This window comes from Triticum urartu, chromosome 6 (assembly GCF_003073215.2).
Source record: "Triticum urartu cultivar G1812 chromosome 6, Tu2.1, whole genome shotgun sequence".
NCBI classification, from domain to species: domain Eukaryota; kingdom Viridiplantae; phylum Streptophyta; class Magnoliopsida; order Poales; family Poaceae; genus Triticum; species Triticum urartu.
This window is the reverse complement of record NC_053027.1, coordinates 197,032,613-197,176,791: the sequence shown is the minus strand read 5'-3', so window position 1 is coordinate 197,176,791 and position 144,179 is coordinate 197,032,613.

Here is a 144,179-nt window from a genome sequence, read left to right as displayed (position 1 = left end):
GACCACCGGAAGGGTCCCGGGGGGTCCACCGGGTGGGGCCACCTATCCCGGAGGGCCCCATGGGCTGAAGTGGGAGGGGAACCAGCCCTTGGTGGGCTGGTGCGCCCCCCCCATGGGCCTCCCCCTGCGCCTAGTGTTGGAAACCCTAGGGGTGGGGGACGCCCCACCTGACTTGGGGGGCAAGTCCCCCCTTGGCCGCCGCCCCCCTTGGAGATGGGATCTCCTAGGGACGGCGCCCCACCTAGGAGCCCTATATATAGTGGGGGGGAAGGAGGGCAGCCGCACCAAAGTCCCTGGTGCCTTCCTCTCCCCTCGTAACACCTCTCCCTCTCGTTGGAGCTTGGCGAAGCCCTGCCGAGATCACCGCTGCTTCCACCACCACACTGTCGTGCTGCTGGATCTCCATCAACCTCTCCTTCCCCTTGCTGGATCAAGAAGGAGGAGACGTCTTCCCCAACTATACGTGTGTTGAACGCGGAGGTGCCGTCCATTCGGCGCTCGGTCATCGGTGATTTGGATCATGACGAGTACGACTCCATCAACCCAGTTCTCTTGAACGCTTCCGCTCGTGATCTACAAGGGTATGTAGATGCACTCCCCTCTCCCTCGTTGCTAGATGACTCCATAGATTGATCTTGGTGATGCGTAGAAAATTTTAAAATTCTGCTACGTTCCCCAATAGTGGCATCATGAGCTAGGTCTATGCGTAGTTTGTATGCACGAGTAGAACACAAGATGTTGTGGGCATCGATTTTATCAATTTACTTACCGTTACTAGTCTTATCTTGATTCGGTGGCATCGTGGGATGAAGCGGCCTGGACCGACCTTACACGTATGCTTACGTGAGACTGGTTCCACCGACTGACATGCACTAGTTGCATAAGGTGGCTAGCGGGTGTCTGTCTGTCCCACTTTAGTCAGATCGGATTCGATGAAACGGGTCCTTATGAAGGGTAAATAGATATTGGCATATCACGTTGTGGTTTTGGCGTAGGTAAGAAATGTTCTTGCTAGAAACCTATAGCAACCACGTAAAAAAAACTTGCAACAACAATTAGAGGACGTCTAACTTGTTTTTGCAGCATGTGCCATGTGATGTGATATGGCTAAAAGGATGTGATGAATGATATATGTGATGTATGAGATTGATCATGTTCTTTTAATAGGAATCACGACTTGCATGTCGATAAGTATGACAACTGGCGGGAGCCATAGGAGTTGTCTTAATTTATTTATGACCTGCGTGTCAACATAAACGTCATGTAATTACTTTGCTTTATCGCTAACCGTTAGCCATAGTAGTAGAAGTAATAGTTGACGAGACAACTTCATGAAGACACGATGATGGAGATCATGATGATGGAGATCATGGTGTCATGCCGTTGACGACGATGATCATGGCGCCCCGAAGATGGAGATCAAAAGGAGCAAAATGATATTGGCCATATCATGTCACTATTTGATTGCATGTGATGTTTATCATGTTTTACATCTTATTTGCTTAGAACGACGGTAGCATAAATAAGATGATCCCTCACAATAATTTCAAGAAAGTGTTCCCCCTAACTGTGCACCGTTGCTAAGGTCCGTTGTTCCGAAGCACCACATGATGATCGGGTGTGATAGGTTCTAACGTTCGCATACAATGGGTGTAAGCCAGATTTACACACACAATACACTTAGGTTGACTTGACGAGCCTAGCATGTACAGACATGGCCTCGGAACACGGAAGACCGAAAGGTCGAACATGAGTCGTATAGAAGATACGATCAACATGAAAATGTTCACTGATGATGACTAGTCCATCTCACGTGATGATCGAACATGGCCTAGTTGACTCGGATCATGTATCACTTAGATGACTAGAGGGATGTCAATCTGAGTGGGAGTTCATTAAATAATTTGAATAGATGAACTTAATTATCATGAACTTAGTCTAAAAACCTTTGCAAAATGTCTTGTAGATCAAATGGCCAACGCTCATGCCAACCTCAACTTCAACGCGTTCCTAGAGAAAACCAAGCTGAAAGATGATGGCAGCAACTATACGGACTGGGTCCGGAACCTGAGGATCATCCTCATAGCTGCCAAGAAAGCATATGTCCTAGAAGCACCTCTAGGTGAAGCACCCATCCCAGAGAACCAAGACGTTATGAACGCTTGGCAGTCGCGTGCTGATGATTACTCCCTCGTTCAGTGCGGCATGCTTTACAGCTTAGAACCGGGGCTCCAAAAGCGTTTTGAGCAACACGGAGCATATGAGATGTTCGAAGAGCTGAAAATGGTTTTCCAAGCTCATGCTCGGGTCGAGAGATATGAAGTCTCCGACAAGTTCTACAGTTGTAAGATGGAGGAAAATAGTTCTGTCAGTGAGCACATACTCAAAATGTCCGGGTTGCACAACCGCTTGTCCCAGCTGGACATTAACCTCCCGGACGAGGCGGTCATTGACAGAATCCTTCAGTCGCTCCCACCTAGCTACAAGAGCTTTGTGATGAACTACAATATGCAGGGGATGGTGAAAACTATTCCTGAAGTATTTTCAATGCTGAAATCAGCTGAGGTGGAAATCAAAAAGGAACATCAAGTGTTGATCGACAATAAAACCACTAGTTTCAAGAAAGGCAAGGGTAAGAAGAACTTCAAGAAGGACGGCAAGGGAGTTGTCGCGGCCGGTAAATCAGTTGCCGAGAAGAAGCCAAAGAATGGACCCAAACCTGAGACTGAGTGCTTTTATTGCAAGGGAAAGGGACACTGGAAGCAGAACTGCCCCCAAATACTTAGCGGACAAGAAGGCCGGCAACACTAAAGGTATATGTGATATACATGTAATTGATGTGTACCTTACCAGTACTCGTAGTAGCTCCTGGGTATTTGATACCGGTGCAGTTGCTCATATTTGTAACTCAACACAGGAGCTGCGGAATAAGAGGAGACTGGCGAAGGACGAGGTGACGATGCGCGTCGGGAATGGTTCCAAGGTCGATGTGATCGCCGTCGGCACGCTACCTCTACATTTACCTACGGAATTAGTTTTAAACCTCAATAATTGTTATTTAGTGCCAGCTTTGAGCATGAACATTGTATCTGGATCTCGTTTAATACGAGATGGCTACTCATTTAAATCCGAGAATAATGGTTGTTCTATTTATATGAGAGATATGTTTTATGGTCATGCCCCGCTGGTCAATGGTTTATTCTTAATGAATCTTGAACATGATGTTACACATATTCATAGTGTGAATACCAAAAGATGTAAGATTGATAATGATAGTCCCACATATCTGTGGCACTGCCGCCTTGGTCACATCGGTGTCAAACGCATGAAGAAGCTCTATACAGATGGACTTTTGGAGTCTCTTGATTTCGAATCATTTGACACGTGCAAACCATGCCTCATGGGCAAGATGACCAAGACTCCGTTCTACGGAACAATGGAGCGAGCAACCAACTTATTGGAAATCATACATACTGATGTGTGCGGTCCAATGAGTGTTGAGGCTCGCGGTGGCTATCGTTATGTTCTCACCCTCACTGATGACTTAAGTAGATATGGGTATGTCTACTTAATGAAACACAAGTCTGAGACCTTTGAAAAGTTCAAGGAATTTCAGAGTGAGGTTGAGAATCAACGTGACAGGAAAATCAAGTTCTTGCGATCAGATCATGGTGGAGAATATTTGAGTCACGAATATGGCACGCACTTAAGGAAATGTGGAATCATTTCACAACTCACGCCGCCTGGAACACCTCAGCGTAATGGTGTGTCCGAACGTCGTAATCGCACTCTATTGGATATGGTGCAATCTATGATGTCACTCACTGATTTACCGCTATCATTTTGGGGATACGCTCTAGAGACAGCTACATTCACTTTAAATAGGGCACCGTCTAAATCCGTTGAGACGATACCGTATGAATTATGGTTTGGGAAGAAACCTAAGCTGCCGTTTCTTAAAGTTTGGGGATGCGATGCTTATGTCAAGAAACTTCAACCTGAAAAGCTTGAACCCAAGTCGGAAAAATGCGTCTTCATAGGATACCCTAAGGAAACCATTGGTATACCTTCTAGCTCAGATCCGAAGGCAAGATCTTTGTTCCCAAGAATGGATCCTTTCTGGAGAAAGAGTTTCTCTCGAGAGAAGTAAGTGGGAGGAAAGTAGAACTCGATGAAGTACTGCCTCTTGAACCGGAAAGTAGCGCAGCTCAGGAAGATGTTCCTGTGGTGCCTGCTCCGACTAGACAGGAAGTTAATGATGATGATCAAGGTACTTCGGATCAAGTTGCTACTGAACTTCGAAGGTCCATAAGGACACGTTCCACACCAGAATGGTATGGCAACCCTGTCCTGGAAATCATGTTGTTAGACAACGGTGAACCTTCGAGCTATGAAGAAGCAATGGCGGGCCCAGATTCCAACAAATGGCTTGAAGCCATGCAATCCGAGATAGGATCCATGTATCAAAACAAAGTATGGACTTTGAAAAACTTTCCCAATGATCGGCGAGCGATAGAGAATAAATGGATCTTTAAGAAGAAGACGGACGCGGATGGTAATGTTACCATCTATAAGGCTCTACTTGTCGCTAAGGGTTATCGACAAGTTCAAGGGGTTGACTACGATGAGACCTTCTCACCCGTAGCGAAGATGAAGTCCGTCCGAATCATCTTAGCAATTGCCGCATACTATGATTATGAGATATGGCAAATGGACGTCAAAACGGTATTCCGTAACGGCTTTCTTAAGGAAGAATGGTATATGATGCAGCCGGAAGGTTTTGTCGATCCTAAGAATGCTAACAAGGTATGCAAGCTCCAGCGCTCCATCTATGGGTTGGTGCAAGCATCTCGGAGTTGGAACATTCGCTTTCATGAAATGATCAATGCGTTTGGGTTTATGCAGACTTATGGAGAAGCCTGCGTTTACAAGAAAGTGAGTGGGAGCTCTGTAGCATTTCTCATATTATATGTGGATGACATACTTTTGATGGGAAATGATATAGAACTTTTGGACAGTATTAAGGCCTATTGAATAAGTGTTTTTCAATGAAGGACCTTGGAGAAGCTGCTTACATATTAGGCATCCAGATCTATAGAGAAAGATCGAGACGCCTCATAGGTCTTTCACAAAGCACATACCTTGATAAGATATTGAAGAAGTTCAATACGGATCAGTCCAAGAAGGGGTTCTTGCCTGTGTTGCAAGGTGTGAAATTGAGCTTAGCTCAATGTCCGACCACGGCAGAAGATAGAGAAAAGATGAGTGTCGTCCCCTATGCCTCAGCCATAGGGTCTATCATGTATGCCATGCTGTGTACCAGACCTGATGTAAACCTTGCCGTGAGTTTGGTAGGACGGTACCAAAGTAATCCTAGCATGGAACACTGGACAGCGGTCAAGAACATCCTGAAGTACCTGAAAAGGACTAAGGATATGTTTCTCATATATGGAGGTGACGAGGAGCTCGTCGTAAAGGGTTACATTGACGCTAGCTTCGACACAGATCTGGATGACTCTAGGTCACAAACCGGATACGTGTATATTTTGAATGGTGGGGCAGTAAGCTGGTGCAGTTGCAAGCAATGCATTGTGGCGGGATCTACATGTGAAGCAGAGTACATGGCAGCCTCAGAGGCAGCGCATGAAGCAATCTGGATGAATGAGTTCATCACCGACCTAGGAGTCATACCCAATGCGTCGGGCCCGATCACTCTCTTCTGTGACAACACTGGAGCTATTGCCCTTGCCAAGGAGCCCAAGTTTCACAAGAAGACCAGGCACATCAAGCGTCGCTTCAACTCCATTCGTGAAAATGTTCAAGATGGAGACATAGATATTTGCAAAGTACATACGGATCTGAATGTCGCTGATCTGTTGACTAAATCTCTTCCGCGAGCAAAACATGATCAACACCAGAACTCTATGGGTGTTCGATTCATCACAATGTAACTAGATTATTGACTCTAGTGCTAGTGGGAAACTGTTGGGAATATGCCCTAGAGGCAATAATAAAATGATTATTATTATATTTCCTTATTCATGATAATTGTCTATTATTCATGCTATAATTGTGTTATCCGGAAATCATAATACATGTGTGAATACATAGACAACACCATGTCCCTAGTAAGCCTCTAGTTGACTAGCTCGTTGATCAATAGATGGTTACGGTTTCCTGACCATGGACATTGGATGTCGTTGATAACGGGATCACATCATTAGGAGAATGATATGATGGACAAGACCCAATCCTAAGCATAGCACAAGATCGTGTAGTTCGTTTGCTAGAGCTTTTCCAATGTCAAGTATCATTTCCTTAGACCATGAGATCGTGTAACTCCCGGATGCCGTAGGAGTGCTCTGGGTGTACCAAACGTCACAACGTAACTGGGTGACTATAAAGGTATACTACAGGTATCCCCGAAAGTATCTGTTGGGTTGACACGGATCGAGACTGGAATTTGTCATTCCGTATGACGGAGAGGTATCTCTAGGCCCACTCAGTAATGCATCATCATAATGAGCTCAATGTGACCAAGTGTTTGGTCAGGGGATCATGCATTACGGTACGAGTAAAGTGACTTGCCGGTAACGAGATTGAACGAGTTATTGGGATACCGACGATCGAATCTCGGCCAAGTAACGTACCGATTGACAAAGGGAATTAAATACGGGATTGATTGAATCCTCGACATCGTGGTTCATCCGATGAGATCATCGTGGAATATGTGGGAGCCAACATGGATATCCAGATCCCGGTGTTGGTTATTGAACGGAGAGTTGTCCCGGTCATGTCTGCGTGTCTCCCGAACCCGTAGGGTCTACACACTTAAGGTTCGATGACGCTAGGGTTGTAGAGATATTAGTATGCAGTAACCCGAAAGTTGTTCGGAGTCCCGGATGAGATCCTGGACGTCACGAGGAGTTCCGGAATGGTCCGGAGGTGAAGATTTATATATAGGAAGTCTAGTTTCGGCCATCGCGAAAGTTTCAAGGGTAATCGATATTGTACCGGGACCACCGGAAGGGTCCCGAGGGGTCCACCGGGTGGGGCCACCTATCCCGGAGGGCCCCATGGGCAGAAGTGGGAGGTGAACCAGCCCCTGCTGGGCTGGTACGCCCCCCATGGGCCTCCCCCTGCGCCTAGGGTTGGAAACCCTAGGGGTGGGGGACGCCCCACCTGACTTGGGGGGCAAGTCCCCCCTTGGCCGCCACCCCCCCTTGGAGATGGGATCTCCTAGGGCCGGCGCCCCCCTAGGGGCCCTATATATAGTGGGGGGAGGGAGGGAAGCTGCACCAAAGTCCCTGGCGCCTCCCTCTCCCCTCGTAGCACCTCTCCCTCTCGTTGGAGCTTGGCGAAGCCCTGCCGAGATCACCGCTGCTTCCACCACCACGCCGTCGTGCTGCTGGATCTCCATCAACCTCTCCTTCCCCTTGCTGGATCAAGAAGGAGGAGACGTCTTCCCCAACCGTACGTGAGTTGAACGCGGAGGTGCCGTCCATTCGGCACTCGGTCATCGGTGGTTTGGATCACGACGAGTACGACTCCATCAACCCCGTTCTCTTGAACGCTTCCACTCGCGATCTACAAGGGTATGTAGATGCTCTACCCTCTCCCTCATTTCTAGATGACTCCATAGATTGATCTTGGTGATGCGTAGAAAATTTTAAAATTCTACTACGTTCCCCAACAGGTATATCGAAGCCCATTTTAATTAACAATAATTTGTGATTTAGTAGTGAGCACAAAGTAACATATATCATGCAACAATGAAGGCTAACTCTCTTCCTATGAATCGGCATGTCATAAAAGAACAATTCATGCACACATAGTAAAGCCCAATGCATAGTATAAACAGTTTCTTGCAATTTTATCATATTGGAAACATGGAGAGGCAGAGATGTAGTTCCTCTGTCATAATAATTGCAAGTAGGAGCAGCAAGCACATGCTTATTATATCTATCAAAATCATCATGTGTAGTAGTAAAACACAACCCATCAATATAATCCTTAATAAGGGCAAACTTCTCCGATATGGTGTAGTCGGGAGAATTCAAAAAGATAATAGGATTATCATGCGTGGGTGCAATAGCAACAACTTCATGTTTAACATAAGGAACTATAGCAAGTTCATCTTCATAAGGATAATTCATATTGGCATCTTGGCCACAAGCATAGCAAGCATCATCAAAAAGGGATATTTCAAAAGAATCAACGAGATCATAACAATCGTCACAGCATTGATCCTTCGGTAAATTCAAAGGGAAATTAAACAATGTATGAGTTGAAGAGTTACTATCATTAGAAGGTGGGCACGGGTAGCTAATCTGCTCTTCCTCCTTTTGTTCTTTGCTCTGCCCATCATCTTTTCATTCAATGAGCCCATAGTTTCATCAATTCCTTCTTCCACAGACTCCTGGAAAATATTAGTCTCTTGTTGGACAGCGGAGGAGTCCTCAATATATGGTTTAACATAGGCATTAGAAGCATAATTATCATAACAATATTTAAGTATGGCAAAATTTTCAGACTTGTAAAGAGTAGCATCATACTTTCCAATCAAAGAAACAATTTCATAAGCACCCTTAAAAGCAACAAATTCTTCAATTTGTTGGACATAATAGTAATTATAAACACCCTTAGCATATGAAGATACGATTCCATTATCACTAAACTCACATTGGTAGGAAGGTGTTTCTTAGGGTCTTCAGAACAACAAGTAAAATCATATATTTCACATAAATTGCAAGCATAGCATTGCAAACGATGAATTTTATCCAGTAAAAGTTTCCCTTTTGGAGATAAGCGGTGTCGCACATAACAAGCATGCTCATCTAAATATTTTCCCTCAACTAAGCTAGTTGGGGTTTCAGCACGAGCACATAGGGATCAAAGATGATCCAAGTAAAAAGCTTCAGGAGTGTGATAAAATTTGATTTGTTCTTCAACCATTGGTGTAGTATTTACAACTAATTTTTTTTGGTATTTTGCGTTTCCTACCCATAACTAAAGATAGAAAATAAGAGCACAAAATAAAAACTACTTAGTGATAAAGCAAACAAGCACACATGAGAATATTCACCCCACGCTATAACTCCCCGGCAACGGCGCCAGAAAAAGGTCTTGATAACCCACAACTATAGGGGATCAGTTGTTGCCTCTTTCGATAAGTAAGAGTGTCGAACCCAACGAGGAGAAAAAGGTAGGACAAATATTCCGTCAAGTTCTATCGACCACCGATACAACTCTACGCATGCTTGACGTTCGCTTTACCTAGAACAAGTATGAAACTAGAAGTACTTTGTAGGTGTTGTGGGATAGGTTTGCAAGAATATAAAGAGCATGTTAATAAAAACTAGGGTCTGTTTTAGGTAAAGAAGCAATAAAGTTAGTATAGAGAGTGTGGAAAAGTGGTGGTAGGAGTTGCCAAATTGTCCCTAAGCAATTGACTACTTTACTAGACCGATAGCAAGTTTTATGTGGGAGAGGCCACTACTAGCAAGTGCATAAAATACCAAGTTAGGGATGACTTGGAATTTTATGCACTTATGATTGGAACTATTAGCAAGCATCCGCAACTAATAATGTTCATTAAGGTAAAACGCAACCATAGCATTAAGAAATATTGGCCCCCCTTCAATCCCGTATGCATCAATTTCTATGCTAGGTTGAAGCTTCTGTCACTCTTGGCCTCCAATACATAGTCCTATTGACATACAACTAACACTATGGTGTGATCTACGTGCGCTCTCATATGATGGGCACCAAAGGATAACAACATAACCACAAGCAAATTAAACCAATCATAGCAATTCACCAATTACCGATAGGACAACGAAAATCTACTCAGACATCATAGGATGACAACACATCATTGGATAATAATATGAAGCATAAAGCACCATGTTCAAGTAGAGGGTACAACGGGCTGCGGGGGAGTGGGCCACTGTAGATAGATGGGGGAAGGTGATGAATATGTTGGTGAAGATGACGGAGGTGTTGGTGTAGATCGCCGTCACACGATGATGGCCTCGGCAGCGTTCTGGCGCCACGGGGAGAGAGGGGGAGAGAGCCCCCTTCTTCTTCCTTGACCTTCTCCCTAGATGGGAGAAGGGTTTCCCCTCTAGTCCATGGCCCCTCCGAGATTGGATCTGTCTCTCTCTGTGTCTGCGTTACAGATTCTAGCCTTTCACCGTTTCTTATATTCCTGGAGATCCGTAAGTCTAATTAGGCTGAAATTTTAACATGATTTGTATTCGGATATTAGCTTTCTTGCGGCAAAAGAAGGGCACCAACTGCCTTACAGGGTGTCCACGAGGGTCAGGGGCGCACCCACCCCCCTAGGGCGCGCCTCCTGCCTCGTGCCCCCCTCGGGCATCGTCTCGCATTGATTCTTCTTCCCAACATTCACATATATTCCAAAAAAATCTCCGTAAGTTTTTATCCCATTTGGACTCCGTTTGATATGTATTTTCTGCGAAAAAAAACATGCAACAAACAGGAACTGGCACTGGGCACTGGATCAATATGTTAGTCCCAAAAATAGTATAAAAAGTTGCCAAAAGTATATGAAAGTTGTAGAATATTGGCATAGAACAATCAAAAATTATAGATACGATGAAGACGTATCATACATCACATCCCTAATTATATCTAATTCAACTATTTGATTTCTGGCCAATAGTTAAATCTGTCGGTGTTGTGAAACTGCTTGTATGTAGGGAATCTATGAGAAAATTAAAGGAATTTCTGCTTATTTTATAACTCCCCCAATCAATACTGAACTGACTGAATCTGATGTATCTAATCAAGTTTCCGATGCAAACATACAAGCTCATGTTGTTCTTGAGCCTGAAGTGTCTAATGAACAGACTGCTAATGAAGGATTTGATGCAAACATTTTACATGCTCCTGGTGATGAACATACAGTGTGTAATGAGGGGTCAAATGCAAGCATTTTGCAAGCTCTCATTGAAGGATTTAGTGTCTAATGATGATCTGCTATGTTGAGAGAGACATAGAGATTTGCAGGCATTCATGACAAGCAAATTATAGTACATTTTCATGGCTTCAGGAAACATCGAGGCCATCTACCAGAAAGTCCCCGTATTATGACAACGTAGCATAAATACTTTTCTAATATGTTGTTTGAAACTATTGGCATACTTTTGTGGGATATATATTGATATGCAGTTCGCGCACTGGTTATAGGTGCAATTACACTTTGATATTTTCAGCCAGAGAACGAATAATTCAAGCAGGTACATACCATGTTAGTAATCCTTGTACACCATGTTGTATTTTGTTTTTTTGGTGCTTGCATCATTTAGTGTTTTATAATCTGAACTACTTTGGATCATTAGCTGGTTTTCAAAGTGCATGTAGCTTCACATTTCTCAAGTTATGTTGATTTCCGGAGTGCAAGTGCCTTCATATTTTTTAAGTTAAATGTTCGCCCCTAGTAACTTGAATTCGTGGATCCGCCACTACACACAAATCATACATGCAGTATAGTACGAATTAAATGAAATGCAGGGACTTACGCTAGCTCGTTGTACAGGCTCACTCCAGCTCTGCTTGAGCTTGGGATGTTCCATGTACAAGTCCATGTTACCACTTGCTTAGATGTGCATGCCTTGTGCTCCTTGCATCCCCCTCTGCATTTTTGACACGGCGAATGGTTGATCAAATAAGAGGAATTGACCTTTCTCGTTGTACCGGAGGACAAATACTTACAAGGTTATACGGGTGTGCAGGATGTGTACCAGATCAGTAGCGCCGTCATGCTTTGCTAAAAAATGGTTTTGCTTGTTTCATATGATATCTCTAGAAGAAACAAGAGTTAAAGTTTGAGTTGCATAGGCGTGTAAGCTAAGAGAGTAGTGAAAGGATATCCAAACATCGTCGGAACAGTGCACAAGGGAGTGATGTGTGGATACCTAGTTCAGGCCGGCGTTTGGGCATGCTCGCCTAGCTAGAGTGCGGGTCACTTCAGAGCCGTTGAGGGTGATGTGCTGGCATTGGCTGGCCGCGCACGGATGCAGATCTAGAGTGGCAGCGGAGCGCTACGATGCGGTGGACGAGGCCGTTGGTGAAGCCCCAATGACCTCGGGGGGCGGAGGTGCGAGGATGTGCTCGGTGAAGTAGCCCCGATGAGGTGGCAGACGGCATCGGTGAAGCGCACCTGATGCGGTAGAAATCGGTGTCTGTGAGGCACATCGGTTGCGGCGGCCCACGTTGTTGGTGGACCACCTGGTGCGGTGGACGAGGGCGTAGATGAGGTAGCTCCAACGCAGAGGTGGGGAAAGAGACGAGACGAGGGGCAATTCGAGCTTTGCTTGGGTTGGCGGCGAATTAGGGATTTGAGCAATCTGGGCACGGAAGGGGACGGCGGAGAAGGGATATTTTGCAGGGCCGGAATTGGGGCCGCCAGATATTTCAATCCGAAACGTGGAAGCGCAAACTTATTTTGTCGTCGTTCTTTTTTTTGGGGGGGGTGGGTGGCTGGGTGGGTGCTAAGCGTCCGTACAGCACACGCGACCACCATGACACGACCCTGGTCTGCCTGGTGCCCCTACATTTGTGAATGCAAACGAATCTTCTTTCATTTCCAAACGAATTTGTATGTATTACCATGCCCGTGTTTTCCTTGCAAATAATCAGTCATTCGAAACGAGATACTATAAATTAATTAATGAGGAGTTATTTGAAAAAACATTGAAACGGTATCCACGCTAACGTGGATTAGAGTGTGTGTCACATAATTAGTTATTTGAATTAGAGTGTGTGTCACATAGCAGTCTCCAATTCTAATGTGGATTTCGCATTTCACGGTATCCACACTACTTTTTAATGCATATTCATATGTATATGATGGACACCATGGTAGTGAGAAAACTTTGGGTGGATTCAAACATATGACCTACAAAATAGCACAACAATCGAGTCAATGTCAACTTTTCCAAACCTAATATGGCACGAATTCGAAATAATTACCCATATGCATGGTCCTTAGTTCAAATCTTACAATGTACATGGAATTGAAACATCAATATTAAGTCTCGTACTATCTACATTCAAATGTTGTTTTCAGTGCCCCCCTCGGCACACACGCTACATACTTCCTGTATCAGTCAATCTTCATCTCCTAACCACCTTAGGAAGTTATCGGTTTCTGACACACGTTCATTCTTTCTCTCCATGTTTCGATCTCTAACTCTCTCAACTACACAACCCTCTTTTTTCCACTCTGTTACCAAATGTATTTACCTCACACACCCGCCATTGCACCCCATGCCGAGCTCTCCCTCTCTCTCTCTCTCTTTCCCTCCCACCCTCTCTCGCTAGATACATGCATTGCCTATCTAGCCCCCCAACCTCTCATGCGCACGCACGCATGTTGTCTATCTAGGTCACTACCTCGAGAATGTCTCACTCTTTCTTCCACATGGCGAGACACACTCTCTCAATCTCGCTCTCTTTATCTCAGTCTCGATTAACCTCGTTTTCTTTCACACACAAATGATATATCTCCCTGTTCAGGCCTCGATCGACACACTCTATACTCTCTCATGCAGATTGTCTATCTAGGTCAGTCCATCCAAGTCGCCCCCACTCTTTCGACCTCATGGCGGGCTACGCTTGCTCAATCTCTCTCGCTCCCTCCCTCTCTCCCTCTCTCTCTCTGCATGTCTCGATTAACCTCGCTCTTTCTTGGACACAAACGATATATCTCCATGTTTGAGCCCAAATCGACATATTCATATTGTATACTTTCACATGCACATTGTCTATCTAGGTCACTCTCTCCAACCCGTCTCACTCTTTCGGTCGCACAACGACCCACACTCACTACAAAAAATACACTTTAATGATGATACGTGTTTGTCATAGTAGGTCACGTTTTCTGTCATGCATGTACATCCATGACAAATTTATGACAGAATCAAGATTGTCATACCTGTGTTGTCGTAGAAGTGTTCCATGACATTACCAAAATTATCATCACGGAAGTGTCCACTTCCATGACGATAAATGGCGCATCATGAAAGTGCTTTCGTCAAGGGTGACCGACACGTGGCATCCACCGTAACGGGTCGCCGTTAAGCTATCGGGTCTGGTTTCGGATCTGATAACCCGTTAATAGCCCGGACAAATGGGGATTTTCCATGTGTAAAATTCTCATTGGCCGGAGGAAACACGTGTTGGCTCACTGTTGGGACAGATGTCATCCACTCATTGGACAGGAGGCACCTATGATAGGTCGACACGTGGCATGACCCAACAGTGGCCCATTCCGGGGAAAACAGCCGCCCCAGTAAAAATTAGCAGGCCGGCCCATATAAGGCCTACTTGTGTCAGGTCCATTTAAGCCCATGGCCCATACGAGATGTGCCAATTCGGCCGGTCAACGGCGTGTTAAAGATTTGACACCATTGCGACCCATCATCAGTTCGAGCCCGTTAACAACCCGCTATAAATTTGGGCTCAATATCGGCCCGATGTGATTTTGGACTATTAATGGCCCATTCAATGGATCGTCTAATTTTCAGGATGTACATCTTTCGGCATTTTAGCGACCCATTTAAGTGTTGGGCCAATTTACGGCCCTTTGTGTCTTTCAGCCTATTGACGGTCCATAAATGAGTTGGGCCATTTGTAGTCCGAACTTAGTTTGGGCCTTTTAGCGACCCATTTAAGTGTTGGGCCAATTCCTGGCCCAGTGTGTCTTTCAGCCTGTTGACGGCCCATAAATGAGTTGGGCGATTTGTAGTCGGACCTGAGTTTTGGCCTGTTAACGGCCCATGCTCTTCATGGTTCAATACCAGCGCGGTCTCTCTTTCGGCCTGCTAAAGGCCCACATCACAGTTAGCCATTTACTGTATGACCTGACTTTCGGCCTCTTAGCGACCCATGCTCTTCATGGTCAAGTACAAGCCCGCTGTCTCTTTCGGCCTGCTAAACGCCCACAGTATAGTTGGGCCATATGTAGCCTGACCTTAGTAACGACCTTTTATCGCCCCGTGAAATCAAATGGGCCCACCTGTCGCCTGCTTCGATGTTGGCCCATTAACGAACCAGGAGGTAAGAGGGTCGACCATTAACTTTCGGCCTGGTAACGGCCCATTAACTTAATGGGCCCACTAAATTTCGTACATGTCTTTAGGCCCAATTAGATAATTTGATCCAATTACGACAAGCAATTATGCACAGGACCAAAACCGATCAAGCAAAGGTACGACATACAGGAAAAAATGTTGCACATCCAGCATATATTACAGGAAATTACATCCACTGGATAATAAAAGATTGATGCCAGTGCAAATAAATGAACAGAACCTAACGATCAACAACGTCACAATCTGTAACTCAGCGCGGATGGCGCCCATAAGCATGTGGGCAAGTTCTTGCTGCTTTGCTACACTGTCACTGAAAACATTGATCAGTTGTTGTTGCGCACGAATGTGCACCTTTGATTCCTCCACCATTTCCATCATTGCTTCAGCCATTAATTGGTTCACAAACATAAATTTTTTCCATTGCATTCGAGAAAAAGGAAACTGAACAGATTCAGTTGGCGATTTTGGCAGGCTTGTATTATTGATAGTGGAGAGTGTCTCGACCACTACATCATAACATAAATTAGGAGGGGAACCAAACATATTAATCACGATTTATTGCCATATTACCTGGCCTAGATTTATTGGAAAGAAACAATGGGGTTGCCTTGCTGTTTTCAGAGTTTTTCTTCTTATCTTCGGCAGCCTGCACCAAATTAACACACTAGCATTGCTATCATTGGCCAGGTCAAATAGTAGGAAAGCAACATTGACACAACGAACACTTGGGCAACTAGCCTACACCAAATTAACACAATATGGCACAACTATCATCAACCAGGTAAGGTAATACAAAAGCAACATTGACAAAATGAATGACTGGGCAACCAGAGCAGCACTACAATTCAGTAATATGCATGATATGAGATAGTACACTCATGCAGCTTAGTATGCAAAACTACCACACAGTTTTCCTTACAAAAATCAACATTGGCGCCTTTAACATTTTGCTACAACTAATTTTAGATCAGATAAAGGTTGGATTCATGCAGATTAACAAAATACATGTTGATGTAAAAAATATAGTGATATACAACCGGTACTTACATCAGCATTGGAGCACAGAGAAGTCCCGCAAGATATTTTCCTCGAATACGATCCCAATGGAGGAAGTCTTCTATTGTTTAACCTTATTTTCTAAAAGAGAGATGTGTAAGAAACATGTAGAAAATATAATCAAAATTCTATAAAATTTCATGATGCAAGGATACACACACGCTTCTTAGAATGGAGTTGACATATTTTTGCTAGACTCGAGTGGACTAGTTCTTTGGCCACTGGAATCTGCTTATTATCAGTGGGAGTTGGGTTTCTCTATGCTGGAGCAGTATCTATGAAAACTGGAGTTGGTTTATTATCTCCTGGCGTTTGGATCTTTTGCAAAGACCTAGTTTGTAACCCTTCATATTCTAACATAGATGTCTTCCCCTTGCATGTCTTATTATAACGCCCTCGATGCGGCTATATCTCCCACGTGTCGAAGCACGACTTAGAGGCATAACCGCATTGAAAGCAATGTCGCAAGTGAGGTAATCTTCACACAACCCATGTAATACATAAGGGAAAGAGATACATAGTTGGCTTACAATCGCCACTTCACACAATTACATGAATAAAGCATTACATCATCCAGATACAATCAAGGTCCATCTACGGAACCAAAATAAAAGAAGACTACCCCAAATGCTACACAGATCCCCGATTGAGGGAGTCCTGGATTAGGGGGTGTTCGGGTAGCCGGACTATACCTTCAGCCGGACTCCTGGACTATGAAGATACAAGATTGAAGACTTCGTCCCGTGTCCGGATGGGACTTTCCTTGGCGTGGAAGGCAAGCTTGGCGATGCGGATATTCAAGATCTCCTACCATTGTAACCGACTTTATGTAACCCTAACCCTATCCGGTGTCTATATAAACCGGAGGGTTGTAGTCCGTAGGCAATCAACTCCATACACAACAATCATACCATAGGCTAGCTTCTAGGGTTTAGCCTCCTTGATCTCGTGGTAGATCTACTCTTGTACTACCCATATCATCAATATTAATCAAGCAGGATTAGGGTATTACCTCCATCAAGAGGGCCCGAACCTGGGTAAAACAAAGTGTTCCCTGCCTCCTGTTACCATCCGGCCTAGACGCACAGTTCGGGACCCCCTACCCGAGATCCGCCGGTTTTGACACCGACATTGGTGCTTTCATTGAGAGTTCCTCTGTGTCGTCGCCTTTAGGCCCGATGGCTCCTTTGATCATCAACAATGATACGGTCCAGGGTGAGATTTCTCTCCCTGGACAAATCTTCGTCTTCGGCGGCTTCGCTCTGCGGGCCAATTCGCTCGGCCACCTGGAGCAGATCGAAAGCTACGCCCCTGGCCATCAAGTCAGGTTTGGAAGCTTAAACTACACGACCGACATCCGCGGAGACTTGATCTTCGACGGGCTCGAGCCACGGCCAAGCGCGCCACACTATCTCGAGGGGCATGATCCGGCTCTGCCCCCGGACAGTGTCCTGGAGGCCGCACACGCATCGGTTCCGACCCCTAACTCGGAGCCTATTGCGCCAATCGAGGATGAACGGTTGGACGTCACCTCAGGGGCTGCGATCCCAAAAACTATCGAGCCGAACGCTAGCCCCGCACTCTGCACGACCCGTGACTCCGAGGATCCGGACTCCTCCCCGGACTCCGAACCCCCCGCGACCCTGCCAATTGAATCCGATTGGGCGCCGACAATGGAGTTCACCGCCGCAGACATCTTTCAGCACTCGCCCTATGGCGATATCCTGAACTCTCTCAAGTCTCTCTCCTTATCAGAAGAGCCCTGGCCGAACTACGGTCAGCGAGGATGGGATACGGACGATGGAGAAATTCAAAGCCCACCAACCACCCACTTGGTAGCCACTGTCGACAATTTAAACGACGTGCTCAACTTCGACTCTGGAGACATCGACAGCATGGATGACGATGCAGGAGATACCGACGAACCAACGCCCATATGGCATTGGACAGCCACCTCATCTCACGATGTATACATCATGGATATCCCTAAAGGAAGCGACAACGAGGAAAAATGGGATGGGACTGTTGGGGAACGTAGCAATAATTCAAAATTTTCCTACGTGTCACCAAGATCAATCTATGGAGTCATCTAGCAACGAGGGAGGAGTGGATCTACATACCCTTGTAGATCGCGCGCGGAAGCATTCAAGAGAACGGGGTTGATGGAGTCGTACTCGTCGTCATCCAAATCACCGATGATCCTAGCGCTGAACGGACGGCACCTCCGCGTTCAACACACGTACGGAGCAGCGACGTCTCCTCCTTCTTGACCCAGCAAGGGGGAAGGAGAGGTTGATGGAGATCCAACAACACGACGGCGTGGTGGTGGAAGTAGCGGGATTCCAACAGGGCTTCGCCAAGCGCTGTGGGAGGAGGGAGATGTGTCATGGGAGGGCGAGGGAGGCGCCAGGGCTTGGGTATGGTTGCCCTCTCTTCCCCCCACTATATATAGGGCCAAGGGAGAGGAGGAGGGTGCAGCCTTGCCCCTTCCTCCAAGGAAGGGTGCGGCCAAGGGGGGAGGAGTCCATCCTCCCCAAGGCACCTCGGAGGTGCCTTCCCCCTTTAGGACTCTCCCCTCCTCTTGTCCCTTTGGCGCATGGGCCTCTAGGGGCTGGTTCCCTTGGCCCATATAGGCCAAGGCACACCCCCTACAGCCCATGTGGCCCTCCGGGGCAGGTGGCCCCACCCGGTGGACCCCCGGGACCCTTCCGGTGGTCCCGGTACAATACCGGTGACCCCGAAACTTGTCCCGATAGCCGAAATAGCACTTCCTACATATAATTCTTTTACCTCCGGACCATTCCGGAACTCCTCGTGACGTCCGGGATCTCATCCGGGACTCCGAACAACTTTCGGGTTACCGCATACTAATATCTCTATAACCCTAGCGTCACCGAACCTTAAGTGTGTAGACCCTACGGGTTCGGGAACCATGCAGACATGACCGAGACGTTCTCCGGTCAATAACCAACAGCGGGATCTGGATACCCATGTTGGCTCCCACATGTTCCACGATGATCTCATCGGATGAACCACGATGTCAAGGACTTAATCAATCCCGTATACAATTCCCTTTGTCTATCGGTACAATACTTGCCCGAGATTCGATCGTCGGTATCCCGATACCTTGTTCAATCTCGTTACTGCCAAGTCTCTTTACTCGTTCCGTAACACATCATCCCGTGATCAACTCCTTGATCACATTGTGCACATTATGATGATGTCCTACCAAGTGGGCCCAGAGATACCTCTCCGTCACACGGAGTGACAAATCCCAGTCTCGATTCGTGCCAACCCAACAGACACTTTCGGAGATACCTGTAGTGTACCTTTATAGCCACCCAGTTACGTTGTGACGTTTGGCACACCCAAAGCACTCCTACAGTATCCGGGAGTTGCACAATCTCATGGTCTAAGGAAATGATACTTGACATTAAAAAGCTTTAGCATACGAACTACACGATCTAGTGCTATGCTTAGGATTGGGTCTTGTCCATCACATCATTCTCCTAATGATGTGATCCCGTTATCAACGACATCCAATGTCCATGGTCAGGAAACCGTAACCATCTATTGATCAACGAGCTAGTCAACTAGAGGCTTACTAGGGACATGGTGTTGTCTATGTATCCACACATGTATCTGAGTTTCCTATCAATACAATTCTAGCATGGATAATAAACGATTATCATGAACAAGGAAATATAATAATAACCAATTTATTATTGCCTCTAGGGCATATTTCCAACAGTCTCCCACTTGCACTAGAGTCAATAATCTAGTTCACATCGCCATGTGATCAATACTCACAGGTCACATCGCCATGTAACCAACATCCAAAGAGTTTACTAGAGTCAATCTAGTTCACATCACTATGTGATTAACACTCAATGAGTTCTGGGTTTGATCATGTTGCTTGTGAGAGAGGTTTTAGTCAATGGGTCTGCTACATTCAGATCCGTATGTACTTCGCAAATCTCTATGTCATCTTGTAGATGCAACTACTATGCTACATTTGGAGCTATTCCAAATAACTGTTCTACTATACGAATCCAGTTTACTACTCAGAATAATCTGGATTAGTGTCAAAGTTTGCATCGGCGTAACCCTTTACGACAAACTCTTTTACCACCTCCATAATCGAGAAAATTCCTTAGTCCACTAGTTACTAAGGATAACTTTGACCGTTGTCTTGTGATCCATTCTTGGATCACTCTTGTACCCCTTGACTGACTCATGGCAAGGCACACTTCAGGTGCGGTACACAGCATAGCATACTGTAGAGCTTATGACAAAAGCATAGGGGACGACCTTCGTCCTTCCTCTTTCTTCTGCCGTGGTCGAGCTTTAAGTCTTAACTTCATACCTTACAACTCAGGCAAGAACTCCTTTGACTGATCCATCTTGAACACCTTCAAGACCATGTCAAGGTATGTGCTCATTTGAAAGTACCATTAAGCGTTTTGATCTATCCTTATAGATCTTGATGCTCAATGTTCAAGTAGCTTAATCCAGGCTTTCCATTGAAAAACACTTTTCAAATAACTCTGCATGCTTTCTAGAAATTCTACATCATTTCCGATCAACAACATGTTAACAACACATACTCATCGGAAATTTTATAGTGCTCCCACTCACTTCTTTGGAAATACAAGTTTCTCATAAACTTTGTATACACCCAAAATCTTTGATCATCTCATCAAAGCATACATTCCAACTCCGAGATGCTTACTCCAGTCCTTAGAAGGATTGCTGGAGCTTTGCATACTTATTAGCATCTTTCAGGATTGAAAAAACCTTCCGGTTGTATCACATACAACCTTTCCTCAAGAAAATCATTGAGAAAACAATGTTTTGACATCCTATCTGCAAGATTTCATAAATAATGCAGTAATCGCTAATATAATTCCAACAGACTTTTAGCATCGCTACGTGTGAGAAAGTCTCATCGTAGTCAACTCCTTGAACTTGTCGGGAAACATCTTAACGACAAGTCGAGCTTTCTTAATGGTGATACATACCATCATTGTCCGTCTTCCTTCTAAAATCCATATGTACTCAACAGCCTCACGACCATCGAGCTGTTCTGTCAAAGTCTACACTTTGTTTCCATACATGGATCCTCTCTCGGATTTTATGGCCTCGAGCCATTTATCGGAATCCGGGCCCACCATCGCTTCTCCATAGCTCGTAGGTTCATTGTTGTCTAGCAACATGACTTCCAAGACAGGATTACGTACCACTCTGAAGTAGTACGCATCCTTGTCATCCCACGAGGTTTGGGAGTGACTTGATTCGAAGTCTCATGATCAATATCATAAGCTTCCACTTCAATTGGTGTAGGTGCCACAGGAACAACTCTTTGTGCCCTGCTATACACTAGTTGAAGTGACGGTTCAATAACCTCATCAAGTCTCCACCATCCTCCCACTCAATTCTTTCGAGAGAAACTTTTCCTCGAGAAAGGACCCGATTCTAGAAACAATCCCTTATTGCTTTCGAATCTGAGACAGGAGGTATACCCAACTGTTTTGGGTGTCCTATGAAGATGTATTTATCCGCTTTGGGTTCGAGCTTATCGACCTAAAACTTTTTCACATAAGCGTCGCAGCCCCAAACTTTTAAAAAATGACAGCTTAGGTTTCTCTAAACCATAGTTCATACGGTGCCATCTCATCGGAATTACGTGGTGCCCTATTTAAAGTGAATGTGGTTGTCTCTAATGCCTAACCCATAAACTATCGTGGTAATTCGATAAGAGACATCATGGTATGCGTCATATCCAATAGGGTGTAGTTATGATGTTTGGACACACCATCACGCTATGGTGTTCCAGGCTGTATTAGTTGTGAAACAATTTCCACAATGTCTTAATTCTGTGCCAAACTCGTAATTAAGATATTCATCTCTATGATCATATATAGATATTTTATCCTCTTGTCACGACGATCTTTCAACTTCACCCTGAAATTACTTGAACCTTTCAATAATTCAGACTCGTGATTTATCAAGTAAATATACTCAACATTTATTCAAATCATCTGTGAAGTAAGAACATAACGATATCCACTACATGCCTCAGCACTCATTGGACTGCACACATCAAAATGTATTACTTCCAACAAGTTGCTTTCTAGTTCCATTTTACTGAAACCGAGGATTTCAGTCATCTTGCCCATGTGGTATGATTTGCATGTCTCAAGTGATTCAAAATCAAGTGAGTCCAAATGCTCCATTTGCATGGAGTTTCTTCATGCATATACACCAATAGACATGGTTCGCATGCCTCAAACTTTTCAAAAACGAGTGAGCCCAAAGATCCCTCAACATGGAGCTTCTTCATGCGTTTTATACCGATATGACTTACGTGGCAGTGCCACAAGTAGGTGGTACTATCATTACTATCTTATATCTTTTGGCATGAACATGTGTATCACTATGATCGAGATTCAATGAACCATTCATTTTAGGTGCAAGACCATTGAAGGTATTATTCAAATAAACAGAGTAACCATTATTCTCCTTAAATGAATAACCGTATTGCGATAGACATAATCCAGTCATGTCTATGCTCAACACAAACACCAAATAACAATTATTTAGGTTTTAATACCAATCTCGATGGTAGAGGGAGCGTACGATATTTGATCAACCTTGGGAATACTTCCAACACATATCGTCATCTCACCTTTAGCTAGTCTCCGTTTATTCCGTAGCTTTTATTTCGATTTACTAACACTTAGCAACCGAACCGGTATCTAATACCCTGGTGCTACTAGGAGTACTAGTAAAGTACACATCAACACAATGTATATCCAATATACTTCTATCGACCTTGCCAGCCTTCTAATCTACCAAGTATCTAGGGTAATTCTGCTCCAGTGGCTGTTCCCCTTATTACAGAAGCACTTAGTCTCGGGTTTGGGTTCAACCTTGGGTTTCTTCACTAGAGCAGCAGCCGAATTGCCGTTTCATGAAGTATCCCTTCTTGCTCTTGCCCTTCTTGAAACTAGTGGTTTCACCAACCATCAACAATTGATGCTCCTTCTTGATTTCTACTTTGGTGTCAAACATCGCGAATATCTCAAGGATCATCATATATGTCCTTGATATATTATAGTTCATCACGAAGCTCTAGCAGCTTGGTGGTAATGACTTCGGAGAAACATCACTATCTTATCTGGAAGATCAACTCCCACTCGATTCAAATGATTGTTGTACTCAGACAATCTGAGCACAAGCTCAACAATTGAGCTTTTCTCCCTTAGTTTGCAGGCTAAGAAAATCGTCGGAGGTCTTATACCTCTTGACGTGGGCATGAGCCTGAAATCCCAATTTCAGTCCTCGAAACATCTCATATGTTTCGTGACATTTTAAAACCGTCTTTGGTGCCTCAATTCTAAACCGTTTAACTGAACTATCACGTAGTTATCAAAATGTGTATGTCAGATGTTCGCAACATCCATAGACAACGTTCGAGGTTCAGCACACTGAGCGGTGCATTAAGGACATAAGCCTTCTATGAAGCAATGAGGACAATCCTCAGTTTACAGACCTAGTCCGCATAATTGCTACTATCAACTTTCAACTAAATTTTCTCTAGGAACATAACTAAACAGTAGAACTGAAGCGCGAGCTACGACATAATTTGCGAAGACCTTTTGACTATGTTCAGGATAATTAAGTTCATCTTATGAACTCCCACTCAGATAGACATCCCTCTAGTCATCTAAGTGATTACATGATCCGAGTCAACTAGGCCGTGTCCGATCATCACGTGAGACAGACAAGTCAACATCGGTGAACATCTTCATGTTGATCGTATCTACCATACGACTCATGCTCGACCTTTCGGTCTTCTGTGTTCCGAGGCCATGTCTGTACATGCTAGGCTCGTCAAGTCAACCTAAGTGTTTCGCGTGTGTAAATCTGTCTTACACCCGTTATATGTGAACGTTAGAATCTAACACCCGATCATCACGTGGTGCTTCGAAACACGAACTGTCGCAACGGTGCACAGTTAGGGGGAACACTTTCTTGAAATTTTAACGAGGGATAATCTTATTTACTACCGTCGTTCTAAGCAAATAAGATGTATAAATATGATAAACATCACATGCAATCAAATAGTGACATGATATGGCCAATATCATATTGCTCCTTTTGATCTCCATCTTCGAGGCTCCATGATCATCATCGTCACCGGCATGACACCATGATCTCCATCATCATGATCTCCATCATTGTGTCTCCATGAAGTTGTCTCGCCAACTATTACTTCTACTACTACAGCTAACGGTTAGCAATAAAGTAAAGTAATTACATGACATTTATGTTGACACGCAGGTCATAAATAAATTAAGACAACTCCTATGGCTCCTGCCGGTTGTCATACTCATCGACATGCAAGTCGTGATTCCTATTACAAGAACATGATCAATCTCATACATCACATATATCATTCATCACATCCTTTTGGCCATATCACATCACATAGCATACCCTGCAAAAACAAGTTAGACGTCCTCTAATTGTTGTTTGCATGTTTTACGTGGCTGCTATGGGTTTCTAGCAAGAACGTTTCTTACCTACGCAAAACCACAACGTGATATGCCAATTGCTCTTTACCCTTCATAAGGACCCTTTTCATCGAATCCGTTCCGACTAAAGTGGGAGAGACAGACACCCGCCAGCCACCTTATGCAACTAGTGCATGTCAGTCGGTGGAACCGGTCTCACGTAAGCGTACGTGTAAGGTTGGTCCGGGCCGCTTCATCCCACGATGCCGTCGAAAACAAGATTGGACTAGTAACGGTAAGCATATTGAACAATATCAACACCCACAACTACTTTGTGTTCTACTCGTGCATAGAATCTACGCAATAGACCTAGCTCTGATACCACTGTTGGGGAACATAGCAATAATTCAAAATTTTCCTACGTGTCACCAAGATCAATCTATGGAGTCATCTAGCAACGAGGGAGGAGTGGATCTACATACCCTTGTAGATCGCGCGCGGAAGCATTCAAGAGAACGGGGTTGATGGAGTCGTACTCGTCGTGATCCAAATCACCGATGATCCTAGCGCCGAATGGACGGCACCTCCGCGTTCAACACACGTACGGAGCAGCGACGTCTCCTCCTTCTTGATCCAGCAAGGGGGAAGGAGAGGTTGATGGAGATCCAACAACATGACGGCGTGGTGGTGGAAGTAGCGGGATTCCAACAGGGCTTCGCCAAGCGCTGTGGGAGGAGGGAGATGTGTCATGGGAGGGAGAGGGAGGCGCCAGGGCTTGGGTATGGTTGCCCTCCCTTCCCCCCACTATATATAGGGCCAAGGGAGAGGGGGAGGGCGCAGCCTTGCCCCTTCCTCCAAGGAAGGGTGCGGCCAAGGGGGGGAGGAGTCCATCCTCCCCAAGGCACCTCGGAGGTGCCTTCCCCCTTTAGGACTCTCCCCTTTCCTCTACTCTTGGCGCATGGGCCTCTTGGGGCTGGTGCCCTTGGCCCATATAGGCCAAGGCGCACCCCGTACAGCCCATGTGGCCCCCGGGGCAGGTGGCCCCACCCGGTGGACCCCCGGGACCCTTCCGGTGGTCCCGGTACAATACCGGTGACCCCGAAACTTGTCCCGATGGCCGAAATAGCACTTCCTATATATAATTCTTTACCTCCGGACCATTCCGGAACTCCTCGTGACGTCCGGGATGTCATCCGGGACTCCGAACAACTTTCGGGTTACCGCATACTAATATCTCTATAACCCTAGCGTCACCGAACCTTAAGTGTGTAGATCCTACGGGTTCGGGAGACATGCAGACATGACCGAGACAACTCTCCGGCCAATAACCAACAGCGGGATCTGGATACCCATGTTGGCTCCCACATGTTCCACGATGATCTCATCGGATGAACCACGATGTCAAGGACTTAATCAATCCCGTATACAATTCCCTTTGTCTAGTGGTACGATACTTGCCCGAGATTCGATCGTCGGTATCCTGATACCTTGTTCAATCTCGTTACCGGCAAGTCTCTTTACTCGTTTCGTAACACATCATCCCTTGATCAACTCCTTGATCATATTGTGCACATTATGATGATGTCCTACCGAGTGGGCCCAGAGATACCTCTCCGTTTACACGGAGTGACAAATCCCAGTCTCGATTCGTGCCAACCCAACAGACACTTTCGGAGATACCCGTAGTGCACCTTTATAGTCACCCAGTTACGTTGTGATGTTTGGTACACCCAAAGCACTCCTACAGGTATCCGGGAGTTGCACAATCTCATGGTCTAAGGAAATGATACTTGACATTAAAAAGCTTTAGCATACGAACTACACGATCTAGTGCTATGCTTAGGATTGGGTCTTGTCCATCACATCATTCTCCTAATGATGTGATCCCGTTATCAACGACATCCAATGTCCATGGTCAGGAAACCGTAACCATCTATTGATCAACAAGCTAGTCAACTAGAGGCTTACTAGGGACATGGTGTTGTCTATGTATCCACACATGTATCTGAGTTTCCTATCAATACAATTCTAGCATGGATAATAAACGATTATCATGAACAAGGAAATATAATAATAACCAATTTATTATTACCTCTAGGGCATATTTCCAACAGGGATGGGAGTTCGAACCCCCGAAAAGCAATCAAAGCGTCGGCGTAAACGCCGACCCAAGCCCCGCCTCAACAAAAACCCAGCCATAGAGCAGGACGAGCCGGCAGATGACGAGCAGGCCTCAAAGCAACCGTCCGAACAGGGCAACACGGATAGAGAAACCGAACATCCCTCCTCCGGTGAAAACGGCGACCTCACGCCGAATAAACCTATAGAGCAGAAGAATCTCCACGAGAGGCTCATCGCAACTGCACGAAGCCTAAAGAAGCAGAAGCGGAAGCTAAAAACAGCGGAAGACGCACTCCCGATCAGATGGAGTAAAGTAATCGATACCACAGATAAGTACGGCGACAGTCGCCGCACTAAAAGCTATCCGAAAAGAAAGCTACTGCCTGAATTCGACGATGAGGCCCCAGAGCCCTCGCATTCAAAAAATGAAAAAGCCACACGGTCGGATAGACGACCCCATAAAGCGGCAAGCGGCGCCGCACCGAAATCGGCATGCGACCCACTTAAGGATTCGCATCACGGCCCAGTCAGGTCCATTTATGGGCCAAGAAAGCAAGCTCTCGTAAGCAACGCTATGAAGCCATCATCAGAATCCGGCACACCCAAATACAGGGGCGCCGCACACCCCCTATGTTTCACCGATGAGGTCCTGGACTATGAATTTCCAGAAGGATTCAAACCCGTAAACATAGAGGCATATGATGGAACAACAGACCCTGGAGTCTGGATCGAGGATTATATCCTCCACATACACATGGCTAGAGGAGATGATCTCCACGCCATAAAATATCTACCCATTAAGCTTAAAGGGCCAGCCCGGCATTGGCTTAAAAGCCTTCCCGAAAACACAATTGGAAGCTGGGAAGAGCTCGAGGATGCTTTCCGAGCAAACTTTCAAGGGACCTATGTCCGCCCTCCGGATGCAGGCGATCTTAGTCACATAACTCAACAACCCGGAGAATCAGCTCGGCAGTTCTGGAATAGATTCCTCACTAAAAAGAATCAGATAGTCGACTGTCCGGACGCTGAAGCCTTAGCAGCTTTCAGGCATAACGTCCGAGACGAATGGCTCGCCAGACACCTCGGCCAAGAAAAGCCAAGAACAATGGCCGCACTAACAAGCCTCATGACCCGCTTTTGTGCAGGGGAGGACAGCTGGTTGGCAAGGTGCAGCCCCAGCAACCCAAGTACATCCAAAACTAGGGATGGAAACGGAAAACCGCGACGCAACAAGGACCGTCGCTGGACTAAGGACAAAAGTCTGAAGAGCACGGCAGTTAATGCCGGATTCAAAGGCTCATGACAAAATCAGGAAAAATCGCCCCCCAAGATAACAGGGACGATCCATCCAACCTGAATAAAATCCTGGACAGGATATGTCAGATACACAGTACTCCCGGGAAGCCTGCTAACCATACCCACAGAGACTGTTGGGTTTTCAAACAATTCGGCAGACTCAATGCCGAACACAAGGGGCTCGACACACCAAGCGAAGACGAGGACGAACCCCAAAAGCAGAGCACTAGGAAACAAAAGAACTTCCCACAAGAAGTAAAAACAGTGAACTCACTTCACATAACAAAACGTGCGGCGCCCGTAAAGGTACGCACCACACGGCCCAAAGGGTCCTGCCACTGGTTGTCAAAACCGATCATCTTCGATCAGCTAGATTATTCTAGGAATATCAAAAATGTAGGCTGGACTGCCTTGATACTCGATCCAATAATTGGCGGACTCCAGTTTTCAAACGTCCTTATGGACGGCGGCAGCGGACTAAACCTGATATATCAGGACACAATCCAGCACATGGGGATAAACCCAGCAAGAATCCACCGCAGCAAAACCTCCTTTCAAGGGGTAATACCTGGTCCGGACACCCATTGTATGGGTTTTCTCCGGCTCACAGTCACATTCGGCTCTGCCGATAACCTCCGCCGTGAAAAGCTGACCTTCCATATCGTCCCATTTTCAAGTCGCTATCAAGCACTACTGGGACGCGAAGCTTTCGCTCGCTTTAGCGCAATACCGCATTATGCATCTCTTACGCTTAAGATGCCCGGTCCACGAGGCATCATCTCCTTGAAGGGGAAGCACTAAAGTGCGCCTCCCCAAGCGGAGGGCTGTGCGGCCGCTTTGACAACCCGCAGCAAAAATGGCCTCACCGGCCAAAAAACTTCGAAATAGGTCATTCAAGACCATGAACGCGGATAGACGAGTTCGGTGCAAAATCATCATTGATGCAGGCCTAGAAGCCATATACCGCCGCACTAGGGGCTCCACGCATATACAATAAGAGACAATAAAGCTCAAACTTATATATCTTACTTTATACTTTGCTTATTTTAAACTTTTTCGGCATGACCCGTTTTTAACTCAGTTCCTCCCTTTTACAGATGAACGTCGTGCGGCGCCCGTCCAGGATACGGCACAACGGAGACACAGGCGCAGACGTGCAGTAGGGACCCGTCCTAAAGGATTCTTTTTAGATTAAGACCCTACGTAAACCTTTTTTACTGTCTCTTATTGCTACACATCCCCTGGTTCTTTTCTTTCTGATATAACCAAGGAGGAGGCTGGCGTCTTGGCATGTGGCCACGTCAGAATTTTTGCACGTACCTGGACACTAGGGGCTTTTTTAATAAAGAGTGTCGTTTCGCCCGCACTCATAAAGACCGAACACCTTAGGGAGTGTTCGGCGTCGCGAGTTTTGGCATTATATGCATCAGCTCCGAATCATGTCTTTGGTCAAATGTTGGGTTGCCCGGCTCCTGAGTTCGGCTACCTTATGTTTCGCTCTATCGGCTAAGGTAGCACCAGGAGAACTACTGTGATTGTGCCCCCGGTTCGGCCGGGCGAGCACCTCAGTAGAGAATGCCGAAAACTGACCGTCATGATGTAGCGTGAGACTAGTCAGCCACTCGATGACCTATCGGAATCTATCGGATTCCTTCGCTTTAATGAAGGGCCGCTTCCCGGTCAGGCACACACGCGCCCCGAATTCGGATGAGCGCAGTTGCCACCAAGGAGCTACCTAAAGAGTCTCATTGTCAAACACCTATGGCTAAGTGAAAGTGTTAAAGCATTATAGTCCGGTTGCCTAGCCCGCTGCGCTATCACCTCCTTTGTAGGACCAAGACGTTGGGTTAAGTGTGAAAATGCGTCTTCTGCGAGCACCCCTGCACTATGTGTGTGGGGGCTGAAGCCAACGACTGCCATCTTTCAGATTCTATATATATCTTAAAACGGCCGCATAGGAGGTGTTCCCAATACTTGGAGGCACAAGTATAAAAAAGGCCACTACAGTTTATCAAAATATTACTTTATAATTACATATGCTATCATAACATAGCATCTTTCAGGCACTGCGTCTCTATTATACGAGCGCCTTCAAGAACTTCCTGAAAATAGTGCTCGGAGGGTACTCGGCTTTTGTCCGAATCTCGGGACGCAACAATGGTGGTCTCCATCTCTGCCCAGTATGTCTTAACACGGGCAAGAGCCATCCTAGCGCCCTCTATGCATGCTGACCTCTTCATCGCATTTATACGCAGCACCGCGTCAAGGAATTGCTGCACCAAGCTGAAATAACTCTTCGGCTCCGATCTCCCCGGCCACAGGTGACCCATGATGTACTTCATGATGAGTCCAGACAACCTACTCAGTTCGGCCCATTGAGCCAAACGATCATCCACTGACAGTGGACGCTCTGGATTGTGAAACTGCGACCAGAAAAGTTTTTCCACCTCGCAATCTTTCTGATCTCGAAAGTGTTCGGTCGCATCAGCAGCACTCGCTGCCAAGTCCAGACAGGTATCCTCCACACTCCACATCCGGTCCAACGGAGCAAACTTCGGATCACAAAACTTCCTCCGCAGCATAAAGGGCTTTCCGGCCACTATCTGTTCGGCCTGATGCAGCTCCTCCTTCGCCGCTCTCATCACAGAGCGAGCATCCTTGGCATCGGCAACGGCCTTCTCTAAGTCCATCTGTCTCGCCCGGTCTTCTTTCTCAAGAAGTTTGCAACGGTCTGCGGCACTCTTTAACTTCTCGGTCATCTCGGCCATTTCTTCTTTGCTTCGGCAGTGAGCAGCCTGTTCGGCTTTCAGCTCTTCAAGGGCCTTCTCGGCAGCCGCATCGCTTTTTCTGGCTTGCTCCTTAGCTCGGGCAAGTTCTGCCCTAAGATTCTCCACGGCGGCCGTACCATCTGCGTCAAGCACACACATTGTAAGAAACTGGCATGAAGCCCCTCTTACTTGATGCCGCCCGAAGAATTACATACCTTGAGCCTCATCAAGCCGCTTGTTGACAAGCGCGATGTCGGCATCTGCCATGTCCAGTTGCCGCTTTAGTTCGGCCACATCATCAGTTCGGCTTGATTCCGGACACCTCGCCACCTACATTCAAAGGCGACATCTTAGACCTGGGATTATGATCCTCTGCATGCCGTCATTTCTTGACAATGCGCAGAGTCTCAGGGGCTACTATCTATACAGGGCGCATCTTACTTATGCGCACCTGACAAAAGTGTACATTATTTAACGTACCTCAAAACCCGTCAGTAAACTTTTGACGGCCGCATGCAATCCGCTTTCTGCGGATGAAATCCTTTCAATCACCGTGCCCATCAATGCACGGTGCTCCTCTGAGATAGAAGCTCACCCCAGCAGAATCTTTAGCTCCTCCGGACGAGCACCAGACGGTGCCGGACTTGTCCTATGGCCTCGTTCGAAGGCCGGATGTGGAGAACCTCGGGGGGCCGCACAGCCACCCTCCGCCCCTGCCAGATTTGGAGAAACCCTCGGCGACGACATCTCAGGGTCGCCTGCCTCGCTAGGCGGCACGGCAGGGGGAGGCGTCCCGCTCTCCATCATCTCCGGAAGAAGATCCCCCGAAGACGAGCTCTGCTGAGAAGGGCTGAGGTCTGAGCTACAAGGTAAAATTTCGGTTAATCTTCTCAGATATAAATCAAGGATTTCTCTCATCCCTCAAAAGGAAAACCTCTCTCTACTTACGGCTCGCTGGAGGGCTGATCCCCTTGAGGGCGTAGTCCGGCCGAGGGACTCCCCGGCGTCGGACCCTCTGACGAGGATTTTCTCCCCCGTTTCAAGGCCATGGTTTCCGGGTCGTCAGAGGCGGCCCTCTTCTTCCCCTTAGGAGAGGAATTGTCGGTTCCTCCCTTCGGAGCGGCCTCCTTCGAGGAGGCCATAGCTTCCTTGTCCTCCCCCTCCAAAGGCATTATCTCCAGCATCCTGACCAGCACAGGATCCAGCCTGGTTTCAGGAAGGGGATCCGGACACCTAATCAGCTTTGACTTTGCTATCCACTCCTGTTTAAAAGGACGGCTCTTTTAGGGGCAAGTTTATGAAAATTATACGGATAGAAGGTCCGAGCATGAGGTTGCTTACTTGAGTATCCGGGTGATTGCAGCTTAGGCCTGCGTCCTCGGCTAAATCCGGACACATCTCTTGTGATCCGAAGAACAGTCTATACATCTCCGCGGGCGTCGCACCCATAATGTTCTGGAGAGCTCGCGGTCCCTCTGGACTAAACTCCCACAGGCGAAGGGGGCGACGTTTGCCGGGCAGTATTCGGCGAATCAGCATGACCTGCGTCACCTTGGCCAAGCTGAGGCCTCCTTCCAAGAGATCCTTAATTCGGCCCTGTAACAGGGGCACGTCTTTGGGCAAACCCCAATCTAATCCCTTGTTGACCCATGACGCCAGTCGTGATGGGGGACCCGAGCAAAAGGCAGGAGGCGCCGCCCACTTGGCGCTCCTGGGAGCGGTGATATAGAACCATTCTCGTTGCCACAAGCCGAGCTCCTCTTGAAAGGAGCCCTCGGGCCATGGAGCATCAGCGTTCTTACTTATGACAGCGCCTCCGCACTCTGCATGCCGTCCCTCGATCATCTTCGGCTCCACTCCAAAGGTCTTGAGCCATAATCCGAAGTGAGGAGTAACACGGAGGAACGCTTCGCACACAACGATGAATGAGGAAATATGGAGGATGGACTCCGGAGCTAAGTCATGAAATTCCAGCCCGTAATAAAACAGCAGCCCCCTCACGAAGGGATCCATCGGGAAGCCTAACCCCCGAAGGAAGTGGGACATGAACACTATGCTCTCACCGGGCTGGGGACTGGGAATAGCCTGCCTTTGAGCAGGCAACCTATGCGGAATTTCGGCGGTCAAGAACTTAGCCTCTCTCAACTTTAGCACGTCCTCCTCCGTGACGGAGGAGGGCATCCATCGGCCTTGAAGGTCGGAACCGGACATTGTCGAAGGTCCGAAGCGCTCGGAATCTAGAGCCTAGGGTGTTGGAACTCGAGGCGACGGGCGAACTCGTTTGAGATTGGAAAAAGGAATAAGGCCTTGGTCTCTTTATAAGAGGTTGAATACCAGGAGCCCTCCCCGTAACCGTTTGGGACTCGCCTTTAATCGAGAAAACATGCTAACGGGCACGATTGGGTTACCCATGTCCGTACTGATGAGAATCCCGTAAATAGGGGTACACGATCTCTGCTTTGACAAGACATGCCAAGGAAACCGCCTCGCAAAACATGCTGAGGTGGAAAAGTAAAAATGATTCGAGTAAAGGACTTGGCTGTAGTGGGATGACGCACTGCGGAATACGCCAGCAGATTTGATTTGTGTCAATATTATTCTCTCTATGGCAAATATGTGGAAACTCATTCTGCAGAGCCGGACACTACTATTGGTGTTTACAATCTTCTATGAAGGACTTGGAGGAGGAACCCGCCTTGCAATGTCGAAGACAATTTGCGCGCCAGACTCGTCGTCATTGAAGCCTGGTTCAGGGGCTACTGAGGGAGTCCTAGATTAGGGGGTGTTCGGGTAGCCGGACTATACCTTTAGACGGACTCCTGGACTATGAAGATACAGGATTGAAGACTTCGTCCCGTGTCCGGATGGGACTTTCCTTGGCGTGGAAGGCAAGCTTGGCGATGCGGATATTCAAGATCTCCTACCATTGTAACCGACTTTATGTAACCCTAACCCTATCCGGTGTCTATATAAACCGGAGGGTTGTAGTCCGTAGGCAATCAACTCCATACACAACAATCATACCATATGCTAGCTTCTAGGGTTTAGCCTCCTTGATCTCGTGGTATATCTACTCTTGTACTACCCATATCATCAATATTAATCAAGCAGGAGTAGGGTATTACCTCCATCGAGAGGGCCCGAACCTAGGTAAAAGAAAGTGTTCCCTGCCTCCTGTTACCATCCGGCCTAGACGCACAGTTCGAGACCCCCTACCCGAGATCCGCCGGTTTTGACACCGACACCGATCGACCCCAACTGGGCTCCACTACTGCTCAACTGGAAAGAAACAACACAAAGGACAAGAACTTCATCGAGCTCCTCCTTGAGCTCGGTCGCGTCACCTGCACGGTATCATCGGCACCTGCAAACTGGTTTTGGAAGTATCTGTGAGTCATGGGGACTCAGCAATCTCACACCCTCATGATCAAGACTATTTAAGCTTAGGGGTAAGGTAAAAGGTATGAGGTGGAGCTGCAAGAAGCACTAGCATATATGGTGGCTAACTTACGCAAATGAGAGCGAGAAGAGAAGGCAAAGCACGATCGAGAAACTATGATCAAGAAGTGATCCTAGAACAACCTACGTCAAGCATAACTCCAACACCGTGTTCACTTCCCGGACTCGCCAGAAAGAGACCATCACGGTTACACACGCGGTTGATGCATTTTAATTAAGATAAGTTTCAGGTTTTCTACAACCGGACATTAACAAATTCCCATCTGCCCATAACTGCGGGCACGACTTTCGAAAGTTCAAATACCTGCAGGGGAGTCCCAACTTAGCCCATCACAAGCTCTCACAGTCAACGAAGGATATTCCTTCTCCCAAGACATTCCGATCAGACTCGGCATCCCGGTTACAAGACATCCTCGACAATGGTAAAACAAGTCCAGCAAAGCCGCCCGAATGTGCCGACAAATCCCGATAGGAGCTGCACATATCTCATTCTCAGGGCAGACTCAGATGAGACTAGCTACGAGTAAAACCAACCCTCAAGTTTCCCTGAGGTGGCCCCGCAGGCAGCTCAGTTCGGACCAACACTTAGAGAAGCACTGACCCGGGGGGGTTAAAATAAAGATGACCCTTGAGTCTGCAGAACCCAAGGGAAGGTGGTAGGTTGTTAGTGCAAATGGTAAAACCAAGGTTGGGCCTTGTTGGAGGAGTTTTATTCAAAGCGAACTGTCAAGGGGTTCCCATTATAACCCAACCGTGTAAGGAACGCAAAATCCGGGAACATAACACCGATATGATGGAAACTAGGGCGGCAAGAGTGGAACAAAACACCAGGCATAAGGCCGAGCCTTCCACCCTTTACCAAGTGTATAGATGCATTAATTAAATAAGAGATATTGTGATATCCCAACAAAAACCATGTCCCAACAAGGAACGAACTCCAATCTTCACTTGCAACTAGCAACTCTATAAGAGGGGCTGAGCAAAGCGGTAACATAGCCAAACAACGGTTTGCTAGGACAAGGTGGCTTAGAGGCTTGGTTCAACAATATGGGAGGCATGATAAGCAAGTGGTAGGTATCGCAGCATGGGCATAGCAAAAGAGCGAGCAACTAGCAAGCAAAGATAGAAGTGATTTCGAGGTATGGTCATCTTGCCTGAAATCCCGCAAGGAAGAAGAACGAGTCCATGAAGAAGACAAACGGACGTAGTCGAACAGGTCCTCACAAACGCGACGTTATCGGAACCAACCCGAAGAAGCAACACAGGAAAGGAGCAAACAACATAGTAAACAACCCACATGAACATGGCATGATGCACAATCACGTATGATGCATGTCCGGTTTAATGAAGCATGTCATGGCAAAGTGCAAAAACAACCCTACAAATTAAGTGGAGCTCAAAGTGCAACCCCATTGCATATTGACGAAACACCACGTGACTTTTTTAGTTCGATCTTGTTTAAGTACCCAACAGAATTAAATGTTTATTAACATGGCAAGAGGTGAAGCATAGCAAAACTATACCATCTAAACAATTTAAATGGGGCCGGAAACATCAACCAACAATTCCGGTAAAACCCCATATGCATTAGCAATTTAATGCAACAACAATTTTTAAACATATTAAATGTTGTTATCATGATGCGGATGTCATGTTCAAGTTTATGCAATTTTTTTTAAAAGTTGACAAGAGCATTAAGAAGCATTTGTCACCGTGGTGGAAAGGAAAGGGGTGCCACGACAACGATAACGAAACGGTGCCATGGCAACGTTCCGGTTCCGGTAACTCGATTGAGATACCGATGCAAAGGAGAAGTGTGCGGATGCATGCAAAAGATGGTGGGGCGCTCCCGGATACCGGGTGTCCCATGAATCGATGACGGTGTCAAACGAGGGAACAACTAACGTTCACGGGGGGATTACAACAACCAACATGCATTCGTTCCACGGATCATCGTCTCGGCGGTTATACCTTTCGGAGCATGCGTTATCGGAGAGGTTCGGGTCGAGCGGTGTAGTAGTTCACGATCGTCGTGGGAAGTAGTGGTACTCGGCGATGGAAGCGGAAGTAGTTGTTCACGGTTCGTTGTGGGAAGTAGTCGTTCTTGTGGCGACGGTAGTCGTTCATGTTCTTTGTCTCACAAGTTTCCGTAGATGTTCAGGGGCACGGCGAGAAACTCGGCATTTCGGTGCGATGTAGGGGTACATGTCGAAGGTCGTCGTGGTACTTGGTGTAACATAGGTCTTCGGGGTCATCGGGCACACGTTCACATTGTGGTTGTACATGTCGACGGTCTTATCGGAACCTCGTCAACGTTCGAGATCCACCTTGGTGATCCGAAGGGGTACTTGGCGTCATGGTACTTGGGTCTTCGGACTTGCCGGTCTCGGTTCTTGCGACGGTAGTGGTACAAGGTCGTCGTGGGACTTGATGGTCTTGACAAAACGAAGGGGTACTCGGCAAAACCATGTTCTTCAGAGGTCGACGGTAGTGGTTCCCGTATCAACATGGTGTGCTTGTACTTGACGGGTCCGGTCTTGGCGTGCGAACGAAGACGGCACGATGTACAGGTGTAGTGGTGGCCCTGGCATCTCGCAATAGTAGTACAGGAAGGCAAGGACGTGGCCGTTGGTGAGGTTGTAGCGTCCTTGGGCGTGAACTCCGGCGACGTGACGAGGGGAACGGCGAGTCCCCAGATGGAGGAGGACGGGGCCAACTGGATCTGGCCGGAGTAGAACGGAGGCGGCGGGGCAAGCTCGACGGAGGCGAAGCCACATACGCAGGGGCCGTGCGTGCAGAGCAGAGGCGGGTAGCAGGAGCGGCAGGAGGATGGCCGGCGCTGGTCGTGGTCGCCGGCAGCGACCGGACACGACGTCGGGGCTTGGTGGAGCTCGGCGGCCTGGTTCCACGGACGAGGACAAGGACGGCGGCGGGCGGCCGTGAGGGACCTCCTGTCCAAGGCGCAACAGTGGGAGCTCTGGCCTGGGTAGTCGGGGACAAGGCCAAGGCCCGGGAGGGAGCGGCTGGCAGAGGCCGGAGCCAGAAGTCGAGGCGGCGGCTTCCATGGACGAGGCAGGAGGAGGCGTGAGCGAGAGGAGGAGCAAGGCCCCATGTCGAGGCAGGCGAACGGGAAGGGGAAGGAGGGTGCTCGCGAGGGAGAGGCTGCAATTGGGATCGGGCTCCTCCTTTGGTGGCGCTAGGAGGAAAGAAAGGGAGAGATCGAGGGGAGAGGAGATGGATTGGGCGAGAGAAGGACTGAGAGGGAGATCGAGAGAAGGAGGGGTCGAGCGAGGCCACAGCGCTCGCTGACTCTGGCGGCGCGAGGGAGAGGGTCCAGATGCGCCTAGGGTTAGGAGGGATACGGGCCTTGGGCCAAAAGGTTAAGTGGTTGGCCTTGTTGGGCTGGGCTAAAGGAAGACTAGGAAGAGAGAAGGAGAGGGCCAGCCTGGAAAGCTAAATTGGGCTCCCAATAAAAAGATAAAAATAAAGAGAACTTTGGAGAACAGAAAGAGAGAATTAGAAAAGGAATTAGACCAACAGGGATATTTTCCTTGGACCAAGAAATATGAAGGATTTAACAAAAATGGTTGGAAGAGGTTTGGGGAAACTAGGTCCACACTCATTTGAATTTAATTCAAATGGGTTCTAATAGAAAGTGGGTGCTAGGACGGTCCAGAAATGATTGAGAATCTCGGTGGAGCTCTGGAAAAATAGAGAAGGGATATATAGCAAAGTTAGAGGCCAAGAGTTGTGATAACAAAGGCATTGGGATTTTGCAAGTGTGTTAAGGTGAATTCCAAAATAGTGGAATATTTATAATAGCTCCCTAAATATTAGGAGGATATGTTATAAAGAGAAGTCACTCTTCCCTCGATTTAAATGGATAAAAAATCCACACAATTTATTTAGTTGAGATGCAAAAGATTTCTGAGATGATGGCATGATGACATGATGCAATGCAAAAATAAAAGGGCAAGCACAAATGAAACACACGGCGAAACCCGAAATATATGGAAGTCTTCTTGAGCATCGGTCTCGGGGCGTCACAACACTCCACCACTACGAGAGGATCTCATCCCGAGATCTAGGATGACACCGGATAGAAAACGGAAGAGGAACAGGTAAAACAAAGTTGCTTATTTGACAAATGAGTGAAACCACGAACCTTGAAAGGTTAAGCCATTTCGAGAAAAGAATGCAGCAGAGATGAACGAAGTCGAAAGCACTCCGTTAAGAAAGAGGAAAAAAAGAACCGATTCGGGTAGCACTTCGGTTGAAAAGAGATGAAAGACTTGATAAAATGAAAGAGCTTGAGCAAAAGGACACAACACTCCGGTTAAATGGATAAACCAAGAAAAGAACACGATCCTGAAAAAAACGAAGAGATGGGTTGAAGAGAGCAACATCACAAAGCCTCCGGAACAAAAGTAAGAATGGAATGGGATGAACGAAGGGAAACAAGATCTCGAGGGAGCACGCTTACAACAAATGCTAGAACGGAGTTGTTGGAAAACCAACAACGAAAAGAATAAGCTTGATATGGCCTTATGGAATACATCTCAAATTATGAGGTGACAACTTGCCACTCATGGGAAAAAGAATTGGATCGATAAGAACAAGGAGACGAGAAACTTATTTCGCCGGGAGGATAAATGAAGAACTTGGATCATTTATAAGCACCATAAATAGCAACAATCCTTAGGGAAAGCTTTAGGTGAAAATATAACCCAAGATAACTCCAACGAAGAGGTAGATCGATTTAAAATACCTCATGCTTAACAACATTTGATTCATGAAACATGAACTCAAATTATCAAGAATGACATAATACCACCTCCAATGATACGGAAGAAAGAATTGCACTCCGGATTGCAAGAAGAAGAATGATTGAGCTCCTTAAAAGAATCTCGATGAAAACTTGGTGAAGGAATTAAATCCTTGATGAAACATCATGTAGAACCTTCGTGAAGAACTCCGGTAAACAAAATAATGATCAAACGAAAGGAAAGAGAAGTTGAAAAACACAAGGTGAATCCTTGTAACGATTTAGATGAATCTCTATGGTGATATAATTGAAAGAGGTTGGATCTCTGGGAAAAAGAGAAGATGAAACAAATGGAACCAAGAATTTGAAGAGCCTCCAGAATAAGGAATTAATCACTTGGATGAAGCAAGAATAAGAATTACGTTATGTGTATCCTTCACCAATTTAAATTGATGACAAGCAGCGGATTTGGTATACTACTTATTCTCGTAGAAAGGATTAAGATAGATATAGCGCAAACTTGAGAAGGTCTTCAACGAACCACCGGTAGGGTTGGAAAGAAGGTGTCAATTGATATTATAACGAAGGAAGAAGAATCTTAGAAGAGACACCGGTAGAATTCAAAATGAACGAAGAAAAAATATAAAGAAACACCAGGAAGAATTAGAAAACGAATGAAAATGCTTGAGGGAATTTAGATACATGAGAACGAAGAGATCATGAACTGATTAGAGGATATTTGAACGATGCACCAGTAAGATTCGGAGAAAGAGAGCTGAAAGCTGAAATGATTAATTCTTCTGAAATGATGGGCTCCGGGGAAAAGAAAAGAGAAAACAACTCATGAAATGCTCCAGATGGATGAAAAGAATTCTCATAATCAAAACAATTATGAGAGGATGGCAACAAGCTAGCACCATGAATCTTTGAGAGAACAGATAAGATATGGAGGGGAAACTCTTCTTCGGTCTTCAAAATCTGAGAATGATGACGCGAAACACCAACAATACTTGTAGAGGCACTCCGGAATGAAGAATGGAAAGGTTGATCCAACGATGAAAAGAATTTAAAAGATCTTAGAGAAAGGCATGTGACTGATGATAACTCATTCTTAAATCAAACTTTGAAAAGGATTTGATAGATAGCTCCGGGAAGGGAAAAGAGTCAGGTAAGATCCTGGGAAAAGACATGTGGGTTAGGGCCCACTAAAAAGATACACCATTGAACAATTGCTTGAAAAGAAAGATTCCACCGGTGGGATTAAATGGCTTGAATAAGATAATAATCTTGAAAGAGCTTGAAGGAACACAAGTGGAAACACTCTTCGAGATGTCTTGAACACTCTGGAACAATTTAATAGAGAGAAGTGGATGATAATAAGGTGCACTGACATGAGAAGGTATTTGAAACAAGGAAAAGGGATATGATCAACACCAAAGCTTGAATTAGATCCATCGGAGAAGATAAAAGAGACGAAGAATGATGCACTTGAAGCTCCATTAGAATATTCATGGGAATCGCCGGATAAGAATATTGACGGAAAATAATGGAGAGACTTCACATCAATAAGATGGATATTTGATTAAGAAATCTGAGTCCTTGGAGAAAACAAGGGTGGGAGGGCGGGAAAACAAAGGCAACTTGGAGACGGATTATATTTTCGTAGCATTCAGCCCAAAACTACTCCGAACACCGTTGCAACCCCCGCACCTCTCCCAATTGATTTCCCTTTGGCTCGGTCATCGCTCTCTCGCACGTCCTTTCTCGCCTTCAACGTCGCACCATGGTATTATTGCAAAAAACTCTGTTGTTCTCTTTAATTATTACAAATAAGCTACAAAACTACACATCGATAGTCCACCACTCTACCTCCACCTGGAATGGAACAAATTTCGACCCACAAATTAAAGTGCTACAAACTACACATCGAGGGGCCCACCTGTCATGAAACAAATTTGGAACCATATACTAATTAAAAATAAAGGACGAGGATCGAACATGCGACCAGGGCCTTCAAGCCACACGTCAATAGGCAACATATGTACAACAACAATGTTTGTTGTACCCCCCTTTGTTCATATAATGTTTTTATATTACCACATCCTATTTAATGGATAACATGTAATATTATTTTTAGTACATTAGTGGGACCGGCTCGTTAGCACGTAGTACTATCCGCCTTCACTTACTGGTAGGTTCCATGTGTGCTCTCTCTCTCTCTCTCCTCCCCTTCTGCGTTTAGACGCACGGGCAAACACAAAGAACTCGCGGGCGATGTGGCCGTTGACCATATCTGGACGCATTCACAAGTTACGGCACCAGTTTCATGTACTAGTAGTACTAGTCAATGTGTATGTGCAATGCACGTTAATTTGGAAGTATATTAAGTGCATGCGGATATTAAGTAGGATATTATTTGCGTGTTATTATATGATTAGCACTATTTTTGGCATGAAATTAACTGCACGCTAAACGTGTTGAGCGCTCGACATTGAAGCGGTCTAGGTCGTTGGATGAGAAGGAATACATGTGGCTTCATGACGTTTTATATTTAATTTGATACGGCTCTAGCAGAACATTCAATCGATCAAACCATAGATTTCATTCAGTCTGACTCCGACTTTACATTCATATGATGATCAATCTAAAATAAACGGAAATGATAAACGTTCGCATTTTAAGCATGGTAATCCGAACATTTTTCATGGCAAATTTAGACTACGCGGTGGCATCGGGGGCGTCTTGCAGTGGGCAGAAGCTCCTCTGCCATGCTCTGTGTGTCATCAGGCCACTGACCGACGCCGACAGCGGCGTCTTGCGCCGTTGTTGGTGTACTCCTAGATGTTGGCCCTAGCTTCAAGCAAGGCCACATTGTTCTGGACTTCGGTCTCCAGGAGCGAGTCAACTGGCAGGAGAAGGCGACTGGCGTTGGTGCAAGGAAGTGGTCAACGACGGCCATCCATACCACCGAGGGGGGCACTAGCACCCGCGTGGGGACAGGCGCTGGCAACGGCGTGGTGGAGACATTCGGGTGCACGGGCACCGGCACGATCACAACGTCAGTGCACACGCAGGCGCATGCGCTGGCAAGTGCACGGGCCCATGAAAGTCGGCGGGACCTCATGGAGCCCACGGCATCAAGCTCGGCGACAATGTGCGGCAACTAGCCCATCAATTCCACGGGGATGGGCACTGGCTGCTACCCTTTGAGCATGCGTTGGTTTTCCCTTGAAGAGGAAAGGGTGATGCAGCAAAGTAGCGTAAGTATTTTCCTCAGTTTTTGAGAACCAAGGTATCAATCTAGTAGGAGGTAACACACAAGTCCCTAGTACCCGCACAAACAAACAAGAACCTCGCAACCAACGCGATAAAGGGGTTGTCAATCCCTTCATGGTCACTTACGAAAGTGAGATCTGATAGAGATAATAAGATAAATATTTTTGGTATTTTTATTGTAGAGATTGGAAAATAAATATTGCAAAATAAACAATGAGAGAAATAGCAAGTTGATAGAAAAATAATATAATGGAAAATAGACCCGGGGGGCATAGGTTTGACTAGTGGCTTCTCTCAAGCTAGCAAATTCTATGGTGGGTGAACAAATTACTGTCGAGCAATTGATAGCAAAGCGCATAGTTATGAGAATATCTAGGCATGATCATGTATATAGGCATCATGTCCGCGACAAGTAGACTGAAACGATTCTACATCAACTACTATTACTCCACACATCGACCACTATCCAGCATGCATCTAGAGTATTAAGTTCATAAGAATAGAGTAACGCATTAGGCAAGATGACATGATGTAGAGGGATAAACTCAAGCAATATGATATAAACCCCATCTTTTTATCCTCTATGGCAACAATACAATATGTGCCTTGCTGCCCCTGCTGTCACTGGGAAAGGACACTGCAAGATTGAACCCAAAGCTAAGCACTTCTCCCATTGCAAGAAAGATCAATCTAGTAGGCCAAACCAAACTGATAATTCGAAGAGACATGCAAAGATATTAAATCATGCATAAAAGAATTTAGAGAAGAATCAAATATTTTTCATAGATAATCTTGATCATAAGCCCACAATTCATCGGATCTCAACAAACTCACCGCAAAAAGAATTACATCGAATAGATCTCCAAGAGAATCAAGGAGAACTTTGTATTGAGATCCAAAGAGAGAGAAGAAGCCATCTAGATAATAACTATGGACCTGAAGGTCTGAGGTAAACTAATCACACATCATCGGAGAGGCTATGGTGTTGACGTAGAAGCCCTCCGTGATCGATTCCCCCTCCAAGATGAGATCTCAAGGGTACAGAAGGTTGCGGTGGTGGAAATAGGTTTTTGTGGTGCTCTCAAATGTTTTCGGGGTATATGAGTATATATAGGCGAAAGAAGTAGGTCGGTGGAGCCACGAGGGGCCCACGAGGGTGGGGGCGTGCCTACCCCCCTGGGCGCGCCCTCCTACCTCGTGGCCGCCTCATTTCTTTCTCGACGTCCACTCCAAGTCTCCTGGATTGCGTTTTTTCCAAAAATAAATCTCCCGAGGGTTTCATTCCGTTTGGATTCCGTTTGATATTCCTTTTCTGCGAAACACTGAAATAGGAAAAAAATCAGCAATTTGCACTAGGCATTTGGTTAGTAGGTTAGTCCCAAAAATAATATAAAAATGTATATTAAAGCCCATTAAACATCCAAAATAGATAATATAATAGCATGGAACAATCAAAAATTATAGATACATTGGAGACGTATCACTAGCGCAGTCGGGGCGACGGTAGCCGGAATAGGAGCGGGGATAGGCGCGGCGTCTTCCCGCAAGGCATGTTCAAGCTCGTCCCAAAGCGCCTTATGTTCTTGAGACTCCGGCTGGGTGTCTTCCTCGGGAAACTGGAAGACTAAGGGCAGACCATCGTGATGCAGCATGGCGTACGGTTAGGCCAGGCTGGTTGGAGGTAGACGACGGGAGAATCGGAGAGGAAGAGAGAAGATTGTAGCGACACTGGGTTGTGCAGGGTTGATTTTAAACTGCGGCGCCGGTGACATTAAAAGTGGGAGCAGTTGGGATGAAGGTAGGCGGCGGAGCCTAGTCAAAGGGCTCGCCTCCCGGCGAGCCTGAGGAGTGGTCTGCTCACACGCCTCCTGTCAGCCGGCGCAGCGGTCTGCTCGCACACCTCCCGTCGACTCACACACCTGCTCGGATGGCACCTGCCGATGAGAAGCGGAACTCGTGGCGGCACATAAACTCCCAAGGTTTCAATAAATAACTTAGCTCTTCATTTGTGCAACTTCGCATAAGTAGCCTATCTCAAATTGAAGAAAAAAATTACGTAGGAATATTTGTGTCATATCACGTGACCATGCTCAGTTTCATGAATTTCTGGTCACTTTTGGATTTTTTGAAATTTAAAATCTAGGATTCGAAACAATATCATAACCTGCATCATGCAATAAATTTTCAAGCGATACATCTTTCATGTTGTATTTCTTAAGAAAGGATTTGGTCAAACATTTTGCTTAGTTAGACTTCAGACAAGTTATATATGCATAGTAAAAGGATAATCCCTCCATACCAGTGCATTGCCTGATATATTAAGTCAAGTACTAGGCACGAACAAACGGGCTCAATTCTGTGTTCATCCTGGTGTAGTACTACTATTAGTAGTACTAGGCAATGCAGTTGACGGGTGACCTTGGGTAGCGGCGACCGAGGGAATTGAACCGTACTCCGCATGGTTCGTAACGTTGCCTAGTTACTAAAGCATCCCTCCATTGTTCATCACTAGTCACTATGGACCGGGGACATGAGGGGAATGTCCTAGGGCTGGAATTCTGGCCGCCAGATATTTCGAATCGAAACGCGGAGGCTCGACTAATTGGGGTTGGCTAATGTCTGTACCATGCATGCCACCAGAAGGACACGAGCCCACTTTTTTTAGGATCAACATCAGCCCGGTTTTTTTCTTTGTTTTGAGAATCAACATGAGCCAAGGTCTGGCTAGTACGTCGTTGGGTCCTACCATTCGAGTATATGAAATGAATCTTTCAAATTGCCGAACTAATGTATGTGTATTACAATGCTCGTATTTTCGTTGCAAATAGTAATCTCAATGTGGTAATTGATTTATGACGAGTTCTTGAATTAGAGTGAGTTTGTGATATAGTGATCTCAACGTGGATTTCACATTTCATGGTATCCCTAGTAAGTTTTTCATTGCAAATTCAAATTTAAAAGATGAACGGTATGGTGGTGAGAAAACTTTGTATGTATCAAGCATATGACCACACACACACACACGAACACAACAACAATCCAATAAGTATAGTGCATATATTTTTCCAAACCATGCATGTATGACACGAATTCAAAAATACTCTTTCTGTTCCTAAATATTAGTCTTTAAGAGATTTCAACAAGTGACTACATACAGAGCAAAATCTAAAATATGTCTATATACATCCGTATGTGGCAGTCCATTTGAAATCTCTAAAAAGACTAATATTTATGAACGAAGGGAGTAAAATGTAAGACATCCATGGTCCTTAATTTAGTATTCAAAAGGAACAGGAAACTGAAACAGGAATATTAAGTCTAGTGCAATAGTACATGCAAATGTTGTGTTTACCGGAGCTATGTAGATTGTCGGGGGTTAACCCCTCGACCTTAGATAAAATTGTGAAGTTGTGTTTAGGATTGTTTAGATTATATTTGTCCCCACCCTCCCAAACACCGATTGGTTCTGCACCCCCTCCTCCCCAGGAGAATATCATGTGCCCCCACACCTTAGATGCTATATACTGATACGAGTTCCTTGGAGCTTGTAGATCTGAGATATAGGAGCTCACATGATGTCTTAATATTTTTACAGGAAACCTTGATGAGTTTGAGAATTGCACACAATTTGTACAAAAACTACTCAGATGCCCTTGGATCCCATACCCAACGACCTAGAAGCTTGTATCACCGTAGCATCTAAGATGAAGGAGGACATCATATTCTCGTGTATGTAAGAATATCATGTGCTACCACACCTTAGAAGCTTTGGTGATACAAGCTCTTCGGAGCCGTTGGATTTGTGATGCAACAACTCCTCGGTGGTTTGAATATTTTTTCGCAGAAAAGCCCCCAAAGAGTTAGACCACTGCTTACAAGCACAAAGACTGCTCAGATGCCATTGGATCTCAGATCAAACGACCTCAAATCTCGTATCACCGTAGAGTCCAAGCTACGAGAGCACCTGATGTTTTCTCGCATGGGAGAATATGAGGTGCCCCCGCACCATCGATTCTATGGTGATACGAGTTCATGGAGATCTAACGGCTCACAGTAGGAGGTTTGAATGTTTTTGCAATATACGCCTGAGAGAGTTTGGGAATTGCGCAGAAAGTACAAGTACTACGCATGTGGCATCTGATCACAGATCATACGACCTAGATGCTCGTATCACCATATCTACTAATTAAGCTACGGGGAGCACCTAATATGAGCAACGGGGATCCGTTGGATCCAAGGTGCAGTGGCACACACGAGGCACAAAGACTAGTCCCAAGTCATTGAATCTCTGTTCCAACAATGTAAAAACTCGTATCACCATAGCATCTAAGCTGCGGGGTGGATGTGATATTCTATGCCGCTGTCATTTTTGTTCGTAAACTTGCAAAATATGTGTAACTCGTGCCGTTACTTGTCTAACCGCGCAAAATGTTTGTTCAAAAAAACCATCCTACACTGAAATATCGGAACAACACACGGGGGTCACACTTGTCAGTGATCACATTTGGATGTAAAACTAACAAATCTGAAAGATGAGATTAGAACTGGCAACCTGGACTACAAAGCGTAAGTTGATAGCCTGAAACAATAACGGTTGTTGGCTTTGTCCCATAACTTGATTTTATACAGTATTACATTGAGTAGAGTAGAGGGAGTGCCCCGTCAACACATGCATGACCATTGACTCACTTACTGGTGGGTCCCAGGTCTGCGATCTCTCTCTTCTATCCATCGTCTAACCTTTAGACGCATGGGCACACACGAAGAGCGACGCTAGCTTTCAGTGGTGTTATTATAACTAAAAAAGCTTGGAAAATAGAAGAACCGCCTAGAACAAGAGACGTTGTGGCTGGTCGAGATGGAGCTAACCACACCTATCCACTGTGCCACATTAGCATGATGAAGGTGTGTGTCTAGTGGGGTGTTTTTGACCGACTGGCTGGGTCCCGAGGTCGAACCATAGGTACTACTACGTCTGATACAGTATGTTTTTACACGCACATTTTTCCTCCGTGCTGAGATATGGCACACCCTACCACACGGTTTCGGGGTCCTCCCAAGTGGTGCACGCATATATTCTTCCTTGCTGAGACATGGGACGCCCTACCGCATGTTTTCTGGGTCCTCCTCGGTCATAGCGCCGAAGCAAGTAAATGAGTCGTGAAATCACGAAAGACCACAGTGAGGCACAGTGGCTAGCTAGTTGGGCTAGTGGGACCAATTAGCTAGGCTACCGCCACATTTGTTTTTTCACACTTTTTTTATCTCCTTGCCGGCAGGTAAATTTAAGTATCCACCGTGGCGTGCTCTAGTCTTTGGGTGCGGGAGGCATGGCAGGAGTTTTAATTTTTTGATTGACGAGAGCAGGCGCGGTAGGATTTTTCATTTTTTTTCTTCCTCTCCCCATTGCTTCAACCTAGTGCCATGGCGGCGCAGCAGATCACGGAGTCTGAGGTGAGGCGCCTGACACAGGAGCTCGAGGCCAAGGATGCGGAGCTCAGGACCAAGGACGTGGAGCTCCGTGAGCTCAATGAGGAGAGGACTGCCATGCTCCTCTGTTATGTGTGGGAGTTCACGGAGCTTCAAAAGCGGCAGGCGTCCACCACAAAATGCTCGAGGTGTCGGCGGCGTTGCTACAAAAAGCGGGAGATACGATAGGTTGTCAGGGGAGCCGGCTGGAGCGCGAGCGGGCTGACCGTGACGAGGTCGAGGATCGCCTCAGCCACTTGGTGGGCCAAGTTGCCACGCATGTGTTGCGGCTGCGTGATGCCTACCGTCATGTCAGCACGACCATGCCGGCCGTCGGGCTAAACCCGTTCGACCAACCCGTAGACTTCAATGAGCTGTGGTTTCCTGACCTAGTCTCCTTCTTCACCTATATCTCCGAGGAGCTGAGGCGTCTTTGCGCGATGGTGAGGGCGGAGCTAGACAAGTAGGGGTTGCGGTCTGCCGTCGCCTTTGCCAGGAGAATCCTCTCAGAGCTCCGTCACCAGAATCCATTCGTGCCATTGGACGCCGTCTTTGACGAGCGGGCTCCCGTCGACCGGGTGCGGGCTCTGCGGGCCGTTGCACCCTACATCACCAACGTCATGCGCCTCGAGAAACAAAGGGACTTTGGTGGTGTTTAGGCGTCCTCTGCATGGGCATGCCCATGTCTTGGCGCAACATGACCGTTCGATCAAACTCAGACGGTGCAGATCAGTCACTGTAGCACAAAGCGTGTGGGTGTGTTTGGTTGCATTCTCATCTCAATATATTTGTTCCCTCTTTGTGTATTTGTGTTAACCTACTAGTGTGGACTCATGCACCCTTCATGCACTCTACCAAACACCCAAAAGTGGGTCGAGAAGGGAACCTTTTCTCCCATCCCGTGCACCCTTCATACACCCTGCCTAACACTGAGTCGTCGTGCTTCATATGGTTCATGTTTTGTGGAGTACTGTAGCATCGTACTCTTCGTGCGCTGTAGACCTAGTTCTGTTGACATTGATCTCACCATTCATTCTCAACCGGGCAGTTAAAAATGCGTTACTATGTTACATTACTGTTCATATAGTTGACATGCGCACACCATCATTTGTTATCATCATATCTTACTACACTAGCAACAAGATTATGTAGTACTGACGTATGAACCACTGCACATGCCTAGTAGTAGGAGCACTGTGTATGTTCAAGTGACTACCATGTTTCGCACTCCTCCGTTGTAAGAGTGGAAATGCTTGTTGCAATCAATTTTTTCTTCAAAAAAATAGTGGACTCGCTCTACCGTGCGGATCCTCCTCGACGGTCGTCGGTAAACTTTGCTACTCACTTTCGCCGACGTGTGGGACAAGCATCATCAGGGTCCACCAGCCATGCACTAAATTACTGCATAGTAAAGTGCCCAACTGCACGGTAGACTACCCCGATCGAAGCGCCGCAGTAATGCCCAATGAGCCGTCAAATCACAAAACCCCCTCCTTTCCAGCAGTAAGTTGGACAGACGAAGCAACCATCATTTCACTCTTCTCTCTCATCCTCCTCTCTACCCAACCCTCACTTCTCCCTCATCTTGTTCCTCATTTCTTCAAGGAAACCCCGAACTAATTTTGCCATTGTTCTTCTCTCCCAAAGAAGGAAAGCTGAGCGCATCAATGGTGTTGATTCTGGCCAAGGCCCGGTCTTGCAACCCTGACACTGATCCTATAACTCCCTCTTTGTTCTTCTTTTGGGTTTGTGATTATGGTTTCTTTTCTTTTATTTCTATTTGACAGTTTCTTGATGGACGCTGGACCACCGGCCGAAGTGATGTCTATGGCTCTGGCAAACACCATCGAGGCTCATGGTACGAAGAAGCGCAAGCACCCCATCGAGACTACCGTAGACAAGATCAAAGCCATCGCCCTATCCAAGCCCCCCTCACCGGGATCCCTCATTAAGCAAGTCCAGGTAATATCTCTTCTTGACGATCTTTTTCTCGATCTTGATCGTGTTTTTTCATCTAACACGTAGTGCTAGTACTAGTAGTACAACTTTCTGGGTGATCTTGCATGTGATTTTTGTGTGCCAAATGGCGGTTCTAAATTCCTCTTTTGACCAAAACATGCGAGAGGTTGACACTAATTTCTTATAGATTACTTTCAACTACTTTATGAACATCAATGCTACCTTTGAAGAGGGTATATTTGCATCAGTAACTTGTGTTATGGATATTGCAAGTAATCCCTCTGTTTTCATGCCTTTGAAGACATGTTCTAGTGTCTTTGTTCACTCATTTCTGTGCGTATCTGTAGTCATATATGGAGTAAAATATCAAAAATCATCTTATATTTCTGAATGGAGGTAGTAATAAAATATTTGGTTTCTGTTTTAATTAGAACCAGGTCCGCGGTGGAGACGAAGTTCTCAAAGTCATGCCGTGTGAACTGGAAGACCTGAGGATGAGTTCTACCGCTAAACTATCGAGCTGTTGTGTCCTTGTTGCCACATGTCCTGAACTAGTGTTTTCCTATAGCATTGTTGTCAGGCGTGTTCTCGAGGCTGTACTTGACCACAACAATTTCCTGGTTGTGCCTTCGATTACGAAGGGTGTGGTTCTTATAAAGCTTCCCCACAAATCTGATGTGGCCTGTCTTCATCGTCATGTTTATGAGTGGAAAGACCACTTTGTTAGGTTCTCCAAGGTTGAGGAGATGGTGATGGTGCCGGTAGACATCTCTCACGAAGTCCATGGCCTAGTCAGTTATGCGGGGTTCATCCGGTAGGTCGGTGGCAAGAAATAGTCTGTAGAGTTTAATTACTGCAAGTTTGATTGTCTGTAGTAAGTACTATTGTTCAATACTTACTGTCGCTTTTGGTGTGTGGTGGGTCTAGAGAACAGTCTATGTTAATGTATGTCCACTCAATTTAGTCTGTATATTTTGAAGTATCCAGATCATCTTTTTTGTGAGGACGGTTTATCAATTGTGGTTACACCCCAATATCTGTATGCATTGTAGGGTTTATCGCACCCACCAGGATTTCCAGTCCCATGGATGTTCGGTCCATACGATTTGTCACGACCTTTGGACTTTCATGCTTGTGGGAGTAGGCGGGGGCCCTGCATGCCACGCGTAGTTGGACGACCAATCTTCAGTTTAGTACTTCAACATAGTGATTTCCTAGTAAGGATTCACTCATGTCACATCAAGTAAATCTTATTGATTTACTGTCTAAATCTTATTGATTTAATGTCATGCTTTCTTTCTTTTGCTACAATTTTATGATGCAGGTTTTGCCATGTGACATCCATCACAGAATAAACCATTTGGTTTGCTCTATGATGGATATTTTTGCAGGTTTCACTTCTTATGTCGTGTCAGTAACGAAGGCACTGTCCATCACTTATATTATTGGAAATAATTGGATCAGTCTGTTGTCTGAGTACAAGTTGAATCCCTATGATGAACTGCAGTTTGATTTAACAAACACGCCACAATTAGCCCTTCTCGCGTTTAAAAGAAATGAAGAAAAAGACTGGATCATAGCCACGGAGCCTAGTCAAGTTAGAAAGCTGATCATAGTAGATTAGACATGATCGCCGCTGTCTCGCACATCGGTACCACCTTCAGCAACGGATCGAGCACCGGCAGTTGCTCTTGCACTGACAGCGGCAGAAGCTCAGCCTGATCCAACTGAGGATTGGGCACCAACCGCGTCAGTTGATCAGGCTGATCTACCGGAGGATTGGGCATCGACACCGGCACCAGCTCTACAAGGAGCACCATCTTCGGCAGCAATAGCGGCACTACCAGTCGCACCGGCAACGGCTTCGGCACATGCACCAACACTTGCACTTGCATCTGCTCCGGCCCGCACAGCGGCAACGGAACCAGCAGATGCAACTGCAACAGACTGGGATGCAGTTCGCACTTCATATACCATAGTCCTTACAAAACCGGCATGTCCACCTTCTTGGTAAGCATTGGTCGCCTAAGTGTTTCATTCTTTTTTCTTTCCATGTTGTTTCACATGATTCATTGTGTTGATCTACCTGTTTGTGTATGTCTTCTTGTTTGCAAACAGAGAATTCCTAGAGCACCAAGGGAGTCGTTCAACAATCCGGGCGACCGTGGCCAAGTTTCTCTTACGATGCACAACCTTGGTGTGAATGAACCTGCTGAATATACCGTAACTACAAAGTATGGTCGTATGATGATTGATGCTAAAGGATGGTCAAGGTTCAAATCTAAATCATATCTTGCGGAAGGGGATGATGTCAAAATCGAACTTTGTCGGCAAGGAGAGCTGGTCCAAATCAACTTTGAAATTCTTCAGTAGCAGCACACAACTGCCGAACTGATCTGTCCTCCGACAAATTTTGATGTAATACTCTGGCATGGTGAAACAAGTGTCCTATGTGTATAAGTAGTACGACAAAATCGTTGATAGAATTGCAACTCTGATTGCTTGTTAGGAACTGTCGTTTGATTTCATTCCAACAGTTGCCGTGCTTTATTCAATTTTGTGTATTCGCCTTGCGACAGCATCTAAAACCAGCATTGTACCGACCGCTTGCAATATTAAAAGCGCTGAGGTAGAACACATGTGCCCCCAAATATGCAGGCCCATTGGCCTGTGGCCCAAAGTCCAGAACCGTGAGCCTGTTTGAGTATTTCTCAGTTGAACCCCCATAATGCCCGTGCATTGCACGTAACATCAAGATGCATTTGTATGAGTATTTTATCTTGTGAGAGAAAAGGATGAATGAGGGAAGTTCTTATTTGCAAATGTGGAGAGGTGTGTGGGTACCTTTTTGCAAAATTGCTATAATTTCCTTCCTATCCGTCATATATAAATCGGACGGCCTATATTGCAGGATGGCAGGCACACCATCATCACCAACTCGTCTATTTTGTGTTAAGAAAAACTCTATTTTTTATAATTATATATGTTATATATATTCCCCTTGATTTTTCTTATGTATAAAGTTGTGATATAAAAGATATTTATATTTCTTTACAGAGGGAGTATCTCTGTCAAAAATATATTTATGCGTAACTAGTTACTCCTGTCTTTCTACTTCCTTTCGCTGATATGTGGGGCATCCGACAACAGGGTTCACGTGCCATATGCACCAAATTAGAGTGCACAACTACACGGTAGACACACCCCAGTCGTAGCGCCGCAGTAATGCCCAATGAGCCATCCATCACAAAAAACCCACCTTTCTAGCTTTAGCAGTAAGCTGGACGGACGAAGCGGCAATATTTCACTGGGCCTGAATCCCCTTCTCCCTCGTCCGCTTGTTCAGAGAAAACCCATGCTCGGTGATTGCATAGGGTTTTCTCATGGAGAACCTGGTACGAATTCTTCATCCATCCCCGATAAATCCAAGTCCCTTGGTCGCGGGTACTCCTAGGATGGCAGCCGCCGCCGTTGATGCATTTTTCTTCCTACCGAATCTAGTGTGTTTCATTTGTAGTGCCCAAAGTGCGAGGACCCTACAGGTTTCTGCACCCTCGGCGAGATGCCACACTTGTTCCTTCTCATCCTAACATAGGATTTTAAAACATGCAGAATATGTTCCTAGAATCCTCTTTTCTATCCGGGAGAGTGGGGTTTTTTGAACATGATGTCAATTAATTTGGAAATTTGGATTGCTATATTTGGATAAAAGGTACTAGTACCATGGTCAACACTGATGTGAAGGAGGAAATTATTTCTAGATTTGGATATGGGGAATACATTGTGTTCTCGTATTTTTTTTCCTGTAGTGCATTCCTTGCTCTGCCAGAACACATGAACTCAAGATGCTCGGCCTTGCAATAATTGAATACACTAGTTTAATGGTCACAGTGAAGACAAGCCATGGATATAAGTTTCAAGTTGTGTTCGTGAACCTAGAAGATCGCTGCTTTTTTATGGCCGAACATGCATAAACTTCCTCAAGTGTTACAGACTGAAAGTTGGCGCACGAATGTTGATGGAAATAGCAGAACCTGATCTCATCTTCACTGTGATCTTCCACCCCCTATGTCGTTCCAATTGTTCATCCATGTTAGTTTTGTATCTAGTTCTTGCTTCTTGCCTCAATTACTTCTTAATCCACCTATTCTGTCTAACTAATCACAATTTAACTTTAGAAGTAGCAACGAATCTCTCAGGAAGATGCTACTTCTAACTAATATTTTCTTATAATTGGTGGCACGTGTAGGTTTTTTCAGAGTTAAGTAGGCTACTCGTTTGTTATTTTATAAGAACTTGGCTATTACTCATGGCACTAAAGTTGACTTGGACGACATCCACAAGTTCATGCACTTTATTGATCGTCTTGAGGTCCTTGTGGGGCGTTTCAATGGTGGAAGGCCACGTGGGATATGTGTGCCACTGCTGCACTCATTGAACAGGTCCAACTGTGTTGAGAAACTTATGGTACAAGCTATTTTCTGTTATATATGTTGTTCATAAACTCTTGCTTATGCAAAGTTTTACAGCTGTGATCTTCTTGAAACAGGAACTTCCCAGGTCTATTGTTCCTATACAGATGTCTGACCATGGTCGGGTTAGACTTGCGCTTGGTCACAACATGATATTTATGTCGACCTACTCCATTCCCCTTGGAGGTGAAAAGATACTTATTCATGGGTGGTCTCAAATAATGAAGGCCTGTCCATCTTGGAGAATAGGACATAAGATTATGTTCCTGCTTTCCCATGGCTCTAAAGCCAATATCCTGTTTATTGACCACATTGCGAGATGAAGCCGCTTTCAGTAGGTTGTGGATGCGCGGGGTGGCGCCTGGGCCCTGTCCTGGGGCTTGGCGGCCTCACCCTTTGGTTAACTTTAGGAAAATTAGCACTGTTCGAGGCGTTCTTTGTATGATTGAACCTGTATAAGTACTCATACTACTTTCAACTATGGTTGTCAAGTGCCCCTGCTGGTTTCAGTTATGGTTGTTAAGTACTCCTGCTACTTTTACAGTCTGTCATGTTTCTTCAGTCCTGTCTTCCTCCAGCCGCCAAAACCAAACCAGCACCGGCAGGGCCGCCTACTTCTGCCCCACCGTCTCCTAAATCATTAATGCCTACCTCCGAGGCCTCCTCGTCGTCCTCCGCGCACTTTTCTACGCTCTCCGCGGCGCCGCCCTCTCGCGTTGTCAACATGGTCAACAAACAAGAGGAATTGGCAGAGGACTATATGTGGAGTGGATGACAGTAGGGGCCCACCATGTCCATGGCCGGATGCCAGGAAGTTCCTCATTTTTTGTTATATATATATTGCATTGAGAGCGTATGGAAAAAATGCTTCCTGCGAGTGGTTTCCTGACATCTGGGACCCACGACATTGAGCGTATATAGTCAATACACAAGAGAACAACACAAGATCAGCTGGCACCTAGGACGTAGCTACTTGAGCAGTATTTTTTTTGTTATTGTTAAGACGGAGCAGGGTTTCAACTGGGCTATGGCCCATCTAGCCCAGGCTTATATTTTATGTTCACCACATGACCAGCCCATCTATCTTTTGTTTGTGAAAATGAGCCCAGTTTATTTTTTCTGAAGAATACCCAATCCAGGCCTACTTATTTTTCTACGCCATGATGGGCTGCAAATCTTTAAAGATGCCTGCAAATCTTGAAAGTAATATGAAATGGGCTGTAAATATAAAAATAGATGAGAAATTGGCAATTACTTTATAATTTCTGAATTTTTTCACATTTTTAGATTCCATTTCACTACGCTTTAACCTAATTCAAATATATATTCAAAATAATTTAGATCTGGCTCGACGTTTCGGTATTAAAAATAGTTTGGAACCCATAGAAATATGCGAAATTTTGTTTAAATTTTTAACCCTAGCCCTGGCCAACAAAAAAATGGACTGCAATAAATTGCATAAGAAGTTGCAATGAGCTATATATAAATTATTAAAAAAAATAGGGAATGGTCTGACTTGTGGGCCTATTAAGTTGATGCGTATGCAAGATTTTTTTACTTATTATATACGACAAAAAACGATTCTAGCAGACGTAACCATTGGATGTCAATCCAATGACCGTCGTGTTTCTTCAATCTCTGATCTTCTTGCTCCAGCCGCCAAATCCAACACCGGCGGGACCGCCTGCTCCCGCCTCCCGTGGCTGGCTACGCTGCTGCGCAGACCTCACCGCCCCTACTACTCCCACCGCTGGCTAGGCCATCCGTCTACTCACCCACATCCCTCCACTGTTGTGGCTTGCCGCCTCCGGGTCATTCCCTTCTTGGGTCTCGCCATCGTCCATCGCGCTAGTGTTCTCGGCACGGCGTGGTCAACAGTGTCAACAAACGATAACATCGGAAGAGGGGCGTACATGGAGAGGCTGACAGTTGGGACCCAGATGGTCCATGGCCGCTCGCAAGAAAGTACCTCCTTATTACGCCAAAAAGAATGAATACTCTTGTTGACAGCTCGGACCCACCAGCTATATCTTCGCACGCAAGGAAGTGCCTCCTTATTACGCACAAAAAAATGAATACTCCCCCTACTAGCTGGGACCCACCATAGTGGGAGGATGACTTGTGGGCCTACTAAGTTGACGCGGATGGACGGCTTTCTCAACTCAACAAACGATTCTATCACCAGTGACCATTGGATTGTTAACATCCAATGGTCGTCCTGCTTCTTCAACCTCTGATTTTCTTGCTCCAGCCATCCGAACCACCACGTGCTTTTGCCTCCCGTGGCCGGCTGTGCTGCCGTGGAGGCCTCACCGCCCCCTACTACTCCCACCGCTGGTCAGGCCCTGCGGCGACGGCAGCCTCACACCGCAGCGAAACCAGTGAACCCTCGTACTCCTCTCCTCGTGGGCATCCACTGCCGTGTCTTCCTCGGCTCCGTGTCATTCCCTTCCTAGGCCTTGCCATCGTCCACCACCTTGGTGCTCTCGGCGCGGCGTGGTCAATGTGGTCAACAAACGACTTCCATCGAAAGAGTACTGGACGTTGAGAGGCTGACAGCTGGGTCCATGGCCGCAGTAAGGAAGTGCCTCCTTATTATGCGCAAAACAATTATTCCTCCACCTAATAGCAGGGACCCATCAGACATGCCACCATATTTCACAAAAAAAACATTTCCCCCCTGACTACTAGGACCCACCAGCTCCATCTTCGCACGAAAGGAAGTGCGTCCATATTACGGGCAATAAAAATGATTCGCCCCACTGACTGCTGGAACCCACCAGCTACATCTTCGCACACAAGGAGTTCCTGACAGTCGGGACCCACCCGGTCGAAGCGTACGTGGCGTTGTCATTTTGGTCGCGAACATGTATGTACATACTGGTCGATGTAGAGGTGCGCACGTGTGGTAGTAGAGGCGTGCACGTGTAGAGGCACGCACGTGGCATGTACACGTACGTACAGTGGCTAGGGTGCAAGAAAGTAAATACGGCCACGTACGTACATACGGGCGGAGTCTCGAATGACTACTCGCGCATACGTACGGCTAGGGCTCGTGTACATGGCTGTGCCTGGGTCGAAACGGAGAAACTGCGTCGTCGTCGTGTTCATGGGGAGGCAACGGAATGCTCGTGTTCATCAGGAGGCAACAGAACGCATGTTGTTCATCGGGAGCCAATCGTCTTGGATGGAACAACAGATGGAAACGAGGCCTGGCATACCGCAGAATGGAGGAAACGACCTTGTGTTCAACCGGCCACGATGGAAACGGGATCCTGTTCATCGGGAGGGGTCTGGCGTACCGCAAAACGGAGGAAACGGACCTCCTACGGTGGAAACGGAGTCTTGTTGATCGGGAGGGGTGTGGCGTACCGCAAAACGGAGGAAACGGACTTGTGTTGGAGTGCTACGGTCAAAACGGGGATCCTGTTCATCGGGAGGGGTGTGGCGTACCGCAAAACGGGACTCCACGGGATACTGTTCATCTCCACCGTTGACCTCATCCAGCCTCCACCTGCGACTGTTCATCCACGACTCCTGTTCGTCCAGCCTCCACCGCGCACTCCTCCACCGGCTACTGTTCAACCAGCCCTCTCCACGGGATCCTGTTCAACCCCCCCTCCACTGGCTACTGTTCAACCATCCCTCCATTGGCTATTGTTCATCCAGCCCTCCACGGGGTCCTATCCATCCACCAGATCGATCGATCAGGGTCCTGTTCATCCAGCGGCAATGGCCTTTACTACCACGGGGTCCTATTCATCCAACCCCCACCGGGAACTGTTCATCCAAACCCCCCAACAACGCTCACTGTTCATCAAGAGGCAGCATCGATCGGCTTCAGTTAGCAGCATTAGCGAAGGAATCACTCGGGTTCAGTTAACAGCAAGGGATCGATCGATCGCTCGAGTTCAATAACACGTAGCCTACAGTGCAATCGCTCGGGTTCAGTTAGAGTGCAATGCCTCGCACACACGCGCGTACGTATGAGAGAAACGTGCATCACTCAGCCCCTGACCTCCCATCGTAACCGGGAACTCCCCGATATTTTCCTCTCCCTTGCTTCTACCACGGTTTTCTCCATCATGGATGGCCCAAAGAATGTCATGCACATGCGTCTCCGGCCCGCCCAGGACGAAAAGCCCAATTATTGTCATGATTTTTTGTCATAGAAGTAGGACCCCAGCACATCTATGATGATACCGGGTTTTGTCACAATTATCGTCATAGAAGTGTCATAAGCATGACAGAAAAAATCGTTCGGCCGAAAATGTCACGGATGTGTAATTTTTTTGTAGTGTAATTGTCAGCGCTGTGTACAGAATTGAATTCGCCGTGAGATTAGGCACAATGTTCATACTTATGTTAATGATATTGTGGTCAAGTGCCAGAAGAAGTAAACATTGCTAGAGACCTCAAGGAAACCTTTGACAATCTTCGGGTTTACAAGATGATGCTTAACCCGGCCAAAGTGTGTTTTTGGCATTCCTGCATGCAAATTGATAGGTTTTTTTGGTATCTGAATGAGGTATTTGATGTCTGCTAGTACTACGTCGGTATTTCCTCAAAGAGGAAGGGATGATGCAGCACATCAACGGTAGGTATTTCCCTCAGTGAGGAGACCAATGTTATCGAACGAGTAGGAGAACCAAGCAACACTAAGTAAACATCACATGCACACAAATAACAAAAACTCGCAACCTGACGTATTAAAGGGGTTGTCAATCCATTTTGGGTAACGGTGCCACAAATTGGCAAACGGACATGAGAGACTTGTAAATATTGATAGATCGAACGACAAATAAAATAAATTGCAGCAAGGTATTTTTGGGTTTAATAGATATGAAAATAAAAGGCAAATAAAATAGATCGCAAAGGCAAATAACATGAGAAAGAGACCCGTGGGCTGTATGTTTCACTAGTGGCTTCTCTCGAGAAAAATAGCAGACGGTGGGTAAACGAATTACTGTTGGGCAATTGATATAAATTCAAATAATCATGACGATATCCAGGCAATGATCATTATATAGGCATCACGTCCAAGATTAGTAGACCAACTCCTGCATGCATCTACTACTATTACTCCACACATCGACCGCTATCGAGCATGAATCTAGTGTATTAAGTTCACGGAGAAACGGAGTAATGCAATAAGAACGATGACATGATGTAGACAAGATCTATTTATGTAGAAATAGACCCCATCGTTTTATCCTTAGTAGCAGTGATACATACGTGTCGGTTCCCCTTCTGTCACTGGGATCAAGCATCGTAAGATCGAACCCACTACAAAGCACCTCTTCCCATTGCAAGATAAATATATCAAGTTGGCCACACAAAATCCAAATATCGGAGAAGAAATACGAGGCTATAAGCAATCATGCATATAAGAGATCAAAGAAACTCAAATAACTTTCATGGATAAAAATAGATAGATCTGATCAGAAACTCAAAGTTCATCGGATCCCAACAAACACACCACAAAAAGAGTTACATCACATGGATCTCCAAGAGACCATTGTATTGAGAATCAAACAAGAGAGAGAGAGAGAGAGAGAGGAAGCCTTCTAGCTTCTAACTACAGACCCGAAGGTCTACAAAGAACTACTCACGCATCATCGTAGAGGCACCAATGGAAGTGGTGAAACCCCTCCTCGATGGTGTCTAGATTGGATCTGGTGGTTCTGGACTCTGCGGCGGCTTGATTTTCGTCGACTCCCATAGGGTTTATGGAATATTGGGGTATTTATAGAGCAAAGAGGAGGTCCAAGGGGCACCTGAGGTGGGCACAACCCACCAGGGCGCGCCTGGGCCTCCAGGCGCGCCCTGGTGGGTTGTGCTCCCCTCGGAGCACCCCCAGGCGCTTCTTCGGCCCATTAGATGTCTTCTGGTCCAAAAAATCCACAAAACATTTGACTGCATTTGGACTCCGTTTGATATTGTTTATCTGTGATGTAAAAAACATGCAAAAATGCAGCAACTGGCACTTGGCACTATGTCAATAACTTAGTACCAAAAAATGATATAAAATGATTATAAAACATCCAACAATGATAATATAACAGCATGGGACAATCAAAAATTATAGATACGTTGGAGACATATTAGCATCCCCAAGCTTAATTCCTGGTCGTCCTCGAGTAGGTAAATGATAAAAACAGATTTTTTTGATGTGGAATGGTGCCTAACATGTCATCTCATATTCTTTTCTTAATAGCATGGACATTTGGACTTTTATATTGTTCAAAGCAATAGTCTAGTTTTGACATGATAGTTTAGATACTCAAGCATACCAACAAGCAACCATGTCTTTTAAAATATCAATGCTAAAATAAGTTATCCCTAGCCCATCATGCCCAATCATTGATCCATTCAAGAAACACACTCGCATATTAACTACACCCAATGCTCAAGTATGATCATAGTGCCCTCTAGTTGGTGCTTTATAAGAGAAGATGGAGACTCAAATTAAAAATGAAAATTGCATAAAGTAAAAGAAAGGCCCTTCGCAGAGGGAAGTAGGCATTTGTAGAGGTGCTAGAGCTCAAAACAAAAATTGAGAGATAAAAACATTTTGAGAGGCATACTTTTCCCACCAATGAAAACGACTTAGAGTTCCCAACACTCTACATGCTAGATATATCATAGGCAGTTCCCAAACAGAAAATAAATTTTATTCCTTTTTCCACCATACTTTCACTTTCCAACACTTCCCAAGGAATTTATTATTTGACAACATAAAGTAAATTCATTTTTCATTTTGGGATTGGGCATCCCTAATACCTTTTCCATACTCTCGTGCAATGATAACTGAATAAACACTAGCATGGAAAATATTAGCCACCCCTCACCGCCTCGCGAGCGGTACGAGCACACAAAAGAGAAATTTATTTTGAATATTAGAGATGGCACATACAAATTTGTTTAGAACGGCAAAATAATACCGCAGATAGGTAGGTATAGTGGACTCATGTGGCAAAACTGGTTTAAAGGATTTTGGTTACACAAGTAGTGATCATACTTAGTGCAAAATGAAGGCTAGCAAAAGATTGAGAAGCGACCAACCAAGAGACGAGTAATCTCATAAGCGAGCATTAAGCATAATTAACACCGAATAATGCACTACAAGTAGGATGTAATTTCATTGCACAACTATTGACTTTCGTGCTTGCATAGGGAATCACAAACCTTAACACCAATATTCTTACTAAAGCATAATTACTCATCAACATGACTCACATATCACATCATTATATCTCAAAACTATTACAAGGAATGAAGTTTATTTTTTCCACTAATCTTCATGAATTTTTTTATTATATCCTTCTTGGATAGCTATCACTTTGGGACTATTTTTCATGTGTTGCTTTGATAAGCTCAAACAAATATAAGTGAAGAGCATGAGCATAATATTTCTTTCTCTCAAATTAATTTAAGTGAAGCAAGAGAGAATTTCTTGAAAATTTTACTATGCCTCAAATATATCTAAGTGAATCAAGAGAGAATTTCTTCAAAAATACTAAAGCACACCATGCTAAAAAAGATATAAGTGAAGCACTAGAGCAAATCCATAGCTCATTAAAATTTATGTGAAGCATAGAGAGCAATTCTAACTAGTAATGACATAATTTTGGCTCTCTCAAACAAGTGTGTCCAGAAAGGGATCAAGACCAAAAACACAAAGCAAAACAAGCAAAGACTCATATCATACAAGACGCTCCAAGCAAAACACATAGTATGTGATGAATAAAAATATAGCTTCGAGTAAAATACCGATGGTCGTTAGAAGAAAGAGGGGATGCCACTCGGGGCATCCCCAAGATTAGTTGCTTCTCTTTGGATAATAGCTTGGGGCACCATGGGCACCCCCAAGCTTAGGCTATTCTTACTCCTTATTCCTTCATCCATCGTAAGATAACCCAAAATATGAAAACTTCAATCACACAAAACTCAACAAAACCTTCATGAGATCTGTTAGTATAAGAAAACAAATCACTACTATAGGTGATGTTGCAAACCAATTCATATTTTATTCTTGCATTATATCTACTATATTCCAACTTTTCTATGGCAAAAACTCATCAAAGAAAACCATAGAATCATCAAAAGAAGCACACAACGCAAAGAAAATAGAATCTGTCAAAAACAGAACAGTCTCTAGAAATCTGGATATTTAGAATACTTCTATAACTCCAAAAACTCTAAAAAATTAAGAAGACCTGAGAAATTTCTATATTAATCTTCTGAAAAAAGAATTGGTATTTTATTGCTCTCTGGTTAGAAATGAGAATTATTTTTGTGAGCGTTAAAGTTTGTATTTTTCAGCAAGATCAAACAACTATCACCCAAGAAGATCCTAAAGGCTTTACTTGGCACAAACACTAACTAAAACATATAAACACAATCATAACAATAGGATAATTGTGCTAACACTCAAGAACATAAAGCAAAAAGCAAAAATAAATTTTATTCATTGGGTTGCCTCCCAACAAGTGCTATTGTTTCACGCCCTTAGCTAGGCATAAGGCAAGGATCTAAGTTTTGTCATCTTTGCTCCTAGATCCATAAGATGTCGTCATGATTGATTCATATGGTGGCCTAATTCTTGTTCTAGGGAAATGTTCCATACCCTTCCTTAGTGGTAATTGGAACTTAATATTGCCTTCTTTCATATCAATGACGGCACCGATAATGCGTAAAAACGGTCTACCAAGAATAATTGGACAAGACGGATTGCAATCAATATCAAGAACAATAAAATATACGGGCACATAATTATTATTTAAAGAATAAGAACATCATTAATTCTTCCCATAGGATTTTTAATAGTAGAATCTGCCAAGTGCAAATTTAAAGAACATTCTTCAATATCGGTAAGACCAAGCACATCACATAAAGATTTCAGAATTGTATAAACACTAGCACCCAAGTCACACAAAGCAAAACACTCATAATTTTTTATCTTGACTTTTATAGTAGGTTCCCATTCATTATGCAATTTTCTAGGAATTGAAACTTCTAATTCCAACTTTTCTTCTAAAGCTTTCACCATAGCATCAACAATATGTTTAGTAAAAGCTTTATTTCGTTCACAAGCATGGGGTGAATTTATCATGGATTGCAAAAAAGAAATACAATCAATCAAAGAGCAACTATCATAATTAAAGTCTTTGTAATACAAAAGAGTGGGTACATCACTAGTTAAAGTTTTGACCTCTTCAAACCCACTCTTATCAATTTTCTCAACAAGATTTCCACCCTTCGAATTAGCGGGACGCCTTCTAGCTAAAGTTGACTCTTATCCAGTCCCTTTTTCATCAATCTTAACTTTACAAAACAAGGAATCAATAGAAGAAACATCAATCATTTTAAGATCTTCATCACTTTTATGAAAGTAATCACTAGAAAATGTTTTTTTCTAAAAATTCTCTTCTAGCTCTAAGCATAGCGGTTCTTTTCTTACTTTCATCCATAGAAACATAAAGAGATTTAATTGATTCCTAAACCTTAACCACAAAAAAATTCATCTTGACATTTTCCACATCATGAGAAATTCTATCAACACTTCTAGACAAATCATCAATCTTATTCAACTCTTCTTCTATGGTAGTGTTGAAAACTTTTTGCGTGTTGATAAATTCTTTAATATTATTATCAAGATCAGAGGTGTTCCTATTATTATTATTATAAGAAGGATTTCCATATGAATTACCATAATTATTAAGGAATTACTAGGAAAAGGCCTAGGATTAATATTACCTCTATAAGCATTGTTATTGAAATTATTTCGCGAGATAAAATTCATATCTACGGCATCACTATTTTCCTCAATCAAAGTAAACAAAGGCATATCATTGAAATCAATAGGAGCACTTTTGCTAGCAACCAATTTCATAAGAGCATCAACTTTTTCACTCAAAGAAGAAATTTCTTCAACCGAATTAACTTGTTTGCTAGTAGGAGCTCTTTCGGTATGCCATTGTGAATAATTTGCCATAATATCATCAAGCAATTTGGTGGCTTCACCCAAAGTAATTTCCTTAAATGTACCACCCGCGGCGGAGTCTAAAAGATTACGAGAAACAAAATTGAACCCCCCACAAATTTTTTGTATGATCATCCAAAGATTTAACCCACGAGTTGGGAAATTCCTTAACATCATTTTCATTCTTTCCCAAGATTGTGGAACATGCTCATGTTCAAGTTTCTTGAAATTCATGATATGGGTTCTAAGGGAAATAATTTTTACGGGCATAAAATACTTAGTGATAAAAGCATCTATGCACTTATTCCAATAATCGATACTATTACGAGGCAAAGAAGAAAACCAAATTTTTGCAGAATCATGCAAAGAAAACGGAAACCATTTCATCTTCACAACATCATTGTCCACATCTTTTTTCTTTTGCGTACCGCATAATTCCACGAAGGTATTAAGATGGGATGCGGAATCCTCATTAGGAGTACCGGAAAATTGATCTTTCATAAAAAGATTCAGCAAAACAATATTAATATCACAAGACTCCGCACTAGTGGCGGGAGGAGCAAGCGGGGGAGAGGAAAATGAGAGGCAAATGGCAAATAATGTAAATTGCGAGGAGATGAGATTTGTGATTAGGAACCTGGTAGATGTAGATGATCCTCCCTGGCAACGGTGCCAGAAATTCCTTTGGATGTCTGCTAGAACTACGTCGGTATTTCCCCAAAGAGGAAGGGATGATGCAGCACAACAACGGTAGGTATTTCCCTCAGTGATGAGACCAAGGTTATCGAACCAGTAGGAGAACCAAGCAACACTACATAAACAACACCTACACATAAATAACAAATACTCTCAACCCGCCGTATTAAAGGGGTGGTCAATCCCTTTCGGGTAATGGTGCCACAAATTGGCCAACGTACATGAGAGATTTGTAAATATTGATATATTGAACGCTAAATAAAATAAACTGCAACAAGGTATTTTTGTATTTTTGGGTTTAATAGATCCGAAAATAGAAGGCAAATAAAATAGATCGCAAAGGCAAATAATATGAGAAAGAGACTCGGGGGCCGTAGGTTTCACTAGTGGCTTCTCTCAAGAAAAATAGCAAACGGTGGGTAAACAAATTACTATTGGGAAATTGATAGAACTTCAAATAATCATGATAATATCCAGGTAATGATCATTATATAGGCATCACATCCAATATTAGTAGAACGACTCCTACCTACATCTAGTACTATTACTCCACACATTGACCCCTATCCAGCATGCATCTAGTGTATTAAGTTCATGGAGAAACGGAGTAATGCAATAAGAATGATGACATGATGTAGACAAGATCTATTTATGTAGAAATAGATCGCATCATTTTATCCTTAGTAGCATACATACGTGTCGGTTCCCCTTCCATCACTAGGATCAAGCATCGTAAGATCAAACCCACTACAAAGCACCTCTTCCCATTGCAAGATAAATAGGTCAAGTTGGCAAACAAAACCCAAATATCAGAGAGGAAATACAAGGCTATAAGTAACCATGCATATAAGAGATCAAAGAAACTCAAATAACTTTCATGGATAAAAAGAGATAGATCTGATCATAAACTCAAAGTTCATCCGATCCAAACAAACACACCGCAAAAAGTGTTACATCATATGGCTCTCCAAGCGACCATTGTATTGAGAATCAAACGAGAGAGAGGAAGCCGTCTAGGTACTAACTACGGACCCGAAGGTCTACAAAGAACTACTCACGCATCATCGGAGAGGCACCAATGGAAGTGGTGAACCCCTCCGTGATGGTGTCTATATTGGATCTGGTGGTTATGGACTCTAGGTGACTGGAATTGATTTTCGTCAACTCCCCTAGGGTTTCTGGAATATTGGGGTATTTATAGAGCAAAGATGCGGTCTGGGGGCACCCGAGGTGGGCACGACCCACCAGGGCGCGCCTGGGCCTCCAGGCGCGCCCTGGTGGGTTGTGCTCCCCTCAGAACACCCCCAGGCGCTTTTCCGGCCTATTGGATGTCTTCTAGTCCAAAAATATCCACAAAATATTTCGCTATGTTTGGACTCTGTTTGATATTGATTATCTGCGATGTAAAAAACATGCAAAAAACAACAACTGGCACTTGGCACTATGTCAATAGGTTAGTACCAAAAAATGATATAAAATGATTATAAAACATCCAAGAATGATAATATAAAAACATGGAACAATCAAAAATTATAGATACGTTGGAGACATATCATTATTGAAGCTAATCCAAAGAAAATGAGGACGGTGAACTCCCTTGCTATGCCAGCGAACATCAACGATGTCCAATGCATGGCGGGTCGCATTGCTGCTTTAAGCCGGTTCATAAGCCGCCTCGGTGAGAAGGCAATTCCTTTGTATCAGATGCTGAAAAAGACTGATCACTTCGTCTAGAGTGATGCTGCAGACAAGGCCTTTGAAACCCTTAAGAAGCAGCTGGCTGGGCCGCCTATCCTGGCTGCTCCCATTGACAAAGAGCTTATACTCCTGTACAATGCTGCTAATAATAAAGTGGTAAGTGTTGCAATTGTCGCTGAGCGTAAGGAGGCTGGGAAGGAATATCCAGTCCAGCAGCCCGTATACCATGTCAGTGAAGTTCTGACCGAGTCCAAGCAATGGTATCCACATTGGCAGAAGCTGGTGTTCTGGGTCTTCATGGTGAGTCGCAAGCTGAAGCATTATTTTTTGGAACATCCTATCATTGTGGCCAGCTCATCCCTGTTAGGAGATATCATCCAAAACAGGGAGGCCACAGGTCGGGTTGCTAAGTGGGCAATTCAGCTTGGGCCGCATCATCTGAAATACGTGCCCTGGACAACTATTAAGTCTCAAGCATTGGTGGATTTCTTCAACTATTGGGCTAGACTTCAAGTTCAGAAGCCAGACAACACATATTGGACTAATCACCTTGATGGTTCCAAGCACTTGGAGGGCTCGGGGGCTGGAGTCATTTTGTCTTCCCCACGAGGTGATAAATTTTGTTATGTTCCGCTGATCATGTTTCCCTGTACTAACAATGCAACCGAGTATGAATCCCTCCTCAATGGTCTCTGTATGGCTAAGGAAATGAATCTTAGCCGGGTTAGGTGCCTGGGCGACTCTAATCTTGTGGCTCAGCAAGTTTCTGGCAAGTGGGATTCCAAGGAACCCCTCATGGTGGCTTATCGGCAAGTAGTGACCAATATCGTAGCACATGTTAAAGGTTATCAGGTTGATCACATTGATAGGAGGCTCAACGAGGTGGCTGATGCATTATCACGTCTTGGCTCCCAACATAAGCTGGTACCCCCTAATGTGTTCCTTGATGTGCTCCACAATACTTTTGTCAAATTGCCATCAGTGGAATATCTGGTTATACCTTACCTAGAGGTGCAATTGGTGGCGGCTCTTCATGCTACCCCAGAGTGGACGATTCCTTATCTGGCATATATAACTCGAGGCGAGTTCCCTGAGGATGAATTTATTGGTCGTCAAATCGTTTGACGCTCCAAATCTATGACTATTGTCCATGGCGAGTTGCACATAATAAGCATCACCGGTGTTTTCAACTTTATGTTTCCCCTGATGAGGGCTGAGAAATCCTCGGTGAGATTCACTCTGGTGATTGTGTTCATCATGCTGGATCAAGATCCCTTATTGCAAAGGCTTTTTGACGTGGTTTCTATTGGCTCACAGGTCATGCATATGCTTACTATATCGTGCGCAAGTGTGATGGATGTTAGAAGTTTGCACGTCAGGCTCATGTACCAGCTCAAGAACTCTGGATGATTCCAATCACTTGGCCTTTTGCAGTGTGGGGACTTGATATGGTTGGTCCATTCAAACGGTCCAAGGACAGGAAAACCCACCTTTTGGCTGCTCTTGATAAATTCACCAAGTGGGTTGAAGTAGAGCCGATCAGCAATTGCGATGCGGAAACAATAGTCAAATTCCTGAAAAAGTTGATTTTTCACTTTGGGTATCCACACAACATCATCATTGATAATGGAACTAACTTGTCCAAAGGATCTATGAAGAAATTTTGTCAGCAAGAACACATCTGTGTTGATGTAGCATCAGTAGCAGACCCTCTGTCCAATGGGCAAGTAGAACGTGCCAACCAGGAGATTTTATGAGGTATCAAGCCAAGGTTCATGGTTCCTCTAGAGTGTACTTCGGTTTGTTGGATAGAGGATCTTTTGGAGTATACGGACTACCCCCAACAGATCCACCTGATACACGCCTTTCTTTATGGTTTATGGTGTAGAAGCAGTACTACCAAGCGATATTCGACATGATTCCCCCAGAGTTGCGGCTTATGTTGAAGCAGATAATGAGCAGGCTCAACAAGACTCTCTAGATGCTTTAGAGGAGGTGTGTGACTTTGCAACAGCAAGATCAACAATATATCAGCAAGACCTATGTCACTATCATATCCGTAGAGTTCCCAGCCGTACTTTCTAGGAGGGCGACTTAGTGCTTCGACTAATATAAGATCAAATCGGTATGCATAAGCTTTCACCTCCATGGGAAGGGCCTTTTGTTAACAGCAACAACCTCAACAACAGGTCATATTACCTGATTAACATACGTGAACATGAGAAGTCATGTACATCTGAGGAGGAGACCAACATGCCTTGGAATATTGCTCCTGTCCTTATTACACTTAAAGCCACTGGCTCCAGCTTTTGTACATACCTTTGTGTATATATCTTTTATGATCAATGTTAGTAAATCCGGCATCCTTGGAACTTAGGGCCTCTGTCGTTTCATGCCGTATATTGTGCATGAGTCTTTATTTTCTGATCATAGGTCATTTGGGGGCTTCCAACTCATCGAGTTTAGCTATTAACATCCCCTTGATCCGCCATATGCCATTATAAATCATGGTTAAACCTGCCTATTTGTTTAATGCTACTCTGGCAAAATGAGCCGGCGTACTCTTTACAGCCAATCTATCATGACCCTAAACTTTTCAAGGTTAAAATGCTAGCTTATGTCATGAGAGAGCTGTCTTACAGAAAGCAAGGATAAACCATGAGCTATGAAGCCAACTTCATTGAAGTAAGCCTTGAAAGCCGGTCTATTTGTCGCGCCTCAAAAGTCGGCTTAACATTTATTTCTATCTATGTTTTAATTTCTGTTTTATAGCATTACTTGCTCCTTGATCAATCATTATATCTACCATAAGTCGTCGGGTCAACAAAACACCAGATTATTTTGATCAAGATTGAGCTGACAGCGATCATGAGTTGCCGGACTCAAACAGCAAACCGGATTATCATCTATTATCACTACTACATGGCCAAGTGTCAAAGTATAGATGTCCCGGATTATGACCTATTGCTCATCAATGGAAGCAGAAACATCATACAACCATAAGGAAATTGGGTGGGTTAACAAAACACCGCACCGTCTCAAATATATTCTACAAAAAGTATCAAGTAGTTGGCATCACAGGAAGAAAATTTTGTCACTACCCTATTTCAAAGCCACAAATGGGCTCAAAATCAGGCAAAGTTTTTTATGTGACGACTCGCTTAAGAAGACTCTGGGTCAACATCTTCTTGATGACCCTCGACCTTAGTCGCCAGATCAGCCTGCGCCTGCAAACTTTGCTTGATCTATTGGTGGCCCCTTGGTACCCACTGTATACCATATAATTTCTGGAATACTGGGTCATTGGTGATGATACCGGATGGTTCAACATCAGGAGAAAAATATGTCTTACTGCATGGTGGGGTAAGATTAAACGGCTGGTAGTCTGGTGGGTTGATGTGCTTATTATCTTCATCTTATCCGGTTGATACTTGGCCAGGTCGAGTTCATCTACCATTTGAGTCGCCGCCACCCGCATGTCTTTCACACATCGTGCAAAGTCATCTTGCAAGAAGTCGCTGCCATCAAGTTTTGTTTGAGCAAAGCCACCAACCATCTCGCACGGATCCATCTCAGGAAGGAAGGCTTTTGCTCGCGCAAGCACCATGACAGTCCCAGAATGAGCACTCAATTTAACCTGCTCTACAATCCGCTGAGAGACAGTCGACAAGTCCTTAAGCATATCATTGATCCTCTAGGGATATGAATCATTGTCTTTCACTCCCATGATGGCGTACATGCCACCCATGTACAACTCCTCCACATAAGTATATATTTCCTTCAATTTTATTACAGGCAATTGGACACCTCTGCCATCTCTTTTTCCTGCAAAAAGATGCATATGAGTACGTCACCAGATGAGTCAGTTAAACATAAACTTATCAAGACAGTTCTACTTACCAAAGATAGCCACAGTCATGTTGGTGATGTGGCGTTTTAACACATTTAGCTCTTCTGTGACCGGCTCAATCCGGCCCACTACTTACTCAGCACATTTCAACAATGATGTTTTTCCTCCTCATACGAGGCCTTCAAAGTGCTCGAATTATCAAAGGCAATCAATAATGATTTCTGCAATGCAGAAGAGGATGATTCTGCCTTTTCATGCATTTTTTCTCTCCTTTCCACTGCTCTTGAAAACTGGCGGCTTTTGATTCAGCCTCATTGACCATACCCTAACATACACAGCACATGCTCAGTCTGAACATTTTGGAATTTCGAACTGGCATAATCGCATGACCCGATACTTAAGGGTTATAAGAGGCCAACACTTATTCTACATTTGAAGTCCCAAGCAGTTGCTAGCAGTCTACATGGCACTTGGGGGCTACGTACTGTGTGACATTTTTCAACACAGACTATAAAGACAAGATCTGGCTCATCTCCTGGAGATGAGCCGGCCCTTGGGGGCTACATGTCACTTCAATGTACATGGGGACATAGTTTGAAAGAATCAGCTTCTTATTTTCATAACAACCCGGCCCTTGGGGGCTACAACAGGCTTGTCAACATTATTTGCAAGTCTCACACATACTCATACTCTCCTATGTCTAAGACTTGGGGGCTAAATAAATATATATATATATATATATATAGTATTGAACAGAGGAAGCTCTCCATACCTCATATTTTCTTTTTAGCATGTTAACCATGCTCGCCTCCATATCTCGGCTCGTAGATAGACGGGTCAAGTAACCTTGATGAAGCTCGTCCGCGCTAAGATCTTCAAGGTTTGGCAAATCTAGTTTCATCTTCCCTTTCTCAGATGTGACTCACTCATCTTGGTCATGAACTTTCCCAACACATTCAATGTCTCCAGAGCTTTATGTGCCACCCTAGTAATGGTGACCTCGTCATTAGTCACTGTGTGATGAAAGATCTTCCGTCGCCTTTATTGGACTGGAGGCGTGAGCAGGGCATGGCTGGTTAATATTCATTGGTTGCATCATCTGAGCCGACTTGGTTGTCGATTTGAATTGGTTCGACTGTTGTTGTTTCTTCAATGGTAGCCGGCTCATTCTACTGAGGCGGCTCAATCCTTTGATCCAGATTGGCTTCACTTGTATTGATATCCTAGATCTCTGGAGCTGCCAAAGGCGGGTTTTGAGACTCGGGGATGGTTGCAGAAGAAGAATACTCACCCACTTTCCTTTTCTTAATGGCTTTCGCCCTACAATTATATGAATGTTCAAGATAACGAAGCAACTGTTATGATGAAGCACAAAAATACTAAGTACTTCCCCAGGCTTAATGACCAATGGGGGGAGATGTGAGATGGATGAACCGCCAGACAACGGTGACGACTCTTGATAATTCGAATCATAAGGTTTAAGGGGTTGTCTAAAAAGGTCGACTCGTGGAAGATATGAGGCACCTCATTTAGTCGTTTGCGGATGACTAGTTCATGTGACAAGCCGGCAGATAGCTCGACAAAATCATTTTGGAGGTACCTACTTGTTACGTTTTCTTAAAAGAAATTTTGGATCTAGTTGAGCATATGGATCTAAAAAGGGAACCTTTCTGACGGCTAGTCTCGTTTTCTCTGGGATAAAAATATCCGAGCCGGATGAGATGGAAATTACCTCAACAGGGCCGGCTCGACTATTCTTCGTGGGATCCTGAGAAGAAGGGGCATCAACCAGTTGCATAAATAAACAACCAAGCGAGTCAAGCTCTACCTCCGACTCATTTCCAGCAGCCGACTTGTCATCACCAATTGGTGCATTCACTTGTTCAGTTGGCACCGGAGCAGGCTTGTGGGCCATTTTTCCTTTTCTACAATGGGGAGTCAGCCTATACGTTTTGACAAGATTAAGAAGTGAGCTGAGTCAAGCAAAGATTAATAAGTAGGATAAATGAATACAAACATACTTACTGGAGGTTCTGGGTTTTCAATACAGAAAGGAGCAAGCCCCATCTTCTTGCATGCATCTTGGGGCTCTACTAGTAGTCTATTCACGGCCTTGTTTAAGTCATCAAATAACAAGTCAACTTGGCTAAAGCGTTGAACGCCAGCTAAGTCGCCAATATAATTGCTCATTAAGTCGCCCCTCTGACTTAATGGCTGAATTATCCAGCTGATCCAACACCGGGCCAGATCGATCCCAGTGAGGCCGTTGACAAGGCCCTAAATTTAGAGTATATATGGGCGAATTGTTATCGCTCTTCTTTAGAAGGCCAACTAGGAAAAGCTTCGGTTGCGTTAACTCGCTCCAATATGTAACCCGGCAATGGGTTTTTGCTGGTAGGAGCAGTATTCTTGCAGTAGAACCAGGTTCTATTCCATCCTTTTGGATGGCTCGCCAGTTTAGCTTCTGGAAAAGGATAGTTCTTCCGCCCCTGCATGAAAACCCCACCAAGCTCTATGCTAGGACCGTCTGCAAACTCGGTCTAGTTGCTAATATAGAAAAACTTCCTAAAGAGAGGGACAGTTGCCTCTATCTGAAGATAAACCTCACAGAAGACTTGGAATTTGCACATATTGGTCATAGAGTTGGGACCAATATCTTGAGGATGGAGATTGAATAAATTAAGGAAATACCGAAAGAATTTTGACCCGGGTGGTGAGAAGCCCCTATGAAGATGATTAGTGAACACAATGACTTCTCCGTCACCGGGTTGGGGGGTGCTCTCTCCATCAGGCGCCTGCCACCCAACTACTGATTGAGCTGGAAGAAGACCCTGCCCCACAAGGTCATCAAGTACCGGAGTGGAAACTTGAGATTGGACCCAGTTGCAGGCCTTATCGGTCTTAGCCTTATTGATCTTGGCCATGATGAGTTGCTCAAAGAGTTAAACCCGCGGGCAAAATGTGAGTGGTGGGTCGTTTTCTATGAGAGATAAGTCTTCAATTGGTTTATATGATGACTTGGGAGAATAATGATGTTGCTACGATTTCGGGGTGAGTCAACATGGTCATTCTATTACTAACGAGTCCCAAAATTAGCCAAAATATTGAGCTAGTTGGATAAAGGATAGCTATGACTATTGAGTTATACAAGTTACAACATGCAACAATAAGCCGACAACGTGTTAAGCGACTCATTCTATTTGGAGATTTTATGATTTTCTACTAAGTTTTGGAAGAAACAAGTTTCTGGTGAAAACTGCTGCCACTACGGATCTACAAAATGGTTCAAAAAGAAAAATATTTTATAAACCTAAAGTATACAATGGTAGCATCAGCTGACCTGTTGATGGGGTCTAACAAGGATATGAAGTTTCCAGATGCAAAAATGGTGTTGCTATCACCAATGAAGTATTTCTATGGAAGTTTCATTTGAATCTAGATCTAAATAGTAGGCAATGGTGGTATGAACTGAAGAACATTGATGAACTACGAAGGACGTTGGGGCTTTGCTATGGATCTAAAGGAGGAGATGAAGCGTACCTGGGCACGGCGAATGACTCCGAGATGTTCTTGAGCAGCCTCGACGGTGATGCACGCGATGTGAAGCATGCAGTTGACGTTTCCGGGGAACCCTCGGCTGCACGATGGTAGAGCTCGGGTCGCAAGAGGGCTTTGGCAAGAGGAAGAAGAAGAGGAGGGGCGAAGTAGTAGAGTAAAAAAACCGAACCCCTTTGGGTATATTTATAAGGATAAGAGGAGGAAAGGAAGCTGCGAAAATAGAGGAGGCACAATAACATTTTAGTAAGGGACGCCTTGATTTTCAGGCCTCATAGATATACGCAAAAGCTCCATTGTGATGTCATACTTGGGCTCCAGAAATTCAGGGAGATGACATCACATTTTTTAAGGAGGTAGAAAATGTCAAGTGCGGAAGTATCATAAGCCAGAATATATGACCTGTCCACGATGTAGATTCAAGAAAGGGAGATGACCTGGAATTATTATCAATATGAAGATTTAACATCGATGAAACCAAGTCAATCTGGGTGCTAATGTTGGGCATATAACCCCATGGTATGACCCGCCCATTTAGGGTCGGGTTATCAAGTGGTGGCCTAAACAGAAAGACGACATGGGCTGTGGTGACCAAGACCTCAAGACCCACGAGGTGACTCATTATGTGGGTCGGCTCATGGCCCGGCTCCTAAGGCAGCGGCTCACTGAAGGGTGCCGTAGTTCTCTTACTTAGGAAATAAGACATAGAAAACTTGTTAAAGCACGAATTCTAGTACGACCGGACTCTGTTGTAAGCCCATGGCCTCGACCGGTATATAAAGGGGATCCCCTGAGGCATAAAGTCAAGTTACAAGATCTCAAGTACTAGGATAGCCAAGTCGCACCCTTGTAATCGAGATCATCATCACCAATATTAATCAAGCAGGAAGTACACTATTACCTCCATCGAGAGGGGCCGAACCTGGGCAAACCCTTGTCTCTCGGTTCCGATCAACCCCGTTCAAGCTACTACCTTGCGGCGATGACCTCACAATTAAGTCCACTCACGAGGACATCTGCCGTGACAAAACCACGACAGTATGCACTCTTACATTGAATCGCATACAGTCAAGGAAAATTAAATGTGTGTGATTGTCTGCTTATCATACACATTCTATAATCGTTAACAATTTGTGATGTGGCGTGCATCGTAAACATAGCACCACAGAATACCGAATGCGATGGTAGTGCAAGCACATATGAGTAGCAAGGATGGAGTGTTTAGGATATTCGAGATATCATAGAAAGTTGTCTAAAGACTCATGTTTGGAATAGATGTTGGCATCGCATACACTTAGTTATGCAAAACGTATGCATTGCAACTCCTTTTCCCCGATGTTTTCTAGTCGTCCGGGAAGGACCCCCTATCGCCCACACTAGCAAGGCGATGGTTTAAAATGTCATCGCGGAAAGCGGTTAAAACCATATGTATAGTAGCTTGATGTACCAGTGATTGCTTTATTTAATTTTTATGAAAATAATTATATTCATTTTATTTGGGAAAATTATTTGCATAAAAACTGAATAAAACAACACTCAATTAAATCCAAGATGGCTATTTAAATTGGATTCAAATATTTTTCAAACCATTTTGGATTGGGTCCATAATTAATTTTGCATATTTATTTCCAATATTTGAAGGAGTGCTTTTCCTTCTCTCTTTATTTAGTTAGAAATATAATTGGAAAAGATTTTGAAACCCATACAGAGTATTTCCAAAAGTATATCTAATGCCATTTTGAAATTGATTTCCTTACGTCCCACTCTATTCTGTTTATGAAGAAGTCACATTATCATTCCTCATGGAAATCCTTGAGTGGCATAAATTTCTGGTTTGAAAATATTACAAATGGAGTTCAAATCATTTTCATATCCATTTTCATTTCTCTTTTGGAAGAAGTCATATTATCTTCACTCTTGGGTTTTGGGATGAAATGATTTTGAACTCAAGGATATCAAATGCAAGAATGAAAGTTTGGTAAAGTCCTTTTACTCCCTCTCATTCAACTTTCAAAAAGTTTCAAATTTCACTCAATTTCATACAATCAATCACACAACAATCAAACAAACAATTAAAAATTATTTATTTAATTTAACATTCCAAAAGTTAGAATTTTGGGATGTTACATAACATCTAGTTAGCCTCATGTGGATACTAGTAGTACTTCAAGACAAAATGCTATCTTGCCATGTGCTAGTCCTCATAATTCATCTACTCATAATGTTGCTACGTCTTGTGATGAATTACTTTCCTTCCTTGTTTCTCTAATGATGAGGCTTATACTTCCTCGAGTACTTGCGTTGAGACTAACCATGTAGAGGAAATAAAGAGCTCAAGGCCCAAGTCACTTCTTTGAAGATTGACTTGCAAAAGTGTCATGAAGGCAAGTCCATACTCAACAATATCTTGAGTATGCAAAAATCCCCCAATGAAAAAGGTGGACTTGGATTCAACTCGAATAAGAAGAAGAAGTCCAAGAGCAACAAGAAGAAGGGCCAAAAACAAGTCAAGAAACTGGCCAAGATTATTTGCTTCAAGTGCAAAATTGAAGGGCATCATGTTAGATCTTGCCCATTGAACAAGAAGCGCGTTAGTGACAAGCAACAAGGGAAGAGGCCTCAAGTACAAAATCAAGTTGAAGAACGGCCACTTCCCAAGATGACTCAAGTTAATGCTTCTCAAATTGAGAAATCAAGCAAGAAGAAAGTGAAGAGTAGATGTTGCTACTTATGTCATGAGAAGAGTGATCTTGCTTCTTCATGCACTAATTGTACCATATCCAAACCCATTATGATTGATGATATTTATTCTCTTAGGAAGGATATGGTTGGCAATGTGTTTTCCAAGTTTGTTGGTACTCAAAGTGGTTTCAAGAAAAGAACCATTTGGGTAGCCAAGCCTATTGTAACTAACCTCTTAGGAGCCAACTTGGTTGGGGACTAACAAGCTCAAACTTGATTAATAGGTGTTGTTGGAGGACAATGGAGACTTGGCTACATCATGAAGAATTAAGGGATCTTCATCATTCATATTATGTCAAGCCAAGTCATTTGGATCATCAAGTTTATATATTATATCCAATGTGCCTCTTTGCAGTAACTTGTACTTAATTTTTTTACATTGGAAGTTACTTGCCCCTCTGCATGTTCTGTTTTTGTACCTTGCATGTTTTTCTATATGTTGTGCTTCCAATTTGCTTATCTTGAGTAATCAAGTATGTGTATGTTGGTTTGCACATCATGTACATGCGAGTCTTGTGTTGAGCCTTTTTTACATATTGTTTCTATCTTAGGTAGCTCTTGTGAGGGATTAATGGAACATCCCATTTTGGGGGAGTGATGTGCTTTGTGCACTTCACGATACTATAAATGTGTGTACATGAGTAATATGACCTAGTATTGATATTACAAGATTATCTAGTCTCTATGTGGTATGTCTTCTCATGGGAAATTCAAATTCTAAATGGTCCATTAATTATCTCTTGTTGCTTTTTATCTTCCGCTTGTTAAGATTTCTTTCATATCACGTTATGGGGAGTAATATGCTATGTGTATATTACAAGCCTCGGAAATGTGTACATTTCAGGTATTGCCACTTATAGTTGATATTGTAAATTATCTTATTTCTAGGTGGCATGTTAGCTCTACAAGTTGCAATTTGCTTATGTGCTTTGTGTGAAGATGATGTTGGATATGTCTACAATCTACCATCAGGAATTATTTCCAAATACTTCTTGTCTCTTGACAATTGGTAATCATTTATGTCGTAGAAATTGTTGATCATCTTTACGTTGGTTTTTGTTTTTATTTCCTTATCTCTTGCCAAAGAGTGTGTCAACTCCCGTTGCCTTTCGTGCCACTTGTGGATCTTGTTGATTTCTTGATCTTGTCTAGTGTATTTCTAAGACATAATGAAAGTGGTGATCCTATCTTGTGCATTTTGTATTCAAATGCAAATTCTCTATAATGCACGACTCTTGGGGAAGCTATCCTATTTTCTTTAGAACACTCATCTTGGAAGAAAGCCGTTTCTTTTTGGTACTTTGTGCCATCATGAAACTTTGTAGAGGGTTTGGTTTGTTTGTAACCTTCCTCTCTTTTGGGAGTTTGATATGTTTTATTTAGTGTACCCCCATTCCTTGATGTATCTTTTATTTGGTATCCTCCAAGTGATGATTTATTCATTACGTATCTTATTTTCACTTGGTAACTCCTCAATTGGTATCTTATCAATCATGTTTTGATTTGGCTCTTGGAAGTCTTTAGCATGCATATTTACTAGATGTACATTTTTGGCATCCTTTCTTTCTTTGACCCAATTAAAGTGGAAACTACACCAAGTCTCTAATTGACTAAGATGTGCATGAAATTCAATTTCATATGAATTTTCACATATATATGTGGAGTTTGTTCTATGTATTGTTGGTTTTCTAACTCTTTGGTCCCAATGAGTTTGTGTACCATTTTATTTGTGTTGTTGCTCTAGTAACAATTGGAGATGCATTGGATGCTCGGCACACTCACAAGGAAGGTGTTGTCACCATGTACTTATTGGATCCAAGCTAGGATGACCAATGAACCATTATCTAGTAGATCACTCCAATGATAACTTGCTAACAAGTACCATTACCTACTTCATGCGTACTTTTCTTGCACTCAACCTTGTGTAGGTTGCTTCATGATATGAAATTCGTTCCTTCTCGTGATACTAATTTCCTTTCTAAAAGCATCCCAACAATGATCTCTTGTTTCTAGTTGTGATGTCTTTGATGTTTGTGCGTTTGGAGTTCATTCATATACAATAAGACAATATTAGGCCATGTTCTATGCGTCAAGCAAAGATCTTATGGGTATATTTATGACTTATGTTTGGATATCTCGTTCTTTCTTGTTGTAAATATTTCATCTATACATCCTTCTTTGTATGGGAAGGACTTCAACTATACGCTATCATTCTCTATATTCACCATGGGTTGTCACAAGCTTTGTTGTTAATTCACATATTAGTGAGCTTGTGAACCCATTTGCATGTTCAATGTGTGTGGGAAGGACTTGTCTTGCACCTTGTACCTCATTCTTTCAAGACTATGTTGATGCTTAATGCTCATCCTTATTTTTAGTCTTCTCAAGTGCTTTTCCGTGACTCACACACATAATTTTGGTTGAGCCTATTATTAAGTTGCCTCTTTTACATGTTTCTCAACCATGTGCTTGTTGCAAGTGTTATGCCTGAAGGAAATATGCCCTAGAGGCAATAATAAAGTTCTTATTTATATTTCCTTATAACATGACAAATGTTTATTATTTATGCTAGAATTGTATTAACCGGAAACTTGATACATGTGTGGATACATAGACAAAACACAGTGTCCCTAGTAAGCCTCTACTAGACTAGCTCATTAATCAAAGATGGTTAAGTTTCCTGACCATAGACATGTGTTGTCATTTGATGAATGGGATCACATCATTAGAGAATGATGTGATGGACAAGACCCATCCTTTAGCTTAGCATTATGATTGTTAAGTTTTATTGCTATTGCTTTCTTCATGACTTATACATATTCCTTTCACTATGAGATTATGCAACTCCCGAATACCGGAAGAACACTTTGTGTGCTATCAAATGTCACAACGTAATTGGGTGATTATAAATATGCTCTACAGGTGTCTCCGGAGGTGTTTGTTGGGTTGGCATAGATCAAGATTAGGATTTGTCACTCCGAGTATTGGAGAGGTATCTCTGGGACCCCTCGGTAATGCAACATCACGATAATCCTTGCAAGAAATGTGACTAATGAGTTAGTTGTGGGATGATGCATTACAGAATGAGTAAAGATACTTGTCGGTAACGAGATTGAACTAGGTATGATGATACCAACGATCGAATCTCGGGCAAGTAACATACCGATGACAAAGGGAATGATGTATGTCGTTATGCGGTTTGACCAATACAGATCTTCATAGAATATGTAGGAGCCAATATGAGCATCCAAGTTACGCTATTGGTTATTGACCGGAGATGTGTCTCGGTCATGTCTACATAGTTCTCGAACCCGTAGCGTCCGCACGCTTAACGTTCGATGACGATTTGTATTATGAGTTATGTGATTTGATGACCGAATTTTGTTTGGAGCCTGGATGAGATCACGGACATGACGAGGAGTCTTGAAATGGTCGAGAAGTAAAGATTCATATATTGGAAGGATATATTCGGACATCGGAATGGTTCCGAGTGATTCAGATATTTTACCGGAGTACCGAGGGGTTACCGGAACCCCCGGGGGGAATAATGGGCCTTAGTGGGCCTTAGTGGAGACAGAGGAGGGCCGCATGGGAGGGGGCGCGCGCCCCCCTTGCCCAATCCGAATTGGACAAGGGGAGGGGGCGCAACCCCTCTTTCCCTTTTCCTCTCCCTCTCCTTCCTATTCCCTCCGGTGGAAGAAAGGAAAAGGGGGGGTGAGGGAGTCCTGGATTAGGGGGTGTTCGGGTAGCCGGACTATACCTTTAGCCGGACTCCTGGACTATGAAGATACAAGATTGAAGACTTTGTCCCGTATCCGGATGGGACTTTCCTTGGCATGGAAGGCAAGCTTGGCGATGCGATATTCAAGATCTCCTACCATTGTAACCGACTCTGTGTAACCCTAACCCTATCCGGTGTCTATATAAACTGGACGGTTGTAGTCCGTAGGCAATCAACTCCATACACAACAATCATACCATAGGCTAGCTTCTAGGGTTTAGCCTCCTTGATCTCGTGGTAGATCTACTCTTGTACTACCCATATCATCAATATTAATCAAGCAGGAGTAGGGTATTACCTCTATCGAGAGGGCCCGAACCTGGGTAAAACAAAGTGTCCCCTGTCTCCTGTTACCATCTGGCCTAGACGCACAGTTCGGGACCCCCTACCCAAGATCCGCCGGTTTTGACACCGACATTGGTGCTTTCATTGAGAGTTTCTCTGTGTCGTCGCCTTTAGGCCCGATGGCTCCTTCGATCATCAACAACGATGCAGTCCAGGGTGAGACTTTTCTCCCCGGACAGATCTTCGTCTTCGGTGGCTTCGCACTGCGGGCCAATTCACTTGGCCACCTCGAGCAGATCGAAAGCTACGCCCCTGGCCATCAAGTCAGGTTTGGAAGCCTAAACTATACGGCTGACATCCGTGGAGACTTGATCTTCGACGGATTCGAGCCACAGCCAAGCGCGCCGCACTGTCTCGAGGGGCATGATATAGCTCTGCCACCGAACAGCGCCTTGGAGGCCGCACACGCATCGGTCCCGACCATTGATTCGGAGCCTACTGCACCGATCGAGGATCAGCGGTTAGACGCTGCCTCAGGGGCTGCGATCTCAGAGGCAATTGAGCCGAACTCTAGCCCCGCACTCCGCATGGCCCGTGACTCCAAGAAGACAGATTCCTCTCCGAACTCCGAACCCCTCGCGTCCCTGCCGATCGAATCCGATTGGGCACCAATAATGGAGTTCACCGCCGCGGACATCTTTCAGCACTCGCCCTTCGGCGACATCCCGAATTCTCTAAAGTCTCTCTCTTTATCAGGAGAGCCCTGGACGAATTACGGTCAGCAAGGATGGGATACGGACGATGAAGAAATTCAAACCCCACCCACCACCCACTTGGTAGCCACTGTTGACAATTTAAATGACGTGCTCAACTGCGACTCTGGAGACATCAACAGCATGGATGACGATGCAGGAGATACCGACGAACCAACGCCCATAGGGCATTGGACAGCCACCTCATCCCACGATGTGTACATGGTGGATACCCCTAAAGGAAGCGACAACGGGGAAAAAGGGGATGGGACGGGAGATCGACCCCTCGAAAAGCAATCAAAGCGTCGGCGTAAACGCCGACCCAAGCGCCGCCTCGACAAAAACCCAGCCATAGAGCAGGACGAGCCGTTAGACGACGAGCAGGCCTTAGAGGAACCGTCCGAACAGGGAAACACGGATAGAAAACCGAACATCCCTCCTTCGGCGAAAACGACATTCCAGACAACCTCACGCCGAATAAACCTACGGAGCAGAAGAATCTCCACGAGAGGCTCGTTGTAACTGCACGTAGCCTAAAAAAGCAGAAGCAGAAGCTGAAAACAGCGGAAGACGCACTCCGGATTAGATGGAGCAAAGTAATCAATACCACAGATAAGTACGACGACAGTCGCCGCACTAAAAGCTATCCGAAAAGAAAGCTACTGCCTGAATTCGACGAAGAGGCCCTAGAGCCCTCGCATTCAAAAAATGAAAAAGCCAAACGGTCGGATAGACGACCCCATAAAGCGGCAAGCGGCGCCGCACCTAAATCGGCATGCGACCCTCTTAAGGATTCGCATCATGGCCCAGTCAGGTCCATTTACGGGCCAAGAAAGCAAGCTCTCGTAAGCAACGCTATGAAGCCATCATCAGAATCCGGCACACCCAAATACAGGGGCACCGCACACCCTCTATGCTTCACCGATGAGGTCCTGGACTATGAATTCCTAGAGGGATTCAAACCCGTAAACATAGAGGCATATGATGGAACAATAGACCCTGGAGTCTGGATCGAGGATTATATCCTCCACACACACATGGCTAGAGGAGATGATCTCCACGCCATAAAATATCTATCCCTTAAGCTTAAAGGGCCAGCTCGGCATTGGCTTAAAAGCCTTCCAGAAAACACAATCGGAAGCTGGGAAGAGCTCGAGGATGCTTTCCGAGCAAACTTTCAAGGGACCTATGTCCGTCCCCCGGATGCAGACGATCTTAGTCACATAACTCAACAACCCGGGGAATCAGCTCGGCAGTTCTGGAATAGATTCCTCACTAAAAAGAATCAGATAGTCGACTGTCCCGACGCTGAAGCCTTAGCAGCTTTCAGGCATAATGTCCGAGACGAATGGCTCGCCAGACACCTTGGCCAAGAAAAGCCAAGGACAATGGCCGCACTAACAAGCCTCGTGACCCGCTTTTGTGCAGGGGAGGACAGCTGGTTGGCAAGGTGCAGCCGCAGCAACCCAAGTACATCCGAAACTAGGGGTGGAAACGGAAAACCGCGACGCAACAAGGACCATCACTGGACTAAGGACAAAAATTCGAAGAGCACGTCAGTCAATGCCGGATTCAAAGGCTCACGACAAAATCAGGAAAAATCGCCCCCCAGGATAACAGGGACGATCCATCCAACATAAATAAAATCCTGGATAGGATATGTCAAATACACAGTACTCCCTGGAAGCCTGCTAACCATACCATAGAGACTGTTGGGTTTTCAAACAATCCGACAGACTCAATGCCGAACACAAGGGGCTCGACACACCAAGCGAAGACAAGGACGAACCCCAAAAGCAGAGCACCAGGAAACAAAAGAACTTCCCACAAGAAGTAAAAACAGTGAACTCACTTCACATAACAAAACGTGCGGCGCCCGTAAAGGTACGCACCACACGGCCCATCCCCAAAGGGTCCCGCCACTGGTTGTCAAAACCGATCATCTTCGATCAGCTAGATTATTCTAGGAATATCAAGAATGTAGGCTGGACTGCCTTGATACTCGATCCAATAATTGGCGGACTCCAGTTTTCAAATGTCCTTATGGACGGCGGCAGTGGACTAAACCTGATATATCAGGATACAATCCAGCACATGGGGATAAACCCAGCAAGAATCCACCGCAGCAGAACCTCCTTTCAAGGGGTAATACCTGGTCCGGACACCCATTGTACGGGTTTTCTTCGGCTCACAGTCACATTCGGCTCTGCCGATAACCTCCGCCGTGAAAAGCTGACCTTCCATATCGTCCCGTTCTCAAGTCGCTATCAAGCACTACTGGGACGCGAAGCTTTCGCTCGCTTTAACGCAATACCGCATTATGCATCTCTTACGCTCAAGATGCCCGGCCCATGAGGCATCATCTCTTTGAAGGGGAAGCACTAAAGTGCGCCTCCCCAAGCGGAGGACTGTGCGGCCGCTTTAACAGCCCCACAGCAAAATGGCCTCACCGGCCAATAAACTTCAAAATAGGTCATTCAAGACCACGAACGCGGATAGACGAGTTCGGTGCAAAATCATCATTGATGTAGGCCTAGAAGCCATATACCCCCACACTAGGGGCTCCACGCATATACAATAAGAGACAATAAAGCTCAATCTCATATATCTTACTTTATACTTGCTTATTCTAAACTTTGTCGGCATGACCCGTTTTCAACTCAGTTCCTCTCTTTTACAGATGAACGTCGTGCGGCGCCCGTCCAGGATACGGCACAACGGAGACACAGGCGCAGACGTGCAGTAGGGACCCGTCCTAAAGGATTCTTTTTAGATTAAGACCCTGCATAAACCTTTTTTACTATCTCTTGTTGCTACACATCCCCTGGTTTTTTCTTTCTAATATAGCCAAGGAGGAGGCTGGCGTCTTGGCATGTGGCCACATCAGAATTTTTGCGCGTACCTGGACACTAGGGGCTTTTTTAATAAAGAGTGTTGTTTCGCCCGCACTCATAAAGACCGAACACCTTAGGGAGTGTTCGGCGTCGCGAGTTTTGGCATTATATGCATCAGCTCCGAATCATGTCTTTGGTCAAATGTTGGGTTGCCCGGCTCCTGAGTTCGGCTACCTTATGTTTCGCTCTATCGGCTAAGGTAGCACCAGGAGAACTACTGCGATTGTGCCCCCGGTTCGGCCAGGGCGAGCACCTCAGTAGAGAAAGCCGAAAACTGACTGTCATGATGTAGCGTGAACTGGTCAGCCACTCGATGACCTATCGGAATCTATCGGATTCCTCCGCTTTAACGAAGGGCCGCTTTCCGGTCAGGCACATACGCGCCCCAAATTCGGACGAGCACAGTTGCCACCAAGGAGCTACCTAAAGAGTCTCATTGTCAAACTCCTATGGCTAAGTGAAAGTGTTAAAGCATTATAGTCCGGTTGCCTGGCCCGCTGCGCTATCACCTCCTTTGTAGGACCAAGACGTTGGGTTAAGTGTGAAAATGCGTCTTCTGCGAGCACCCCCGCACTATGTGCGTGGGGGCTGAAGCCAACGACTGCCATCTTTTAGATTCTGTACATATATATATATATATATATATATATCTCTTAAAACGGCCGCATAGAAGGTGTTCACAATACTTGAAGGCACAAGTATAAAAAAGTCCACTACAGTTTATCAAAATACTACTTTTCAATTACATATGCTATCATAACATAGCATCTTTCGAGCACTGCGTCTCTATTACACGAGCGCCTTCAAGGACTTCCTAAAAATAGTGCTCGGAAGGTACTTGGCTTTTGTCCGAATCTCGGGACGCAACAATGGTGGTCTCCATGTCTGCCCAGTATGTCTTAACACGGGCAAGAGCCATCCTTGCACCCTCTATGCATGCTGACCTCTTCATTGCATTAAGACGCGGCACCGCGTCAAGGAATTGCTGCACCAAGCTGAAATAACTCTTCGGCTCCGATCTCCCAGGCCACAGATGACCCATGACGTACTTCATGGCGAGTCCGGACAATCTATTCAGCTCGGCCCGTTGAGCTAGGTGATCGTCCACTGCCAGTGGACGCTCTGGATTGTGGAACTATGACCAGAAAAGCATTTCCACTTCGTGATCTTTTAGATCTCGAAAGTGTTCGGTCGCATCAGCAGCACTTGCTGCCAAATCCAGATAGGTGTCATCCACACTCCACATCCGGTCCAACGGAGCAAACTTCGGATCACAAAACTTCCTCCGCAGCATAAAGGGCTTTCCAGACGCAATCTATTCGGCCTGACGCAGCTCCTCCTTCGCAGCTCTCATCGCAGAGCGAGCATCCTTGGCATCGACAACGGCTTTCTCTAAATCCGTCTGTCTCGCCCGGTCTTCTTTCTCAAGAAGTTTGTAATGGTCTGCAGCGCTCTTTAACTTCTCGGCCATCTCGGCCATCTCTTCTTTGCTTCGGCAGTGACCAGCCTGTTTGGCTCTCAACTCTTCAAGGGCCTTCTCGGCAGCCACATCGCTTTTTCTGGCTTGCCCCTTAGCTCGAGCAAGTTCTGCCCTAAGATTCTCCACGGCGGCCGTACCATCTGCGTCAAGCACACACATTGTAAGACACTGGCATGAAGCTCCTCTTACCTGATGCTGCCCGAAGAATTAAATACCTTGAGCCTCATCAAGCCGCTTGTTGACAAGCGCGATGTCGGCATCTGCCACGTCCAGTTGCCGCTTTAGTTCGGCCACATCATCAGTTTGGCTTGATTCCGGACACCTCGCCACCTACATTCAAAGGTGACATCTTAGACCTGGGATTTTGATCCTCTGCGTGCCGTCATTTCTTGACACCGCGCAGAGTCTCAGGGGCTACTATCTACACAGGGCCCATCTTACTTATGCGCAATTGACAAAAGTGTACATTATCTAACGTACCTCAAAACCCGTCAGTAAACTTTTGACGGCCTCATGCAATCCGCTTTCTGCGGATGAAATCCTTTCAATCACCGTGCCCATCAATGCACGGTGCTCTTCTGAGATAGAAGCTCGCCCCAGCAGAATCTTTAGTTCCTCCGGCCGAGCACCAGACGGTGCCGGACTTGTCATATGGCCTCTTTCGAAGGCCGGAGCGGAGAGCCTCGGGGGGCCACATAGCTATCTTCCGCCCCTGCCGGATTCGGAGAAACCCTCCGTGACGACACCTCAGGGTCGCCCGCCTCGCTGGGCGGCACGGCAGGGGGAGGCGTTCCGCTCTCCATCATCTCCGGAAGAAGATCCCCCGAAGACGAGCTCTGCTGCGAAGGGCTGAGGTCCGATCTACAAGGTAAAATTTCGGTTAATCTTCTCAGATGTAAAATCAAGGATTTCTCTCATCCCTCAAAAGGAAAATCTTTTCTCCACTTACGGCTCGCTGGAGGGCTGATCCCCTTGAGGGCGTAGTCCGGCCAAGGAACTCCCTGGCGTCGGACCCTCTGACGAGGATTTTCTCCCCCGTTTTGAAGCCATGGTTTCCGGGTCGTCAGAGGTGGCTCTCTTCTTCCCCTTAGGAGAGGAATTGTCGGTTCCTCCCTTCGGAGCAGCCTCCTTCGAGGAGGCCATAGCTTCCTTGTCCTCCCCCTCCAAAGGCATTATCTCCAGCATCCTGACCAACACGGGATCCGGCCTGGTTTCAGGAAGGGGAGCCGGACACCTGATCAGCTTCGCCTTCGCTATCCACTCCTGTTTAAAAGGACGGCTCTTTTAGGGGCAAGTTTATGACAATTATATGGATAGAAGGTCCGGGCACAAGGTTGCTTACTTGAGTATCCGGGCGATTGCAGCTTAGGCCTGCGTCCTCGGTTAAATCCGGACACATCTCTTGTGATCCGAAGAACAGTCTATACATCTCCGCGGGCGTTACACCCATAAAGTTCTGGAGAGCTCGCGGTCCCTCTGGATTGAACTCCCACAGGCGAAGGGAGCGACGTTTGCCGGGCAATATTCGGCGAATCAGCATGACCTGCGTCACCTTGACCAAACTGTGATCTCCTTCCAAGAGATCCTTAATTCGGCCCTGTAGCAGGGGCACGTCTTTGGGCAGACCCCAATCTAATCCTTTGTTGACCCATGACACTAGCCGTGATGGGGGACCCAAGCGAAAGGCAGGAGGCGCCGCCCACTTGGCGCTCCTGGGAGCGGTGATATAGAACCATTAGCGTTGCCACAAGCCGAGCTCCTCTTGAAAGGAGCCCTCGGGCCATGGAGCATCAGCATTCTTACTTATGACAGCACCTCCGCACTCTGCAGGCCGTCCCTCGATCATCTTCGGCTCCACTCCAAAAGTCTTGAGCCATAATCTGAAGTGAGGGGTAACGCGGAGGAACGCTTCGCACACAATGATGAATGAGGAAATGTGGAGGATGGACTCCGGAGCTAAGTCATGAAATTCCAGCCCGTAATAAAACAGCAGCCCCCTCACGAAGGGATCCATCGGGAAGCCTAACCCCCGAAGGAAGTGAGACATGAACACTATGCTCTCACCGGGCTGGGGATTGGGAATAGCCTGCCCTTGAGCAGGCAACCTATGCGGAATTTCGGCGGTCAAGAACTTAGCCTCTCTCAACTTTAGCACATCCTCCTCTGTGACGGAGGAGGGCATCCATCGGCCTTGAAGGTCGGAACCAGACATTGTCGAAGGTCCGAAGCGCCTGGAATCTGAAGCCTAGGGTGCTGGAACTCGAGGCCACGGGCGAACTCGTTTGAGATTGAAAAAAAGGGGAGTAAGGCCTTGGTCTCTTTATAAGAGGTTGAATACCAGGAGCCCTCCCCGTAACCGTTTGGGACTCGCCTTTAATCGAGAAAACATGCTGACGGGCACGATTGGGTTACCCACGTCCGTATTAATGAGAATCCCGTAAAAGGGGGGCACACGATCTCTGCCTTGACAACACGTGCCAAGGAAACTGCCTCGCAAAACATGCTGAGGTGGAAAAGTAAAAACGATTCGAGTAAAGGACTTGGCCATAGTGTGATAGTGCACTGCGGAATACGTCAGCAGATTTGATTTGTGTTAATATTATTATTCTCTCTATGGAAATATGTGGAAACTTATTTTACAGAGCCGGACACTACTCTTGGTGTTTACAAATCTTCTATGAAGGACTTGGAGGAGGAACCCGCCTTGCAATGCCGAAGACAATTTGCGCGCCGGACTCGTCGTCATTGAAGCCTGGTTCAGGGGCTACTGAGGGAGTCCTGGATTAGGGGGTGTTCGGGTAGCCAGACTATACCTTCAGCCGGACTCCTGGACTATGAAGATACAAGATTGAAGACTTCGTCCCGTATCCGGATGGGACTTTCCTTGGCGTGGAAGGCAAGCTTGGCGATGTGATATTCAAGATCTCCTACCATTATAACCGACTCTGTGTAACCCTAACCCTATCCGGTGTCTATATAAACCGGAGGGTTGTAGTCCGTAGGCAATCAACTCCATACACAACAATCATACCATAGGCTAGCTTCTAGGGTTTAGCCTCCTTGATCTCGTGGTAGATCTACTCTTGTACTACCCATATCATCAATATTAATCAAGCAGGAGTAGGGTATTACCTCCATCGAGAGGGCCCGAACCTGGGTAAAACAAAGTGTCCCCTGTCTCCTGTTACCATCCGGCCTAGACGCACAGTTCGGGACCCCCTACCCGATATCCGCCGGTTTTGACACCGACAGGGGGGCTAAATCCTACTTGGATTAGGAGTCCAAGTAGGACTCCCTCCCATGGCGTGCCCCACCTTGGCCGGCCCTCCTCCTCCCCCTCCTTAATATACGTGGGTAGGGGGTCACCCCAAAGCACAATAGAGAATCTCTTAGCCGTGTGCGGTGCCCCCCTCCACAGTTTAACACCTCGGTCATATCGTCATAGTGCTTAGGTGAAGCCCTGCGCTGGTTACTTCATCATCACCGTCGCCATGTCGTCGTGCTGTTGGAACTCTCCCTTGACCCTCTACTGGATCAAGAGCTCGAGGGACATCATCGAGCTGAACAAGTGCTGAACACGGAGTTCCGTACATTCGGTACTTGGATCGGTTGGTATCGGTGTCAAAACCGGCGGATCTCCGGTGGGGGGTCCCGAACTGTGCGCCTGAGGTCGATGGTAACAGGAGACAGGGAACACAATGTTTACCCAGGTTTGGGCCCTCTCGATGGAGGTAAAACCCTACGTCCTGCTAGATTAATATTGATGAGTATGGGGGTTACAAGAGTTGATCTACCACGAGATCGTAATGGCCAAAACCCTAGAAGTCTAGACTATCTGATTATGATTGTCCCTACGAACTAAACCCTCCAGTTTATATAGACACCGGAGGGAACTAGGGTTGAACAAAGTCGGTTACATAGAAAGGAAATTGTACATCCGGCCACCTAGCTTGCCATCTACGCAAAGGAGAGTCCTATCCGGACATGGGAGAAAGTATTCTATCTTGTATCTTCATGGCCCAATAGTCCGGCCCATGTCCAACAGGCCGGCCGCCCGAGGACCACTTAGTCCAGGGCTCCCTTAGTAGCCCCCGAACCAGACTTCAATGACGAGGTGTCCGACACGCAGATTGTCTTCGGCATTGCAAGGCTGGTTCCCCCTCTGATTACTTCCAAGTCCCTGGCTTAAAGAGCGGTATTCGGCTTCTCCATTTAATGTCGTGCCCATAGGCTTCCACGCCTTCCTGACTTCAGCTTCCACATGGCGAGTGAATACTAGAGGTCGGGGTATTTTTGCACATACCACCCTGACCATACAAGAGAGGTGCCTATTTAAAGAGAACATATCTCAGATCCATTCCACACCCTGCAAAAAAATCCTCAGAGCTCGCTAGGAGGAAACACTCCAACATGGCTAGCGCTCCTTGCTCTTCCTCTCGTTCCCCTAGCTCGGAAAAAGGTGATTGGGAGAGATGTTCTGTATCTCATGGTCAGCTGACGAAGCTGCAAAAACAGGGCTTTCTTCCTCCCGCGGATCTATTCCCCGTCTGAGTAGGATTGATGTCCTTCAATGGCAGGGTTTAGGCGGAGAATTTCCCCAATCTGTCCAAGGGGGAACGAGTATGCTTCGTTCCCTTCTTGCTAAGAGGCGTCGGATTTCCAATCCATTCCTTCCTCCGAGGACTTCTGGAGTATTATGGCCTCCAACTGGACAGTTTCACCCCCGCCTCCATCCTGCACATCGCGGGTTACATTGCTCTATGCGAGCTATTCCTGGGCTGTGAGGCCCATTTTGAATTATGGAGAAAATTGTTCTGCCTCATCCCTCGTAATCAAGGGGGATCATTATTCAAAGTGGGAGGAGCTGTGGTATGGCGCATCGCCGGGACCGGATACCTGTCCAGCACGCCGAAGAAGGCTTCCGAAGAGTGGCCTTCCGAATGGTTCTATATTGATGATGTCGCTCTTCCTGACCCGGTCCGAATGGGTCTCCCCGAATTTTCAAGTGCTCCATTGAAGAAACACCACAACTGGCGCCCTCGGAGCCTCGAGGTGGACGATAGCGCCGAAGTCAGTCAGTTGATGGGCGCGATTAAGACACTCGCCCAGTCCGGATTATCAATAATTGAGGTAATGGCGATCTCCATAGTGCGGGAGGTCCAACCACTCTAATACAGAGGGATTCCCATGTGGCACTATAATGGGGAAGATGACGCCTCACGCTGCGGTCGGAAGGGTCTGAAAACCCCCGCCGCTTTGGCCAAAATATTGGCCGAACTATACAAAGGGGAGAAGGAGGAGTTCACTCGTCTCCAATGTCGAGATGGATTTTCCATGTATAATCCTCCTAGCTGGGTGAGCTCCAATCCCACCATTTTACTCCTCTCCCTGAATCAGTTTTGATGGATAGTAAACTATCCACTAGCAACAAGAATGGCGGAAGGCTACCGAGGGAATCCATAACCCCACCCCCCAGCCGGAGGGTCACAACCGGGACCTTGACCCCGGATTCAAAGAAGATTCGAACATATTTGTGGAGCTCGAGAATGGAGTATTCTATCAGACGAGCTACGATGGTACAGAAGTACCTATCATCACCGATTATCCCGGCCTCCTCCGTGCTTCGCATGTAAGTAACTTAAGAGACACCTTCTTCGAAAGAGGTTCCTTATTATGCCTCACCCACCGCACTATTTCGTGTTCCAAAGGGGAGGCGCTCGACGTCACAACGTGTACCAGAAGCATCTCCGAGGAGAACAGCGCCCACGCCGAGCACGTCTTCGAAGAGAAAGGCAAACGAAATACGGTGGAACCTTCATCAAAGAGGTATGGCTTTCTTTTTGAAAATACATCTCCTGATCGCCACATCAAATCGTGATGCCATTCGCCACATTCTATCAGGAAAAGTGTCCGCCGGACTATATCCGGGGATCCTGCCAGTCGTTCCTCCACTAGTCAGGTTCCAGACCCTTCCCTAAGGACGGGGGCTGACACAGGAGTGGCGCCGAACTGTCCTTCCGCAGAGGATTCAGACGATATGTCCGTCACGAACTCTGAAGTGGAGAGCGCCATGAATCATCTTCGTCGGAGGGCCGCTCTCCATGACCCCGGCTTTTCAAAGGAGGCATTCAATGCCTTCAGCTTGGCCGATGCGTACATCTGAGCTGCTCGGGATGGGCTTGCTAGAGCCACAGACCGGCATCTAAAAGATACGCGAGTAAATGTAGATTTGATAATCATACACCAGTAGCCCCCGATACTTAAAGCAGGTGATACAACTGATCTAAGGATCATTGTATAATCAGGCACTTATGGAGCTGGAAAAATGTCAGACTCAACTAACTGCGGGTACCACCGAATTGGAAAAATCCAAGGAGGCAGCACCGGGTAATGTTTCTCCCCAGCGAAATGAAGTATAATCATATACCAGATATATTAAAACTGTTGTGTTTCTGCTGACAGAATTAGTAGAGCAACTAAGAGAGAAACTGAAGGACGCCCGGGCTGCGGAACAAGAGGCCAAAAGGAAACATGCGGCAGGCGAACGTGTGCTGATGCGGGTCAGGGATGAAAGGAACAAGATGCAAGATTCCCATACCCAACTGGGCAAAGAACTAAAAGATGTTCGAGCCCAACTAGCTGGTGCCGTCAAGGATAATAGGAGGCAACAAGGCGGCATATTCAGTATGCTTTTCAAACTTGCCTCCCTGTAATTCGGCAAGGGCCGGAACTGGCAGATTCATGTCTGCAGGTATGCTGACTGGCCGTCCCAAGTAAGAAATGTCCGAATCTCAGGGCGACCTGCTACAAGAGTTGTCCCAGTTGCACAAGCGAGTTCGGCACGCAATGTGTAGTGTTGCCAAGGCTTTATGGCCATTCGCCTCTCCTCCAGGAGGTATGGCGGAGCTCGTGGAGCTGTTCAAAGGGGCACGACAGCGTATTCGATTATGGAAGATATTAGCCTACCGGGAAGGTGCGCGAGAGGCCTGGGCCATGGTAAAAACACGGTATACCAAGCTTGATCCGAATCATATGGCCCGGGTCGGACCGCTAGGGTTAGATGGGAAAGAAATTCCCGTTAATTTGGTATATGACCAAGTAGAAGTAGATGCCAAATATTCCCAACATGATAGTAAGCTAGATAGCCTGTTGGACGGTATAGAGGAGGAAATTTTTGAGTCCAAGTGACTATGTACTCTCCTTAATATATTTGTTCCTAGCCGGATTGTAAAACGATTGTCATGGTTGACCTTTTCGCTTCGACCTCTGGAGTCGAAGGTGCGGAGTGTTTCCGAATACTCGAGCGGTAAAATAGACCGGGCTATGTGTGGAACCAGGCGTAGGGGTCATTGTAAGAAAAATCTTCCAGAGAGAATAGATCCCTTAAGGGTTCCTTTCCCTGGGTGTGCATGCGTTAATATGCATGTTTGAACTATGATTGAAAACATCGCAGTATAGGTATCATCTGGGGGTTCATAGTGGAAGAAATGTAAAACATCTTTAGTCCACCGACCGAATATTCCCTTAAGAACGCTAGCTTTCGGCTTCACCCATTCTGAGGTACACATCCGGATGAGCCGACAGTAACAATCGCAGAGGTGCTCCCTTTATGCCCTTGCTGAATTAACGGGAACGTAGGGCATAAGCACAGGAGCCAAGCAACCCAACTTGGCCAAAACTTAAGTCATATCGATGCATATAATGGCGAAGAAAAGATACATATGAGTAAAACGCATATGTGATGAGCTTGATGCTCGAAAAATAACAATAATAAGCTTTTGTGCAAGAAGCCCCCATGTATAATGGACGTACACATTTGAGAATGTGTACGTCATAGGTGTATGGTTTAGCCGCACGAAAGCTTTAAGGCTAATAAAAGAGGGAGAAAAGAGATGATAAAAAATAATGTAAACAATAAGGAGGAGGAAGCAAATGAGGGATTCGGCGCTAGGCATAGAATCTTCGGAGTCTGGCCGCATTCCAGGGGTTCGGTTCGAGGCGGTTGTCTGATGCACCACGCAGGCGGTACGCTCCTCCAGTGAGAACTTCATCATGATGAAGGGACCCTCACACTTTGGCTTGAGTTTGTCCTTTTTCTACTCCGGCAAGCGTAGAACGAGTTCGCCAATATTGTAAGTCTTGGCCCGTACTTCTCTGCTTTGATATTTGTGGGCCTACTGTTGATAAAATGCGGAACATGCTTTTGCAACGTCACTCTCCTCCTCTAGGGCATCTAAGCTGTCCTGCCGATCAAGCTCGGCCTCTCTCTCTTCGTACATGCACACTCAAGGTGAGTCATGAATAATGTCGCAGGGTAACACAGCCTCTGCGTCGTACACCATGAAGAAAGGTGTATATCCGGTAGTGCGATTGGGTGTGGTCCGCAGCCCCCAGAGTACGGAGTCGAGCTCCTCAACCCAGTGCTTTTCTGATTCTTTCAAAGACCACACTAGTTTGGGTTTGATGCCGCTCATAATAAGACCATTGGCTCGTTCGACTTAAACGTTTGTTTGCGGATGATAGACAGAGGCGTAATCGAGCTTAATGCCTAGATTAGCACACTAGGCTTTCACCTCATCGGCTGTAAAATTAGAGCCATTGTCGGTGACGATGTTGTGTGGGACATGGTAACGGTGCACAACACCGGATATAAAGTCTATCACTGGTCCAACTTCGGCCGTTTTAACTGGTTTGGCCTCTATCCACTTAGTGAACTTATCTACCATGACTAGCAGATATTTTTTCTTACTGATGCCTCCTTTAAGGGGTCCAACCATATCAAGCCCCCAGACCGCGAAAGGCCAAGTGATGGGGATTGTTTGTAGAGCAGTGGGTGGCATATGGCTTTGGTTGGCAAAAAGCTGGCATCCGACGCAATGTTGGACAAGGTCCTGTGCATCTGCTCGGGCCGTCAGCCAGTAGAAACTTGTATGAAAGGCCTTGATTACAAGGAACCGAGCTGCGGCATGGTGACCACCGAGACCAGCATGAATTTCAGCCAAGAGCTGCCGCCCCTCTTCCTCGGAGATACATCTTTGAAGTACTCTGGTAGCGCTTTTCTTGTAGAGTTCTCCTTCGTGGACCTTATAGGATTTCGAACACCGAACAATGCAGCGAGCCTCATTCTAATCCTCAGGGAGCTCTTGCCTATTGAGGTAGGCCAAGAAGGGTTTGGTCCATGGGGCAATGACTGCTATGATAAGATGGGCCGACGGTGTTATTTCGGTGGCTGAGCCTCCGATGATATCGGTATGTTCGGAGTCTGGGTTATGGTCGGATCCGGACTGACGTTACCACTCTCCCCTTGCCACACCACGGATGGCTTGAAAAGCCTTTCCAAAAAGATGTTAGGTGGGACCGGGTCGCGCTTGGCGCCGATGCGAGCAAGGACATCCACCACTTGATTACTTTCTCGAGCCCCTCGAACCGAGCCAACATTTTGAGAACGCCGTTATGGTAGGCCGCCATCTTCAGATCCTTGTCATCGAAATCCCCATTTATTTGAGATATCGCGAGGTTCGAGTCCCCGCGCACTTCCAGGCGTTGTATGCCCATGGAGACAGCCATCCGAAGACCATGCAATAAGGCCTCGTATTCGGCTGCATTGTTGGAGTATGTGTATAATATTTGGAGTACATACTGAACTGTATCTCCAGTGGGGGATGTTAAGACAACGCCCGCCCCTAAGCCCGCCTGCATTTTGGAACCATCGAAGTGCATGACCCAGTTGGAATATGTGTCGTACTCTTTAGGGAGTTCGGCTTCTATCCATTCGGCGACGAAGTCTGAGTACTTGGGATTTGATGGCCCAACGTGGCTTATATGTCATATCGAATGGAAGGAGCTCAATGGCCCACTTGGCAATCCAGCCCGTGGCGTCACGATTGTTTATTATGTTGTTCAGTGGAACTTCAGAAGCCACCGTGATTGAGCACTCATGAAAATAGTGTCGTAGCTTCCGGGATGCCACGAATAGCGTGTATGCTATCTTTTGATAATGAGGGTACCGGGATTTGCATGGAGTTAGGACAGTGGATACGTAGTATACCGGCTTTTGGAGCGGGAATTTGTGCCCGTCCTCCTCTCGTTCGACGACGAGTACTGCGCTCACCACCTGGTGTGTTGCAGATATGTATAATGACATTGGTTCGCTGACACTTGGCGTGGCTAGGATTGGGTTGCTTGCTAAAAGAGCCTTTATTTCTTCTAATCCGACCGTTGCTGCATGCTACCTCTTGAGCACTGCGTTGGTTTTCACTTGAAGAGGAAAGGGTGATGCATCAAAGTAGCGTAAGTATTTCCCTCAGTATTTTAGAACCAAGGTATCAATCCAGTAGGAGGCCACACGCAAGTTCCTCGTACCTACACAAACAAATAAGAACCTCACAACCAACGCGATAAAGAGGTTGTCAAGCCCTTCACGGTCACTTACGAGAGTGAGATCTGATAGAGATAATAATAATAAGATAAGTATTTTTGTTATTTTTATGATATAGATTGAAAGTAAAGATCGCAAAATAAAATAGATTGGAAACTTTATATGATGGAAAATAGACCCGGGGGCCATAGGTTTCACTAGTGGCTTCTCTCAAGATAGCATAAGTATTATGGTGGGTGAACAAATTACTGTCGAGCAATTGATAGAAAAGCGAATAATTATGAGAATATCTAGGCATGATCATGTATATAGACCGACTCCTGCCTGCATCTACTACTATTACTCCACACATCGACCACTATCCAGCATGCATCAAGAGTATTAAGTTCATAAGAACAGAGTAACGCATTAGGTAAGATGACATGATGTAGAGGGATAAACTCAAGCAATATGATATAAACCCCATCTTTTATCTTCGATGGCAACAATACAATATGTGTTGTTTCCCTTTCTATCACTGGGATCGAGCATCGCAAGATTGGACCCAAAGCTAAGCACTTCTGTCATTGCAAGAAAGATCAATCTAGTAGGCTAAACCAAACAGATAATTCGAAGAGACTTGCAAAGATAACCAATCATGCATAAAAGATTTCTTAGAAGAATCAAATATTCTTCATAGATAGACTTGATCATAAACCCACAATTCATCGGATTTCGACAAACACACAGCAAAAAGAGTTACATCGAATAGATCTCCAAGAAGATCGAGGAGAACTTTGTATTGAGATTCAAAGAGAGAGAAGAAGCCATCTAGCTAATAACTATGGACCCGAAGGTCTGAAGTAACCTACTCACACATCATCGGAGGGGCCATGGAGTTGATGTAGAGGCCCATCGTGATCGTTTCCCCCTCTGACGGAGCTCCGGAAAAGGCCCCAAGATGGGATCTCTTGGGTACAGAAGGTTGCGGTGGTGGAAATAGGGTTTCGTGGTGCTCCCTGATGTTTTCAGGGTATATGAGTATATATAGGAGGAAGAAGTAGGTCGGCTGAGCCACGAGGGGCCCACGAGGGGGGAGGGCGCGCCCAGGGGGGGTAGGCGTGCCCAGGGGGGTAGGCGCGCCCCCTGCCTCGCGGACTCCTCATTTGTTTCTTGACGTCCACTCCAAGTCCTCTTGATAATGTTTGTTCCAAAATTCACGTTCCCGAAGGTTTCATTCCGTTTGATATTCCTTTTCTGCGAAACACTGAAATAGGCAAAAAAACAATTTTCACTGGGCCTTGGGTTAATAGGTTAGTCCCAAAAATAATATAAAAGTGTAAAATAAAGCCCATTAATATCCAACAGATAATATAATAGCATGGAACAATCAAAAATTATAGATACATTGGAGACATATCAAGCATCCCCAAGCTTAATTCATGCTCGTCCTCGAGTAGGTAAATGATAAAAATAGAATTTTTGATGTGGAATGCTACCTAACATAATTCTCAATGTAATTCTCTTTATTGTGGCATGAATATTCAGATCCGAAAGATTCAAGACAAAAGTCTAATATTCACATAAAAATAATAATATTTCAAGCATACTAACTAAGCAATTATGTCTTCTCAAAATAGCATGGCAAAAGAATGTTCATCCATACAAAATCATATAGTTTGGTCATGCTCCATTTTCATCACACAAGAATGCTCTCATCATGCACAACCCCGATGACAAGCCAAGCAAATGTTTCACACTTTAGTAATCTCAAACTTTTTTCAACTTTCACGCAATACATGAGCGTGAGCCATGGATATAGAACTATGGGTGGAATAGAATATGATGATGGGGGTTATGTGGAGAAGACAAAAAAGGTGAAAGTCTCACATCGACGCAGCTAATTAATGGGCTAGGGAGATGCCCATCAATTGATGTCAATGCAAGGAGTAGGGATTGCCATGCAACGGATGCACTAGAGCTATAAATTTATGAAAGCTCAACAAAAGAAACTAAGTGGGTGTGCATCCAATTTTCTTGCTCACGAAGACCTAGGGAATTTGAGGAAGCCCATTGTTCGAATATACAAGCCAAGTTCTATAATGAAAAATTCCCACTAGTATATGAAAGTGACAAAACAAGAGACTCTCTACCATAAAGATCATGGTGCTACTTTGAAGCACAAGTGTGGAAAAAATGATAGTAGCATTGCCCCTTTTTTTTGGGCCTTCCTTTTTTTATTTGGCCTTTCTCTTTTTTTGGGGACAGTGCTCTATTAATGATGATCATCACACTTCTATTTATTTACAACTCAATGATTACAACTCGATACTAGAACAAAGTATGACTCTATATGAATGCCTCCGGCGGTGTACCGGGAAGGGCAATGAATCAAGAGTGACATATATGAAAAATTATGAACGGTGGCTTTGCCACAAATACGATGTCAACTACATGATCATGCAAGGCAATATGACAATGATGATGTGTGTCATGATAAATGGAACGGTGGAAAGTTGCATGGCAATATATCTCGGAATGGCTATGGAAATGCCATAAATGTCATGTATGGTGTTGTTTTGAGGAAGATATAAGGAGGTTTATGTGTGACAGAGCGTATCATATCACGGGGTTTGGATGCACCGGCGAAGTTTGCACCAACTCTCAAGGTGAGAAAGGGCAATGCACTATAACATCCCAAATTTTCAATTTGGAATGTTATACATAGGTCATTCATGCATATCATATTTTATTGCATTTTCGTGTTGCGATCCTCGAAATTCTAAGCAACTCAAGGACCCACGGAGAGAGTTGGGGATTTCACCGTCTTCATATTTGAATTTTTTATCAAATATTGAGGCAAGGATCATTTGGTTTTAATATTTTTTCTCTCCAAAAATATTTCATATTAAAAATATATGAGAGGAGATAATATGACTTCTCCAAAATAAATGAAATATTGGAGGAAAAATACTGAAATCAAATATTAGATTTTATTTGGATTTTATTGCGATTTATTTGAATTAGGAAAAATATCATTTTTCAAAATTGCATTAGAGTCCAAAATAAATGTTCACTTTGTCCGCAATATTATTAGAGGACCGTGAAAATTTATTTCAGTATTTTTGGAGTCCGTTTAGTATTTCTTTCGTTTGTTTTCCGTGTCAGGAACTCCGCCTATGTTGTCTCAACATAGCCGGTCCTAAGCCCGGGTAAAGGAGGAGGGTTGTGATAGGCTTGGCGAGCCAACGTAAAAACTCAGCCACTCTTATGGAGATGAAACCCAAAAGATTTTTGTTGGGGCGTAACCCTCTCAGCGACGCGCTACATCGGAACCCGGCTGTGGTGGAAAATGGGCAAGGGCTGTGCCGTCACCCCCAAGGTGGCGCGCTGTATCTTGATCCGGATACGGTGGCAAGTGGGCGAGGATCGGGTCGTCGCATCCTTAGTGGTGCGCTACATCGGCGCCCGGATGTAGTGGAAAATGGGCAAGGGTCTTCGCATTTGACTCGACGAGTGCGAAGGGTAAGGAAGCTAGCCGAGCCTAGGAGGATTCGCTTAGGTAGCTGGAACGTAGGGTCTCTGACAGGGAAGCTTCGGGAGCTAGTTGATGCAGCGGTGAGGAGAGGTGTTGATATCCTTTGCATCCAAGAAACCAGATGGAGAGGACAGAAGGCGAAGGAGGTGGAGGATACCGGCTTCAAGCTGTGGTACACAGGGACGGCTGCAAACAGAAATGGCGTAGGCATCTTGATCAACAAGAGCCTCAAGTATGGAGTGGTAGACATCAAGAGACGTGGGGACCGGATTATCCTAGTCAAGCTGGTAGTTGAGGACTTGGTTCTCAATGTTATCAGCTTGTATGCCCCGCAAGTAGGCCACAATGAGAACACCAAGAGGGAGTTCTGGGAAGGCCTGGAAGACATGGTTAGGAGTGTACCGATTGGTGAGAAGCTCTTCATAGGAGGAGACCTCAATGGCCACGTGGGTACATCTAACACAGGTTTTGAAGGGGCGCACGGGGGCTTTGGCTATGGCATCAGGAATCAAGAAGGAGAAGATGTCTTAAGCTTTGCTCTAGCCTACAACATGATTGTAGCTAACACCCTCTTTAGAAAGAGAGAATCACATCTGGTGACTTTTAGTAGTGGCCAACACTCTAGCCAGATTGATTTCATCCTCTCGAGAAGAGAATATAGGCGTGCGTGCCTAGACTGTAAGGTGATACCTGGAGAGAGTGTTGTACCCCAGCATAAGCTGGTGGTTGCTGACTTCCGCTTTCGGATTCGTGTCCAGCAGGATAAGTGTGCCAAAGTCGCTAGAATGAAGTGGTGGAAGCTCAAGGGGGAGGTAGCTCTAGCGTTCAAGGAGAGGGTCATTAAGGAGGGCCCTTGGGAGGAAGGAGGAGATGCGAACAATGTGTGGACGAAGATGGCAACCTGCATTCGTAAGGTGGCCTCGGAGGAGCTTGGAGTGTCCAGGGGAAGGAGAAGCGAAGATAAGGATACCTGGTGGTGGAATGATGATGTCCAGAAGGCGATTAAAGAGAAGAAAGATTGCTTCAAATGCCTATACCTGGATAGGAGTGCAGACCACATAGAGAAGTACAAGATGGCGAAGAAGGCCGCAAAGTGAGCTATTGGTGAAGCAAGGGGTCGGGCATATGAGGACCTCTACCAATGGTTAGGCACGAAGGAAGGTGAAAGGGACATCTATAAGATGGCCAAGATCCGAGAGAGGAAGACGAGGGATATTGGCCAAGTCAAATGCATCAAGGACGGAGCAGGCCAACTCTTGGTGAAGGACGAGGAGATTAAGCATAGATGGCGGGAGTACTTCGACAAGCTGTTCAATGGGGAGAATGAGAGTTCTACCATTGAACTGGATGACTCCTTTGATGAGACCAGCATGCGTTTTGTGCGGCGAATCCAGGAGTCTGAGGTCAAGGAGGCTTTAAAAAGGATGAAAGGAGGCAAGGCAATGGGCCCTGATTGTATCCCCATTGAGGTGTGGAAAGGTCTCAGGGACATTGCGATAGTATGGCTAACCAAGCTTTTCAACCTCATTTTTCGGGCAAACAAGATTCCAGAAGAATGGAGACGGAGTATATTAGTACCAATCTTCAAGAACAAGGGGGATGTTCAGAGTTGTACTAATTACCGTGGAATTAAGCTGATGAGCCATACAATGAAGCTATGGGAGAGAGTCATTGAGCACCGCTTAAGAAGAATGACAAGCGTGACCAAAAATCAGTTTGGTTTCATGCCTAGGAGGTCGACCATGGAAGCCATTTTCTTGGTACGACAACTTATGGAGAGATATAGGGAGCAAAAGAAGGACTTGCATATGGTGTTCATTGACTTGGAGAAGGCCTATGATAAGATACCGCGGAATGTCATGTGGTGGGCCTTGGAGAAAAACAAAGTCCCAGCAAAGTACATTACCCTCATCAAGGACATGTATGATAATTTTGTGACAAGTGTTCGAACAAGTGATGTCGACACTGATGACTTCCCGATTAAGATAGGACTGCATCAGGGGTCAGCTTTGAGCCCTTATCTTTTTGCATTGGTGATGGATGAGGTCACAAGGGATATACAAGGAGATATCCCATGGTGTATGCTCTTTGCGGATGATGTGGTGCTAGTTGACGATAGTCGGACGGGGGTAAATAGGAAGTTAGAGTTATGGAGACAAACCTTGGAATCGAAAGGGTTTAGGCTTAGTAGAACTAAAACCGAGTACATGATGTGCGGTTTCAGTACTACTAGGTGTGAGGAGGAGGTTAGCCTTGATGGCCAGGTGGTACCTCAGAAGGACACCTTTCGGTATTTGGGGTCAATGCTGCAGGAGGATGGGGGTATTGATGAAGATGTGAACCATCGAATCAAAGCCGGATGGATGAAGTGGCGCCAAGCTTCTGGCATTCTCTGTGACAAGAGAGTGCCACAAAAGCTAAAAGGCAAGTTCTATAGGACGGCGGTTCGACCTGCAATGTTGTATGGCGCTGAGTGTTGGCCGACTAAATGGCGACATGTTCACCAGTTAGGTGTGCCGGAGATGCATATGTTGAGATGGATGTGTGGCCACATGAGGAAGGATCGAGTCCGGAATGATGATATACGAGATAGAGTTGGGGTAGCACCAATTGAAGAGAAGCTTGTCCAACATCGTCTGAGATGGTTTGGGCATATTCAGCGCAGGCCTCCAGAAGCTCCGATTCATAGTGGACGGCTAAAGCGTGCGGAGAACGTAAAGAGAGGGCGGGGTAGACCGAATTTGACATGGGAGGAGTCCGTTAAGAGAGACCTGAAGGATTGGAGTATCACCAAAGAGCTAGCTATGGACAGGGGTGCGTGGAAGCTTGCTATCCATGTGCCAGAGCCATGAGTTGGTTGTGAGATCTTATGGGTTTCACCACTAGCCTACCCCAACTTGTTTGGGACTAAAGGCTTTGTTGTTGTTGTTGTTGTTGTTGTTGTTGTTGTAGTAGTTTTTCATGTCAGGACTTTTAAAAAATATCAAACCGACCTACGGGCCATAACCGGCCCGGACTCCCCAGGCCGGCCCCCTTTATAAGGCGCCCGAGCCGCCCCCGCAGCCCACCCCGAGCCGCCGGCCTGACCGCGGCTCCCGAACACTAGCGCCACCGCCGCCCTAGCGCGTCGCTGCCAGCCGCCGCAAGCCGCCGCACCGCCTCACCGCGCCACCGCGCAAGCCGTCGGAGCCGCCCACCATTTGCCGGAGTTAGCTGCCGCCATTTTTTCATCGGTTTATTTCGGTAAACCCTAGATCTAGATCCGGTTTTTTTAGTTTCCGGTTTAATTTATTAGATCGGTTTTCCATCAGTTTATTTATTTAACAGACGTCCGTCTGTACGTTCGTTTTAACGAACGCCGTTCATCTGTTAGCCGCAGACAGCGAACGTTCGTTCGTGAGCCTATTCGTCAGTTTTTCTTTTTCCAGGGTTTTCGCGATTATTTTCAATTGCGATTTCTGCCCTAATCTTCGATCTAGTATATCTTTTCGCTCGTTTATCCAAATCAGGTGAATCAAGTGCCTAGTTCTTTGTCTTGAAGCCCTCTTTCTATTTAACCAACTTGAACAAGATTTTGGTACTATAAAATTTGACTTTAGTCCAGATTAGAAATTGGATCTTGTTTCTTTCGCAGTTTGAGTTTCATTGCTCCCTTTGATTTGATTCTTTTTGCAAACCGGAGTTCTTTAGTTGAACTTTCTGGTTGGACCTTCTTATTTGAGTTTTACCCATGCATCTTTGCTTGATTTATTATGTACGGTGTTGTTTGTTTGCGATAGAACACCCAGAGTGCGAAGCGTGCTACTACGAGTCACTAGGTTTTGCGGATCGTCAGCAAGGCAAGTAACACATTGATCATACTCGTTCATACCCAGTTTTTATGCATTAGTTACAATCCTCAAACAATGCATGATTCGGATGTGATTAACATGTGGGTATTCGGATGTAGTTGATGAGGTCGAACCTATTACCTGTTTCTTTATCAAACCCCTGGGAGTTACTTCTACGTTATGCTTATATCGCTATGCTATGCTGCTAGACGTGGTTTGGGTTTGAGAGCATCCATGACAGATGTGAGTTTGTTAATTAATGGTTCAACTTAAGGTGGAAACTTTAATACACATCTGGGTGGATTGTTGGTTTAGGGCACCTGGGGTTATACCAGTGTTGTCCAAGGAGATCCCGGGGTTATACCGTGTGATCCTCCTATGGTCCGCCACCCAGGCTCAAAGGGATCATAAGATTATTCATGCTAGAAACTTCTGTGTGTAGCCACAAGCTATTATGGGCTCTAGCATAGTGGAGTAAGTTGCATGACCTCTTCCAGTGGTAGGCTAGCAGATGTAGGGGATGTAGGTTGGTACGGTCTACCCAGGGTTAGAGTTAATGCTTCCGAAAAACTGTGTCTCGGTCATCCGTTTCTCAAACACCATGTAGTGCAAGAAATCCAACGGAGGAAATCGAGTCTTGTGGTGAAAAGTGCACAAACCTCTGTAGAGTGTACAAACTAATCATGGTTAGCCGTGTCCCCGGTTATGGACAACTTGAGTATCTGGTTCTTGGATTATCATATGGATCTCATCACTCTAAATTAATTTGTTGGGTTGATAATTACTTTTAATTGGGATTGCGATGGGGGTACCATTCTCAATGTTTCAATACTATGATAGTTAAATAAAATATATTCCTTTGTTGTAGGAGAAAATTGGCTTTTCGCAAAACATTATAACCATAGAGCCTCCACCAGCCAAATATGCATGTAGTGATAGCCTTTACCTGTTCATTGCTCTACTGTGTTACTATGCCAGCATATTCCATGTGTTGACCCGTTTTCGGGCTGCAATGTATCATGTTGCAGACTTTTCAGACGAGGAGTAAGATGTCGTAGGTCATTTGTCATGCACTCAGCAATGCCGTTGGAGTTGATGGACTCGCTTTTTCTTCCAAGCCTTCTGCTGTTATCGTTTTTAGATGGCCTTATTTATTGTAATAAGTTATATTTTGAGACATTCGAAGTAATAAGTGTGTGATTGCTACTCTTTTATAAATCCTTTGAGTACTGTGTGTGTTAGCATTCCCGATCAAGGGATGACACTAAACATAGAGACTTGACCGTCTGAGGTCGAGTCGCTACAAGATGGTAGCAGAGCACATGCTGAATGTAGGACACGACCACTAAGATGAGCCATAGGTCACCATTCTCTACTCATTTTTGACTCCTCTCCATTTTCTACTCTTTTGGATGGTGGACTCAAGGAACAAGTTTACCCAGCCGGATGAAGACACCCCGTTTGGACAACATTTGAAGGAAGTCACTAGGTACCTGAACATCGGAATACCAAGCTTCACCGGGACCTACACCGCCACTTTACCAGAAGAGGAGCATTGGTAGATTCGAGTTCAAATCCCAGGAAGGACGTTCACACCAGTCACTAAACCCATAGAGTTTTCCTGTGACGCACCAACATGGAGTCTAGGCAAAAGCATGGCAGCCCACATCACCATAGGACGCATCGGTGAAGTTTACCACAAGGAGCTTAAGGACACTATCTACCAGATATGTGGGCACCGAGATGAGCAATGGGAGATGATCAGCACCAGGAAGGACAGGTCCATTGCAACATTCATCCAGGAGTTAAACCATCATATTCGTCGCCAGGAGAACCAGATGTGTGCAAGCATGATAGATTTGAAGAAGGCGATGACTAGGATCACAGAGGTAAAAGAGGAGATTAAGTCTACATGCGATGGATATGAGAAGGAAATGATGATACTTGTGGAGAGGAATGTCGACATGACAAGGAAGCTAGGAGTTTTCATGGGAGACCCCGCGCCAGGAGGAGAAGACGAGGAACCCAAGGAGATTCGTTCTGAAGACTACATCATCATCGATGACACCGACTCCGACCCCGACGATAGTGATGATGATTATGAAGACGAAGCTGGAGCAGATATCATGGAGTCTTCCACCAATCAAAATTTCTAGTAGACCACCATATGATTAGTAGTATTTCTCCATGTATATAGAATAGTCCAAGCACTATAACGGTAGTTAGATCGATTGTATGCCCTTGCTTGATTGATTGAGTGATATTATATGATTGTGTTTTGTCTCATGTGCATATGGGTAGTGATTTCTCCTTAGACCCATTCTATTCTAATCTCTCCCCTCTAAAACCCATCAAATGCCTCCGAGACGTGACCCCGGATTTGTTTTCCCACTGGAGCTCACCCAGTTGATCTAGCAGCAGAATACACTGATGCAGTTACTAGTTCAGAATCAGGGAAACAATGACAACAATGACAACAACCCACTGCCACCACCTCCAGTTGACAACTTAGCCCGTTTTCTGAGGCTTCAGCCACATGTGTTTTCAAGTAGCACCAAGCCCATAGTTGCGGATGATTGGCTACGTAGGATTGGAAGGGAGTTAACCACTACCGGTTGCACATGAGAAGGTGCATTTTGCCACACACCAATTGGATGGACCAGCGGCCGCATGGTGGGAGAATTACACAGCCACTTTTCCCATAGCCAATGTCACTTAGGAGCAGTTTTAGCAAGCTTTCCGCACTGCCCATGTCTCAACTGGAGCTATGAGCATGAAGAAGTGTGAGTTTCGCAACTTGTGCCTAGGACATAATGTGGTTCAGTACGTAGATGAGTTTAGTAAGCTATCTCGTTATGCCCCTAATGATGTGGCCACAGATGCCGCGAAGCAAGAGAATTTTATGGAAGGGCTTAATGATGAGATGAGCATGCAGTTTATGGTGGCAACATTTAACAACTACCAGGAGCTGGTAGACAAGGCTCTTATGATTCAAGGAAAGCAGCAGCAGATTGAGAACCGCAAGAGGAAGTATGGACAAGGAAAGTACAATTCTGGAGCTCAGCAGAAGCCTCGTTTCACGCCGAACTCGGGAGGATTGACCCATAACCATGGAGGCCACACTCACAATGGAGGTAGTTCGCATAACCATAGCGGCCCCAAGAATTGAAACGGGAATGGAGCAGGTAGTAACCAGAACCGCTCTAACCCAGCCACACCCGCCAAGAAGGATCAAAGTCATGTTACCTGTTTCAAGTGAGGGAAGACTGGGCACTACACCAATGATTGTCCGGAGTTGAAGAATGGAAATGGCAATGGAAGCGCTAGGAAGAAGCCCAACCCTTTCAACTGGGGACAAGTGAACCACGTGAACGTGGAGGAGGTTGAAGAGCAGCCAGATGCGGTTATCGGTAAGTTTTTGGTTAAGTCATTTACCGCTCTCGTTCTTTTTGATACTGGTGCATCGCATTCATACATTTCAAGGGGATTTGTGGACAAGTTTAGGTTACCCACCTTAGCCCTTAGGACACCTTTGCTAGTGAGCTCACCCGGTGCAGAGTATATGGCCAGCCGATGGTGCGATCGGATACCCTTAACCATTGGTAGACATGTTTTCCCCTCAGACCTAATAATTTTGGAGTCACAAGGATTGGATGTGATACTAGGAATGGATTGGTTATCGAAGTATGGAGGAAACATTGACTGTGCTAGCAGATCAATTCTACTCACCACCTCGGTGGGTAAAAGGATCAAGTATGTATCTAGGCATACGCCTAGGAGGACTCAGGAAAATTCTCTCTCAGGAGTTGTTCAGGAGGAAGTGTCGATAGTGAAGGATTACCCCGATGTATTTCCAAAGGAGTTACCAGGCATGCCGCCAGATCGAGATATTGAATTTTTGATAGAGCTCATGCCAGGCACCGAACCAATATCAAAGAGACCATACTGGATGCCCGCAAATGACCTGGACGAGATCAAGAAGCAGATTAAGGAGTTGTTGGATAAAGGTTACATCTGACCAAGTTCATCATCATGGGGAGCACCAGTGCTCTTGGTTGAGAAGAAGGATGGATCATTCAGAATGGTTGTTGATTATCGCGCATTGAATGAAGTGACGATCAAGAAAAAGTACCCACTACCGATGATCAATGATTTGTTTGACCAGCTGCAAGGAGCTTGGGTGTTTTCGAAGATCGATTTGCGATCAGGATATCACCAGCTGAAGATTCGAGAAAAGGATATACCAAAAACAGCATTCACCACAAGGTGCGGGTTATATGAGTATACGGTTATGTCATTTGGACTGACTAATGCCCCTGCCTACTTCATGAGTATGATGAACAAGGTGTTCATGGAGTTCTTGGATAATTTTGTCATGGTGTTCATTGATGATATCTTGGTATACTCGAAGAATGAAGAGGAACACAAGGGACATTTGTGTTTAGTTCTCGAGAAGCTCAGGGAACATCAGTTATACGCCAAGTTCAGCAAATGTGAGTTTTGGTTGAAGGAAGTTGGATTTCTTGGTCATGTTATATCAGGAGAAGGTATAGCAATGGACCCTACCAAGGTTCAGTTAGTCACTGAGTGGTTGGCACCCACCTCAGTTGGAGAGATCCGCAGTTTTCTTGGACTCGCGGGATACTACCGAAGATTTATTGAGAATTTCTCCAAGATTGCGAAGCCCATGAAGGCATTGCTGAAGAAGGACACCAAGTTCCATTGGATAGAGGAATGTGAAGCAAGTTTCCAGGAGTTCAAGAAACGTTTGACTACAGCCCCAGTGCTGATTCTGCCAGATATACGCAAGGATTTCCAAGTGTATTGCGACGCCTCACGCTTAGGACTTGGAGGAGTACTTATACAAGACGGGAGAGTTGTTTCGTATGCTTCACGACAACTTTGACCACATGAGTTAAATTATGCTACGCATGATTTGGAGTTAGCTGTCGTAGTGCATGCACTCAAAACCTGGAGACATTTTCTTAGTGGGAACCATTGTGATGTGTACACAGATCACAAGAGTTTGAAGTACATTTTCACACAGATCACCGCTCTCGTTCTTTTTGATACTGGTGCATCACATTCATACATTTCAAGGGGATTTGTGGACAAGTTTAAGTTACCCACCTTAGCCCTTAGGGCACCCTAGCTAGTGAGCTCACCCGGTGCAGAGTATATGGCTAGCCGATGGTGCGATAGGATACCCTTAACCATTGGTAGCCATGTTTTCCCCTCAGACCTAGTAATTTTGGAGTCACAAGGATTGGCTGTGATACTAGGAATCGATTGGTTATCGAAGTATGGAGGAAACATTGACTGTGCTAGAAGATCAATTCTACTCACCACCTCGGAGGTAAAAGGATCAAGTATGTATATAGGCATGCGCCTAGGAGGACTCAAGTAATTCTCTCTCAGGAGTTGTTCAGGAGGAAGTGCCGGTAGTGAAGGATTACCCCGATGTATTTCCAGAGGAGTTACCAGGCATGCCGCCTGATCGAGATATTGAATTTTTGATAGAGCTAATGCCAGGCACCGGGCCAATATCGAAGAGACCACACCGGATGCCCGCAAATGATCTGGAAGAGATCAAGAAGCAGATTAAGGAGTTGTTGGAGAAATGTTACATCCGACGAAGTTCATCACCATGGGGAGCACCAGTGCTCTTGGTTGAGAAGAAGGATGGATCATTCAGAATGGTTGTTGATTATCACGCGTTGAATGAAGTGACAATCAAGAACAAGTACCCACTGTCGATGATCAATGATTTGTTTGACCAGCTGCAAGGACCTAAAGTGTTTTCGAAGATCGATTTGCGATCAGGATATCACCAGCTGAAGATTCAAGAAAAGGATATACCAAAAAGAGCATTCACCACAAGGTACGGGTTATATGAGTATACGGTTATGTCATTTGGACTAACTAACGCCCCTTCCTACTTCATGAGTATGATGAACTAGGTGTTCATGGAGTTCTTGGATAAGTTTGTCATGGTGTTCATTGATGATATCTTAGTATACTCGAAGAACGAAGACGAACACAAGGGACATTTGCGTTTAGTTCTCGAGAAGCTTAGGGAACATCAGTTATACGCCAAGTTCAGCAAATGTGAGTTTTGGTTGAAGGAAGTTGGATTTCTTGGACATGTTATATCAGGAGAAGGTATAGCAATGGACCCTACCAAGGTTCAGTCAGTCACCGAGTGGTTGGCACCCACCTCAGTTGGAGAGATTCGAAGTTTTCTTGGACTAGCGGGATACTGCCAGAGATTTAATGAGAATTTCTCCAAGATTGCGAAGCCCATGACCGCATTGTTGAAGAAGGACACCAAGTTCCATTGGATAGAGGAATGTGAAGCAAGTTTCCAGGAGTTGAAGAAATGTTTGACTACAGCCCTAGTGTTGATTCTGCCAGATATACGCAAGGATTTCCATGTGTATTGCAACCCCTCACACTTAGGACTTGGAGGAGTACTTATGTAGGACGGAAATGTTGTTTCATATGCTTCACGACAACTTCAACCACATGAGTTAAATTATGCTACGCATGATTTAGAGTTAGCAGCCGTAGTGCATGCGCTCAAGACCTGGAGACATTTTCTTATTGGAAACCGTTGTGATGTGTACACGGATCACAAGAGTTTGAAGTACATTTTTACCCAGAAGGAGCTAAACCTCAGGCAAAGGAGATGGTAGGATCTCATAAAGGATTATGATATGAAGTTGTACTATCACCTAGGCAAGGCCAATGTCGTAGCAGACGCTTTGAGTCGTAAGGGTTATGCCAATACCGTAGTAACAGGAGGACTGCCAAGGGAGTTAGCAGAAGGTCTCAGGGAGCTACGTTTGGAGATAGTCCCTAGAGGTTTCGTTGCAGCATTGGAGGTTCAGTCAACATTGTTGGAAAAGATCAGAAGCTCAGAAAGATGACAAAGAAATTGCTGAAATAAAGGAGAAGATGGGTGAAGGAAAAGCCAAAGGTTTTCGTGAGGATGAGCACGACGCCTTGTGGTTTGAGGACCGTGTTTATGTGCCCAACAATGCAGAGATCAGGAAGTTGATACTTCACGAAGCCTATGACTCGCCATACTCGATACACCCCAGAAACACCAAGATGTATTTGGATTTGACGAAAAATTTCTAGTGGACTGGAATGAAGAAGGATATTGCCGAGAATGTAGCCGTATGTGATGTATGTCAGAGAATGAAGGCAGAACATCAGAAGCCAGCAGGACTACTGCATCCTATGCCGATATCCGAATGGAAGTGGGACAAACTTGGCATGGATTTTATCACCGGATTACCCAGGACCCGATCGGGATATGATTCTATCTGGGTAGTAGTGGATCGTCTGACTAAAGTGGCTCACTTTATCCCAGTGAAGACACCTATACAAGTGCGAAGTTGGCCAAGATATACATGACCAGGATCGTATGTCTGCATGGAGTTCCGAGGACCATCGTATCAGATAGAGGAACACATTTTACCTCAAAGTTTTGGCACCAGTTGCACCAAACATTGGGTACCAGGCTAGAGTTCCGTACAGCTTTTCATCCGCAGACAGATGGACAGACTGAGAGAGTCAATCAGATGCTGGGGGACATTTTGAGAGTTTGTGCACTAGATTATGGATCTAGTTGGGATGACAACCTGCCCTACGCAGAGTTCTCATACAACCATAGCTACTAGGCCAGTTTGAAGATGGCACCGTTCGAAGCCCTGTATGGACGGAGGGGCAGGAGACCGTTGATGTGGGATGAAGTTGGAGACCGCCAGTTGTTTGGACCGGATTTTATTAAGGAGTCTGAAGAGAAGGTTAAGATGATTCGAGCTACACTAAATGTAGCTCAGTCCCGATAGAGGAGTTACGCAAACTCAAAATGCAAGGAGGTAGCCTATGAAATCGAAGACAGAGCATATCTGCGAGTGTCACCCCTGCGAGGAGTTAAACGTTTTGGAGACAAGGGAAAGTTAGCCCCGAGATTTGTAGGACCGTACCGTGTTTTGGAACGCATGGGAGAGGTTGCCTACAAGATGGAGTTACCCGTAGGGCTGTCATGAATTCATGATGTGTTTCACGTTTCCCAGTTGAAGAAGTGCAATGCAGAGATGGCCGATATTCCTCTAAGAGATATAGTGCCCCTGGAAGCAATTCAGTTGGATAGTGATTTTACATATGAGGAGAAACCTGTCAAGATTCTCGAGTTTTCTAGACGAGTTACTCGCAGCAAGGTTATCAAGTTTTGCAAAGTTCTGTGGAGCCACCATACCGAGGACGAAGCCACCTGGGAAAGAGAGGATGATCTACGCAAGGACCACCCACACCTATTTTCTAGCCAACCTGAATCTCGAGGACGAGATTCATCTTAAGGGGGGTAGGTTTGTAACATCCCAAATTTTCAATTTGGAATGTTATACGTAGGTCTTTCATGCATATCATATTTATTGCATTTTCGTGTTGCGATCCTCGAAATTCTAAGCAACTCAAGGACCCACGGAGAGAGTTGGGGATTTCACCGTCTTCATATTTGAAATTTTTATCAAATATTGAGGCGAGGATCATTTGGTTTTAATAATTTTTCTCTCCAAAAATATTTCATATTAAAAATATATGAGAGGAGATAATATGACTTCTCCAAAATAAATAAAATATTGGAGGAAAAATGCTAAAATCAAATATTTTATTTTATTTGGATTTTAGTGCGATTTATTTGAATTAGGAAAAATATGTGTTTTTCAAAATTGCATTAGAGTCCCAAATAAATGTTCACTTTGTCCGCAATATTACTAGAGGACCGTGAAAATTTATTTCAGGATTGTTGGAGTCCGTTTAGTATTTCTTTCGTTTCTTTTCTGCGTGCGGACTTTTTAAAAAAAAGTCAAACCGACCTACGGACCGTAACCGGCTCAGACTCCCCAGGGCGGCCCTTTTATAAGGCACCCGAGCCGCCCCGGCAGCCCACCCCGAGCCGCCGGCCCGCCAGCGCCTCCCGAACCCTAGCGACGCCGCCGCCAGCCGCCGCCGCCGCGCAAGCCACCAGAGCCGCCCGCCGTTCGCCAGAGTTAGCCGCCACCGCCATTTTTTTCGTCGGTTTATTTCGGTAAACCCTAGATCTAGATCCTTTTTTTAGTTTCCGGTTTAATTTATTAGATCGGTTTTCCGCCGGTTTATTTATTTAACGGACGTCCATCCGTACGTTCGTTTTAATGAACGTCGTTCATCTGTTAGCCGCAGACAGTGAACGTTCGTTCGTTAGCCTGTTCATCAGTTTCTCTTTTTCCAGGGTTTTCGCGATTATTTTCGATTGCGATTTCTACCCTAATCTTCGATCTAGTATATCTTTTCGCTCATTTATCCAAATCAGGTGAAACATGCGCCTAGTTCTTTGTCTCGAAGCCCTCTTTCCGTTTAACCAACTTGAACAAGATTTTGGTACTGTAAAAGTTGACTTTAGTCCAGATTAGTTATTAGATCTTGTTTCTTTTGCAGTTTGAGTTTCGTTGCTCCGTTTGATTTGATTCTTTTTGCAAACCAGAGTTCTTCAGTTGAACTTTCTGGTTAGACCTTCTTATTTGAGTTTTACCCATGCATCTTTGCTTGATTGCTTATGTATGGTATTGTTTGTTTGCGATAGAACACCCGGAGTGCGAAGCGTGCTACTACGAGTAACTAGGTTTTGTGGATCGTCTGAGGTCAGGTCGCTACATGCACGGTACCGGAGAGGCTAGCAATGATGGAAGGGTGAGAGTGCGTATAATCCATGGACTCAACATTAGTCATAAAGAACTCACATACTTATTGCAAAATTCTACAAGTCATAAAAAACAAAGCATTACGCGCATGCTCCTAGGGGGATAGATTGGTACGGAAAGACCATCGCTCATCCCCGGCCGCCACTCATAAGACAATCAAATAACACCTCATGTTTCAAATTTGTTACACAACGGTCACCATACATGCATGCTACGGGACTTGCAAACTTCAACGCAAGTATTTCTTAAATTCACAACTACTCAACTAGCACACTCTAATATTACCACCTTTACATCTCAAAACAATTGTCAAGTATCAAACTTCTCCTAGTACTCAATGCACTTTTTTATGAAAGTTTTTATTATACCGATCTTGGATGCCTATCATATTAGGAATAAATTCACAACCAAAGAAAATTACCATGCTGTTCTAAGGGACTCTCAAAATAATATAAGTGAAGCATGGGAGATCAATAATTTCTATAAAATACAACCACAACCACGCTCTAAAAGATATAAGTGAAGCACTAGAGCAAAATTATCTAGCTCAAAAGGTATAAGTGAAGCACATAGAGTATTCTAATAAATTCCAATTCATGTGTGTATCTCCCAAATGGTGTGTACAGCAAGGATGATTTTGGTAAACTAAAAATCAAAGACTCAATTCATACAAGACGCTCCAAGAAAAACACATATCATGTGGTGAATAAAAATATAGCTCCAAGTAAAGTTACCGATGGACGAAGACGAAAGAGGGGATTTTACCTTGGGGTGCCTTGGGAATCCCCAAGCTTAGGATTTTGGTTGTCCTTGGATTTTACCTTGGGGTGCCTTGGGAATCCCCAATCTTAGGCTTTTTCCACTCCTTGTTCCATAATCCATCAAATCTTTACCCAAAACTTGAAAACTTCACAACACAAAACATAAAAGAAAATCTCGTGAGCTCCGTTAGTAAAAGAAAACAAAGCACCACTTCAAGGTACTGTAATGAACTCATTCTTTATTTATATTGGCGTTAAACCTACTATGTTCCAACTTTTCTATGGTTCATAAACTCTACTACTAGCCATAGATTCATCAAAATAAGCAAACAACACACGAAAAACAGAATCTGTCAAAAACAGAACAGTCTGTAGTAATCTGTAGGTTTCGAATACTTCTGGAACCCCAAAAATTCTAAAATAAATTGCTAGACGTGAGAAATTTATCTATTAATAATATGCAAATATAATTAACTAAATATCACCCTCGAGTAAAAAATGGCAGCAAATCTCGTGAGCGCTAAAGTTTCTGTTTTTTACAGCAAGATCGCAAAGACTTTCCCCAAGTCTTCCCAAAGGTTCTACTTGGCACAAACACTAATTAAAAGCATAAAACCACATCTAAAAAGAGGCTAGATGAATTATTTATTACTAAACATAAACAAAAATCAAGAAATAAAAATAAAATTGGGTTTCCTCCCAACAAGCGCTATCGTTTAACGCCCCTAGCTTGGTATAAAACAAAGAATAGATCTAGGTATTGTAATCTTTGGTATGCAATCCATAAGTGGCCCTCATAATAGATTCATAAGGTAATTTAATTTTATTTCTAGGAAAGTGTTCCTGCCCTTCCTTAACGGAAATTGGAATCTAATATTCCCTTCTTTCATATCAATAATTGCACCAATCGTTCTAAGGAAAGGTCTACCAAGAATAATAGGACATGAAGGATTGCAATCAATATCAAGAACAATAAAATATACAGGCACATAATTCCTATTTGCAATAATAAGAACATCATTAATTCTTCCCATAGGTTTCTTAATGGTGGAATCCGCAAGATACAAGTTCAAAGAACAATCATCAAATTCACGGAACCCTAGCAAATCACACAAAGTTTTAGGAATCGTGGAAACACTAGCACCCAAATCACATAAAGCAAAGCATTCATGATCTTTAATTTTAATTTTAATAGTAGGTTCCCACTCATCATAAAGTTTTCTTAGGACAGAAACTTCCAATCCAAGATTTTCTTCATAAGATTGCATTAAAGCATCAACAATATGTTTAGTAAAAGCTTTATTTTGACTGTAAGCATGCGGAGAATTTAACACGTATTGCAACAAGGAAATACAATCTATCAAAGAGAAATTATAATAATTAAATTCCTTGAAATCCAAGATAGTGGGTTCATTGCTATGTAAAGTTTTGACCTCTTCAGTCCCACTTTTATCAATTTTTGCATCAACATCTAAAAACTCCGTATCATTGGGACACCTTCTAACTAAAGTTGACTCATCTCTAGTCCCATCATTATCAAGATTCATATTACAAAACAAAGATTTAATATGGGACACATCAATAACTTTTAGATCTTTATCATTATTATCATGGAAACTAGAAGAACACGCTTTCACAAAGCAATCTTTTTTAGCACGCATCCTAGTGGTTCTTTCTTTGCACTCATCAATGGAAATTCAAATGGATTTGAGAGACTCATTGATATCATGCTTAGGTGGAATAGATCTAAGTTTCAAAGAATAAACATCAAGAGAAATTCTATCCACGTTCCTAGCCAACTCATCAATCATAGACAATTTTTCTTCAATCAAAGCATTAAAACTCTTTTGCGAACTAATAAATTATTTAATATTAGATTCAAAATCAGAGGGCATCTTATTATAATTTCCATAAGAATTGTTGTAGGAATTATCATAATTATTAGAGGAATTACTAGGAAACGGCCTAGGATTAAAATTACCTCTATACGCGTTATGACCAAAATTGTTCCTACCAACAAAATTCACATCCATAGATTCATTATTACTCTCAATCAAAGTATACAAAGTAACATCATTAGGATCATAAGAAACACTCTTATTAGCAAACAATTTCATAAGCTCATCCATCTTTCCACTCAAAACATTGATTTCTTCTATAGCATGCACCTTTTTATTACTAGATCTTTCAGTATGCCATTGAGAATAATTAACCATAATATTATCTAGGAGTTTAGTAGCTTCTCCGAAGGTGATTTCCATAAAAGTGCCTCCCGCGGCCGAATCTGAAAGATTTCTAGAAGCAAAGTTCAGTCCGGCATAAATTTTTTGTATAATCATCCAAAATTCAAACCATGTGTAGCGCAATTACGTATCATTAATTTCATCCTCTCCCAAGCTTGTGCAACATGTTCATGATCAAGTTGTTTAAAATTCATAATATCATTTCTAAGAGTGATGATATTAGTGGGAGGAAAATACTTAGAGATAAAAGCATCTTCGCACTTATTCCATGAATCGATACTATTTTTAGGCAAAGACGAAAACCAAGTTTTAGCACGATCTCTAAGAGAAAACGGGAATATCTTCAGTTTAGCAATATCATTATCCACATCTTTCTTCTTTCGCATATCACACAAATCAACAAAGTTGTTTAGATGGGTAGCGGCATCTTAGGAAGGCCAGAAAATGGATCTTTCATGACAAGATTCAGCAAAGCAGCATTAACTTCACAAGATTCAGCATCGGTAAGAGGAGCAATCAGAGTGCTAATGAAATCATTATTGTTGGTATTGGAAAAATCACACAATTTAGTATTATCTTGAGCCATCGTGACAAGCAAGCAATCCAACACACAAGCAAACAAGAAACAAGCAAAAGGAGGCGAACTGGAAAAGAGAAGGGGAACGGAAAGAGAGGGCGAATAAAGTGGCAAGGGTGAAGTGGGGGAGAGGAAAACAAGAGGCAAATGGCAAATAATGTAATGCGAGGGATAAGAGTTTGTGATGGGTACTTGGTATGTCTTGACTTGTGTGCAGACTCCTCGGCAACGGCGCCAGCAATCCTTCTTGCTACCTCTTGAGCACTGCATTGGTTTTCCCTTGAAGAGGAAAGGGTGATGCAGCAAAGTAGCGTAAGTATTTCCCTCAGTTTTTGAGAACCAAGGTATCAATCCAATAGGAGGCCACACGCAAGTCCCTTGTACCTACACAAACAAATAAGAACCTCGCAACCAACGCGATAAGGGGGTTGTGAAGCTCTTCACGGTCACTTACGAGAGTGAGATCTGATAGAGATAATAATAATAAGATAAGTATTTTTGGTATTTTTGTGATATAGATTGAAAGTAAAGATTGCAAAATAAAATAGATTGGAAACTTTATATGATGGAAAATAGACCCGGGGGCCATAGGTTTCACTAGTGGCTTCTCAAGATACCATAACTATTACGGTGGGTGAATAAATTACTGTCGAGCAATTGATAGAAAAGCAATAATTATGAGAATATCTAGGCATGATCATGTATATAGGCATCACGTCTGTGACAAGTAGACTGACTCCTGCTTGCATCTATTACTATTACTCCACACATCGACCGCTATCCAGCATGCACCTAGAGTATTAAGTTCATAAGAACAGAGTAATGCATTAGATAAGATGACATGATGTAGAGGGATAAACTCAAGCAATATGATATAAACCCCATCTTTTTATCCTCGATGGCAACAATATAATACGTGTTGTTTCCCTTTCTGTCACTGGGATCGAGCACCGCAAGATTGAACCCAAAGCTAAGCACTTCTCCCATTGCAAGAAAGATCAATCTAGTAGGCCAAACGAAACTGATAATTCAAAGAGACTTGCAATGATAATCAATCATGCATAAAATGTTTCACAGAAGAATCAAATATTGTTCATAGATAGACTTGATCATAAACCCACAATTCATCGGATCTTGACAAACACACCGCAAAAAGAGTTACATCGAATAGATCTCCAAGAAGATCGAGGAGAACTTTGTATTGAGATTCAAAGAGAGCGAAGAAGACATCTAGCTAATAACTATGGACCCGAAGGTCTCAAGTAAACTACTCACACATCATCGGAGGGGCCATGGAGTTGATGTAGAGGCCCTCCGTGATCGTTGGCTCCTCCGACGGAGCTCCGGAAAAGGCCCCAAGATGGGATCTCTTGGGTACAGAAGGTTGCGGCGATGGAAATAGGGTTTCATGGTGCTCCCTGATGTTTTCAGGGTATATGAGTATATATAGGAGGAAGAAGTAGGTCGATTGAGCCACGAGGGGCCCATGAGGGGGGAGGGCGTGAAGGAAATATGCCCTAGAGGCAATAATAAAGTTATTATTTATTTCCTTATATCATGATAAATGTTTATTATTCATGCTAGAATTGTATTAACCGGAAACATAATACATGTGTGAATACATAGACAAACAGAGTGTCACTAGTATGCCTCTACTTGACTAGCTCGTTAATCAAAGATGGTTATGTTTCCTAACCATGGACAAAGAGTTGTTATTTGATTAACGGGATCACATCATTAGGTGAATGATCTGATTGACATGACCCATTCCATTCCATTAGCTTAGCACCCGATCGTTTAGTATGTTGCTATTGCTTTCTTCATGACTTATACATGTTCCTATGACTATGATATTATGCAACTCCCGTTTGCCGGAGGAACGCTTTGTGTGCTACCAAACGTCACAACGTGACTGGGTGATTATAAAGGAGCTCTACAGGTGTCTCCAAAGGTACATGTTGGGTTGGAGTATTTCGAGATTAGGATTTGTCACTCCGATTGTCGGAGAGGTATCTCTGGTCCCTCTCGGTAATGCACATCACTTAAGCCTTGCAAGCATTGCAACTAATGAGTTAGTTGCGGGATGATGTATTACAGAACGAGTAAAGAGACTTGTCGGTAACGAGATTGAACTAGGTATTTGGAACACCGACGATCGAATCTCGGGAAAGTAACATACCGATGACAAAGGGAACAACGTATGTTTTTATGCGGTCTGGCCGATAAATATCTTCGTAGAACATGTAGGAGTCAACATGGGCATCCAGGTCCCGCTATTGGTTATTGACCGGAGACATGTCTCGGTCATGTCTACATTGTTCTCGAACCCGTAGGGTCCGCACGCTTAAGGTTACGATGAAAGTTTTATTATGAGTTTATGCATTTTGATGTACCAAAGTTTGTTCGGAGTCCCGGATGTGATCACGGACATGACGAGAAGTCTCGAAATGGTCGAGACATAAAGATTGATATATTGGAAGCCTATGTTTGGATATCGGAAGTGTTCCGGGTGAAATCGGGATTTTACCGGATTACCGGGAGGTTACCGCGACCCCCCGGGAGCTATATGGGCCTTAATGGGCCATAGTGGAAGAAGAGGAGAGGCAGCCAGGGCTTGGGCCGCGCGCCCCTCCCCCCTAGTCCGAATAGGACAAGGAGAGAAGGGGCCGGCGCCCCCCTCCTTCTCTCTCTCTCTTTTCCACCTCATGAATCCTATTCCAACTAGGATTGGGGGAGAAGTCCTACTCCCGGAGGGAGTAGGACTCCTCCTGGTGCGCCATATGTGGCCGGCCGGCCTCCCCCCTCTTGGTCCTTTATATACGGAGGCAGGGGCACCCCAGAGACACACAAGTTGATCCACGTGATCATATTCTTAGCCGTGTGCGGTGCCCCCTTCCACCATAGTCCTCGATAATATTGTAGTGGAGTTTAGGCGAAGCCCTGCTGCAGTAGTACATCAAGATCTTCACCACGCCGTCGTGCTGACGGAACTCTTCCCCGACACTTTGCTGGATCGGAGTCCGGGGATCGTCATCGAGCTGAACGTGTGCTAAAACTCGGAGGTGCCGTAGTTTCGGTGCTTGATCGTCGGGCCGTGAAGACCTACGACTACATCAACGAAACGCTTCCGTTGTCGATCTACTAGGTATGTAGATCACACTCTCCCCCTCGTTGCTATGCATCACCATGATCTTGCGTGTGCGTAGGTGTAGGATCGAAAGTATGTCTAGAGGGGGGGTGATTAGACTACTTGACCAAATAAAAACTTAACCTTTTCCCGATTTTAGTTCTTGGCAGATTTTAGCTATTGTAGGACAAGTCAAGCAATCATCACACAATTCAAGCAAGCATGCAAAGAGTATATTGGCAGCGGAAAGTAAAGCATGCAACTTGCAAGAATGTAAAGGGAAGGGTTTGGAGAATTCAAACGCAATTGGAGACACGGATGTTTTTCCCGTGGTTCGGATAGGTGGTGCTATCCTACATCCACGTTGATGGAGACTTCAACCCACGAAGGGTAACGGTCGCGTGAGTCCATGGAGGGCTCCACCCACGAAGAGTCCACGAAGTAGCAACCTTGTCTATCCAACCATGGCCATCGCCCACGAAGGACTTGCCTCACTAGCGGTAGATCTTCACGAAGTAGGCGATCTCCTTGCCCTTACAAACTCCTTGGTTCAACTCCACAATCTTGTCGGAGGCTCCCAAGTGACACCTAGCCAATCTAGGAGACACTACTCTCCAAGAAGTAACAAATGGTGTGTTGATGATGAACTCCTTGCTCTTGTGCTTCAAATGATAGTCTCCCCAACACTCAACTCTCTCTCATAGGATTTGGATTTTGTGGAAAGAAGATTTGAGTGGAAAGCAACTTGGGGAAGGCTAGAGATCAAGATTCATATGGTAGGAATGGAATATCCTGGTCTCAACACATGAGTAGGTGGTTCTCTCTCAGAACATATGAGTTGGAATTGTGTATGTGTTCTGATGGCTCTCTCCACGAATGAAGAGGAGGTGGAGGGGTATATATAGCCTCCACACAAAATCCAACCGTTACACACAGTTTTCCAATCTCGGTGGGACCGAATCAACAAACTCGGTCGGACCGAAAAGGTAAACCTAGTGACCGTTAGAGATTTTCGGTGGGACTGACATGCAACTCGGTAGGACCGATATGGTTAGGGTTTGGGCATAACGTAATCTCGGTGAGACCGATTACACAAACTCGGTGAGACCGAGTTTGGTAATAAGCTAACCAGAGAGTTGGTCAGGTAAACTCGGTGGGACCGATTTGCTCTTTCGGTGAGACCGAAAAGTTACAAAAAGGAAACATAGAGTTTACACTGCAATCTCGGTGGGACCGATTCGCTCTTTCGGTGAGACCAAAAAGTTACGAAAGGGAAACAGAGAGTTTGCAATCCCATCTCGGTGAGACCGAGATCCCTATCGGTAGAACCGAATTGCTACGGTTTGGCAGTGGCTTATGACAAGTGAAACTCGGTGGCGCCGGATAGAAAGAATCGGTAGGACCGAGTTTGGCTTAGGGTTTAGGTCATATGTGGATAGGGAAAGTAGTTGAGGGTTTTTGGAGCATATCACTAAGCACATGAAGCAAGAGGCTCATTAAGCAACACCTCATCCCTCCTTGATAGTATTGGCTTTTCCTAAAGACTCAATGTGATCTTGGATCACTAAAATTAAAATGAAGAGTCTTGAGCTTTTGAGCTTGAGCCAATCCTTTGTCCTTAGCATTTTGAGGGTTCCACTTTCACATCCATGCCATGCCAATCATTGAGCTTTCCTGAAATAGTCATCTTGGAATAGCATTAGCTCAATGAGCTATATGTTGTTATGAATTACCAAAACCACCTAGGGATAGTTGCACTTTCAATCTCCCCCTTTTTGGTAATTGATGACAACATATAGATCAAAGCTTCGACAAATGATAATAAGCATGAAATATATCGTCGTTTTGAGAAGTATGTGACAAGTAAGAGCTCCCCCTAAATTTGTGCATATTTAAAATTTGCTTTGGACTGCAAATGCACAAAGAGTTAGAGTCATGGGTTACTCTTCCATGTCACATACATCTTGGTGGAGCGCTTAAAATGATAAGAATGAAATACATGCACTCATCACCAAGAATAGTGAATGATCACATAAGATAGATAAGATGATAATATTAAGCAAACATTAAGTGTAGCTTATGATCAAACACATGATCATCAATGTCTCACGAGCAATGACATAGTATCTCACACAAAAGCAAGCAAAGTTCGAAAAACCACCAAATAAAACAAGAGAGAATAAAAGCAACACTCTCTCTCGAAGCCTATGATCTATACATTTTCTCCCCCTTTGGCAACAAGTTACCAAAAAGTTCCTAGAAAATGCATAGTGCTAAGTCGACACTCAGGCTTGATCTTTCTAAGAACATTCTCTTCTTCTTCTGCAGCTTCAGGCACTGGGGCCTTGTTCTTCTCAGTAGCTGGGATGCTTCTTGTGTTCCTCTTTGGCTTTGGCTTTGGAGCTGGCTTGGCCTTGGAAGCAGGTGCCCCTGTTCTTATGGCATCACCCATCAGCTTGGGTGCCTTAGGTGCTGGTGTAGCTACCTCTTCTTCTTCCTCCTCATCTTCCATGATGGAAGCCTTGCCAAGCACTCTGGCTACAGTTTTCTTCACCCTTTCTTTCTTCTTCTTGCCTTCAGTAGCAACTGGCTCAATGGGAGTGGGCTTCTCAGTTGAAGCTCTGGCCTTTGACATAGGCTGCCTGCCTGCTGGCCTTTTGATCTTCATCCCTGGTTTTATGCCCTGTGCTGGCTCAACTCTCTCGGAAGTTGCTTCCTCTTCTGCCACATAATCCTCATCTTCTGAGTCTGAGGTTCTCTTCTTTCTCTGTCTTGTGGCAGCTTTAGGCAGATTGCTAGGGGTGCTCCTGCTGCCATCATTTGAGGAACTTGAGGGACTAGTGCCCTCACTCGTCTGCACTTGCTGCTCTGACAAGTTCTGGCTATCACTTTGGTCTGACATGATGCAAACTCTGACTACTGACCCTGTGAATAGGTTATAGATGAGATAGAGTGGATGAGCATCAAAAAATGCAGAGATTTTTGCAAAAGAATAATTCAAAAACTTAGTTTTAGTTTCCAACTGAAAGCATCTCGGATCTACCGATTTCTAAACTCGGTGATACCGAAGCAGTTTTGGCACCTAAACTAGTGAACTCGGTCAGACCGAGTAACAGTTCAGTGGCACCGAGACTGCTAGGGTTTCACAGAGTTCCAAAATCGGTCACACCGATAAGTAATTCTCGGTCAGACCGAGTCTCACTTGTGCAATGGCATAAGCCAAATCGGTGGGACCGAGTTTTTCAACTCGGTGGGTCCGAGATGGTTTCGGCGGAAACCTAACCCTAAAATTTTCGAATTAAACCTAATCTACGAGTTCATTGACTAGATAGAAGTTTAACAAACGTGGCAAGAATCATGATGATCACAATGTGCTAAGAATCGGATTGGGGAATAGCACAAAGATCGAGTCCATACCCTAGTTCGGCGGAGACTCGCTACAGCGGCAACGGCGGGGTTGAATTTCCATTGACGGCGACGGAGACTAGCGACTGGAGGCGGCTGGCGGCGAGGAGACGATCCGGAGACCAAGTTGGCAGAGCAGGCTATCGCGCGGGCGAAGGGGTTCGGAGAAATTTCCAAATTTTTGCCCGTGACTATATATAGCCCGACCCTGTCGGTGTGACCGAGTGGAACAACTCGGTGGCACCGAGATGCAAAACTGTATACAGTTGTTGCAACTCGGTGTGACCGAATGGTTCAAATCGGTTGCACCGAGATCGAAAACCTAGATCAACTTAATGATCTCGGTAGGACCGAAAGTAGGGTATCGGTCAGACCGAGAATCATAAAGAGGTTTTGGAAGTTTAAGTCTATGACGAATCGGGGACTCCGAGCGCTCCTCACACAGAGTGGTTCGAATCTGACTTGATCAAATTTTGTGATGTAGCATGAATAGAGTTTGAGATGAGAAAAGCATAGATAGCTAGAGGAGGTTCTTAGGCATTCTTGTCCATCCACTTGGCAAAAGGAAATAAAACCAAACAATCAAAACAACAAGTGGATGTCCTCGAATGAGTAAAATATGCAACCAGCATGCTCACACAATAAGATGGCAAATGAAATATGTGACAAGGCATGCACAACCAATTCTAGCATCTATCAAGCAATTTGCGATGACAAGGTCATCTATATATGAGTATATTGACTTAGGAGTCAAGTGAGAACACTTGATCATAGGTCATACTCATCGTTTAAGCTCAAGTGGGGTTACCACTTTTAAATAAAGCATTGTTGTGTTCACATCTTTAGAGTTGCTTTAGCTCAAGTCTTATAGTAAAGCTCCCCCTAGATGTGATATCCCCCCTTAGAGGGATGAACTAACCTCGGGTTTTTTCGATGATGACTTCATGTAGATGTTGAAGATGTGGATGCTCAATGTTGATGTAGATCACTTGGAGCTATCCATTTGAGTGAATTGCACTTTCAATACCTACATGGGTTAGTACCACAAGGAACAAACAAGGATATCCATAGACATAGAGTGATGCACACACAAGATGATGTCCATGAAAACTTTTAGGTTACCTTGTCCCTTGTCTTACCAACAAGAGGGTTTGTGACTCCTTGAACTAGTGCAAGATGTGGAAGTTGATTGCACTTGTTCTTGCCAAAATGATAAGAGTGAAGTATGTTGGCGGAGTCACCCTCAAGAACTCTCTAGTTCTTCTTCTTTTGGATCCACACCATCTTGATGGGAATCCTTGGAGTTGTAGTCGTACTTGATGAAGTGGAACTTGAAGTAGTCTTGGGAATCCACTTGACTAAGGTCTTAGGAGCTTCTTCAAATGCATCAATTTCCTCTTGAAGCTTGTCCTTGCCTTTTTGCTTGTAGTCTTGTGGTGGAAGATCATCTTGAGCTTGTGTCCCCTTGAAAGAAGTATCATACTTCTCTTGTTGAGGAACAAACTTTGTCTTAGGGTATTAATCTTCTTCCCACTCAACTCCATTGGCATTGAACTTTCGTTCAAAACCAACACCTTGATTCTTTCGGTGCATTCCTTGCTTGCACACAATTTCCTCGAATTGCTTACTCCCGGCAAGGCTTTTGTACACTCCTTTCTCTATAATTCCCTTCAATAAGCTATTTTCTTGCTCAAGTGTAACTTGGCTAAGAGAATCTTTAGTGGAATCAAGAGAACTACTAGAAGCAACAATATTGGATTTAGCATGATCATTGTTACTGCTAGAGGAAGAATCTTTCTTGTTCTTGTTACTAGACTTGACTTGAGGCATGTAAGTGGATAAGAGTAAACGCTTGGCAATGTAAGAAGAACTTTTCTTGCGGAGATCAACATTGATTGCTTTTAAGAACTCATGCTCTTGCTCAAGATTGAGCTTTTCAAAGCATAATTTCTCATGAGTTCTTAAAAGTTCTCGATGATCTTCGAAGATAGTTTCATGAGCTAACTTAAGAGTGTTTAGTTCTTTAGTTAGAGCCTCAATCTTCTCCTTATCATTGTCATTCGTTTTATCTTGATTAGCATGATTAATTGATGTTTCATCATAGTATTCATCACTAGAGTTGTCAACAAGCAAATCATCACCTAACAAGTCATCTTCATCACTATTAAAATCAACATACTCGGGGTGTGTTACCTTAGGACCTTTGGCCATGAAGCATCTTCCAATTCTTTCATTTGGTGAGTCAAAGATGTCATAGGAGTTGGTTGACACAAGTCCTAGACCGGCAACACCTTCATCTTGAGTATCTTCGGAGTCGGAGTGATAACTTCTCTCGGAGTGGCTGTCGGAGTCGGAGCCGGATACCCATTCACCAACATGAGCTTGATGTCTTCGTTTTGTGTAGCTCCTTGATGATTTTTCCTTCCTTTCCGAATCCTTGCTTCTCCGTGAGTATCTTCGTTCATAACGATCATCTCTACTCCTTCTCTCTCTTGGTGGTGATTCTTTGCTTCTTCTTTTTGGAGAATCTTCTCTTCTCTTGTAGGGAGCTGTACACTCATTGGAATAGTGTTCGGGTCTTCCACAACTGTAGCAGTTTCGCTCTCGACTAGAAGATCTTTTGTCATTGTAGGATCTTGACTTGAAGCTTCTATCTTTGCTTCTACTCTTGTAGAACTTGTTGAAGTTCTTCACCATTAAGCTCAATTCTTCATTGAAGTTTTGTTTCTCACTTGATGATGTAGGGGCTTCACATGAGGCTTTGTAGGCACCACTTGATTTGTTGTGAAGTTCCTCTTTATCCTTAAGTGACATCTCATGAGCAACAATTCTTCCAATCACCTCCGTTGGCTTGAGATATTTGTAATTGGGCATCATTTGGATCAATGTGCACACGGTATCATATTTTCCATCCAAGGCTCTTAGAATCTTCTTGATGATGAATCTATCGTTCATCTCTTCACTTCCTAAGCCGGCAATCTCATTTGTGATGAGAGCAAGCCTAGAGTACATTTCAGCGACACCTTCACCATCCTTCATTTTGAACTTGTCAAGTTAACTTTGAAGCACATCCAACTTGGATTCCTTGACGGAGTCGGTACCTTCGTGCATATCAATCAAAGTGTCCCAAATTTCCTTTGCATTCTCAAGACGGCTGATTTTGTTGAATTCTTCGGGGCACAATCCATTGAAGAGAATATCACAAGCTTGAGCATTGTATTGCAACATCTTCAACTCATCCGTGGTAGCTTCACGGTTTGGTTCTTTCCCATCAAAGAAGTCACCTTGCAAACCAACACACACAATAGCCCAAACGGCGGGGTTATGTCCAAGAATATGCATTTTCATTTTATGCTTACAACTAGCAAAATTAGTACCATCAAAGGAAGGACCTCTACGGTGATAATTTCCCTCGCTAGACGCCATACTCTCCTAGGTTGTGAAACCAAGGCTATGACCACCAAAAGCTATGGAGATCAAAGCAAATGGAAACCTGGCTCTGATACCACTTGTAGGATCGAAAGTATGTCTAGAGGGGGGGTCATTAGACTACTTGACCAAATAAAAACTTAACCTTTTCCCAATTTTAGTTCTTGGCAGATTTTAGCTATTGTAGGACAAGTCAAGCAATCATCACACAATTCAAGCAAGCATGCAAAGAGTATATTGGCAGCAGAAAGTAAAGCATGCAACTTGCAAGAATGTAAAGGGAAGGGTTTGGAGAATTCAAACGCAATTGGAGACACGGATGTTTTTCCCGTGGTTCAGATAGGTGGTGCTATCCTACATCCATGTTGATGGAGACTTCAACCCACGAAGGGTAACGGTCACGCGAGTCCACGAAGGGCTCCACCCATGAAGGGTCCACGAAGTAGCAACCTTGTCTATCCCACCATGGCCATCGCCCACGAAGGACTTGCCTCACTAGCGGTAGATCTTCACGAAGTAGGCGATCTCCTTGCCCTTACAAACTCCTTGGTTCAACTCCACAATCTTGTCGGAGGCTCCCAAGTGACACCTAGCCAATCTAGGAGACACTACTCTCCAAGAAGTAACAAATGGTGTGTTGATGATGAACTCCTTGCTCTTGTGCTTCAAATGATAGTCTCCCCAACACTCAACTCTCTCTCATAGGATTTGGATTTTGTGGAAAGAAGATTTGAGTGGAAAGCAACTTGGGGAAGGCTAGAGATCAAGATTCATATGGTAGGAATGGAATATCTTGGTCTCAACACATGAGTAGGTGGTTCTCTCTTAGAACATATGAGTTGGAATTGTGTATGTGTTCTGATGGCTCTCTCCATGAATGAAGAGGAGGTGGAGGGGTATATATAGCCTCCACACAAAATCCAACCGTTACACACAGTTTTCCAATCTCGGTGGGACCGAATCAACAAACTCGGTCGGACCGAAAAGGTAAACCTAGTGACCGTTAGAGATTTTCGGTGGGACTGACATGCAACTCGGTAGGACCGATATGGTTAGGGTTTGGGCATAACGTAATCTCGGTGAGACCGATCACAAACTCGGTGAGACCGATTTGGTAAAGCTAACCAGAGAGTTGGTCAGGCAAACTCGGTGGGACCGATTTGCTCTTTCGGTGAGACCGAAAAGTTACAAAAAGGAAACACTAGAGTTTACATTGCAATCTCGGTGGGACCGATTCGCTCTTTCGGTGAGACCGAAAAGTTACGAAAGGGAAACAGAGAGTTTGCAATCCCATCTCGGTGAGACCGAGATCCCTATCGGTAGAACCGAATTGCTAGGGTTTGGTAGTGGCTTATGACAAGTGAAACTCGGTGGCGGCCGGATAGAAAGAATCGGTAGGACCGAGTTTGGCTTAGGGTTTAGGTCATATGTGGATATGGGAAAGTAGTTGAGGGTTTTGGAGCATATCACTAAGCACATGAAGCAAGAGGCTCATTAAGCAACACCTCATCCCTCCTTGATAGTATTGGCTTTTCCTAAAGACTCAATGTGATCTTGGATCACTAAAATATAAAATGAAGAGTCTTGAGCTTTTGAGCTTGAACCAATCCTTTGTCCTTAGCATTTTGAGGGTTCCACTTTCACATCCATGCCATGCCAATCATTGAGCTTTCCTGAAATAGTCATCTTAGAATAGCATTAGCTCAATGAGCTATATGTTGTTATGAATTACCAAAACCACCTAGGGATAGTTGCACTTTCAGTAGGAAATTTTTTGAAATTACTACGTTCCCCAACAGTGGCATCCGAGCCTAGGTTTTATGTGTTGATGTTATATGCACGAGTAGAACACAAGTGAGTTGTGGGCGATATAAGTCATACTGCTTACCAGCATGTCATACTTTGGTTCGGCGGTATTGTTGGATGAAGCGGCCCAGACCAACATTACGCGTACGCGTACGCTTACGCGAGACCGCTTCTCCCGACGTGCTTTGCACAGAGGTGGCTTGCGGGTGACAGTTTCTCCAACTTTAGTTGAATCGAGTGTGGCTACGCCCGGTCCTTGCGAAGGTTAAAACAGCACCAACTTGACAAACTATCGTTGTGGTTTTGATGCGTAGGTAAGATTAGTTCTTGCTTAAGCCCGTAGCAGCCACGTAAAACTTGCAACAACAAAGTAGAGGACGTCTAAGTTGTTTTTGCAGGGCATGTTGTGATGTGATATGGTCAAGACGTGATGAGATATAAGTTGTTGTATGAGATGATCATGTTTTGTTGAAGTTATCAGCAACTGGCAAAATCCTTATGGTTGTCTCTCTATTGCATAAGATGCAAGCATCCAATAATTGCTTTACTTTATCGCTATGCGATAGCAATAGTTGCAAGAGCAATTGTTGGCGAGACGACCACGTGACAACACATTGATATAGATCAAGATGATGGAGATCATGGTGTCATGCCGGTGACGATATAGATCATGACAGTACTTTGGAGATGGAGATCAAAGAAGCAAGATGATGATGGCCATATCATGTCACATATTTTGATTGCATATGATGTTTATCTTTTATACATCTTATTTTTTGCTTAGTTTTACGGTAGCATTTTAAGATGATCTCTCACTAATTATCAAGAAGTGTTCTCCCTGAGTATGAACCGTTGCGAAAGTTCTTCGTGCTGAGACACCACATGATGATCGGGTGTGATAGGCTCTACGTTCAAATACAACGGGTGCAAAACAGTTGCACACGCGGAATACTCAGGTTATACTTGACGAGCCAAGCATATACAGATATGGCCTCGGAACACGGAGACCGAAAGGTTGAGCGTGAATCATATAGCAGATATGATCAACATAATGATGTTCACCAATGAAACTACTCCATCTCACGTGATGATCGGACATGGTTTAGTTGATTTGGATCACGTAATCACTTAGAGGATTAGAGGGATGTCTATCTAAGTGGGAGTTCTTAAGTAATATGATTAATTGAACTTAAATTTATCATGAAACTTAGTCCTGGTAGTATTTTGCAAATTATGTTGTAGATCAATAGCTCGCGTTGTTGCTTCCATGTGTTTATTTTCATATGTTCCTAGAGAAAATTGTGTTGAAAGATGTTAGTAGCAATGATGCGGATTGGATCCGTGATCTGAGGTTTATCCTCATTGCTGCACAGAATAATTATGTCCTTGATGCACCGCTAGGTGACGGACCTATTGCAGGAGCAGATGCAGACGTTATGAACGTTTGGCTAGCTCAATATGATGACTACTTGATAGTTTAGTGCACCATGCTTAACAGCTTAGAATCGGGACTTCAAAGACGTTTTGAACGTCATGGACCATATGAGATGTTCCAGGAGTTGAAGTTAATATTTCAAGCAAATACCCGAGTTGAGAGATATGAAGTCTCCAACAAGTTCTATAGCTAAAAGATGGAGGAGAATCGCTCAACTAGTGAGCGTGTGCTCAGATTGTCTGGGTACTACAATCGCTTGAATCAAGTGGGAGTTAATCTTCCAGATAAGATAGTGATTGACAGAATTCTCTAGTCACCATCACCAAGTTAGTATAACTTCGTGATGAACTATAGTATGCAAGGGATGACGAAAACGAATCCCGAGCTTTTCATGATGATGAAATCGATGAAGGTAGAAATCAAGAAAGAGCATCAAGTGTTGATGGTTGACAAGATCACTAGTTTCAAGAAAAGGGCAAAGGGAAGAAGGGGAACTTCAAGAAGAACGGCAAGCAAGTTGCTGCTCAAGTGAAGAAGCCCAAGCTGGTCCTAAGCCTGAGACTAAGTGCTTCTACTGCAAAGGGACTGGTCACTGGAAGCGGAACTGCCCCAAGTATTTGGCGGATAAGAAGGATGGCAAAGTGAACAAAAGTATATTTGATATACATGTTTTTGATGTGTACTTTACTAGTGTTTATAGCAACCCCTCAGTATTTGATACTGGATCAGTTGCTAAGAGTAGTAACTCGAAACAGGAGTTGCAGAATAATCAGAGACTAGTTAAGGGTGAAGTGACGATGTGTGTTGGAAGTAGTTCCAAGATTGATATGATCATCATCGTACACTCCCCTATACTTTCGGGATTAGTGTTGAACCTAAATAAGTGTTATTTGGTTTTTGCGTTGAGCATGAATATGATTTGATCATGTTTATTGCAATATGGTTATTCATTAAAGTTAGAGAATAATTGTTGTTCTGTTTACATGAATAAAACCTTCGATGGTCATACACCCAATGAAACAAGTTCATTGGATCTCGATCATAGTGATACACATATTCATAATATTGAAACCAAAAGATGCGAAGTTAATAATGATAGTGCAACTTATTTGTGGCACTGCCATTTAGGTCATATTGGTGTAAAGCGCATGAAGAAACTCCATGCTGATGGGATTTTGGAATCACTTGATTATGAATCACTTGATGCTTGCGTACCATGCCTCATGGGCAAGATGACTAAGACTCCGTTCTCCGGAGCGAGAAATTGACTTATTGGAAACAATACATACTGATGTATGCAGTCCGATGAGTGTTAAGGCTCACGGCAAGTATCGTTATTTTCTGAACTTCACAGATGATTTGAGCAGATATGGGTATATCTACTTGATGAAACATAAGTCTGAAACATTTGAAAAGTTCAAAGAATTTTAGAGTGAAGTGGAAAATCATCGTGACAAGAAAATAAAAGTTTCTACGATATGATCGCAGAGGTAAAATATTTGAGTTACGAGTTTGGCCTTCAATTAAAACAATGTGAAATAGTTTCACTAATCACGCCACCTGGAACACCATAGTGTAATGATGTGTCCGAACGTCATAACTGTACTGTATTAGATATAGTGCGATCTATGATGTCTCTTACCAATCTACCACTATCGTTTTGGGGTTATGCATTAGAGACAGCTGCATTCACGTTAAATAGGGCACCATCTAAGTCCGTTGAGACGACACAATTTGAACTGTGGTTTGGCAAGAAATCAAAGTTGTCGTTTCTTAAAGTTTGGGGTTGTGATGCTTATATGAAAAAGTTTCATCCTAATAAGCTCAAACCCAAATGGGAGAAATATGTCTTCATAGGATACCCAAAGGAGACTGTTGGGTACACCTTCTATCACAAAACCGAAGGCAAGACTTTTGTTGCTAAATTCGGAGTTTTTCTAGAGAAGGAGTTTCTCTCGAAAGAAGTGAGTGGGAGGAAAGTAGAACTTGATGAGGTAACTGTACCTACTCCCTTGTTGGAAAGTAGTTCATCACAGAAATCTGTTCCTGTGACTACTACACCAATTAGTGAGGAATAATGATGATCATGTAACTTCAGATCAAGTTACTACCAAATCTCGTAGGTAAACCAGAGTGAGATCCGCACCAGAGTGGTACGGTAATCCTGTTCTGGAAGTCATGTTACTAGACCATGACGAACTTGCGAACTATGAGGAAGCGATGATGAGCCCAGATTCCGCGAAATGGTTTGAGGCCATGAAATCTGAGATATGATCCATGTATGAGAACAAAGTATGGACTTTGGTTGACTTGCCCGATGATCGGCAAGCCATAGAAAATAAATGGATCTTCAAGAGGAAGACGGACGCTGATAGTAGTGTTACTATCTACAAAGCTAGAATTGTCGCAAAAGGTTTTCGACAAGTTCAAGGTGTTGACTACGATGAGATTTTCTCACTCGTATCTATGCTTAAGTCTGTCCGAATCATGTTAGCAATTGCCGCATTTTATGAAATCTGGCAAATGGATAAACAAAACTGCATTCCTTAATGGATTTACTAAAGAAGAGTTGTATACGATGCAACTAGAAATTTTTGTCGATCCTAAAGGTGTTAACTAAATATGCAAGCTCCAGCGATCCATCTATGGACTGGTGCAAGAATCTCGGAGTTGGAATATACGCTTTGATAAGTTGATCAAAGCATATAGTTTTATACAGACTTGCGGTGAAGCCTGTATTTACAAGAAAGTGAGTGGGAGCACTACAACATTTCTGATAAGTATATGTGAATGACATATTGTTGATCGAAAATAATGTAGAATTATTCTGCAAAGCATAAAGGAGTGTTTGAAAGGAGTTTTTTCAAAGAAAGACCTCGGTGAAGCTGCTTACATATTGAGTATCAAGATCTATAGAGATAGATCAAGACACTTGATAAGTTTTTTCAATGAGTACATACCTTGACAAGATTTTGAAGTAGTTCAAAATGGAACAGTCAAAGAAAAGGTTTCTTGCCTGTGTTACAGGGTGTGAAGTTGAGTAAGACTCAAAGCCCGACCACGGTAGAAGATAGAAAGAAAATGAAAGTCATTCCCTATGCCTCAGTCATAGGTTCTATAAAGTATGCCATGCTGTATACCAGATCTATTGTATGCCCTACCACTGAGTTTGGCAAGGGAGTACCATAGTGATCTAGGAGTAGATCACTGGACAGCGGTCAAAATTATCCTTAGTGGAATAAGGATATGTTTCTCGATTATGGAAGTGAAAAAAGGTTCGTCGTAAAGGGTTACGCCGATGCAAGTTTTGACACTAATCTAGATGACTCTAAGTCTCGGTCTAGATACATATTGAAAGTGGGAGCAATTAGCTAGAGTAGCTCCATGCAGAGCATTGTTGACATAGAAATTTGCAAAATACATGCGGATCTGAATGTGGCAGACCCGTTGACTAAGATTCTCTCACAAGCAAAACATGATCACACCTTAGTTCTCCTTGGGTGTTAATCACATAGAAATGTGAACTAGATTACTGAATCTAGTAAACCCTTTGGGTGTTGGTCACATGGCGATGTGAACTATGGGTGTTAATCACATGATCATGTGAACTATCGATGTTAATCACATTGTGATGTGATCTAGATTATTGAATCTAGTGCAAGTGGGAGACTGAAGGAAATATGCCGTAGAGGCAATAATAAAGTTATTATTTATTTCCTTATATCATGATAAATGTTTATTATTCATGCTAGAATTGTATTAATCGGAAACATAATACATGTGTGAATACATAGACAAACAGAGTGTCACTAGTATGCCTCTACTTGACTAGCTCGTTAATCAAAGATGGTTATGTTTCCTAACCATGGACAAAGAGTTGTTATTTGATTAACGGGATCACATCATTAGGTGAATGATCTGATTGACATGACCCATTCCATTCCATTAGCTTAGCACCCGATCGTTTAGTATGTTGCTATTGCTTTCTTCATGACTTATACATGTTCCTATGACTATGAGATTATGCAACTCCCGTTTGCCGGAGGAACACTTTGTGTGCTACCAAACGTCACAACGTAACTGGGTGATTATAAAGGAGCTCTACAGGTGTCTCCAAAGGTACATGTTGGGTTGGCGTATTTCGAGATTAGGATTTGTCACTCCGATTGTCGGAGAGGTATCTCTGGGCCCTCTCGGTAATGCACATCACTTAAGCCTTGCAAGCATTGCAACTAATGAGTTAGTTGCGGGATGATGTATTACAGAACGAGTAAAGAGACTTGCCGGTAACGAGATTGAACTAGGTATTTGGAATACCGACGATCGAATCTCGGGGAAGTAACATACCGATGACAAAGGGAACAACGTATGTTGTTATGCGGTCTGACCGATAAAGATCTTCGTAGAATATGTAGGAGACAATATGGGCATCCAGGTCCCGCTATTGGTTATTGACCGGAGACATGTCTCGGTCATGTCTACATTGTTCTCGAACCTGTAGGGTCCGCACGCTTAAGGTTACTATGACAGTTTTATTATGAGTTTATGCATTTTGATGTACCGAAGTTTGTTCGGAGTCCCGGATGTGATCACGGACATGACGACAAGTCTCGAAATGGTCGAGACATAAAGATTGATATATTGGAAGCCTATGTTTGGATATCGGAAGTGTTCCGGGTGAAATCGGGATTTTACCGGAGTACCGGGAGGTTACCGGAACCCCCCGGGAGCTATATGGGCCTTAATGGGCCATAGTGGAAGAAGAGGAGAGGCAGCCAAGGCTTGGGCCGCGCGCCCCTCCCCCCTAGTCCGAATAGGACAAGGAGAGAGGGGGCCGGCGCCCTCCTCCTTCTCTCTCTCTCTTTTCCACCTCATGAATCCTATTCCAACTAGGATTGGGGGAGAAGTCCTACTCCCGGAGGGAGTAGGACTCCTCCTGGTGCGCCATATGTGGCCGGCCGGCCTCCCCCCTCTTGGTCCTTTATATACGGAGGCAGGGGCACCCCAGAGACACACAAGTTGATCCACGTGATCATATTCTTAGCCGTGTGCGGTGCCCCCTTCCACCATAGTCCTCGATAATATTGTAGTGGAGTTTAGGCGAAGCCCTGCTGCAGTAGTACATCAAGATCGTCACCACGCCGTCGTGCTGACGGAACTCTTCCCCGACACTTTGCTGGATCGGAGTCCGGGGATCGTCATCGAGCTGAACGTGTGCTAAAACTTGGAGGTGCCGTAGTTTCGGTGCTTGATCGGTCGGGCCGTGAAGACGTACGACTACATCAACCAAACGCTTCCGTTGTCGATCTACTAGGTATGTAGATCACACTCTCCCCCTCGTTGCTACGCATCACCATGATCTTGCGTGTGCGTAGCAATTTTTTTGAAATTACTACGTTCCCCAACAGGGCGCGCCCCCCTGCCTCGTGGACTCCTCGTTCGTTTCTTGACGTCCACTCCAAGTCCTCTGGATCACGTTTGTTCCAAAAATCACGTTCCCGAAGGTTTCATTCCGTTTGGATTCTGTTTGATATTCCTTTTATGTGAAACACTGAAATAGGCAAAAAAAACAACAATTTACACTGGGCCTTGGGTTAAGAGTTTAGTCCTAAAAATAATATAAAAGTGTAAAATAAACCTCATTAACATCCAAAACAGATAATATAATAGCATGGAACGATCAAAAATTATAGATACGTTGGAGACGCATCACTGCATCTGTCCACTCGAAGTGATCGGTGCGTCGGAGAAGTCGATAAAGTGGCAATGCTTTTTCTCCTAGTCTGGAGATAAAGCGGCTTAAAGTTGCCATGCATCCAGCTAGTTTTTGGACCTGTTTAAGGTCTATTGTTGTAGCCAATTGTGATAAAGCTCAGATTTTGGCAGGATTTGCCTCGATTCCTCTACTGGAAACAATGAAGCCCAGTAGTTTTCTAGAGGGGACGCCGAAAACACATTTTTCTGGATTGAGCTTAATGTCATATGTACGGAGATTATCGAATGTGAGACGTAAGTCATCTATTAGTGACTCGACACACTTAGTCTTTATAACGACGTCGTCCACATATGCTTCAACTGTCTTGCCGATTTGTTTCTCCAGGCATGTTTGAATCATGCATTGGTAGGTGGCGCCGGTGTTTTTGAGCCCAAAGGGCATAGTGTTCAAGCACAAAGGCCCGTATGAGGTAATAAATGCCGTTGCGGCTTGGTCGGATTCCTTCATTTTAATTTGATGGTATCCGGAATACGTGTCGAGGAAACATAGTGAGTCGTGTCTTGTAGTGGCATCAATAATTTGATCGATGCAGGGGAGGGGGAATGGATCCTTAGGGCAAGCTTTTTTGAGGTCTTTGAAATCGACGCACAAGCGCCAGGATTTATACTTTTTTGCACCATCACCAGGTTTTCTAGCCAGTCCGGATGTTTTATTTCTCTGATGAATCCGGCCTCAATTAGCTTGGCTAGCTCCTCCCCCATAGCTTGTTGTTTGGGTTCGGAAAAGTGCCGCAGTGTTTGCTTCACTGGCTTGTATCCATTCAATATATTGAGGCTGTGCTCAGCCAACCTGCATGGGATTCCTGGCATATCAGAAGGGTGCCAGGCGAACATGTCCCAGTTCTCGCGTAGGAACGCTCGTAGTGCGACGTCCACCATCGGGTCCAGCTGTGCACCGATGGAGGTTGTCTTCTTTGGGTCCGTCAGGTGGACCTGAAATTTGACTATTTCATCGGCTGGTTTGAAGGAGGTGGATTTGGAGCACTTGTCGAGGATTACGTCATCCATATCCACCATTGAGCGCGGCACAGTTAACTCTTCGGCCGCAAGGGCCTCAAAGAGTGCCTCAAGGGCCAGGGAGGCTGTTTTGTTTTCGGCACGCAGGGCTATACCCGGATCACTAGAGGGCGTGATAATACCATTGGGCCCGGGCATTTTGAGCTTCATATACCTGTAATGAGGTATGGCTTGAAAGCTTGTGAATGCATCTCGCCCCAAAGGGCATGGTATCCACTATCGAAAGGGGCCACTTGGAAGGTTATCTCTTCTGACCGATAGTTCTCCGGTGTGCCGAATACCACGTCAAGTGTGATTTTTCCCGCGCATCATGCCTCCCGACTGGGAATAATTCCTCGGAAGGTCGTGCTACTTTGCTCGATACGGCTCCTGTCTATTTCCATTTTACTGAGTGTATCCTCGTAGATGAGGTTTAATCCGCTGCCGCCGTCCATGAGCACCTTCGTGAGTCGAAAGCCGTCCACAATTGGATTGAGGACCAAGGCAGCTGGTGCCCGGACTGACCGGGATTTTGGTTCGTCACTGGCATTAAAAGTTATGCCCATGTCGTTCCAAGGATTTATTGTTGCGACTTGACAGACTTCGGCGAGATCGCGGAGTGCCCTTTTGCGCCGATTGTTTGAAGCAAAAGTCTCGAAGACCGTCAGTACTCCACGGTCGTCGTGTTCCGGGGGGAGTTGTTCCGAGGTATTTTTGGTGAGTATATCCTCGCCACTCTTGGCCATTTGCCGGAGTATCCAACATGCTCTAAGGCTGTGGGTAGGTATGGTATCCGGTGTTGTTTGTATTTTGCACGCCCTATCGAGCGATCCCTCCAGAACGGTTCCGCGCCCCGTAATGGGTTTGGATTTCTTTACTGCTGTGTCGGGCGCCCCGTGAGGGTGCATCCTTTTTGTCCGGACGAAAGGTTGAGTGGGAATTGGCGGTTCCCAACGAGCTGCCTGAGTTTTCCAGGCGCTTTCCATTGCGCAGTACTTCTGTACTATGGTTGCCAAGTCGGCGAAATGTAATACATGATGGCGGTTGATAGCGTTGAGGATTCCTCCATCCGTACAATTACTTCGGAATATTGAGATCGCGTCTTCGTCGCGGCAATCTTTGATCTTGTTCTTGACAAGGAGGAATCTGGCCCAAAAGTGATGGACTATTTCCTGAGACTGCTGCTGTAGGTATGTGAGATTGCATATATCTAGGTGGGTGGGTGGATTTAAATTCGAACCCTGACCCAATTTGGGATCCGGAGTTTGAGAAATTTTAGTGCTTAATAGGTTGGGCTTCGGGAGATTGACCGATTTTTCAGGTCTACTGTCTGATTCCAAGTTCGAAGGACAAGGCGTGTCGTTCCGTGGACAGGTATCCGGCTCTTCGAGCTCGGAGATCCGAACATAGTTCGACCTCAGTATAGAGGGAGTGTTGTTGTTTTGCACCTCCACTACCGCTATCTAATGGGTGATCGATGGAGATTTGATTTCTCTTTGATCGGGTTTAATCCCAATCCGACCGTAGTCTGTAGCGACCACCAAGGTGGCAATGCGATCCAGGAGTTCGTTCAAGGACGATAATTCCATTGGATCCATCTGTTTGGAGTATTCGGAGTCAATTCGGAGGCGATTTTTATTAGCCGAGAAGTCATCGTCGGCTCACAGGCCGAACGGGAGGTCATGATAAAGCCACCAACCGGAGGGTTTGGCCTAAGGCCAGGGCTCCATCGGCGGTGATGTTGTCCTTGATCACAAGGCAAGCCATCAACCCTGACTTCGACGCCACAGTGGAACTCTCAATGAAAGCACCAATGTCGGTGTCAAAACCGGTGGATCTCGGGTAGGGGGTCCCGAACTGTGCCTCTGAGGTCGATGGTAATAGGAGACAGGGAACACAATGTTTACCCAGGTTCGGGCCCTCTCGATGGAGGTAAAACCCTACGTCCTGCTAGATTAATATTGATGAGTATGGGGGTTACAAGAGTTGATCTACACGAAATTGTAATGGCTAAAACCCTAGAAGTCTAGCCTATCTGATTATGATTGTCCCTTCAGACTAAACCCTCCAGTTTATATAGACACCGGAGGGAACTAGGGTTGTACAAAGTCGGTTGCATAGATAGGAAATAGTACATCCGGCCACCTAGCTTGCCATCTACGGAAAGGAGAGTCCTATCCGGACATGGGAGAAAGTCTTCTATCTTGTATCTTCATGGCCCAATAGTTCGACCCATGTCCAACAGGCCGGCCGCCCGAGGACCCCTTAGTCCAGAACTCCCTTAGTTGGATCATGAAGATGTTCGAATACATCTACCGCGTTAACCTAATGCTTCCGCTTTCAGTTTATGAGGGTACATGGACACAATCTCCCCTTCTCGTTGCTATGCATCTCCTAGTTAGATCTTGCATGATCGTCGGAAACTTTTTGAATTACTACGTTCCCCAACAGTGGCATCCGAGCCAGGTCTATGCGTAGATGTTATATGCATGAGTAGAACACAGAGAGTTGTGGGCAATAATAGTCATACTTTGATTCAGCGGTATTGTTAGATGAAGCAGCCTGGACTGACATTACATGACCGCATTCATGAGACTGGTTCTACCGACGTGCTTTGCACACAGGTGGCTAGCGGGTGTCTGTTTCTCCAACTTTAGTTGAATCGAGTTTGACTACGGCCGGTCCTTATTGCAAGTTAAAACAGCACAGTTGACAAAAAATCATTGTGGTTTTGATGCGTAGGTAAGAACAGTTCGCGCTAGAAGCCCGTAGTAGCCACGTAAAACTTGCAACAACAAAGTAGAGGACGTCTAACTTGTTTTTGCAGGGCATGTTGTGATGTGATATGGTCAAGACGTGATGAGATATAAATTGTTGTATGAGATGATCATGTTTTGTAAAAGTTATCGGCAACTGGCAGGAGCCTTATGGTTGTCGCTTTATTGTATGAAATGCAATCGCCATGTAATTGCTTTACTTTATCACTAAGCGGTAGCGATAGTCATAGAAACAATTGTTGGCGAGACGAGAACGATGCTACGATGGAAATCAAGGTGTCAAGCCAGTGACGATGGAGATCATGACGGTGCTTTGGAGATGGAGATCAAAGACACAAGATGATGATGGCCATATCATGTCACATATTTTGATTGCATGTGATGTTTATGTTTTATGAATCTTATTTTTCTTAGTACGGCGGTAGCATTATAAGATGATCCCTCATTAAATTTCAAGGTACAAGTGTTCTCCCTGAGTATGCACCGTTGCTATAGTTCGTCGTGTTGAGACACCACGTGATGATCGGGTGTGATAATCTCTACGTTCACATACAACGGGTGCAAGCCAGTTTTGCACACGCAGAATACTCAGGTTAAACTTGACTTGCCTAGCATATGCAGATATGGCCTCGCAACACTGAGACCGAAAGGTCGAACGTGAATAATATAGTATATATGATCAACATAGAGATGTTCACCATTGAAAACTACTCCATATCACGTGATGATCGGACATGGTTTAGTTGATATGCATCACGTGATCATTTAGATGACTAGAGGGATGTTTATCTAAGTGGGAGTTCTTAAGTAATATGATTAATTGAACTTAAAATTTATCATGAACTTAGTCCTAATAGTATTTGCATGTCTATGTTGTAGATCAATAGCTTGCGTATAGCTCCCCTATTTTCTTTTTGATATGTTCCTAGAGAAAAACTTATGTTGAAAGATGATAGTAGCAATGATGCAGACTAGGTCCGTGATCTGAGGATTATACTGATTGTTGCACAGAAGAATTATGTCCTTGATGCACCGCTAGGTGACAGACCTATTGCACGAGAATATGCAGACATTGTGAATGTTTGACAAGCTCGGTATGATGACTACTTGATAGTTTAGTGCACCATGCTTTACGGCTTAGAACCGGGACTTCAAAAATGTTTTGACCGCCATGGAGCATATGAGATGTTTCAAGAGCTAAAAATGATATTTCAGACTCATGCCCGTGTTAAGAGGTATGAAACCTCTAACAAGTACTTTGCCTACAAGATGGAGGGGAATAGCTCAGCTAGCGAGCATGTGCTCAGAATGTCTGGGTACTACAATCACTTGAATCAAGTGGGAGTTAATCTTCCAGATAAGATAGTGATTGACAGAGTGTTGATGGTGAACTATAATATGCAAGGGATGATGAAAACGATTCCCAATCTCTTCGTGATGCTGAAATCAGCGAAGGTAGAAATCGAGAAATAACATCAAGTGTTGATGGTTAACAAGACCACTAGTTTCAAAAAAAGGGCAAGGGAAAGAAGGGGAACTTCAAAAAGAATGGCAAGCAAGTTTCCACTCCCGTTTAAAAGCCCAAAGCTGGACCTAAGCCTGAAACTGAGTGCTTCTACTACAAAGGGAATGGTCACTGGAAGCGGAACTACCCCAAATACTTGGTGGGTAAGAAGGATGCCAAAGTGAATGATACGTCTCCAACGTATCTATAATTTTTGATTGCTCCATGCTATGTTATCTACTGTTTTGGGCAATATTGGGCTTTATTATCCACTTTTATATTATTTTTGGGACTAACCTATTAACCGGAGGACCAGCCCAGAATTGTTTCTTTGCCTATTTCAGTGTTTCGAAGAAAAGGAATATCAAACGGAGTCGAAACGGAACGAAATCAACTGGAGAAGTTATTTTTGGAAGGAAAGCTACCGGAAAAGCTTGGAGTGCACGTCAGGAAAGAAGGGAGGTGCCCACGAGGGTGGGGGGGCGCCCCCTGCCTCGTGGCCCCCCCTTCAGTCCACCGGCGTGCGTCTTTCACCCATATATACCTACGTATCCTACAACTTCCAAAAGAGACGATGGATCGGGAGTTCCGCCGCCAGAAGCCTCCGTAGCCACTGAAAGCCAGTCTAGACCCATTCCGGCACCCTGCCGGAGGGGGCAATCCTTCCTTGGTGGCCATCTTCATCATCCCGGTGCTCTCCATGACGAGGAGGGAGTAGTTCTCCCTCGGGCCTGAGGGTATGTACCAGTAGCTATGTGTTTGATCTCTCTCCCTCTCTCGTGTTCTTGAGGTGATACGATCTTGATGTATCGCGAGCTTTGCTATTATGTTTGGATCCTATGATGTTTTCTCCCCCCTCTACTCTCTTGTAATGAATTGAGTTTCCCCTTTGAAGTAATCTTATCGGATTGAGTCTTTATAGATTTGAGAACACTTGATGTATGTCTTGCCGTGGATATCTGTGGTGACAATGGGATATCACGTGATTCACTTGATGTATGTTTTGGTGATCAACTTGCGGGTTCCGCCCATGAACCTATGCATAGGGGTTGACACACATTTTCGTCATGATTCTCCGGTAGAAACTTTGGGGCACTCTTTGAGGTCCTTTGTGTTGGTTGAATAGATGAATGTGAGATTGTGTGACGCATATCGTATAATCATACCCACGGATACTTGAGGTGACATTGGAGTATCTAGGTGACATTAGGGTTTTGGTTGATTTGTGTCTTAAGGTGTTATTCTAGTACGAACTCTAGGGCTGTTTGTGACACCTATAGGAATAGCCCAACGGATTGATTGGAAAGAATAACTTTGAGGTGGTTTCGTACCATACCATAATCTCTTCGTTCATTCTCCTCTATTAGTGACTTTGGAGTGACTCTTTGTTGCATGTTGAGGGATAGTTATGTGATCCAATTATGTTAGTATTGTTGAGGGAACTTGCACTAGCGAAAGTATGAACCCTAGGCCTTGTTTCCTAGCATTGCAATACCGTTTACACTCACTTTTATCATTAGTTACCTTACTGCTTTTAATAATTTCAGATTACAAATACCTTTATCTACCATCCATATTGCACTTGTATCACCATCTCTTCGCCGAACTAGTGCACCTATACAATTTACCATTGTATTGGGTGTGTTGGGGACACAAGAGACTCTTTGTTATTTGGTTGCAGGGTTGCTTGAGAGAGACCATATTCATCCTACGCCTCCTACGAATTGATAAACCTTAGGTCATCCACTTGAGGGAAATTTGCTACTGTCCTACAAACCTCTGCACTTGGAGGCCCAACAACGTCTACAAGAAGAAGGTTGTGTAGTAGACATTAGTGAACAAAGGTATATTTGATATATAGGTTATTGATGTGTACTTTACTAGTGTTCATAGTAGCCCCTGGGTATTTGATACAGGTTTAGTTGCTAAAATTAGTAACTCAAAACAGGAGTTGCAGAATGAACAGAGACTAGTTAAGAGCAAAGTGACTATGTATGTTGGAAGTGATTCCAAGGTTGATACAATCACCATCGCACACTCCCTCTACCTTCGGGATTAGTGTTGAACCTGAAATAAATGTTATTTGGTGTTTGTGTTGAGCATGAAAATATGATTAGATGATGTTTATTGCAATATGGTTATTCATTTAAGTCAGAGAATAATTATTGTTCTATTTACATGAATAAAAACCTTCTATGGTCATACACCCGAGGTGAATGGTTTATTGAATCTCAATCGTAGTGATACACATATTCATAATATTGAAGCCAAAAGATGCAAAGTTAATAATGATAGTGCAACTTATTTGTGGCACTGCCATTTAGGTCATATTGGTGTAAAGAGCATGAAGAAACTCCATGTTGATGGGCTTTTGGAATCAGTTGATTATGAATCACTTGATACTTGTGAACCATGCCTCATGGGCAAGATGACTGAAACTCCATTCTTCGGAACAATGGAGTGAGCCACTGATTTATTGCAAATAATAGATACTGATGTATGCGGTCCGATGAGTGGTAAGGCTCATGGCGGGTATCGTTATTTTCTGACCTTCACAGATGATTTGAGAAGATATGGGTATATCTACTTAATGAAACATAAGTCTAAAACATTTGAAAAGTTCAAAGAATTTCAGACTGAAGTGGAAAATCATCATAACAAGAAAATAAAATTTGTACGATCTGATCGCGGAGGCGAATATTTGAGTTACAAGTTTGGTCTTCATCTGAAACAATGTCGAATAGTTTTGCATCTCACGCCACCAGGAACACCACAGCATAATGGTGTGTCTGAACGTCGTAACCGTACTTTATTAGATATAGTGCGATCTATGATGTCTCTTACCGATTTACCACTATCGTTTTGGG